Source organism: Chelmon rostratus, chromosome 20 (genome assembly GCF_017976325.1).
Source record: "Chelmon rostratus isolate fCheRos1 chromosome 20, fCheRos1.pri, whole genome shotgun sequence".
NCBI lineage: Eukaryota > Metazoa > Chordata > Actinopteri > Chaetodontiformes > Chaetodontidae > Chelmon > Chelmon rostratus.
Genome location: NC_055677.1, coordinates 9,923,013 through 10,064,045, shown reverse-complemented (window position 1 = coordinate 10,064,045; position 141,033 = coordinate 9,923,013). Strand labels below are relative to the sequence as shown.

Genomic DNA, 141,033 nt, shown 5'->3' with positions numbered 1-141,033 from the left:
GTGACTGTATCCACACTGATCTTGTGGGCTCGGCTGAGTCCTGGACATGAATTGATGAATGGGACTCACTCCGGGTTGTGATCAATTTTTTTCAAACCTTGTTATGAGCGTATTGACTTCTGCTCCATAAAGTCTGCTCAGGAGTGAGCAATGGCAGTCAGGTCTGGGGATCCTTCAGGGGGGCTCAAGACAAGGCTGAATGAACTGACCAGGAAACATGGGCATCTTCCCCAGGTCCAAGACCCTCAGGAGGCTCCAGGTGTGGCAGTTAGAGCTGAAATTATCAGCTGCAGGTCAGTAACTGAACATTTGCTGGTTCCAGCTTTTCCAATGTGATAATTTGCTGGGGTTTTTATTCAGTTTTATATCACATTAACTGAACATCTTTGAGTTTTGGACTTTCGCTCCAACAAAATGAGACAGTTGAAGAGTTAACTTTGGACTCTGGGAGAATGTGACGGCAGTTTTTCAGTATTTTCTGATGTTTTATAGGTCAAACCTCTAAAGATTAATCAATAATTGAAATGAAATGATAGTCGCAGCCCTAATTAATTTGTTTTGTAATACAGTACGTGTCACTAAAACGCAATCTGAAGTTATCGGGGCGACACCTGTATTATTACCCCATGCGGAAGCGCCATGAGTTAATATCTAGTTTTGACACCTTTGTTGTTTCAGTTGATGCATGGTGCATATTTCAAAAAAAATGTGGTTAATCAAATCACCAAAAAACTAATAATAATGATCAACTCATACACACAGAACAAAGAATGGAAAGCTGGTGTGGGTCAATGGGGGCCCACGTTTGATTTTAGCCCAGGGCCCCTTAGCGGGTTATTGTGGCCCTGGTAATATGGTCCAGTAGTTTTTTACTGAAGTGTGAGACAATCATTGGACATATTTCTCTCTTTCGTGGTTGCACGCACACGCAACCACATCCGCCTGTCAGTCTGGAGAATTTTGACACCAAGAAGTTATGGCGGGCTGATATGTGGTACTTGCATTGGCCATATATTTGTATATATTATAAATGAAATTACAATGACTTCTGCAACATGGGAAATGGACGAACTCCCTGACCTCCGCATCTGTCTGCCAGAGTGACGTCACGCGGTTGCAGGAGCGCACAGTGAGAGGAAGCGCACCCAGGTTTGCGCCATATGGCTGAATGTCCTTCCCAGTTCTCCTGCGCACGGCCAAAAAAACAAAATAAATAAATAAAAAATCCAAGTCCAGTACAAAGAAATGCGCCTGTCTCGCAACTCCACGTTAAACAGTACCGTGTCCCTTTAAAAACGTCTGACAAAAAGCCCATATGATCCCCGAGCTCCAATCACCAATTCCTTCTGCAAAAGCAGCCTCTGCATTTTTGTCTGTCTGAATGCTACAGCAGCACGGGGGGAAAAAAGATTGAGGGATAAGGCAAAAGCTGAAGAAATGTGACAATTCAACGGTCATTTTCATGGCGAAGGGAAAACTGGTGCGAAAGGAGTTATTCTGGGACTCCTTCGAGCCTCGAAACGCTGGATCAAAATGGTAGGCTACAGAGGAGCGCTGCATTTTTGTTTATTTTTTTTTTTGTCCCTGTTTGATCTCTTGCAAATTTGAGCTACTTAGCAGGCCGATGAAACTTGCCACACTTGTGCCTCATTGTGTGTTTGGACCACAGGCTGTCACACGCGTGTTTTGTGCTTTGTATCCTTTGCGGTGAAGTTTGTAACTTGCCGACATTGCACAAGTTGGAAATTGAAGCTGCTGGAAGAATGCGATGGCTACAATAGCTACATTGATGCAGAGAAGGAGTTAAATTCTTTCATATCAGGGCGCTTCTGCAAAGGGCTCAGGTCGCGACTGGTGCAAATGTAGGCAGGATGAGTGAAAGTGAAGTGCACCCCCGCTTCTCCCCAGCAGCCAGTGCAGGACAAGTTTGTTAGGCTTTGACATTCATGCATGCATTAGAGTCTCCTCAGTGCGGTCCAGCAGAGGAGTGGATGTCACTCTTCATGTCTTAATAACTTCACATTGTTGCAGGTGGTAAAATGGTTAAGTAAGCAGCATATTAGCTTTGTATGAAGAGTCTTTTACAGTCAGATGCAAATGTAATTCCAGCTTTTGATAGTCAAAGCAGAAAATGTTTAACAGCACAGTCTTGGATAATGTGTGTTTAGTCTGCTGCATGAGGTCAGTTTCTTACTTGACAAACTGATATCTCGCTGTGGCCGTGATGAACTTGTGTTTTCAGCCGGAGTCCATGATGTTTTCATTCCCCGGACATGAAGATGATTCTGCACAGACAGGCTGATAGAGTTGTGGGAATCGAGGCAGATAGTGAGGCAGACAGTCCGCTCTGTCTCCAGGGTCATTTTAGGATGCCTCATTAGGAAAGCATGTGGAGCTTGATGCAGTGGTGGAGTAATCCCAGCGCGCGTTCACATCTGGAGGCTTGGGTTAATATCTGGGTCAGGTCAGCAGGGTTAGCCCTGGTGCTCGCTGGGTGGCTTCTGGTGGGAGCAAAGAGGGAGGGAGAGCTTTTTGGTATTGCTTTGTTTTTCCTCCCTTTTTGCTATTTGCTGTGTGTGTGTGTGTGTGTGTGTGTGTGTGTGTGTGTGTGTGTGTGTGCATGAGAGTACGCTGCGATAAACAAAGTGCAAAGTGTGCTTGGTGAATGCGGTGCGCCGGTGATCAGATACTGTATCGTTTGTCTGTTTTGGTAAACATGCCCCAGATAATTTCTGCAATTACTTTGTTGACATCAAAAGCGGATTAGTCCCCTCTAATTTTGTTTTTTATCAATAGCCTCACCTAAACTCTCTTATTCATGGATGGATTATTGAGCAGGCCTACCGGGCACAGGCCCAGTTGCCCAAGGGGTCAGGGGGCCTCAGTATGAAGACATTTTACACAGTTGACATTTCTTGTTGCAAAGTCAATAAAACAAAGAGACACAAAAACAGCTACAAAGAGACACAAAACAGCTGCAAAGAGACATGAAACAACTACAAAGAGATACAAAATGACCACAAAGAGCCAGAAGACAAGTAAAAATAGACACACAATGACCATAAAGTTATGTAGAACAACTAAAGAGATGCAGAATGACTACAAAGAGATGCAAAACAACTACAAAGACACACAAATCAACTACAGTGACATGTAAAAACAAGTATGACTAGAAACAAAATGACTACAAAGAGACACAAAACAACCACAAAGAGACACAAAACAACTACAAAGAGACAAATGACTACAAAGAGACACAAAACGACTACAAACAGTCATGCAGTCACATTGGTCAGGTCGTTTGTACTTGTTTTGTGTCTCTTTCAAATTGTCGGTCTTGTTCCTATGGAGGTGGGGTGGGGGTTTTTACATGTCTCTGCCCAAAGAGGCCCATTGTCTCACGCCCTCATTCAAATGAAAAGATTGTTTTAGTTTGTCTCTTAACATGGTGGATTTGTGAAACATGAATGCGCCTCAGCTTCGTACACACTTCAGATGATTATATTGCTCACTTTGAGCCGTCTGATACCGTTTAATTTCAGTGAGCGTTGTCAGGTCCTGAGTAGCTCCTTCTCTATCCTCACAGGGTGCTGTGAGTTTTACGTAACTGCCTATTCAGGGCATTCCTGCCCACCCTTGACTTTGAGGCTTCACTGTCTCTGGGTGCAGAGCGAGGAGACTGTCTTTAGTCCTTGTGACAAGTGCAGCCATTCCTGAGCCGCGGCAACAAACTCCAGCAGATATCTCTGGCCTCTGGTAGGAGGCCGCTCTCCTTGGAAACTTAGACCGTACTGTAGGTGCTGCTAATTTATGCCCCTGAGATTAAGAACAGTGGACAAGGCTGCAGAGAGCAAGGTCAAACTCACTGGGCTTATGTAAGGTTTCTTTTGTTCTTCATGTTAAAATGGCACAAGTTTCTTTGAGGTAAATATGGTTGCTTTTACTCTTTGAGTAAATCAGCAGCGCCAGCCAGCATCAGTGTCTTTTCATCTGGAGGAAACAGTTACTCCAGTTTAACCCCTGTGTCACTTTTTTTTTTTTTTTTTTTTTTAGAAATAACTGCATTATCAAAGAAGCCAAACACCTTTTTCTTTTCATAGAGCTTCATTTGAGGATTTGTATTAGCCGTCCATTGTCAGGCATTTAAAGATATTTAGAGAGTTTTTAAAAAAGGGCTCCTTCTAAAGTGTTCTGATAGCTTTCAACTGAATTCAGGCCAAAGACAGAGACTTAGGAGGAGCTTTAAAGCAGATCAGAACGAGTTTTCATGCTGTTGTCAGAGATTTGCCAAGCAGGAAAGAAGGGATCCTTGATCTGCTAGTCATCACAAATATTTGTTACACGTTTAGTCTGACGCAGATTAATGTTTTGGAGTGACTTCCATTTCTTTTTTTGCTGCTTTTCTATATAAGACTTGTACGAATGTCACCAGCAAATATGCTCAGATCAGTTTCTAATACTCCTCATCTGTCACAGTATCAAAAAATATTTCACCTCAAGCTAATAACTTATTTATTCATTATTCCTTTAATCTTTTTACCTTTTTAAAGGAATAGTTGAACATTTTGGCCAAGATGCTCATTCGATTTCTTCAAAGTTGCACTGAAAGGTTGACACCACTCTCATAACTGTACATTAAATATGAGCTACAGCTAGCAGCCAGTTATCTTAGCATAGCTTAGCAAAGAGACTGGAAACAGCTAACCTGGCTCAGTTCAAAACTAACAAAATCTGCCTAGTGACGTCTCTAAAGCTCAGTCGTGAAGCACTTTATGTCTCGTTTATTCGATCTGGGGGAAAAAATAAAGTGTAAAAACAACAATTTGCTGTTTTACGGAGGTTACGTGTCGGACATTTTCATGGTTCTGTGCGGTTGCCAGGCAACAAGCAGAGACATCAGGAAGTTGCTGCTCCCAGCCAAGAAACAGCCTGTCGTAAAAACCCATCGTAAAACGGCGAATTGAAGTGCTGGTATTTGCATTTCGTCACCGTTGGATAGAACCAAGCTAGCTGAGCTAAGCTTAGCGAACCGGCCGCTGGCTTTAGCCTCGTGTTTATTGTACATTATTGAACGCATTCCTTTCAGCTCACATTCACCATCTCCCTGTCGTCCATTGATTGGTTGCGGCTATAGAAAGCCGACGCTCCTCCTCTACCTCTTTTTCCCTTCCGTCCTCTCTGACCTTCTCATCAAACATATCAGCTGCCTCCACACACACAAAGAGTGTTGCCACACTCGAGAGATTCCTGTGATAAGGAGCTCTGTGGAGTCTCGTGTTAGCCTCTTCTCTCTGCGTGTCATGCTATGAAAGAGATGATAAAGATATCACAGTTTCATAGCCCTCGGGTGCGTCTGCACCTGTTCGCTGCTACGCTACAGAATGATCTTTTGTCTCTAATAGATCACTTCAAGGGTTCATCTTTCACTCTGTGTCATATATTAGACAAGATTCGGTCCCTTCACGGGCTTGATTTTTGTCTGACTTGATGCTGTTGTTTGCATTTTCCAAACAGGCATATCTCCGTGCGCCACATTTCGCCGTGCCACAGGTATTTGGCGTCACATCTCTGTGTTTACTGATGAATGCATGCGCAGCAGGTGAGTGTGTGTGTGTGCGCCCGACGTCGTGCACATGCGTGTACGGCGCTGGCCTGGGAACAGTGTGTTATGACTCCAGCAGAGCGGTGGTGTGTGAAGCGTTGTAACGTGTGTGTGAGGAGGAGATGCCAGCACCACGGGCCTCTCTCTTGGCCAGGCTTCCTGACTCAGCGCTTCCTCTCCCAGCTCATTGGCCGAGACACAAACTTCCTGGCAGAGCCTCAGCGCGGACGCTCTAACCTCATCGCTGCCGCCCCCCTCCCCTACACCCGCCTCCAGGCAGCTCCTTTGATTATCCAACCGCTCGTCAGAGTCATCTCAACTCCAGACGACCGCCGGTTGACGTCTTCTTTCAGCATCACTTCTGATTGGTCCACACAGGCTCACTGTCCCCCAGCTTTACCAAAACACAATGCTGTCAGGTTTGTTCACAGGACAAGCCGATAAAAAGACCCCACAAATCATGCAGCTGAGGCAAACCTGCTCACGCTGTCAAAATTCAATGTCCTGTACGTCACCAAGATGCCGCTCATGCTGCTCTCATCCTTATTTTTGTTTGTGCATCCCAATTTCATGCTCGGGTGAGCACGTATCAGTTGTAGATTGGCTTGTCACCTGTGGTTGCATTAACATATAGATGGAAATGTATTTAAATCTAATGGCGAACGCTGGTGGAGCTCCACCAGGGCAGGGCTGGGGCAAGTCCGAGCTGCCAGATTAGGACAGGGAAAAGCCTACAGTGTGGAGGGGAGATTGGATGTCTAGGATTAGAGCAGCACTAATGCTGATAATATTGTCTTTATTAATTGCAGCCAGCAGTGAATGCAGTGGTTAAGAAAGTTAAATGTTTTAATAGGCTGAGGGGAATAAAATAATTAGCTAAAGTAGTGGAAAGAGAAAACTGAATAGCCAGCAGCACATTTTAGAGTAATTTAGGATTTGCCTTTTGCTATATCTGAAATTGTCCTGCTGTACATTTTACCTGAAACCTCAGACAGTTTTCATGTGTTGAGGAAGTTCGGTCATGTCGAGGTCTTTGACTTTTCTCCTTTTACACAGGCAAATATTCATCAATACCGTACCAATATTTTCATTATTGATTAATCAGGAGGTTATTGTTCTCATTTAAAGGGATACTCCTGTGATTAAACGTTGCACTTAGATCATTTCCAGGCACTTATGAAGGACATATTTCAAAGTTGACAGCCAAAATAGATGGGGGGGGGTGGGGGGTGTCATTTAGCTCAGTCCTCATTGCACGATTGCACCTGACAAAGTTAGCAACTAGCTAACTAAGGTGAACATAGTGGAGATCAGAGTCAGATATTTCCAGCTGGAGTTGGTGGAGAACCAAACAGATGTATTTGCCATACACAGATGCAGAGAGCAATACTTTAAAAAACGCTGGCATCAGACGTAAAATGGGGTTTTGCTGACTTGTTGAATATTGATGTTCCTGTCTGGTGTTTTGCTGTTAGGGTCTGTTTTCACAGGCTGAGCGTATCTTCAGGTAGAGGTGTAGAGCCCCTTTCTGTCTCCCAAAGTCTCTCATAACACAGCTTTTTCATGATTTGTGAGGGCTGATGTCCCACCAATCTGCCTCACATGCACCACTAATTTACTGGATTATATAATCTCATACCAACACCACAAGGTGTAACTATCAGCCTTAATATCATTATTATCTGATAAACAGTGCCATCCCATTTGTATTAAACTCCACTTAAATGTGGCTGTGACCTCAGCAGTGAGCGAGCTGCCACCCGCCACTGTGGCTCTCCCTTTTAGTCATTGAACATTGATTTTTATTAGCATTTTTTATCATAGTGCTGTTATGATCACCGTGGGGCTTGTTAAAAGTGAGACCTTGTCACTTGTGCTATTACCAATCTGGCTCATCTATGCAAGAGCATGGTGTTTGATAACAGTATAATGTGCGTCCGGGCGCATTTAGATCCTCTTTTTTTCATGTCTTTGCATGCCTCAGCAGTGTCATCCCATACGCCGAATTTTGTTCGTTTTCCGTGCCAATCTTCTGTTTACTGACGTGGGAACAAATGCACCATTACGATGCAGGTATGCATGCATAGGTGTTTAGGGTTGCAGACGTGTGGGTGGATGTGCTCATGCATCTGCTACTGTATACGCTTCTTCCACCTCAAGGTCAGTGCTGGGTCTCTGTGCTGATTGGATTTAGAGAGGAGAGGAAGGAGTGCAGACTGCAGACAGAGGAGAAATCTTCCTCCAGACACGTGGACGGATTACGAGACAAGGGGCCTGTGGACACCACAGACATGTAAAAGCCCCCCCACAATGTTGTTGTTTGTGTCTCTTTGTGGTCATTTTGCATCTGTCATTTTGTGTCTCTGTGATTGTTTCGCATCGGTCTGTGTTTTTTTTTTTTCTTCTCTGTGGTCATGTTGCGCCTCTTTGTGTTTGCTTTGTGTCTCTTTGTGGTTGTCTTTGCATCTCTTTGTGGTTGTTTTGTGTCTCTTTGTGGTCGTTTTGCATCTCTTTGTGGTTGTTTTGTGTCTCTTTGTGGTCGTTTTGCATGTCTTTGTGGTTGTTTTGTGTCTCTGTGTTGTTTTGCATCTCTGTGGTTGTTTTGTGTCTCTTTGTGGTCGTTTTGTGTCTCTTTGTGGTCATTTTTCAGCTCTGGTGGTCATTTTGCGCCTCTTTGTGCTCATTTTGCATTACTTTGTTTTCATTTTGCATCTCTTTGTGGTATTTATGCATTACCTTTATGTCGTTTTGCATCCCTCTGCAATGATGAGCATGATTCATTTGCCTACCCAACACATAATGTTGACATTCACTCTAGTAAATGGAGGCTTTGGTCCAGGGGCCCCATGAGGCCTTGGGCCCCTGGGCTTGTACCCAGTAGGCTCAGTAATTCATCCATGACCAGACACAAACACTGAAACCAGGGAGACAACTTGGCAGACTGCTTTTGGTCCATGCCAGTCTTGCCCAGCCTGTATCCTAGACCAGATAACACAGTGAGGATTAAGCCATGCCATGATTCTCACCCAGAGAATCAGAATTCACTTCTCTGGCTCAGCTTCTCCGGGACTAAACCTATCTGTCGTTTGGCGTCAGCAGCAGGGAAGGTCTGGTGAGCACACAGAGGACACAGTGTCAGTCATTACCCTGATGACTTTTTAATGGCTGTCTGATTGGACTCCGCCAGAAATGACATGCCCTTGTCCTGTTCACTTCGGATGTGTTTACACGTGACCTGATCCATTTCCCGCCACGTAAAAGCACTCTGACGTTACTCTGAGGGCAAACTTGCTGTCGGAACTGGGTGTGTGTTTTTTTTTTCTTTGTGGAGAGTTTGTATTCGGGCCTGTCATGCTTTGCTCTCATCTGCACCGATGATGACTCAGGGATCTGTGTGTGTGTGTGTGTGTGTGTGTGTGCGTGTGTGTGTGTGTGTGTGTGTGTGTGTGTGTGTGTGTGTGTGTGTGGAGGGTGCAGCTCTCCTACCGTCTCCATGCCAGTGAGTGAGATGAGGCCTGACACCCTGCCCACTCTCCTTCCTCCGGGTGTCAGTCACGTCGAGGCCTGCGTCGGGCCCCTCAGCAGGAGGCCTCGCTGTGAGGAGGGCTGCTGAGTGTGCTCTTTACTGTAGGTTGAAGTGCTCCGTGGGTGGAAGTGGCAGAGCGTCCGAACCCCCCACCTTCCGGCTGGGTGACAAGAGGGCAAAGGCATGAGCTCATGGGATTGCTGTCTCCACAACTGTGGATGTTTTGGCTGATCTCTTTTTGTTCCAGATGGTCATTTCCAAGTAGACTGACTTCACCATGCATATGGACAGTTTGACATTTGGCTGGTAGCAAGTTGCACTTATTTGTAAATTCATTTAATGAGCATTTTGTGGCTTGAATGAGAGTTGCACAAGTCAGATTGTGTTGAGAGAACTGCTTTGCAGTATGGATTTGTATAGAGATTGGAGGTAGAGCTGTACTGTAATTAAATGATTGTCATGGTTTTGTGTTAAAATATACCGTAAGTAAAAAAACATTAAACGAATATATTCACTTTGTCCGAATGTAAGATGAGGAAAGACGAGCAAATTCTCACATCTGAGAAGCTGAAACCATCAAATGTTCAAAAAAATACCTTGAACATCTAATCAGTTCAATGAAATATCTGTCCATCAATTAATCACCTGATCGTTTCATCGTTCCAGTCTGAACGAATGATTAAAGCAGTTGATGATCGAGTTTAGTGGTAGAACTGTTGATTGGCAGAAAATTAATCAGCAGAAATGTTTATAATCACATCAAAGTTTAAGACATTTATCAAACACAAATGCTAAACAAGACTTAATAATGAAAATAATCATCTCTAATTTAATTATCAAGCAAAATGAAGTGTGAACACATGAGGGAATACTAACAGATGAGTGAGAATGTTCATTCTTGACCTTGGAAATAGCAGAATTGAATTCGTATCATAAGGTCCACTTACTTGGTTTCTCTGGATCTTTCAGTCACATCTTGTGGCCTTAATTAGCCGAGATTAATTAGAGTTTGCTCAGTAGTCTTGATGTTGGTTTACTTGTGATCACAATTTTGGTTGCGTGACAACAGGTGTTGTATGGAGAGGAATCTCCATCTCCATGACAACTGAGCAAACTCCATCACTGATGAAGGCTAAGAGATGTGTCTGGAAGCTCTGGATAAACAGTAATTGAACTTTGTGATATTATTTTTCTGTCAAATAATAACAGAGATCAGGGATGGGCTATATGATGGAAATCACTCTGACAATATTATAGAATAAGAAAATTAGATTTTCTAATATCAATTGATATGTATCTGCAAAATAACATAAGAAATAATCATTTATGTACAAAGGTGTTAAACGTGTTCCAATATTATACATCATACAAAACTCATGCACACACTGCATATGTGTACCTTTTTAAAAATATTATTGGTCAGAATAATTAATTTGGACAACAATAACATCAAAAAATTGCAACATGAGTCCACAGAAAATTGACATACAGTGATATTGAGTTATTCCTCATAGAAATATATTTTTAGTCCTACTTGAATTTGTTTATTCCATATATATTCTAAGTGTCCTCCAAGGTATTGTTATATTTAGACATTTGTAATATGAGCAAATGCACTAATTTGGAAGGCATGAGTATTTTACTGTGTGTCGTTGGTTTAAAGGAGTTCAGTCTGAGAGGTCTGTAGGCAAACAGAGAGAAAGCTCTAACCCCCGCAGTGTTTTCCCCCTGGGACTCCCTCCTGCCTGAATACAACCTGCCCTCCCTCGCACTATTGATGTGTCCATGACTCTGTGCTGTGCTCTGACATTGGCCCCCGCTAATGGCTCAGTCTGTTCACTGGTCGGCAAGAAAACAAGACAGTCGAGGTAGATGCGCTTTAGTTCCCTGCTCATAAATCTGCCGCCATACATGGCGAGTGCAAAAAAGTAGCAGAGCGACATCAAAAGGGAAGCAAAAGCTTTAGTTTACAGATGAGAAAAGGTTGAAGATGATGAAGATTTAAGACATTGTTAGGTTTTACTCAGGTGCCGCCCTGACTGGTGGCCATTTTCGCAGATCAGGTTCTGCTGTATTACAGTGAGCTGACAAGGGAACTTTTAAAATGGCGGCTCTGTGGAGGTCACGGCACATCCAGAGTCTATAGCTGAGCTGCACAGAGACTGACATGCAGACTTTATAGAGTGGTAAATCTGCACCGGCCGTCCAGTGCAAAGGTGTGCAAGAGAAAGGTCATTCTCACCAGTGAAAGTCAAATTAGAAAGAGGGATTTCACTCTCAGACTCGGCCCTGTCTGGCTCAGGTCCAGGATTTGGGTCTCTGCCAAGTGCAGGATTCACCAGTTGCTCACAACAGCCACTTTTTTTATCATAAGACATGCTGACCAATGAGTCTGACCATCGCTGAAGGTAACTAAAGCAACAATTAGTTTCTTTTTTCAGATGACTGGTGCAGGCTCCTCTTTGGCCAAGCTGTAATCCTGTGCATCATCCACCAGAGCTTCCTCAAAACTGGATTAGTCGTCAAGTAGTTTCAAAGTTTAAAACTTTGAATCCTGATTAAAGCATTGCCAGCAGGCTGATCAGGCAAATCTTCTTTAAATGCCTGATTTTCTTCCCAAAATGCATCAGTCTTGGACAAAGTTGGACAAATTTGATGTCTGACACAGACTTGAGTGAAACCCCATTAGACGAGTGGAACAGTGGAGAGCTGGATTTGGTTTTGTGTCAGCTGTGACCTTTTAGAAATGCTAAATTTGGCGTTTAATTACAGCGCATTCATCTGGCCAATTAGTATTTTGTAAAAAGCCGATGAAAAAAAGTGCATTATTGGGTTGGATCAGTGATTAAATCTGCTGTTGAAGACCATGTCACATGAGTGAAAGCTACTGATGTTGTGGTCAGTTCTTCTTTCCGTAGTCCATAAAATTTGAACATCTCCAGTTCTGTGACAACTGGACAAACTCCATCTGTCGATGAGGATCATTACATCTGATCAAAAGCTCCAAAACGTCTGATAAATGGACCTCGTGGTTTCTGACCAACGTTGCAGCTTTGACCTTTAATAACGGCACTAAAGTGTGAACACAGTATAGAGTAAAGATGATTTCTTTTGCATAAATGCTGTTTTTCATGTATGCATAAGCAGAACCGTCCTCTTCTATAACATGTAAGGGTACAGCTCAGGTAAAATCAATAAGGTTGTGATGGATTAAAACACGTCAACCTTGAGAGTTGCCTTGTGAAACAGGCCCTCTGAGGCTTCTGCCGTGCAAGGCGACCCCCTCACATGTTGTGCGTAGCAGATGAGTGAGGAAAGGGTGTACAGAGCTTTGATTGAAGCCCATTCAAATGACACCTCTTGTTGGGTGCGCCTGTAATCCCCCCCGCTGCGTGTTTGTCATGGGTCAGGCTAGATATGAATAATGTATTGGGAGACATCTGACTGAGAGGCTGGTTAAAGGTGGCGCTCCCTCTAATGACAGCAAACAAGCTCACTCCCTGACATTTCCGAGGAAAGGGGGGAGGCAGAGCGGAAAGGGGGGAGAGAGGGAGACAGAGAGATAATGATTGAGAAAGATGGAGGGAGTTGGATGCAGTTTTTAAATGCAAAGTATTTCCTTAATTTGTTTGGCGACAGTATGTGAGGAAATGTGACAAGATGCTTCGTCTTTGCGGCATATTGTGACAGACGCAGCAGCTGCATGCTGAATACAACTCTTTGCTGTTGGATTAAAACGTGTTAAATCCTGTGTTTAGATGAAAATGATGCAATCATTCACTGACTGAAACTCCTCTGTTATTCAGCAGCGCACAGATTAACTGAGCATCCGCACTTTAATGTTTTTCCTGGAGAAAAATACTAGAAATAAGGTTATTATTTATGAGCAAATGATTGAACATTTTGATGTTTTGCAAATGCATGAGCAACACACAGTTGGCAAACAAAAATATATTTTTGGTGTAGTCTGTGTTACAATTTGCCACAATTTCAGCCAATCAGAGAAAGTAGGTTATTTCCAATATGATAATTGATTACTAGGCAAGTAAAGACACATTTTAAGAATAGTAAGTAGGCATAATTTACCCCCTATGAAATTCGATAGGCAGCTAGCTAACTTCTGCCAGATAAGCAATAGCTAAGTAAGCTAGTTTGCTAACTTGATAATAGTTAGCCCCCTTTTTTAGGCTACTGTCGCTACATATACAGTTAGCAAAAATAACTGCGGTAAGTTTAGCTACCACTCAAAATTAGCTACCACTCAAAATTTCAAACCATAGGTCTTGAATTTCAAACAGAAATAGACAAAAGCACCTTTCTCAGTTCTAGGTGATGACCGTCAACTTTGTCAGCTGTAGGGACGTCTGTTGCTAACAGATGTTAGCCACTGTAGCTAGCTAGCTAATTCAGGTTAGCTCCTTGAGTTGGCAGAATTCTGTCTCCGCATGGCTTTTTAATTTTTCCACATGTTTCTCTTTGAAATGACAACCATGTAAACAAGCTTAAATATGGATTTTATGGCTACTTACATGGTAATACAAAGGCTGAGGCTAAAGCTGCATCTCCCAGGCAAAATGTTAGCATTCTCACCAGGTGTTGATCCATGTAGAAAACATGGAAATAAATCAGCAGCGTTGTTCTTGGATTGCAGGGTAAAGCTAGTGAGCCCAGTGGTGGCATTATAAAAAAAAAAAAGTAATAAGATTATTCTATGATTTTGAGGGGGCAAGTGAGTGAAACTGAGTGAGACCTTACAGTGCACTCATGTGGATGAGAGAAAACATGCAAATAAACTTAGTGAGCACAAGATGGGATTTTTACTTGTTCAAATTTTTCTGAAAAAAAAAGTATGTGCATGCAAAAAATATTTTTAGCGCTCAAAATTCCTCATTGCAAGCTCAGTATTGAGGTAAAAAGTCTAACGCCACACAGCATAAAAACAGCAGTGAAATCATTCGGGAACTCATTTGGAGTCCTGTTTTACCGGTGCAAATGGTGAACATCATTATTTTGCATTTTAAATTAATCAGGCAGTGTTTCACATCCATAAATGATTTATGAATAATGATTAATGATTAAGAAGAAGCGTCCACTGATCATGCTGTTGTTTTGTTTCAAAGAATATGAACTAAATCTACAACCCAAAGTACTGTGTCATGCAAATACACCCTGCATCAAACCTTTGAAATTGTTGCTTCCTTTATTTTGACCCTAAGCAAATGATGCTTTGAATCTGTTGATATTCATCCTATAGGATTGAATCTATGACTGTGTTGTCCTGGTTGAATCCCAAAAGAAGAAGCCGATCGTTATCGCTTAAAGAGCATAACTTCCAGTCTGCAACTTATACTTGATCTGATTAAGGCTGCAGCGTTTTGCCCATGGGCGATGTCTGTAGCCTTACACAGAGAGAGATAACACGATCTCCACTCCTCTCTGGCTTGGAGTCCAATTTAGCAGCTCAAAACTATGAATAAATCTAACACTCCATAATTGAATTCTTCAAACGGGCCAGATTTTCAAGGTTAGGCCTAAATGCAAATCCATTTTGCAGCCTTAACAATGAAAAGTCATTTTCATTGATCTTAAAAAGAAAATATATTGGGCAGCAGGGAAATGCAAAGAGCTATTTTCAATGCAAAGAACAATGAAGAGTCTTTGTAGTGTGATTCTCATTTACTACAGAACTGCACATAAATTCCATAATGGTTATTGTTGCAAAATGACTTAATAATTTAATCTCTTTTCCTTTTTCTTTTTTCGGCATTGTCCTCTCTCTCCTTCTGCATGGACAACTGTAGATACTGAAAAACAAGAGATGTAATTTACAACTCATAGCTACATCATCTCCAGCAACATGTCAGCCAAAACAAGGCTTGTATCAATACTTGTCCTTTTGGGCCGTCAAGAGATGCCTTGAATGATAAATTCCATTAATTGTTTGGAGGGTTAGTTAGTATTTATTCGGCATGGTTTCCCTAATTATTTCTCCCGACGTGTTTTGTCTTGTGCATAATTCTCCATTCCTCAGGGACAGTGTAGTGAGTGGGTGTGCTGAGAGAGCCGGCTAATGGGAGGGAGATGGCACTGAATACCAATGCTCCGACCAGTCGGCCTTTGCAGAGACCAGACACTGTGTTTGTGTTTGTTGTGTGTGTGTGTGTGTGTGTATATGTGTGTGTGTGTGTGTGTGTGTTTGTGCATGGTTGCACATCACATATGCGTGTGTGTGTGTGTGTGTGTGTGTGTGTGTGTGTGTGTGTGTGTGTGTGCTTACTCTGTTTGCTGCTCTGTCCCCACTCACATCCCGTCTGGATCGAAACCCTGCCCTTCCTGTGCTAAAATAAACCCACCTTGGGAAGTTGAGGACCTTGCACAGAGCGCTGAGTGTTACACCTTTTGATTTTTCTCTGACTCGTATCGTGCAGCATGCATGCAGTTCGTGACTTTGTGAAGCACACTTAGGAAAACAGTAAAACACCTATACAGAATAATCACAATGTTATGTGATGGAAATTAGCTATTGTTCAATTTCTTTTTAAGTAAAACAAAAGTAATCTTACTTCCAGAGCTCCATCTGGGGATGAAGCAGTAGTTGAAAGCTTATAAAAAGGCTAGCAAGTCGAACTTGTTATGACAACTTGTCTACTATTATTTATTTTAATACTTTTATGCACACAGAGCCATGTCTACATGTGTGATCCCTCTTCAAACATGCCATTCACGATCCATTTGAGTTCTGTGGGTAAGGACTTGCACATATTTGATTCCCTCAATAGAGGGGGCAGGTTTTAAAATGTTTTCGTTTGATGCTTTGGACACGGCTCATTGAAGTACCATCCGCCCATCTGCACCACAGGGTCACAGGTGGGCTGGAGCCTGACCCAGGGTGGGTACACCCTGTCCAGGTCACCTGACTATCACAGGGCTGACACAGACAGACAAACAACCATACTCAGTCACATCTACAGGAAACTCCCGGAGGGGTCGCTAGTAAAATGTGTTTTTGTCCATCTTAAAAACTTGTTTGGGTTATAATGGAACAACCCAAGCAATTTATAGTCACTTATCTGGGTGGAGGTGGAGGGTAGATGATGGTGGTGGTGGATACATGGTACTCAGCATTGAATGTTTTAGGTTATTTATCACATATGTTATGTGCATGTAGCCTCATGGTGTATGTATGTGGTCAGGAGGGGAAGGCAGAGAGAGAGGCACTGAACTGAATGCATATTTAAACACACCTCCATCCTCAATGTCAGTTACTGCGTCTGAAGTTGTGTGTGTTGCCGTGCTGTCAGGAGGTGGTGGTGGGAGGAGAGGAGATGTCCATCCTTGTCAGATTCTTTAACATCTGTGGTCCGTATAGCCAACACTGCTCTGACCAGTACCGAGTCACAGCCCGCTCACTGACAATCACTGCTACCAAACACACAGTTAATGATCACACACGGGTGCACAAATAAAACAAAAGCAGCCCGCAGCAGTGATACATAACAGCATCCTGCCACACGTCTGGAGCTCATCGTCCTGTCACCCGGTTGGCTCTCATGGGCTGCAGCATCTCATTTTAACACCATATGGAAGATATCACAGCATGCTGAGGTGTCGTGTGAAAACGAAACATTTGTTTTGACAACATGTGCTGGTTTTCTGAAATAACAAGAAAGTTTTGCGATATAAAAAGATAAAGTGATATGTTGTTGTACCAGGAAACACTTCTCGTAAAAACTGAATAATTTGCTATCAAGTAAAAACTAGAAGTGTTTCTTGTTATAACCAGAAACTGAGGCAATATTTTTTTTGTCATGGTGGCAGCAATATGCTGCAGGAGAGATCTAATTGGCTTCCTATCCAGAACTTTAAATGATCATGTTACTGTGTGGTAATTTTGTCCTTTCTATTTTAACCTTTTCTCTGTTTCCCCCCTCCAGCTCATAGTGGAGAAGACCACAGATTTCCCCTCTGCTGAGTTCTCTCTGGTGGAGGATGTGGCTCTGCACTTCACCTGTTTGATGGACAGGCTGAACGAGCAGCGCCTCTTCCAGCCTGACCTGTGTGACGTCGACATCGTTCTGGTGCGTCAGCACAGCACCTTCCCGGCCCACAAGGGCGTGCTGGCGGCCTACAGCCCTTTCTTCCACTCTCTTTTCGCCCAAAGCAAACAGCTGCGGCGGGTGGACCTGTCGCTGGACGCCCTGACCTCACAGGGCCTGCAGCAAATCCTCAACTTCATTTACACCTCCAAGCTGCTTGTGAGCAGCCGCACTGTCCGCGACGTGCTCAACGCCGCGACCCTGCTTCAGATGAGCGACATCGCAGCCTCCTGCCGCGACCTCATCAGCAGCCACTCGCTCAGAACCACCTGTGCAGATATGGCCAGTCAGGAAGGGCTCGGTGGCGGTGACCCAGCTGCTGTAGCGATGCCCCCCAGCCAGCTGTACTCGGAGATCAAGCAGGAGTCGGAGCTGGGGAGGGTGTACAAGAGGGAAGGCAGCAGCCCGTTCTCTGTTAGAGTGGAGGAGGCGGGCAAGACGACCTCCCAGCAGAAGCAGTATTACCAGAAAGAGGACGGGTCAGGGGGCGGGGCGAGCACAGGTGTGGCTGCTTTGTGCAAAGTCGAGAGCAATGGGGAGGAGTCGAAAACCGCTGATGGCCACGCCTCCTTCAACAGAGACCAGATCATTGTTGAGGTCAACCTCAACAACCAGACCCTGAATGTGTCAAAGGGATCAGAGGGCAAATCCGCCACCGCCACGGAGACGGCCACCATCTTTGGTCACTGCCATGACAACGAGAGAGACTCGGAGGACGATGAGGAGAATGAGGCGGAGAACAACGACACAGTTGGAGAAGAGGATGACGATGACCTGAGGAGGGGGGACGTACTGGGGCACAGCAGTGAGGAGGAAGATGAGGAGGAAGACGAGGAAGAGGAGGAGAACACACTTAACATTCCAGGCTTGGAGCAGCCGACCATGATGGATCGACCTCGCCGGGGCACCAGGGCCTTTGCCATGGCGGGTACGACTGCCTCCATGCGGCAGACACTCACAGAGGCCACGCTGGCCAACCAGCGGCAGGGCGGGAAGAGGACGCTGGACGCAGAGGGCCTGGGCCAGAAGGTGAGGCTGGAGGAAAAGCAACATTTCCCCTGTAAGAAGTGCCCTCGCGTCTTCAACAACTGCTGGTACCTGGAAAAACACATGAACGTCACTCACAACCGCATGCAGATCTGCAACAACTGCGGGAAGCGCTTCCTGCTGGAGAGCGAGCTGCTGCTGCACCAACAGACCGACTGCGAGAAGAGCATCCAGGTACGATTCAATGGCGACAAAATCAGCTGATTTCAAAGTAATCCGCTGCTATCAGCAGATTTGCTTGTCAAGACCAAGAATACGCATGCAAATTTTTCATGTTGAGTTCAAGCTCGGTAAGGCTACCATGCCCACTCAGGAGACAGGAAGTGGATACTACTTTCATACCATTGGCTCAGCTTGTACTGGGTTAACACTGTGTAGTTCCATATTTTCTTACAAAAGACACTTAAATCAAACATCAGTCCGAGTTAAGGTAAATAAAGGATGATGCTTCATCTACTGTACTGTCAAGAGTAAAGTCTAGATCAGTGAAACTAAATTTGATTTTCAGTAGGGTTACTGCATTAATGCAATCGTTACAGTGACCAGTTTTGTCACATTTTGTTTACTAGATTGATCTAAAAGCCTGTGAATACAGGAAATAGCATCCATATGTTTTTGGTTTGTTATGGTTTATTTTGTTTTTGACTATATTTTGTCATCCTCATATCAGACATAAACCAGTTTCAACTTTTAAGATTTTATTTTGTCGCTAATTAGGAAATGCACAGTTGCAATCATATCAATATATATATATCAACACTGATCAGAGTCAGTTACTCAGTCAGCTGGCAGTCAGTAATAATACATATTGATATATCTCAGCACCTTCACTATTAGCTGCTCTGCAGTGAGCAGCTGGGCTCCTGCTGTGGTTTTGAAGATCATTTGCTGCTTTAATCTACTGACTCTAATTGCTTTTTTGGTACAGTGCACGCTCAAGTATCTGTGTAAGCTCACACACCTGGATTGTATTCCTAAAGACTGTTCCAGATAATGATCTTCTTAATATCCAATACCCAAAATAGCTCCAGTAATAACTATATTTTGCTTCCTCTTGTTTTGTTTTTTTTTTTGACTGAAGTGTGTAACATGTGGCAAGGCCTTCAAAAAGCTGTGGTCGCTACACGAGCATAACAAGATCGTCCACGGCTACGCCGAGAAGAAGTTCTCCTGCGAGATCTGCGAGAAGAAGTTTTACACCATGGCTCATGTCAGGAAGCACATGGTCGGTGAGTGGCAGCAAAATCAGTGATCCCGGTCGGTCACTTTGTTCCCGTTTGTTGCTGTAGGCTTCCTTTTCCACGTCCCGCTGATTGTTGTGCTGGATTTGTTTTGGGTGTTGCTTTCCTCTTCCACTTTTTGGGAGATAAACATCTTATTTCCCAGTCAGGCATACCTCATTCCCTGTGCACATCTGTGTTTCAGCAAAGCGCCATATGTCATTGAGTCCCATTTATCCTTCCCACTTAAGGAGTGACTTGAGAGTTCGATGTGGGAACTTGAGAGGAGATAGCTTGTTGACTAGATGAGACACATCCATTGTATTTAGCATCGTAATTAGCCAATGAAAAAGCATCTCAGTGTTGTTCCTTAAGTGCTATTTTAGGGTGGCAGTTTGCTTATTTGTCTTCCTGTTGTTGTTTGATCAAGAGTGGCTCGATATTGAATATCATTAATCTTCTTGTACCGTGTGTGTGTGTGTCTGTGTGTGTGTGTGCGCGTCCAGCCCATACGAAGGACATGCCGTTCACCTGTGAGACATGCGGGAAGTCGTTCAAGCGCAGCATGTCCCTTAAGGTTCATTCTCTGCAGCACTCAGGAGAAAAACCCTTCAAGTGCGAGGTTTGAGCTCCTTTCATACGCTGCCGCTGCTGGCCACTTCACTCACATGAAGAGTTTTATTCCAACTGAGATATCCACCACTTTAAAACCTGTAATTTCTTCAATTATTGGTGTCTCGAATGTGATAGGTCTCTTTATGTCCTTTGCTTGTGCAATACTCAGGGCCAAGGAGTCCAGATGAGACAGGGATCCAGATGTGCTGATCCAAAAAAAAAACATCATTACCAAAGTATTAACATTAACAGCCCATAAGTGCTTAAAGGAATAGTTGGGTATTTTGGGAAACTCCTTTATTCGCTTTCTTGCTGAGACTTAGATAAAAAGATTGAAACCAGTCCTGTGTCTGTACTGTAAGTATGTAGCTACAGCGCAGAGAGGATTAGCTTAGCTTTACATAAAGACTGGAAACAGGGGGAAACAGCTGGCCTGGCTCAAGTTACATGCTACTGGCTGTACCTTCATATTTACAGAGGGGTGTCAGTCTTCTCAACTGACTTATTCTTCCGCTTTTTTTGGCTAGGGGTCTGCGCAGTGTAATGCGAAAAAGACAAGAATTCCCCAAATTTTAAACTATTAAAATTTTAATGTGTTTTCAAACAATTTAAAAAACTATAACCTAAATTTTCTGGACAGTTGGGCTGCTTGTGAAATTGGACCTATTTTCATATTTGAAGTTGCATAAGTCAGCATGTATAACACCCATAGTACAGTTCATATTTCACAATAAATTCTTTGGATTTTATAACTGTTCACTGTGTACCATTTCAGAACTGTAGCGAGCGCTTCCAGTATAAATACCAGCTGCGCTCCCACATGAGCATCCACATCGGACACAAGCAGTTCATGTGCCAGTGGTGCGGAAAGGACTTCAACATGAAGCAGTACTTTGACGAACACATGAAGACACACACTGGTGAGTCACCCCTTGCACTATTTCTGAGGATTTTCAAGGGTGTCTTGATACTGAATCCCAGTAGAGCAACGTGTTTTAAACCAGCATTAGATGATTTTTCTGGCCACTTGGGGGCAGTCACGTATTATCCTCTATTAAAGATGTCATGTTGAGTTTTCTTGTAGACAAACTGAAGTCTGTGTACATTCAGAGTTATTCACCATAACACATTGTGTGTCTAATAAATGCAGAATAGTCTGAAACCATCAGCATGCTTGTGTGTCTTCTTGCACAATCACAGTACAATTAAAATGGGAGTCCAACTCATAGAAGCAGTGCTCCATTGTGCAGCTGGTGGTTAAAAACTCCATAGTGTACCTTTAAGTTGATATGGCAAACTGGTTAGCAAAAAGTGAACTATTCACACCTCCTGCAGACAGGCGGCAACATTAGCATCTATTTGAAGGTGTCTTTATGGCCACCTGACGACTCTAAGTCCTCCTCTGAGCTCTGTTTTGGTCTCCTTCAACGTCCCAAGAAAATGTAGCCGTGTTTTCAGCTCTTTGCGTCCCTCTTCGTGCAGGAGAGAAGCCGTACATCTGTGAGATCTGTGGGAAGAGCTTCACGAGCCGGCCGAACATGAAGCGCCACCGCCGCACCCACACGGGGGAGAAGCCCTACCCCTGCGAGGTGTGTGGCCAGCGCTTCCGCTTCTCCAACATGCTCAAGGCCCACAGGGAGAAATGCTTCCGCGTCAGCAACCCCATGGTTACCGACGGCAACAACCCCCTCGGCCTCGACCAGCCTCTGGCCTCGCCCGCTGTGGACTCTTCCGGTCAGGTGCAGCTGGGGGCGGGGCTCCCGGCCACGTCTGTGACCACACCCGCTGCTGCCTCTAGCCCCCACCCCCTCCATGGAACCCAGCTGTCTCTCCCCTTGCTGCACTCCATGGGCGGGCTGCCTCCCACCCCACATTTACCCCCGCCACCTCCCCTGTTCTCTGCTGGTAGGATGAACTCCAACAACTAACAAATCTCTGTAGCATCAAAAGCACTTTGATTACTTTTTGTTTTGTTTTTCGTAGAGCTTTTAAGAGGACTCCTGCAGCGGGAGAGTGACCCACCTCAGCGATATTTACACTGAGGGGGAAAACTGACTGAAGGCTACATGGAGGCCTCATGAAAAACATGCATACACCTACCACAATAAGAAATAGTTATTTTTTACTCTGTTCAATACAATAGATAACCTCAGAGTCCAGTAGGACGTGTTGTCACCACGCTTCTCCTCATGCATTTCACAACTCTGTTCTGGTTTCATTTGGGATTTTCCACTACCACACACATCTCTCCGGAGCCTTGCACAATGCGTTGATTGTAGCATCTTTTACAAAGTAGGAGGAGGAGTTTCCTAAATCTTCACTCTTACGTAGGTCATCAGGCGAGCAAGAACCATACTATGATGAGAAAAAATGCTTTATTTTTGGTCGTTCTCTGCCAAGATGTAGCGAGTGGTTCTGGTCTGACCCAGCAATAACCAAATGCTGATTTGTCTTTGAGCATATACTGTACATGTATATGGCATTGCCAATAACCAAATCCTGTTAGCTCACCCGCTATAGTTAGAAAAAATTAAACAGCATTTATAATCGATCCTGCACCTTACATTTAACTCTAGTGATATTTAAAATGTACTCCTAATTGTCTTCATTTTTATAATTGTGGTAGTGTGTAATTCGTGGCACGTTGCGTCTATTTGTCAGGACGTAAGAGAAGTCGTGATGCGTGGAGAGTCAGTCGTGCAATGCAGTGTGTGGTGTTTGTGACTGTGTGTGTGTGCGTGAGAGCAAAGACGGGAGATGACGAGCTTCAGATCTATGTTAAGCTAATCGACGCTTGAGCTTCCCCGAGTCAGGAGATGGAGTAACTTGTCGACTCGCATCTTTTGCTTACATTAAGCAAGACCGCTCTTCTCCTGTAGATCTGGCTTTGAGATGATATGGCACTTTTCTGTGACTTGTTAGTAAAACCTAATGTACTCAGCCCTACAGTGTATTTGTAGGTTTAAAATCTAATGTTAATGTTAACTTCCAGCTCATTTCCCAACTAAACCCGATCTATGTAATTAGTTACCAAGAGTGTAGGGATAATAATCGCAAAAACCTGCTTATGTAGCTCATTAAGTGTGCACATGTCATCATGATGTATATTGTGAAATGGTAAACGTTATATTCCAATGCTTAAATCTCTCAAAGAGCACTGACAGCGATTACTTGTGGCACAACAGAGCGCATCACTAAAAGGGCTCCTTATGATTACATCGCTATTATAAACTAGTCAGTTCCTCATAACAGTGATCTGCAGAAGCTGATCAAACACATTCAGGATGTAATACTGCTCAAAAATGTGTGGCTCTATGTGCACTTTTGACAACTTTAAAAGAATATTAAATCAAATCCTTGTCAGTAAAAGTTTTTCTAAAGGAATGTCTGACATTTTGGGAAATAAACATCTTCGCTTTCTCGCTGAGAGTTAGATGAGAAGACTGGTACCACTCCTGTGTCTGTATGATAAATATGAAGCTAAAGCTTGCAGGTGGTTAGCTTATGTAGCTTAATACAAAGATTGGAAACAAACGGTAACTGCTAGCGTGGCTCTGTTTGAAGGTAAACAGTCACATATAAGTGTAATAATGCCAATTTGTGATTTTGCTGGGGTTTAGAATGCTTTTTTAGATTAGTAAACTAAAACAAGATACGTTAGCTTAGCATAGAGACTAGCAACAGGGGGAAATGGCAAGCCTGGCTCCGTCAAAGGGGAACAAAACCTGCGTACCAGCTCCTCTAAAACTCATAAATTAGCCAAGTCCCTGCTTCCAGTCTTTCTGAACTGAGCTGACTGACTGTTGGCTTTAGCTTCATATTTAATGGACAGATATGAGAGTGGTATCAACCTTCTCATCAAAATCTCTGTAAGGATAATCATACTTCTCAAAATGTCAAAATATTCCTTTAAATCAATCAATGAATTATCCAAAAATAGTCTCTGTGCACTATCGATGCACTCCCGCTCACTTTATCTATAGATAGCCTATTTGTAGTGTAGCATTAACCTGTAAATATTGTTAAGATGTGTTTCTTCCTTGTGATTAATTCCTCATGTTTACATTTGGAGAGTCAGTTGAATGTGCCCCCACATGTGTCTTGGCTGGTACTACCGAAAGTTGGAATTTGTGGATAAGCTTTTGTAAATGTAATAAGATGTTCATTGTTTATTTAAAAGACAAATTTAAGCACCTTAGTGTTGTCTTAGCTCACCCCAGTTAACATGCATTTCTTAAACTGCCATGGAAAAATGGTGAGGGCCACGTCAGATGTTATTTGATAATGGTACTTTGTCTTTTTTTTTTCATGTGTTTAACACATGTTTTGTACTTTGATTTGCTGCTTTTGTACAGGGTCCAGTTTGAGACTGCCCTTTAAATGAAAAAGTCTAGAGCTGTTAAATTGTTGAGTATATCCTGGCTGTGATAAATCCAATTTCGCCTTAATGGACAGTTGAGCTCCCGGGTCAGAAATGAAGTACGGTTTACACATTTGGAGCAGTTTGATGAGGTAACTGCCAACATTTTATACCCATCTAAGGTTTGTTCTGGTCATCGGTAGAGAGAGGACGTAAGGCAACCTGTCAATGTCACCTAAACTCTTGTGGCATCTTCATAAACTGCACTCTGTTAGCAATCCTACAGTAAAGAAAGAGAAAAGCCTCCCTTAAGAGTACATTAAAAATGTACTTAATAAGTATTTTCCCACTTTGTTGTTTTGAGAAGCACTGGCCCAAGAGACAATACTGACATACTGTGGCTGTAGTTTGTGTACTTGCCTTATACTTGGAGGGATTTGAATGTTTCTGTGTCATGAATGATGGCCGTAGCTGATGGTAAAGGAGGAGGAATAGTAGTTAATACTACTGATTTATGCACTTTGAATTTGATTGCCACACTAGCCCATAATGGGGTTCATGTGTGCAGACACAAAAGATAAGTAGCAGAGCGGTGCACTGAAAAGCTGATTTCCACCATCAAACCTAAATCCAAAGGCATACATACTACATCTAAATGTACCGCGTGGATATTGATGCTCATAAACGATTAACAAAATCTTCGAATTAGTCAGTTTCTTTGTATTGTTTGTTCAGATTGATTGATGATAGTCTGTGGTTAGTAAGTTGTAGAAGTGGCAGAGGATGGCCTGGGCACTGTTTTGTTCTCTAAACCAACTTATTCACTGTGGTGTGGTTTCCTGCACATTGAGGATAATGTGAGGAGTCAGTGCAGCTAAACTGGTGTTCCTGACTCCTCGCTGAGGGTGCACACAGTGCAGCTATGGCTGTTTCTCATTGGTTAAGTCCCCAATCATGGGGAACGTAATCAAGAGGAATTTGTTTTAGGTCTTGCAAGTTTGCTCCTATTGGAGGGTCTTAATCTGTGACTGTTATATTTCAGGCAATGAGAAAATGTAATGGAAGGTGTCAGTTGCCAAACTGAGTAATGAGCATGAAAAATTATTGTGAGCACTTTATACTCCAGTTCAACGAGCCGGGTTTGAAGGCCAATCCAGTTGCAGTTATTTGCATTTTTTTTTCGTGGCATACAATTATAGGAAATTACAAAAATGCAGTCTCTGCCAGAAATGTGTCCTTGGCAGGTGTTCAGTCCTCTGAAACAACATTTTGTTTACACCAAAGGGACGTCAAAACTGTTTGTCCAGACCCTGCAAAAATAACTCCTACCTGCTCGGAATCTGAAATATTATACTAAAATTATACTGAAATCTACTTAAGTTACAAGCTTCCAAACCAGTGTAGTATTAATCAATGGCTGTTTATGACAAATCAAGCAAGTAAAGATGAGTAAATAAAAAAAAATACAGTTGGTTTTATCCCACTTTATAGTTCATGACCAGTGTTCAGAGGATGTGTAGAAATTTACTTCAACCTACAAAATCAAATTTAAACATTTATTGTTTGTCTTGGATTATTTAGTGAACAAGTCTTCCCTAAATCCAGCTGCAACAAAGACAAAACCCATCTGTAAGACAGCAACACATGGTCGAGATGTACACTGAAGATGTACAGTATCGCAGACAGACATTTCTGAGCCCTGACATCTCACAAATCCTAAAAAAAAAAAGAGTATAAGTAATTTTTAAGTGTACATGTTATAAAGTTAAATGGCAGTAAAGCTGAGATTGTAGAAACTGAGAAGGAGGCATTTTGCACAGTGTTTAGGAATCATATATTCTAGGCAAGTAGGCTTTAAGTCTTTTAATTAGCCAAATTCTCCTACGAAGGCTAGCAGCCAAAGGCTTGTATTAGATTAGGCAAAGGTGGACCTGCCCTTGTCCTTAAATGAGGGTTTGTCAGTGATTAAGTGGGTGCCTAGACACCACGGTGACTGTGCATCTGCATTATGCACCTAAGGAAAATGTTTGTCACACAATAAAAACATTGAACATGGCAGTTGGTGCAAAGCACAGTGGTCATGAGATTGCAAGTCGGGTCTCTGCTGGGAGTTTTGGGTTTAGCTGCTAAAGCCGAAGTGTGCATCCAAAATTTGATTGTGTGGCCTTCAGCTTCAAGAAAAGTGTTGGGAATCTTGTTGATAAATATTGGAGAGAAAGCGCTGTACGTATACAAGAATATAAAGAAATGTGCTCCTCTTTTGATGAAGAAAAACATCTCTTTAGAAAAAATAGAGAGCAGTGTTTTTTTTGTTTGTTTGTTTGATTTTTATTTACCCATATCATGGGTGAAAACAACTGGAGCCCCAAATCCGACAAAAAGTTATCAGACGAGTCAATGTAACTGAGTACGTCACTGAATGTTAGTTACATGATGAAAATGGAGTGGGAAGTCAATTAGTGAAAGGTTGATTAGTTGATCAACAGAAAATTAATCACCAGTTATTGTTAATTGATTCTTTTTTTTTTTTTAAAGAAAGAATGGAGAAATTCAAATTTGAATATTTTCTGTTTTTCTTGGTCTTCCATGATAGTAACCTGAATCTTTGGGTTTTGGACTGTTAGTTGAAAAAAATAATTTTGGCCATTTTCTGACATTTTATTCATCGATGATGAATTGATTCATTGAGAAAAAAATAAACAGATTAATCAAAGAAAACAACAGTTAATTGCAGCGCCAGTAGAAAGAAATGTAAAAGTATATAGTTTTCCTTTAACTTCCAATCAGTTGGTGAAAAAAGCTACTTTAATGTTTTTGTTTAGTTTGAAAAGGAGACATTAAATCACACACACATGCCTATAAAATATAAAGGACACAACACAATAATAATTAAGACTTACGTTCAATGTGGTCTGTGATGAAGACAAAAGACAAGATGGTGTTACAGTATTAGCCTGCTAACACATGTTAGCCTTAGTAAGCGAACTTTGTTTTTGTTTGCTTGCTGGCTAAAATGCTTTAGCAACTGTTGCAAGCATTTATCACATAATAAGACAGCAATTTGCAGTAGAGTATATCTGTAGATGATCACTGGCTGGTGTAGTTTTAGGCGACACTTAGCTTCAGCTAGGTAGCTAGCTGCCAAGGCTAGTGCTCTGTGTGTTTAGCAAACAGTTAAGCTAGCTAGCTAGCCACACGGTATCATCTAAATCTAAAAATTGGAAGTGTGGAAAAATAGATGAATGAAATGTTTTTACATATTTTATCAACTGATTGATTGTAAACAACATTTCGCTTTTCTTTACCAACTGATTAGAGGTGGAATTTCTTTTTACACTCCAATAAATAATACTGTTAATACCGATGTGCTCAGTTGTATTTTGTAACTCGTCTGGCAATCATTTACTACATTTTGTCAGCTTCTGGGCCTCATAAAATCTAGAACAAAACATTGGAAAACAAATGTTGTTGGTTATTTTGCATGTGAACGTTTGGTTAGTTGTTAATTTTGTTCGATGGTGACTTCTCCCCTTTTTTTGGCATTGAATAAAGATCGGCACCATAGTCAATTCAAACATGTATTATCCACATACCTTCTACATTTCCCATACTTACTCATACTGCAGTTGTGTTAAAGAAATCATAATGTGTACTGTTATTTGCTGATTCTCTACTTTATAATGTAAACACTATGTCTTAGTTAACTCTGGTGTACAAAGACCATGTGTAGGCAGTAGTTGTCAAGTTCAGCTATATTAAAATACTAAAAACCGTACAAGGACGATAGTGTCTAGAGGTGCTAATAACATTAGACTGTATTTTCTGTCTTTTATTGTATTATTGACTAGTGTTTACTGTCTGTAACACAGCAGAGCGTAATGAAATCATTTCAATATTAAACCGTATAGATCTATTATTGCAAATGGACGCGTGTGCTGTGTTTTTGTGTCTGAGAGGAGAAAGTGAAATTGTCTTTTGGCTCTGTCATGTTTCAATCATGCTGGTCTGAAGGCACTGACCTACATTGTGACTTTGCTGCCATCTGTTGGGAAATGCACAACTTCTTGCCAACACATTTTCCATCATTATCAAGACAGTTTTAGATGTTAAAGATGTTTTATTTCATTCAGTGCAAAAAATGTCATCAGATTGCTTACAGTTTTGAAGTCTCAGATTAAAATCACTGAAACACACACATATAAAAATGTCTTCGATCAAAACAGACTGTCCTAATGTTGAGCCAGAATTACAATTAGCTATATAATTATCCACTATAGCATTGTGTAAAATAACAACAAACCCAAACACATTAAGCTGAGCATGTTAGAGCCCAGCTGTACCTCCTTGGACTCCTAACAAGCTGTTCCTGTTAATAAAGCAGAGACTGGAGGGCGTTTTACATCTTGGTGAGACGCAGGGTGTTGAGGCGGACCCCCAGAACGGTGGCCCCTGAAGCATACTTGATCTCTCTGAGGATCCCGTTCCACTTCCTCTCTGCCTCGTCATACCTGAGGAGGTTAACAGACTTTGGTCAGTGGAAAGGTAAAACTCTGACACCCAGTGAATTCTTCCTTTTACATGTATCGTGAATAATATACAATTTTCTTGGGTAAATTAACATTACAAAGTAAATGGTTAATATGAATTCTGGATTACTTCAGAATATCAGCTAAAAATGAAACTGCCTGTTTTACTTTGTCTTAACGTGCACTTTAAGGTGACTTTATCTTTATAGATGTTAGCCCTAATAACTCAAAACCATGAGGAGCACAATGGGTTAATGTGTGAATGAAAAAAAAATGTGTCTGTCATTATGACCCACCTCCAGATGTCGTTCATCTCTTTGGGAATGATCTCGTCGCTGTCCTCCAAAGGCATCATGGCGAAACCTCCTACAGTGTACAGCAAGCCGGCCGAAGACACCAGGTTCAGAGAGCTACGCTCCTGGGGAAACACTACGAAGTCTGACCACCTGAAAAATGTAAATACAAACACACACACACATCGAGAGAGAGAGGTACAGCTCAGTAGGGTGCAATACAATTCTAAAGCTAAACTTCTCTGAAGTTAGTTAATATTAAGTTATTATTGTGACAAAGTGAAAAAGAAGAACAAAACTGCTGTTTAATTCACTGACAGAGATCAGAAAATGTAACATCTAATTAAACCAAACAATATTTCTTCAGTGATTTCCTCTTCTGGAACAGTTAAAAAAAAAAAAATCATATTTGTGATTGTAATTGTGAGGGTCCCCTGAGTGTGCACCAGCCTCAGGCCTCCAACTTGCTTGCGGCACCCACATCCGCTTCCATCCGCCTCACTCCCTGATTCGAACTCACTTGTTGGCAGCGATGTCGTACACCTCCACAGAGGCCGTCAGCCCCGTGTCGGTGACTCCCCCTGCCACGTAGATTTTGTCCTTATGAACAGTGGCGCCGAATAAAGAACGTGCAGTCTTCATGGGTGCAAGCTCCTTCCATTCAAATCTCTTGGCATCATATGCGCACATCTTCCTCAGACAGCTCCTTTTTACAGGAGAGACAGAACATGGTGATGCCTTCATGCTTGCTACAGATGAATGACATATTGATCACAGGTAATACTCACTTCTCGTCTCCCTTTCCTCCGATCACATAAACAACATCATTGTGCGATATGGTTGCATGTGCATAGACTGGGTAAGGAATTGGCTCTGATTCGCCCCATTTGAAAGATCTATAAATGACCACAGGAAAGATGTAAATTAATGAGGATTCAGTCCTGAGATCAGCAGTTCGGTCAAGTCATGTATATGAACCTGTACTCACTGTCTGTCGTAGACCAAAACAGAGTCCAGCGTGTGCTCCTGCTCCTTCAGTTCCCTCCCTCCCAACACAAAGATGGAGTTCTCGGCCTCGGCCAGCCCAAACAGGAAGCGGGCAGACGGGAGAGGAGGCATCCCCAGCCAATCAGCGCTGACTGGGTCATACTGAGGTCAAACATTTGTGAATGGGTTACGTTTACACCACCTGAAGTACACATACTGTGGCACATGCACACAGGCACAACATCCAGTTTCCCCCTTGTGTAGCTACATTTGGAAAAATCATCTTTTTCCACACTATGATATATCTAGTAGATATATTCTGTTCCAGCTCTTCAGGGAAGCTGTATAATGTTTACAGTGACTGAAATATTTAAACTGCAAACACAAAATGTTCTAGATTTCATGTGTCATTTTCCCAGAATTCATCCTCGCACATTTGGCGTCCTTGGGAACATTTGTAGTGCCATTGAAAATAAAGGTTTTGTGGATTCAAACACAGTTTTTACAGAGCGAGCCTCCGGTGGGACTGTGGGTTTTAAAAGGTTTAACAAAAATAATAATCATCTGTCAGCAGTGGAGGCATCAGGTTTCACTTTTAAGCAATAAAGGTGAAACATAACTTCAAAGACTTAAGTGTAAGAACAGGCTGAGCTGAGATCAGTTTCTGTTTTTGCAAATTTGTCGTCTCCTATCAAAACATCATTCACAGCCTTCCCTACCTGCAGGAAATAAGAGGACAGCGGATCTTCTTTGTTCTGTTCATCAAAGAATAATCCTCCAGCCACAAAGATCTGGTTCTCCTTGGTGACCAGGCTGATGTGGTTTTTGGGAACCTGCGTGGAGAGCGATGCTACGAAGCAGTCGTTCTCTGTCGGATCGTAGGCCACAGCGCCCGTGTCGTTCACCATCAGTATCAAGTTCCGGACAAACATGCCAAATCGCAGGTTGTCATTCAGGATGCCTGGGAGGAGACCTTCGTCTTCCTCTTTATCCTCATTCTCTCCATCCTTCTCTCCTCCGGCGTCCTCCTTCTTGCTTTTGCTTTTTTTAACTTCTGGCATTTTCCCGGCATGAGCATCCCTGACCAGCTGGAGCTTCTGCTGCAACTCGGGGTTTGACGAGATCAGCTTGTGTTTCTCCACTCTCTCCTTCAGGTAATCCTCGCTCACCAGACGCAAACGAACGCAGTCCAGCAAACCTGGCAGCTCTTTCTCTCTGCTCTCTGCGTCGCGGGACACCCAGTTCATCAGAGCCTCAAACACCGCCTCCTCCGTCTCGACGCTCAGATTATCGTTCGCCAAGATGGCTGCCAACTCACTGGGCAGCAGCTGGAGGAAGTCCTCATCTCTGGAGATGAGCTGGAAGCGCTCGCAGGCGAAGTTTCGAGCCGAGACCGCCAACCTGGGACAGTCCAGCATCAGGCCGAGCCTGAAGATAGCTAGGCAGTTGCTGAGGCTCAGGCGCTTTTGTAGGAAAGACACACACACAGTGAAAATTGAAGGTATCTGGTACATATTAGCCACTGCGAAGATGTCCTGGACGTTCTGCTCTGTCACATTGATTTTGGAGGTGTACAGGTACTTGAGGATCAGCCCCATGACCCCCGGCTCCACGTCCTCCAAGACGATCTCTCTCTTTTTGCTCTCCTCCAGGTCAGACAGAAGGATGGTGCGGAAGTACGAGCTGCAGGCACACAGGACCAGCCGGTGGCAGGGGAACTCCTTGTCTTTGATCTTCAGCACACAGTCGACCAGCTTGTCGTTCTCCAGCAGGTCGCACAGACCGTCCTGGAGCAACGTCTGCTGGTACACCCTGGGTTCATCCACGGGGTCCATCGGTAGAGCCATCGGGGGAGTCCGAAGAGCCTTTCAGGGGCTTCAAATCATATAAAAGTGAGTTCTGTATAGCAGAGTAGTTGTAGTTTCTAGCCTGGAAAGAGGATTCAGAGGCACAGTCAGGCTGCTATTAGCCCAGACCAGCTGAACCCCGGGACGGCCCACTTCCTCAGCTGTCCTCACCCCTCAACTCAGCTCCAACTGGCAGGTTATTTATAGTCTGGGTGCTCGTTGTGGAGCTATGGGCTTCATTCTGGAACATGAAACGCAATATCCACGCTTCAGACCCCACCCCTACCCACTCCCCAGGAACATCCACCCACTCTCAGACAGCTGACACATGGCTTCATGGGAAAAATCCATCCTGAGTCATGTGGGTAGGTGTAAGAGGCTGCCCCCTGGGGTCTCTGTGACTGAGTCATTACAGCAACAGTGTCACTCTGTCAATTCCTGCATTGACATGATGTTCACACCGTATTGTCGAGCACACACAACCTCAGACCAAAATGACAATGAACTGTCGATACTAACATTTCTTTTCTATGCTGCTGAAGCCTGAGCCTCCCACTGTGCCACAGACCTTCATTGTTGTAAAAAAAACGGAGCCACACTGTTGCACTGGTTGTTAACCCCCAACACACTTTTCTACTGCTGTAAACCAGCACAGTGACCACACCGATTGTGTATTCATCCGCAGCTTAAAATAGTTCCCAACATTGGTTGTTGTTGCTAAAAAATTACAGAGCAGGACTATTTAAGGGAATTAAGCCATTTTTAAAAAATATAAATATATATTCATTACCGTGTTTTATAGCTATGTTTTTACAATACATGTTTACACACAAGAGGCACATAGCACAGACTTTGTTCCATTAATTAATTAAACTGAGAGACAGACTAACTTTAGCTTTATTCCTTAAAATTGCTAATGGTTAAATATGGTCTATGGATATGGAAGCCTGTGTCAGAGGCAGTAGGCACTATGAGCTGTAGCTCCAGCCTACACTTTTTTCAGACTGCAGATTTTTGTTTATGAATTTTCACATGTAAACAATGAATGAACACATTTTTTCTTTTTTTGATTGCAGACTGAAATGCTTAACGGCACCGGAATCCAGACAAGAAACTGCAGACTGGTCCTACAAGCAGAATGGTGGAACATAAAAATTGCAGTTATTGAATTAATGAACCCCTAAAAATTTAAGTTTCCTAGCTTGCTTATAGGCACACGGTGGTCAAACTATTTTTGTCACACTGTTCAGGTCCAGGTAGTGATTCACCGCAGGTCTGACCAGAGCCGTTCCACTGGTCAGGGTTAAAAGAGTTTCCAGTGTGGAGGCATCAAACAGGAATTAAGCTGCTAGCTGCTGATGTAACGTGACAGAAATACTTCACAACCCTAATGACAGGACTGACTCGCGGACTGTAAAAAGACCCCGTCTCTCATTCATATTTCAAACAGCTCTGTCAGAAAGGAAACAAAACACTTTGAACAAATCTTTGCAGTTTAATTCTGCATTAATGACAAACGTTTGAGAAAATTTCAATTTAGTCTTGACATTTCTACAGTGTTAGTACACAGAAGGTTTTTTTACTGTAGTATCAGTGGTGTACTGTACATTATACTGCATTATTTCTAAATGTCTTTCATTGCACTCTATTTTTCCCTTTTAGGTATAAACACAGTTAAACGATGGTTAGTTTATTTACAATTAATGCTGTTTTCTACGTCAGCATCCATTCACAAGTCATGTTCTAAAATCTGGACTGGAAATATTGCTGCTGGCTGTGTGCATCCTTCACTATTAGCATCTATTCAGCTTTTTCCTTGCTGGGATCTGCGACTGGCTGAGCAGCAGCAGCAGCAGCAGTAGCGGCAGTGGCGGGTGGAGCTGCGGTGCCGGGCGGGCTGGTAGCGGCGTTGGGAGGGGGAACAGGAGGAAGAGGATCAGGATCATCGATAAGGGCCTGCCTCCTCTCTCTCTCCTTAATCATTTGAATCAGGCAGTAGGTCACAAACATGACGATGATGGTGGTTATAGGGAAGCCTGGGAGGAAAGAAAAGCTTATTTGTTAATAGTTGGTCAAAAACTGAAACTCTCTTCAACATTGAAAACACAAAATCACCTTTGAGAAGCAGCCGTTTGGTGACCAACTTGGCAAAGTCCAAACTGTTCAAGGCCAGAATGTTGTACAACACAATGCTCCAGAAGTTAAAAGTGTTGAAGATGGCTCGGATCCGGCGGGACGTTGCTTCTGACATGGCTGTCTGTAAATAAAACATTACGAATATACGAAAAGCGCTTTGTGAAAGCTGAAATGTAAAAGACAACCTCCAAGAACGAACCTCGAAAGACGCAAAAGGCTCCATGGAGAAGAACTTGGCGGTCCACAGCTCAAAGTTGAGGCCGAAACAGTTAAAGAAAGCCCAGAGCAGCACCACCTCACAGGGTCCCAGCCACAGGATGGTGACGCCGAAGGTGCACAGCGTAGCCACCAGCTCCTCCACCACATTGTCATGTTTTCCACCCAGGTAGTCATACACATATCTGCGGACAATAAGGCAGCGTCAGAACCTCTAAATTTAAAAGACTTTAATAGAACTGACTGATCTTTCTGAGGCACTCACTTGCACAGCCACTCGTTGATCCCTCTGTCGAAATGGCTGTGAAGGGAGAAAAGAGCTGATTGACTTCTACACATTTGTACACATTTGAGTATAATGAGCCAAAGTATGATCAAGCTGCGTAAACTCACGTTTCGGCAAACACGTAGAGCAGAGTGATGCATTTTGGTGGCTTGGGAGGGTCCAGATGATCCAGTCTGGACACTGTGTTGATGACTCCAAACATGACTGCAGCCTTCACCCAGTCATACACCAGGTTAAAGTAAGCTAGGCCCACTGGAAACAATGCAGTCACATTAGTTACGCAGTCAATGTAACATCCTTGAACTGGAATGAATACATGCACAATCCTCCTCTCATGCTAAAAGTGTCTATAAATAAACCCTGTCAACTGCTCTAGTTAACATGCCACAGCATTATAAACAGTCAAAACATTAATGCAGGTTAGCTGGCAGGGACCTAGAGCCCAGTCGGAGAGGTGCTTCAGCAGCTTCATGTCGGTGGGGATGGTGAGGATGTACATGAAATGGAAGAGGACGCCCACTACAACGATGACTCCCAGGTGGATCAGGCCCTGCAGGCTGATGTTCCACAGCTCCCGCTCCTTCCTGGTCAGGTCTGACTTGTTGGCCTGCAGGGGGCAGCATACGCATTGTAAAGCTTCAGAGTGCTCTCTCGTGTGCAGTGCTGGAGCTGTACTTGTGCACTTGTACTCCACTACATCTCAGAAGGAAACATACTTTTTACTTCACTACAATTATCTGACAGCTTTATTTACTTGTTCCTTGAATTGAAATTTTAAGAAAACAATTGATTGTTGGAGAAAATGATCAATAGTTGCAACAGTTTCATCTCAACCAAAAACAACAGTCAAATCCTGCTTTTATATTAATGCATGAGTAAAAATTATCTAATGATATAATACAATATAGAATTTTACTTGTAACAGAGTATTTTACAGTGTGGTATCAATACTTTTACTTCAGTAATTGATTAGAATACTCCTCCACCACTGCTTTCCAAGCTGTCTCCTTTAGTGGACTGTGATCCAAGAGAAAGCATCCAAGTGTCAGATGACTCCCAGACTCTAAAGACAATATTCATCCTCTGTGACTCACAAAAATTAGATTTATGTTTCCAGATATTTTCTTTTTTCCTTGAATTACTGGATGATTTTACCTCTCTTTGGTTGGCCCACTCACAACAGACAGACATTATGCAAACAGTGACCATGGATATTGCAGATGTTGCTTCGTGTTAAGGGGTAACAAACTAACAAGGTCCAACAACGCCTGAGTCTGCTGGATTAAGGCCGGGATAAAAAACCTAATTCAACTTACTTGAACATAAAACTTATCAAAGGTCATGATGGGCCCGAAATAGAAGAAGGGGAGGTAGAAGTTGTACTTGAGCAGCTCCAGGATGTTGTAGTTTCCATCTTTCCTCTCGCAGTTCTCCAGAGCAAAGCTCATACAGCGCATTATAGTAAAGCCACAACCTCCATAGAAGAGAACATGACGCAGCTCGAAGTCCCCCTCCACAAAACCCGCCTGCATGGAGACAATAAAGCACGAAAGAGAAATAAAGATTGAGGAAACAGCCACATTTAAAGTCGTAACTTTTGTAAAGTAACTTCTGTGGTTTACCTGCCAGGACACGAAGGGTTCGCACTTGAACGTAGCGAGGGTGCAGAGACCCGTGGCAAAGCAAAGCCAACGGATTTTCACCAAGGAGATGCTGTAGAGCAGGATGCAGTGGGACAGGATGAGGGTGACGTAGGTCCAGCCCATGCTGGTCCACACAGCCAGCAGCCCGTACACCAGGTACACCAAGGACCTGTGCTGTGTGAGGGAAATGAAGTGTCACCTCAACTTTCACCTCCATAAAGGAGTTATTCCTCCTGCACCTTTTAAAAGCCAGTCAACAAAATAAAAGTGGACATTTTCTCTACAAGTCAATCTAATGATGCAGCTTTAGATTTGCAAGTTGGAAATAGAAATTACTCCACAATGCTGCAGATAATAACCTCTCATACAGTCAATGAATAACAAGGAAAAGAAGGTTTTTTTACTCTGACAAACTAATGCACACAGTTTGCACAAAGTGATGATCTACACTTCAGGAGCTCACAAGACTCCGCCGACACACGACATGTGATCCAGCGCTGTTAACAAACCAAACCGACAGAAGTGATCTCGCTAAAAATAGAGCCACATTTCTATTTGTTCTCTCCTTCATTCTTCATCTACAGTCATCCCTCCCTCCAACTCACACCCCAACTTTTTCCCCTCACCTGGTCCTGCTCGTCAGCAGCTGTTCAGCTATTAATATAAAAAGCTCCTGTGCAATGTTGTAAAAATAAATAGCAACAAAGATTTCAAATGTCAAGTATTCAGAATAACGCGACGCAGTGGGAGATGAACCCGACTTCATTTCGCAGTGATCATTAAACCTGTGATTCCATCCTTCACTACGCTGCTCCCCCTGCAGCAGCTCGGCCGGTTAATCAATGAATCAGTCAGCAGAAGCACCTGTGGAGCCAGCATGGAGCAGATCTTAGCGAACAGCACGTGACCAGAGAGAGCAAACAGGATGTGCTCCCTGAAGGTGGAAAACCACATCATCCACTCGAAATCAGCCGTATCCTGGAGATCACGAGCAAAAAAAAAATAAAGAAAATAGGACAGTTAGAACATTTTTACTTTGATGTCAAATGCAGATAAACTCTGAATGTTCTCCCACCATTCTCCTCCCAAAGTAGTACCATCCCGGCCTCACACTGGTTTTGAACGTCTTCCTGTTTGTACTGGCTGGAAATGGGAAAAGAGAAAAAAGATGAGGAAAACTGCAACACAACAGGAAACAGAACATACAAGAACATACATTTACATCTTCTGCCACTTAATATAACGTTTCTTTCCCTTTATTTGTCTTGTCCTTGAATGCAGATGTGAGACTTTTGTTAAAGTCATAGCCTGACCTATTTTCTTCTTGTGCTCTGTGGTATTAATACTGACACCTGATCTCCTCTGCGTGGTCTGCATAGCTCCAAGTCTTCACCCTCACACAGCGATGCCGCCTCTATATGTATCCTGCACATTGTGTTGTCTGTATGTGACTAAAGTTACAGCCTCAACATCAGGCTCACAGTCCAGCCTCATTTTTTTGTGTGTGAACTAATGCACAGGTTCCCTTAAAAACAGACGTTGGGTTCGTAGGTTTGTGTTTGCACATCTGCGTGACAGCATGTGTGTAAATGTGCAAAGCAATTCATTGCGCCTGTATGTGAGCTGCCTTTTTAATGTTTACTGTATAGTGAGCATGTCGTGATCTGGGTTGTTTGGTTGTGTTATTTCCTGTTTTATGTTGAAGGCTCACATTTTCTGTCACATTTCTCTTTACTTCCTGTGTTTTCCCACCTGTGTGATAATTGATCAATTGTTTTCACCTGTATCTCATTAAGTCTCTCTCCTCAGTGTATTTAAGTCCATGTGTTTCCCTCAGTCTTTGCCAGTTTGTCTCTTATGCATATTGTGTCGAGTGTTCCAGTTTCATTTAAGTTACCAGCTGTTCCCTGTGTTTTTGTCTGTTTTTCTGCCTCACTGTTTTTTTTGCGTTTATGAACTCTTTGCCCCGTCACTCGAGCACCGTTTTTTTGGAAATACTACTTTGGTTTTGGCTTTTGCCAGCCTCTCCCTCCCACAATTTCTTTGTTTGGTCGCCTTTGTGAATTAAGTTATCGAACTGCCCCAGCACCATGTGTTTGGTCTGCGTTTGGGTTCAGAGCACGAAATTGGAATTTCTAATGGTTTTGAGTTACACTAACAATTTTTACATCTATAAAAAGTGACGCATGGTATTGCTAGACTATGTTTGTTGTTCTAAAGGCCTTTTTCGCAGAAAACATTGTATCATGCCACAGTAGGAAAAGCAAAATTAACAATGTCTAATTCCATTTAGCTGCTTCAGTTTCAGGGTCCTCACATTGCTGCTGCTGGGACAATTGAATGAAACAGAGTCTTTGTTACTGCTATTAGAAACACCTGTGCTTGAAATGTTTGCTGTGAAAAGGCCACTTGTGGTTGTTGTTGACAGCATAAACTTCACACATGTTATTAATTGCAGATAAATTTCTGTTGATCGACTAATTGATTAAACAGCTAATCATTTCAGCTCTGCTTTACATGTCTCAGATCTGAGTCACACTGGTTTTGTGCACTTGTTAGGGAGGGACAGTTTACAGATTTCTCATCTTTATCAATACACGAAGTCCATTTTATTATTAGTACATGGAGGCTGGTGATGTAGCTCAGCTCCAGCCTGAGCTACATCAAATCAGACAGAATCAGTGAAAACAACTGTGTTTTAAGGGAAATTCAAGGGCAGATTTTCAAAATATTCTGCTGAAGACATGATTTCACAAACTTATGTTTTGTTTTTTAAAAAGGATCAGTAATAAAAAAAAATTTAAAATAAAAACCTAAAACAGCTGGGCGCTGTAGTTTTCAGCAAGCAGGAGTAAATAGTGTGTGTATATTGTATATGTTGGGGACTATTTTAAGATGCGCATTAAGATGAATTCTGTGCCAGGGCATCGAAAGTGTCATTTTTGTACATTTGAATTTTCTACTGATGTTTTTTGATGTCTGATGTCATATTTAATGACGTCATGGCTTTAAAAAAATCCTCAATTTGAATGAAGTCAGATTGGACTTTTCAGCGTTCTGGAGTTATCGGAAATTGGATCAGACGAGTCGGAAAAAATCTTCCGCAGCCACCACTGGAATCTAATTGTACAAGCAGTATAACACTCATAATGTCAGTGCAGCTCAATCTTCATCTGTAACTGTGCAGAAACACTGTGTTTAAACACAATGAATAGACATTTAGAGACCGATTTAGAACTCAGATGTCAACGATGTGAATAAAGCTTTGAAGCACATTCGGAAACAGCCCCTTTTTAGCAGTTATAGTCGAGTAAGTATTTACAGGACAGTGTATGTGGGATTGACTCAAAATGAATGAGTGTGTGTGTGTGTGTGTGTGTGTGTGTACGTGTGTGTGTGTCTTTCTCATACTCACAGCTGGACACCTCAAAGATCCAGCTGGCGGCCCAGAACATGGCCAGACACAGCACCGTGTTGTAGAAGTAGATCTCATATTTGGGAAGAGCAGCTTTGATCCGCATGGTGGCACAGACAGGAGCTCTGGAGGCTCCTGACGACACATGACCACACCTATCAACACGTCACTCGTACAGCACGGACAGGTTTTACTACTGAAATGCACACGTTACAGCATGCCAGGGCTTCCTTATCTCCCCTACCAATGAGAAATCTGTCCTGATGGTTCACCTCCTGACCTTGATCCATCTCTCAGTCTCACCCTCTGGGTCACACTCACATTATCAGCACTCTGTACAGTTCTGAAGCAGCAGCTGTGAGCTGCAAACTAAAAAGGGAGGTGCAACAATGCCACTTCAATGTTTGTATGAGAGACATCTATTCCAACTGTACCTAAAAATAGACTCTCAGCTTGTCAATCACTCTTGATTTAGGTCAGTGTCAGGTGTGAAGTACTGTACTTGCTCTGACGGAGTATTAAAGGTGGAGAGTAAAAACAGACGTGCTACGAGTAACTTTCCCTTCTGTTCATACTTTTCACTTCATCATACTTCAGATTCTGCATTTTTACTGCACTTATTGTTATCTGATGGCTGCAATGAGATAAGGTCATAAATTATGATGCAACAGTTGAAAGTAACCTGCACACTAAGTGATTAGACCTTGTACTAATGGTGGAAGAAGTATTCCATTCCTTTACTTGAGTAAAACTTGCAACACCTCAATGTAAGAATACTCCTTTAAAAGTAAAAACACTGCACGCACAATTTTACTTTGGTAAAAGTACAGAAGTACGAGCAACAAAGAAAGTATCAAAAGTAAAAGTACTCATTATGCAAAATGGCTAGTCAGTGTTATACTAATATATTAATGGATTTTAAATGGATCATTTAATCTATTATAATGCGTCACATTTTCTAAACTGATGATTTATATATCTTATGTAGTGGAGTAAAAATTACAATATTTCTCTGTGAAATATAGTACAGTAGAAGTGTAAAGCAGGATAAAGTATTCCTACAGTACAGTAATTGAGTAAATGTACTTTCTACCACTGCCTTGCACAACCTGAACCATCTACAACATTACATGTGAACACTATATATATATATATATATATATATATATATATATATATATATATATATATATATATATATATACATATAAATACCCTACATTCACATTCTCACTTCAGTAGAAGTGGCAAAAGCATTACCTGTAAATTCTACTTTAAGTATCAGAAGTAAAAGTTAGCAAAGTTATCTCATTACTGATGCTTTAACATGTAAGCAGCGTTTTCATGTTGAAGCTTAATCTGTGAGAATGCACCATGTTCTGTAAACTTATTATAGGCTCTCAATGTAAAAACTTTATCTAGAAAGTAACTGGTGGCTTTATCTGCCAAGTAAATATAAAATGTACAATACTTCCAATATGATGTGGAGCAGAGTAGAATAAAGTAGCATAAAATGGAATATAGTCAAGCAGAAATAAGAATTGTACTCAAGAGAAGAAAATGAGTAAATGCACTTTTGTACATTGTACATTTCTGCTGCTTTATATGAGTGTATAACACAGCTGCATGCTTTATCCTGATGTCTCTTCTGCAACACAATCCTCTTTTACACTAAGACATATCAGAAACATGCAGAGTCTTGCAGTCATGCAGTAATCCATCAGTTGGGAATCTTATCTGCCTGACTCGCTTGTGATTGTCAAGTAAAAAAGAACAGTGGAGGGCAAAAAGGGCAAGTTTCCACTGATGAGACGTAAACACACCACCAAAGCACAGCTGCCTGCTATTTTTAACCAAAAAAAATGTCTCTGCGGTGAAGTTCCTGTGCATTAGATATCTATATTGATCTGAGATGGAGAAACCACATGCAAAACTGCAAAATCTCACTCATTCTTTAAAAGGATCAAAATGTCTGCCTGCTCTCTCCTCGCAGTATGAGTGAGATGCCTGCTGCGTAAATGCCACATGGTCACGCACTTCAGCTTGTCCTCCAGCAGCACCTGTTGTGATACTGACCTTGAACGCAGCAGTCGCGGGCCCGAGTAAAGTTGGTACAAAAACGCACCTGTCCGATTTGCTCAAAGGGATAAAATATGCAGGCAAAATGTCAGATTGTAAAGAAGGGAAAAGTGGAGTTTTACCTCTGCTGTGCATCTACAGAGCGCAGGGTGGGCTGTGGGTCCCTCTGGCTCCCTGAGGGGGAGCTGCCGCTGGTTAAAGGTGACATGATGTATTTATACTTTGACCACTGACACAGAGGGGGCGGACCACAGAGGCTGCTAACACACTGTAAGCCTCACACCATTAGGGCTCTATTAGGGTCTCATATATTGCCATGTTTTAACTTAACTCTACTTCCAGCAGCAGCTTCATGAAGGAGGGTTATTATGTGCAGTTTGTCTCCATCAGGATAAATCACATTCAGCATCAGACTGTTAAAAATGAGCACCATGAAAATGCAGCTGCTGCAATTACTTGTTTGCATTGTCCTCCGATGGTTTGCAGTTATTCTCCATTTTCAAAATAAAAGACCTCCTGTCTCTTTTGTCTTGTTGCTATTTTCCGTATTCCTGGTTGCCAGGTCTGTTTTTGGAGGGTCTAAGCCTGTTGCAATTTTGAGCTGTAGCCAAACATCCACTCGTCACATTCTGCAGCGAGCTGTGGAACAACGCGCAGTGCCGTCTGGAGAAAAAACACACAAAACACAATGCAGTGAGACGCATCATTACAGCTGGAGGATAGCAGGACTACTGGGCGAAGAAAAGAAGCATACGGTGTGTGGTTTATGTGAAAAAGTCAGAGTGGGATCCACACCTGGCTGTGTCTATGTTTGCTGCTGATAGTATCGTCCAATGGGAGATGTTGAGACAGTTGATCAGGTGACAGTAATACTGAGGCCACAGAGGACTGTGTTCAAGCTCGTTTGTGACTGGCTGAGCCTCCGCTCTATGTGACATGGATCTCCATCAAAGCATCATGGACACTTCCCAGTGAAAGAAAGTAGCTTTTTCCTGCATGTAAAAATACAAAATCCACAAGGACGACAAGGTCTCTGTTCCACAAAACTGATTGGGATGGTAAAATGTAAAATCTTTATTGACAATGTGCTTCCTGTGCGTACAGTAGAGGAGTCTCATGACTCCTTCTTGCTGATCCCCTGCCCTTTCGAGATGGGGTACTTGCTCTCCACCTCAGCCCACGTCAAGGTGCCGTTAGAAAAAAAAGGCGAACGTGATCCTGCAGGAGTCTTTGATTATTAAAACTGCAGTTATGTGATTGTTCTGACTCGGCCCTGATGTGCCTCATTGAGTCGAAGTCGATGGTGATGCCAAACGCCACTCCAGTCTCGTTTGCCCGGGAGCAGCCCCCCCCCCCCAATGAGTCGTCCACTTTGTGAGACACATTGATCTTAGTCATTGCCTTGGTTAAAAGGAGAAGGAAGAGGAGAAACTTTAGCTTGAACAGATACGTGTTTGAAGGCAAGAAATGAATATTCATGTAGAAACACTAGTCTAATTAAGTATTCATTAAACATGAAGCTACAGCAGCTATCTTAGCTTAGCTTAGCATAACAACTGGAGTCTCCTGTCTACCTGTCCCAGGTAACACTTCAGGTTTTGTACAAATCAAACAAATGCGATATGACATGTTAATGAGTGAGCTTTAGAGGTGATGCAGGAAGATTTTGGTAGCTTCAGATTATTGTCACTCAGATCTCACTCCTCGTTTCAAAGCTTTCTCACCGTCCTCTGTTCATCCCCCTGCTGGACGTGGAACGAGAGCTCGAAGACGGAGCACACGATTCTGCCGATGCCAAAGGACGGCTTGATTACACAGGGAACAATCTCCTCCACTGTGGGAAAATAGAGACGCATGTTTTCCCACATGAACAGCTCACTGTCCTGCAGCTGTGAGGCAGGTCTGGTGTCGCCTCTCACCGTGCAGCGTTTTCTAGAACCTCTTCACAATGACCGTGTCTGTGGTCAGTTTAAATGTCCTGCCCGCTGTCTCAAGGCTTAACTCCCTACAGACATAACCGCAACATTACCAGATTGTAGGCCGTTCCTATGGCTCTCTTATTGGGCTCAAAATGGACAGCAGTTCAGAGGTAAAACAGAGGAATCCAAGGAAGCAAAAGAAACAAATCAGGTTCAATTAGCCGAGCAAAAAAACCCCGAAAATGACAGTAAGAGAACCATGACTACAGAGTATTTTACCACATATGTGCTTCTGGAGGTCAAGAATGAATCTTGATTATATTGAGGTCGACACTGGAGTTTAGATTCTAAATGTTTGTGTTCTGCAGCAAAAAAAAACAACAAAAAAACTGCAACTGTAAATTTTTTGGAGGCAAATTTGAAAACTTGACAAACAGCGAGCAAGATTTTTTTTTCAAAAGGATGTCTTATTTCTTATTTAAGATCCCCTGCAGAAATGTTTCAATACATATAAAAATACTCTGTCAAAAAATCAATAAACTCAACAAAAATTCTCATCAACTAATTCTTCCTCCAGAAAAAAAAAATCCACAATCTGTGAAAATGCAAAGTTTTCTGCTTCCATGAAAAGTCTGTTCTGAGTGTGTGTGCACTGCGGTCAAAGCAATGCTTGCAGGGTCACACATTAAACACATATTTAAGTGAGCCAAAAGTGAGAGCCAAAATGACTTGATGGTGAGCAGAACACATTTTTGAGTGAAGGGGGACATTAAAGAGGCAGATTTGAACACTGTTGACTTTGGCAACTCCTACTGGTAGTATTGAAAAAGTCACTGTGGCATGCGTATTTACACTTAACATCATTTGCAGCGTAAGCAAACTATACACTTGAAAAACGGCCGTGATTAGATGATAGTATAGTCATGAAGAAGCTGGACAGGGAGAATAGATGGATGTGGGTTAAAAACATAAAAACTGGGCCAGAAATGGAAAATAAAATGGAAAAAAAATCTTAATCTATAATAATACATAATAATGTATTTATCAAATTTTGTATTATTAATCTGAATTTGTTAGATTAATATTGGTGTAGAAATATAAAGTAACAAAAAAATGAAAATACTCAAGCATAGTACAGGTACTTTAAAATTGTACTTCAGTACAGTACTCGAGTAAATATACTTAGTTACTTTCCACCACTGCATTTATTGATGTAATAACTTCACTTAAATGTAACATATGATGCAATAAGAACAAATGATCCTGTTAATCTGTTTACTATTAATGCCAAATGTTAGTTGATTATCACAATACTGCGTCTAATATTTACAATTTTTAATGTAATGCTAACTCAAGCAGCATCTTAGCCCTTATATGTGAATTTAATTTATTACAGTAAAATATTACATGAACAGTTCAGGGCATAAAGCGATTATATAATCTATATAGTTTAATCATGCAGAAGAACACATACTTTGACTCTTTCCTGCTGTTTGATGTAAGAGTTTATAATGTTAAAAGAGGGTTAGGATTAGGATTGACAACAAGCAAAATATGAAAATAAGTCAATGAAATCAGTTTCCGCCCTGAAACATCAGGCTGAAGGAGGCGTGAGGTAATTTCCTGTTGAGGGACACCTGACGTTTCATGAACAGATCAGTCAGCTCCTGCTCGGCGTAGCTGTCCATCTAGAACAGAGAGCGACCAATTAGAGGATTATTGTGCAGTATATTCAACAATTTCAGACATAACCTGTGTGTGTGTGTGTGTGTGTGTGTGATTACGTCCTCCAGCTCGGTCACCTTCTCTGCAGAGCACTGCTCATCAGACGTGAGTCTTTTTAAGTGAGCTGTGAGGGAACAAACACGTCGATCAGCAGCTGTTTACACTGATTCAATAGGAGAAACAGATTTTGCTCAAGTGAATGCACATTTTTAATCAGTCTAGTCTTGATTGTGATATTAGTTTGCTGTGTGGTCTGAAAAGCTACTAGTCAGGTCGTTCCCCGAATGATTTGGCATCAAATACAGTTGGAAAAGGAGATTCTAAACAGGCTCATGTCAACAATAAGAAGCTCCCTGTTTGCAAAAAGAGAAAATACTGTATTGACCAAGATTTTTACATCATTGAAGCAACAAGCTTCCTATTGACTTAATGCCCTTTAAACTGTCCTGATCCCACATGGCTGGTATCCTTTTCTAGCAGAAATCCAACAATAAATCTTCTCATTTTGTCAATTTTCAACTAAGCATAAAGCTGCCAGAACCTCAAAAAATGCAAAATAAATAAACAAATAAATAAACATAATAATAATAATAATAATAATAATAATGACATAGGCACATATATAATTTACAAATAATTACTGATATGCACAACATATTACTACAGAGCAGTCAAGGCTGTAAAATGGTATATTTTCAACCTTAAAACAAGCAATTACAACTGAAAAATGTCAGAAATAAAAGCATAATTCAGTCTAGTTAGATAAAAAGTGCTTTTATGCCAACTAATTTTTAATTGGAAGCCTATGCATTCAATTGCAAATCAAATAAATTGTTAATAATTACAATCTTGGGTTAAGTTTTAGGGTGTACAGACATACATGAGATGCTGGGTCTACTAGTGTTCAACTGGTTCTCTCAGCTTGTGTACACATGTTACTTTTCTACAGTTATGTTACTTTAACCAAAACATGCTCAGTGTATTCGCAGATGGACTCCATCTTAAGCAAAGAGAAGAATTCTGGCAGGAATTCAGTCTGGAGTTTCAGATTAATATAATTTGCACATGAACAGCTCATCTGGTAGCCGTCTGCTACGGTAATCAGGTCGTTCTTCTCTTTAGAAATGAAATCTGACACCTTGTAAACAAAGCGAGGGAATAATGGAAAGCTCAGGGGAGGTTCTGGGCTAGGCGGGCTCAGTTTAAATCCTCCAAATGACGTAATGGTGGTCAGACAAAGTCACCTTTCAGGAGGTGTTCGGCGTGGTCGCCTTTTCCTGTCTTGGCATCTTTTACCATGTAGTCAGCAAACTTATCCAGGATCTGCTCCTCCTGGATGAAGTGCTGGCCTGATACACAGCCCACAGGGACGAAGTCTTACAGGCCGCTCACACCCGTGAAACGAACAGCAATAAATCTTTACTTTGAAATTTTTTTGGGTGATATCTTCTGGAACAATCCATTCACCTCCATTGTACAAATGGCAAAAAATTAAAATCTTCTCCTCGTAGAAGAAGCTTCTTCCAGGCTCTCAGCTCTGCAGCAGCTCTGTTCTGTGGCGTGTTTTTCCTTGAGCTGATGCACCAAATGTTGCCTGCAGAAACAGACCAGGTCTCAACCTCACAGAACAACTTACAAATGAAACAGTGAATGTGGAATGTGGAATGTAACTAAGTACATTTACTAAAGTACAAATATGAGGTACTACTTTAAGGGTTGAGAAAATTATTCTTAAAATAAATGAACTATTCAAAAATCCTCTTGGATTAGCTGGAAAATGCACCGCCACAAAGCTGAAAACAGGACTTTTTAGAGATACATGGTTCTCACAGGACAGCCATGCTGCAAACATATGATGATCTTACAGAATATGATGCACTGCTGTAGATTAAACTAGTCAACAGTATATAAAGTAGATACTTTAAGTACAGTTTGCTAATAATACTTACATACTTAGAGGCAGGTCTTTTACTTGCAGTGGAGTATTTTCACAGTGCAGTATTAGTACTTTCACTTTGCACACAAATCTTCATTCATCCATTCCTACTTGACCACAAAATAGACTTCATATAGCAGAATACACGTTAAGCAATGTGTCCGCTTCAGAGCAGGTCGAGTCTTTGAAGATGAAATGTCAAATGCTGTTTTCATTTTCAAATTATCAGAAAATTGCATTTTCATTTCAACTGTGACTTATGTAAAATGCTTGCGCCAAATAATTGGTTATATTGCGTTTTTAATATTCAAATTAGAATTAACATTTGAATATTGTCCATTTTAGAGCAGGTGAAGTTCTTGAAAATTAAACGTAAAAACTTTTCCATTTTCATTTTCACATGGTCATAGAACACCCATGAGAATGTGAAAATAAAAATGCAACTCACATTATTGCTTTTTCATTTTAACTCAAAAATTGCACACATTAGTGGAGAAATCCCGCAATTCTGTGACTACATTTTGAAGTTTACATTATGACCTCAATAGAGTCCTGCTTTAGCTCTTATACTCTGCAATAATAGTCATGCAAAAGCCAATTTAATTGTGGCGCTCCTGTAGTATATGGGTTGACATGCCGATCATGACCCACAATGTGTCACATTTGAGTCCAGCAGGAGACCTTTATTGCACCTCTACCTCATTTCCTGTTGGTAATAAAGCCTTAAAATGCTTGACTACACCTCGCCAAAATTGCACGTGCCATTGCAGCCCTGGGCCAGTTACCATCTTTGGCCAGTTGTCAGTCCAGCCTTGGTATTGGACAATCAAGAATTTACATATTTTGACAGAAGTATGCTAAATAAGTGTATTAATTAAGCTCCTGCTGGATTGATTTTATTCAGTGACCTTGCTGTGTGCTACAGAGGCGGGCTACTAATTCTGTAATAACACCAAATATTCAGACTGCGCAGGATGTTTCTCACAGCAGAAGCATGATTTTATTTAAATAGTCTCTACCTGCCCAATGCCAATAGATTGTCTTATTACCATGACAACATGTGTCTCACTGAAGTGCCAAGAGGCTTCCCTAATCAGGCTTCCCAGTAATGAAGAGCCATCTGGCGCCAGCTAGTGGTCAACATTAATAAACACTAACAGGGTGTATTAATTAGCCAAACTTTATTATCAAATTAACAGCTGATGCTTTATCTCCAGTTTCCCTTTTCACTAGGAGTTAATTCATTAACCTGAGCTCAGTGTTGGTTCCATCTTTTCTCAGAGCTACTCTCTCGTTATAGTAATGATCGGTTTCACAGGACATAAGTGTCTGTATGGTGCTCAGTCTGTGAAGCTTTGAAAAGCTGACAGAAAACATTACAGTTGTATGCCTGTGTCCAGTAAGCGCTGGCTGCTTTTATTGAAATTGTTAAATATCTCAATCCAATCTGCCTGAAAACTGGAATGGTGGAAGCCTCCTTCCACTGCCGACAACAAACATTTTATCCCTTTAAAAACATACCGACATGGTCATAACATGGATGAAAAGTTGCCCGTCAGAGACACAACAGCCCTGTGCAAGCTTTCCCACAACTGTTAGATATGATGAATACATGACATTTTAGTGACTGCAGTGGTGTCGAACACAAGGAGGGCTCGGTGCGCCACTATAGCTTATCACAATACAGTTGCAATATTCTTCCTGGTGATACATGTGCAACAAGTCTGTGGATTTTCATGGAGTGAGCGGCGGGCGAGGGAGCGTTACTCTTCGACTGTGTCCTTCTTGCTGGTCTCCTGCCCTTCGAAGATCGGGTACTTGCTCTCCACTTCTGCCCAGCTCAATGTGCCGTTGGACAAATCCCGAACAATCACAGGCAACTCACTGACCTGAGGAGAGGAAAAAAAAAAACATGTTGACCTCATTGTGTTAAATGGTGCGTGTGATCACAGCTGACATGCTGCTGTAGCAGAAAGGAATACTTTGTTTTTATTGTGAAGATCATGTGCAAACACAGCAGACCTTTGCTACCTGACTCTGAATTACTTTGGTTTGTCTCGTAGCTACACAGTTTTCACACATGGGATGTTTTGCATTTGCAGGGAAGCAACAGGTTACTCAGCCCCACAGCTGACGCAGGATCAGTCTATCAGTGTCCATGCTGACTTTTTTTCCACCTTGAGTGGCAACACCATCTATCCTTTAATCCATATAATCCACCTTATGACAGCACTTTCTACACATGAAGACATGACTTCATGCATAGCGACAGTCCAGAGAAAAGGAATGATTGATTTAAGTAAAAGGTATTTGAAGTAAACAGCATCAGTTGGATGAATAAAAACTGGAATTACCGCCTCACAGTTTTATGTCTCTGCCCACCAGGCAAGTTGCATTTACATCCACGTCTGTCCAGACTCATAATATATGTAATAAAGACTCAAAAGGAATTTAATAAAAAGGTATTTTTTGGAGAAATGGAAGTTATCACTATATTGGCATGTATGATTCTGGTGAATAACTTCCAGTGAGAAACATGCTGCCTTCACTATTTTCACAGAGGACTGATAGAGAGCTTCATCACATGGTGCAACGACAGTCATCTAAGCTCAATATCAGCAGAACCAATGAGCCTGTGGTGGACGACAATGCTTCAAATATGGATGCTGCTGCAAAGAAGCTACAAATTTTAAAACATGGATACTTCACACACATCCTTAACAGCACAGAAGATCTATACAATCGCCACAGTTTCAAGGTGGACGTATCTGAGCAAATGTGAAATGTGGTCACAATTTCCCCTTTTGTTCATGAGTTTTGTCATAATTCGTGTACGAATTCTTGAGTTATGGCCAGGGCACAGAGACTTTTGACCACCAAAAAGGGGGTAGGCCTAAAAACAAACAGGGGAACATGTGCTGTACCTCGGCCCTGATCTGCCTCATTGAGTCGCGGTCTCTCAGGGTGGCCGTGTGAGGCGTCTTGTTCACTGTGTCAAAGTCGATGGTGATGCCAAACGCCACTCCGATCTCATCCGTCCTGGCGTAGCGCCTGCCGATGGATCCCGAAGAATCGTCCACTTTGTGAGAGACACTGTTTCTGGTCATCGCCTCGGCTAGGAGAGAAAGAACAGTTGTTTTGCACGGTGCTTTCCCTCCTCAGACGGGAATAGAGCATACACGTTATCATTATGTGGGAACTTACATAATTCCCTCACGAAGGGCATGAATTCCTGGTTTTGACTCAGAGGCAGGACGGAACATTTGTATGGAGCTACAGTCGCAGGGAAGCTAAAGTACTGTGGCAAAGAAAAACAAAAATCATTACAACAGCAAACATAAAGCATCACAATGCATGCAAATGCAACAGCGGTGTACAACAGAGGTGAGTGATAGAAATTTTTTTCAGGTTTTGATGACAACTATATCAATATTTCTAAGCTCCAGTCATGTGTGTTATTCAAGATTATGTACCTGTTGTTAAACATTACAATTTCAGTAACATGAACACATTAAAACAATAATGCTGCCTGAGAGAGGGGACACAAGCAACTTGGCAAGTGGTTAAATGAATGGTAAGAATGACACCACGAGACACCAAATTCAACAATGTTCGATGGCTTTCTGCAGCCACAGAGGTAACATCACCCACCCCTGCTGTACAGTCCGACTCCATCTTGTGGCTATCGACTTACTGTTCTTTGCTCGTCACCTTCTCTGATGTGGAATGTGTGCTCAAAGATGGTGTACATGATCCTACCGATGCCGAATGAGGGCTCGATTACATTGGGGACAACTTCCTCCACTGTGGGCGACAAACACAGACAGAAAATGTGTGTTAAAGAAACCGTAGCTCCAAGGATCCCAACACAATCTTCATACGATGATTTATTTATGCACTGAAAGCACATGTTAACTCTGGCAAGGAGGTTCTGTTTGCTGGTTGGGTGGTTTGTCAGCAGGATTACAGAAAAACTATTGAAACAAGTTTCATGACACCTGGTGGAACATTAAAGCATGTGCCAAGGAAGAACCAATGAAATTCTGGAGCAGATCTGAATCACGGAATTGATACTTGAATTGTTTTTCTATTTAAAATCCAGTAGATGGCAGTAAAGTTAGACAGTGACAAAACAGCCAATTGTAGACTGACTCCACATCACAACCGAGGCACCAGTAATCCTCTGGGGTAGCCTACACGTCATTTCTCAACCTTCATACAAAAAGCAGTCATTATGTAGCAGTCAGGGACAACTGGTACAATTAGCCACAATGGTTATGTTTTTTTCTCAAACTAAGGTGTGTCCAAGGAAACATAAACACACATATATCATACAATTAATTACAGTCTTAAATGTGAACTGTAAACTCCACCAGAAATACAAAGGAGATATGCTTGAACTTTATGCTTCATGAGGACAAGCTAGTATTGCCCGTGAGGTTTGTATATCATAGAAGAGTGGTGGTTAAAAGACCAAAAGAGAAGGCATAAATGAGTGAATCTCACCGTGCAGAGTCTTCTGGAATCGCTTCACGCTGACCATGTCCTTTGTGAGTTTGAACGACTTGCCTTCTGTCTCGATGGTGAACTCTCTGCAGGGCGAAAACAAGATGCTGACTGTGCTGGAGATGACAGAAGCGCAACCTTTCATCATCCAACTGCAGTTAACAGCACTCACCCAGTCTCATTGAGCAGCTGCTCCTGTTCTGTAATGAAGCACTCGTCACACACAGACAGGTACTCCATGGCTATCTTGGCATCCTTCTTATACGCCTTCCCAATGGCTCCTTTGTTAGGCTCGAATTGGACGACATTTACAACTTTGTGTGGGGGAGTTAAGAAGAAGAGCAAGACATCTGGGTGCTTATAATGTTCTTTGTTCTCTGATGGTATAAAGATGTTCTTTTGCAGTGATAAGTGGTGGCACAGGTTAAGGATATGGGTTCTTTTAGTGGCTTTTCAGCAACCAGGGGGACCTTTGTAGCTCGTGCGTGGCATTTCAGATCGTAGCAAGACCGGTCAGCACACCCCACTATCTCGATCCAGCCCTGCAAGGGACAAACATTCACTCTGAGCAAAGGCATGCAGGCTGCCTGACAAAGCATGAGGAAAAACTGGAAGAGAACATACATAGGAGGTTTTGGTTTCAGCGTCCCAGCAGTCGCAGGCGTAGTGAGCCATCTCGTTGTCCATGTGCTGTCGGAAACGCAGCTTGTCTTTGGCGATACCAACTTTAGTAAGGTAGAGGTAGATCCTCCCGATGAAGTATCCCAGGACAGAGTTATTGATCACTCCCTAAACGAGACAGTCAACTTCAGAATGATGTCTTACATTCTGTTGTTTGAAACAGCAGTTTGAGAAAAACTCAAGATGATTTTTGGTCAAAACCTTTCTGTAGATCATATCTACAGTCAGTGTTATCGTAATACTAAAGCTGGGCAATATGTACCGAAGCCTTTCTTTATAAATATGTTTTGAAAGCCTCAGGTAATTGGCTGAAATTGTACCATTTAGCAAAGAATTTGGAAAAAAAATGTTGTAAAATGTGTTTCTGTCACAAATATCCAGCCCAAACTATAACTACACATAAATAAATGTATGTATTCCTAATATAGAAGCCGTTGTAGTGACTCCTACCTGCTCCACAGCGTCCCCCAGCCTCATGATCTGAGCGGACTGGCCGCTGGTCTGAGCCTTGGAGGAGTATAACATGATGTCCAGGTCGGCTACATTCGAAAATTTAGGGTGGACCTTCTCATTTGGATCAACAAAGTGCTCAATCTCAGCCATGGTGAACTCTCTGCGTGGAAATATGAAGCAATTAGATTTCTCTACGAGTACAGGCACGGAATACTTGTAATGATAGGCGACACGTCAGATCCCTCACCTGACACGAATGAGTCCAGAGCGAGGAGAGATCTCGTTCCTGAAGGAGTTTCCTATCTGAGCAGCAGCAAAGGGCAGTTTTCCCTGGTTAAACTCCAACAGACGCTTGAAGTTGAGGAAGATTCCCTGAGCTGTTTCAGGCCTCAGATAGCTGCAAATTTAGATGAAATCACTCAGTTCATGCTGGTACACATTGTGAAAACATCAGAACATTCTCAGCAGTGTTAGGCTTCATGTTACCCTGGCATATTCCCCCCTGGTCCAATGGACGTCTGAAACATCAGATTGAAGGAGATGGGAGGTGTGAGGTCATTTCCTGTGGTGGGGGACTTGACGTTGTATTTCTCAAAGAGATCCGTCAGCTCCTGCTGGGTGTAGTTGTCCATCTGAAAATAATATTGAAGAGGAAAAACAAGTGTAGTGAATCATTTAAAACTCCAAAACAGCTTAAAGGGGCATTTTATCTTATATTGTTAAAACTGACCTGAGTGATGACTTCCTCCATCTCAGCCTTCTTCTCTGCTGTGCACTTCTTATCGGACATCAGCTTCTGGAGATGGGCTGCAGAAACATGAAAACAGTTGTTACAGTATGTACAGTACAGTCAAATACAAGAGGTGACCATTGATTTTACTCTACCCACGTGTTAAACCCCAATTCCAAAAAAAAAGTTGGAATGCTGCGTTAAATGTAAATAAAAATATAATGCAATCACTTGCAAACCAACTGTGTTTACCAACAACAGTTTTCTGCAGTGTTCCTGAGCCCACGTACCAACATCCTTGATACAATCATGTGTTCACGAAGTGGTGAACCTCGCTCCATCCTCCCTTGTGAGCGACTGAGCCTTTCCAGGATGCTCCTTTCATAACCAATCATGATACTATCACCTGTTACCAATCAACCTGTTTACCTGTGGAATGTTCCAAACAGGTGTTTTTGGAACGTTCCACAACTTTCCCAGTCTTTAGTTGCTCCTGTCACAACTTGTTTGAAACGTGTTGCTGCATCAAATTCAGAATAAACAGATATTTACAAAAACCAATGAAGTGATGAGGTTTAACATTGAATATTCTGTCTTGGTTCTGTTTTCAATTGAACATATGTCTAAAATGATTATCAAAAGATCACATTCTGTTTAGTTTATGTTTTATGCAGCGTCCCAACTTTTTTGGAATGAATGAGTTACAAAGACAAGCACAAAACTAACAAGCGGGATGACATGCTCATCGTTGTAAAGGAGGCTGAAGATGTCAAAATGTCATTTCACATTCAGCATCCCAAGGTTTTACATAACATGACTTGATGTATTTAATCAATCCCATTACATTTTCAAGTTCCATCATGTCATTTCTTTTTGGCATCGGAGCCAATTAGTCTCCAAGTCTTTCGGGAAATGACAATTGCTTCTTATATCTCAAACTTCCCCCCCAGCTCTTTGGCACAGCTCCACTCGCTGTGATCCCAGCAGCTTGTATTGCTACAAAAGCCCCGTGTGATTTCTGCTGGTCCAGCCACTTCCATTCTCCCTCAGGCACAACAGTGATACTCAGAGCCTGGCCAACCAGCAGCAGCCACTGACGACACAAGTTTGGACTGTGTCCATCCCCTCAGTCTGCAGAATCCCATGAATAATACAGACGAAAAGCGTACAATGACCTCTGCTGGAGGTGCTTTAGGGATGACTAATCTTTAGTTTACACAGACGTGGATGCCAAGTCTCTAAATATACTCAAACAGATGTACAAGAGGCCCACCTTTGAGGAGATGGTCAGCCCTGAAGCATTCACCATTCTTGACATCTTTCACCATGTAGTCGGCAAACTTGTCTACATGTCCTGATGTCCTGGGGGAAAAAAGTGAGCAAACATGTGATTTATCAAGCCTTGTTAAAAGATTAGCTGTTAATATGTAATTCCATCCAAACAGTGTATCTGCAACCGGGCTATGGAAGGCTGCTATAGTGGCAGCTTCCATGCATAAAATTGCAGAATCAATATGCGCCTGTTAACAAAAACCTACAGTTCAGCACTTCGGAGCTGACTCTAGGAACCACCAGGCACTTTCTACAGCAGCTTCATCTATTAATTATACATAAATGATTAAACAAAACAGTTAAACACCCAAAGATAGGTAATGATATTGAAGTTTAGTTGTTATCCATCTGAAGGTGGCAAAAACATATTTGCATCAACAGATAAAAGCATGAGAAGGCACCAACTTGAGGACAGGCTCGGGGGTCAGCATGGTGCAGTCGATCTCCAGGATCTGCTCCTCCTGGATGAAGTGCTGCCTCCATGCCTGCAGGATGTTGTTCTTCAAGGCACAGCCCACAGGGCCGAAGTCGTACAGGCCGCTCACACCTGAGGAGTATGGTAACAGAATGCTCAAAGACTACGTTTTCTGTGAATTATGCACCAAACGAAACCGTCATTTTCCTAAATTAGCTGTTTTAAGCCCTACCTCCATAGATTGCAAAGGCCTGGTCGTAAAAGAATCGCCTCTTGAGGGTATCCTCCATCTTGGTCCTGTCAACAATGTCATCTTTGGGTTGCAGTGACAGTTCCTGCAATGAGAATTATATTTCCGTTTTTCTCACACAGGCAATAAGGCAGTCAAGTTATAAAGTGAGTTTATAAACAAAGCAGAGGTTTAAAGCTGCTGTTGGCACTTTCAACCCCTTCTTAAGGTTTTGAGTTGGCAGATGGATTCGGCTCAGGTGTCATTATGCGGCCTATGTTTGGAGTTTTGGTTATGCGAGACGAGTTGGTCTTCACAGGGTGAGATTTCCTGTCTCACCCTGAAGACTGTGAGATGTGGCTGACAGCTCTGAATGATAATTAGGTTTGACGTAAGATTTGGGCTTATATTATTATGTTACATTGAATTTTTGAAATAGATTCCATGTTTGCAAAATACCAGATCTGCAATGTCCAAACTGAATGCATCCTCTGATCACATCATGATGTCCATGATCGCTGTCTGCTCATCAACATAGTGGATTGGTGCAAGTGAACAAAAGTGTGGGTACACGCCCCAAATTTAAGTGAAAATACATCAATATTTGCAGCATAGCCTGGTTATTTAAGGGAGAGCTGTGGAGCGTGGTGATGATAAATCCTATTTGTCATGCCTTTTTTTCTTCTTGGTAGAGAATAATTATCTATTAATTGCGTTCAAAGCCACAGTGAAACTGCTCTTACCTTGGCCTCCAGAGTTCTCTTCCTAGCTTTCAGTTCAGCCACTGCTTTAGTGACATCCACGTCAGGAGCTCCATCCTGTTTCATTTGGCGCACAAGGTCCCCCTAAAACAGAGAGGTGGCTTGAAAGGCTTGATCCAGCAACAACTATCGTCACAATTCAACGCAAATCTGGACATGTTAGCAACGCGCTCAGCTGATTACAGCAGCATAGACTTGGCTTCTTCTCTTAACCCCACCCTGCTCACAGATGTGTGCAAAAGCAGCAGCAGCACACTGAAACGTGGCAAAGGGCGCAGACATGACTGCCAGCTAGCGTTAGCAGCTAGCTAGCGAGCAATGGATCTCCTCATTCATTGACAGTTTCGAAAGCCGCCGGTCAGGTTAGCCGGTTAGCTTCTCAAGCTATTATACCGACTGTGACTAAGTATGAGGCAAAAAAAAGTTATCTAATCTTAAACGAACCGACCTGGTCCATATCACTCGATATTGCGAAATAACAGGTGTTACCTGTTCTTTGACTGCAAGCCTCAAAGGGGCGAGAATCTCTTCAATGTTGCCGTCCATGGTTCGTCCTTCCGCCAGCTGTAGCCACAGGCTCTTCTTCTTCTTCTTACACAAGCAGACCGACGTTGAAAACGGCCTGTGTTTGGGCGGGTAGCGGAGCGACTGCCGAACTAACCGGACCGTGGACGCCGGAGAGAAGGAGGAAATCTCAGTGCGGGTCCTCAGCAGTACTGATGCTGCGCTCCGAAGCATGGACGACTGTAATGCGAGAGGAGAATGATGAAATCTCTGGAATTAAGTAAACGCTGCTTCCGGTCTGGACGCGCACTTTCGTCACGATCAGCACAGGCTGTTTGTTATGTGTCGGCAGATTCGTCATATAATATAAACTAAGGTAAGTTTTTGATTTTCTTCTTTTAGCCAGACTTTTGGCTTAATATTGTATAAACATTTTACTCATTATTTCAAACTTTTGACTCAGTTTCTAATTTTATCATTACCAACTTTCTTTCTGCAAATTAGTTGAATATTTTATTTGATAAGGGTTTCTGCACATTAACTACATTTTAAACAATCACATTTTACAGCCATTTATAGGAGTTTAGTTGAATTGAAACATGTTTCGTGGAATTTTTATTACGGTTTGGAGCAACCTTGAGGGTTAATTGATATCAGCCTGCAACAAAAGTGACATTTATTCCACTTATTTCCTGAGTTTTGCTGAGGTTTGGTTTTTGTATAAATGCATAATCTTATGCAGACGTCTTCCTGAAAGCACAGGAATAATATTACTGGCATGAAAAAAAGACCGCAATGAGTACAGTTCAGTTTATTTGGTGTGTGTTTGCGTCCAAACTCATCAAGACCATTGGAGTGTGCAGTCATTAGGTGCAGATATTTATCTGATTATCTGAGTTTTTTAAAGTTTGAATTTCTTTTTCAAAGCAGCACCAGCATAGAAAACTATGTGGCAGGCTTTCTGTAGTTCAGCTGCTTCCAAAGTGTGTAACTTATAATTGCCTTTGAGTGAAGAAAAAGAAATCTGAACAAACACTCCTCATCTTTTTCTTGACAACACTGTTTTGGGAGAGGACAAGGACTTGATCATTCCTCTCACAAGATAAGCCACATATCCCTAGGGCTCAAATCTCATCATTTCAGCCTCATTAAAACCTGTCCTGATTTAGCAGATAAGCAACAAGATGTAACCTCTACTGGTTCAATCATTTTAATAACCCTCATTGATAGAAATATATCCTGACATTTGATTGATGGTGGCTGGTTTTTCAAATATTTCTTGTTCTGTCCCAACGAGCATGTCAGAGTCTGTTTGTGTGCTGCTCGACAGTAAACAGCGAGTCGAGTTAGATTAATGGCTTGATCAGTTTCAGCCATTCTGTGCCAAATTCCACTGATCCAACAGACCTTTTCACAGCAGATGTTTTAACTTGTCATAGCAGGAAAAGCACAGGTGTTACTATTAACATTAATGATGGCTTGCACTGTCCCAGTGAGCCATGACAGTGTGACAGTGAGCCAGCATGTATAATACTTTGAAGCAATTTTTTCTCCAAGGATGGCAACAGAAAACTCTGTTTTCGCTGTTCAACCAATCCTTGCAGACAAATGTTCTGAGGTTTTGAGTTGATGAGTCCATCGCCATCCTAGGAAAAAAAACTTCACCAACACCTCCTGTAACTGAACCAGCTAATAAATCATCATTAATTTAATCATTTACACCTGTAACATATCAAAATATTCAAAATCTGGTTTTACATGTACAATTTCAGATCTTTTTATTCAATGGTAAAGCTGCGTGGGTGCAGAAATGCTACGTTCTTCGCTGTATAAAAAGAGGAAAACAATTAGAGCAATCAAATGGAAAATTAAAGATAATGAAACAGGGAAGTCTGTAGCATCATAAGCAGCAGAAGAAGAACCAGTCACATAAAAATGAAACAGCTAGTCCTCTTTTCATGTCAAACAGAAAATGCCTGCAAGAAGACGTCTCATGCAGCATTGTGGTGATCACATCGAAAGTTGAATTTAAAGTACAGTATTTTCAAGTGATTATGAATGTACCTCTTAAGGTTGGGGTTAACTGCTAAATAAACCACACAGAATGTGTGTTACATAATCTTTCTAAACGTGTCCACATTACAAATAAGGTTTGTTTGAAAACAGCTTCCAGCCGGTTTATATCTGTTCCACAAGGTGGCACCACAGGCAAACTAATGACTTAGGGAAGCAACCCTACAGCCAGAAATGTACAAGAGTGTGCACTGTTTCATTGATCATTTTGTAGAAAGAGTGATCTGAGGGTGTGGTTTTTTTTGTGTGTGTTTTTTTTCTTTTAATTCCAAACATACCCTGACAACAACAAAAACATAGCTGTGCTTATGGTTTTACACTTGAAAAGAAGGATTTTGAGTCTGCCATCTAGATATCAGTTTGAAAGAACAACTTAATGTCTTTTTATGATTTTGAAATGTCTCTGCCTTTTAATTTCTGTTAGTTCTAAGACCAAATAAACTCAAGTAATCATGTTACTTTTCCTTTAGTTTTTGAATATCCTATAAAGTATATATAAAACACACAATGTAACTATAAGCATCATGTAATCGTGAAAGAGGACTTTTCTGCCTGAAACACCCAGGTTTTATTACAAATGAACGGATTCACATCGTAAAACGTCTGGACAGCAGACTGTCTTTCATCCCTGTACTGAACCCTGTACAAGCCTCACGGTCATTGTTTATGTGGCGTGAACCTGGAAGGCTCGACATCTTGAGGAAACAACGTGAAAGAGGCCCATGCAGAGAGCGAGGGAGAGAAGGGGAGGATTATGTGATTCCAATTCCTCACTGAACTACACCCACGTTCATAAAACATTCAAGGACCCCGCAGTCTGACAGCACACCAGATGTATTTGAGGGCGGCAAAAGAGCTCATCTGTGTCGTATCAAAGCTAATATCAAGACTGTATTTATTTTAATTATTCATCAACAGAAAAGCGTTGCTCGACGGTCGTGCCCCTCAGTTCGCTCAGAGAGAGAAATGTCAGAGATCAGCCATGTTTGATGTCAAAGATCAAGAAGTGAATCCTCCAGTGTGTAGCCTCATGTCTTACGGTAGGGTTGGTCCATTCCAGTATGTGTCGACCATCCCTCATTCCTCTGTTACTCACCACTCGCTCAACATCCAGATACTCCAGGGTTTCATTGAAATGAATGTTTTTAATATATAACCAACCTTGATATAACACTTTGCATGACGACATAAACAATTCCATCTAATATTTATATGATAAACCAGGAAAATACCTTTCAAATTCAAGTCATCGTTGGTACCACAGAAGTCATGCTTTGCAAAGGGTTTGTAAGTTGTAATTAATAACTTAATTAATGAATTTATCAGTGCTTTATAGATCAGTTAGAAGCAATTAACGCGAGAAACTGTGCTGTGGAAGGTGTTAATCCTCCTGCCTTAAAACTGCAGTACCTAATTTGTAGTGACCAGGGGCAGTGGAAGCAAGCTGTGATATGGCTAACTTGTTAGCAAACAGTTGCCTACATGCTCATCTAGCAGGCATGAAACAATGTTAGCATTTATTTGGAGTCATGTTTGAGTCCACCTGATGAGTCTCCACCAACTCCTTAGGGAAATAGTTGGCTTTTAAGAGGCTAAATGTGCCGCCATCTTCACCAGCTAATGCTAGTCACTAACTTTGTGTGCTGTTTGGTGCTCAGCAGGTGGTGTGCAGTCAGTTTTTAGCCTGTTTTATGGAAAAAAAAAACAAATAGAATCACAATGAATTTACTTGCCAAATGTACAATCTGTACACAAGAATCTGATTTCAAATACAGCACAGTCAAACAAGAAATCTGAAAAATTTACATGTTAAACAAGCGCAAATACAAGAGTTATGTAGTTAAGAATAACCAAATGTGCTATATGGTACATCTACTGTTTGGCCACTGAATATGTGCAAGCTAGGAAGAATAAATATGCTGAATTATGCTACAGCAATTTTGCTGTACAATATGTGCAAATATAGCTTCCTGCTATGGCTGAAAATGATGCAATGAGAGTTAAAGTAAAGCTGTGAGCCTGAAATCCCAAACAGTGCACTGCTACCCTTATGTACAGTCATGTGATCCATTGTTATTATAAAAACGTATTATAGATGCTTTAAATTCATTAGGAAGATGACTTAATTGCTGGAAAGAACGGTGGAGAAATGTGGACGTCATAGCAGGTATCACTGCAGACTTGATGGATATTTTATAATGGAATACTAATATTTAGAACTGCATTATTACCAAAAAGAATAAACATAGTTGTTTCAATTAATGACGTATAAGTGATCTATGAGGGACCAGTAAATCATTAATTTACCATTGATAAGGCCATTAGTTGCAACTTTTTAAAGGGTGATTGGCAGCTTTATGGTTTTTAAATTCATACAGTCTGAGTACAATCTGATGATTATTATTATTGATGCTAAACCTCTAATGTTTATCAGTGCACACACACACACAATGATCGATCATTCCCTTGTTCGTGTAACCAACAGGCTTTGACAGAGAAATGGTTGTTGTAAAATCTGACTTTATTTTCTCTCATTGCTGTTTTCCTGTGAGGAATCATTCATCTTAAAACAGCCAAGCTGTCGCTTCATGCAGGCTCTGTGGCCGAGTGGCCGTGCAGTCTTGACACACGCAGTAACCTGAGACCAACTGTCAAGTGCTGAGACGTGATTGTGACGGTACAAAGTGGCTCTGGGACCTGTATTGTCAATTGTATGCATACATTATTGTAAGCATAAGGACAGAGGCACTGACCCACATTGAGCGCATCGTGTTGGCTGAGAGATTACATACTAATTATGAGCAGCGTCACCAGATGACAGCCTGCACTTACTGCTGTATTCCTCCTGTCCATATGCCATCATACACTTGTCTCTCAGGTGGGGTCATTTGGGGCTGCCTGAGCCTCTGCTCCATTAAAGTGACAGCGAAGGTGAAGAGGGACGAACACTCAGACACGTCACTGCTGGCAGCGGACCAGAAAAACACTTTATCTCCCTTGTTGTTATTCCACGGTCCACTGGGGCTGAAATAGCATGAATAATGTTTGTTTATCAGTGCATGTGGAGGGTGTATGTCTCTGCACGGGGGAAATCAGCTCAAGAGATGGGGAACAGGGTACATGATGTAAACAATAGATTAAAGGGGCAATCTGCTGATTTTACACATGCTGCGTAGGTCAGGTTACAGCTGTGTAAAGTCTCCTGTGGCTCTGGAGGAGCTTCGTAAAAATCTGAGAAGATAACCCTGATGATGTCATAATGATGTCATCTGGGTTATCTCAGCTTGGGTTTTGAAGAGTATTTATTCTTAACAGAGCACCTGCGTGATGGAGTTTGACAGACATGGCCATTTACCAGGAAGGCTCTGATAATAAGATGCTCCTGAATTGCATTATGGGAAATGTAGGATACTTAATGTCGGAGGATATTTCAGCCTCTGCAGAACAGATTGTGATCACTTTTTTAAAGAATAAATTGTTGCAGCTTTCTATTAAAGACACCCTTTATAAAGCATTTATAATTAAAATGTAGCAGCTTTATTATTAACAGTTTTTAAGTAATTTACTAATGCTTTATAAGGTTTTGGGTTGGCAGGCTGTTGGCAAATCATTAATAAATGCTCCTGTGTGTTTCTCATTTTCTAATAAGCCGTCAAGTCTGCAGTAACAAATGTTAATAAGTGATTTATAAAGGTTTTCATCAGAATCCAGTTCAGTTATTAGTTAAAGAGCTAAAAAGACAAAGCTTGTGTCATGTTGAAGGACGAACACCAGCAAAACGGATTTCACACATGCAACCCCATCATATTAATGGACTATAACCGACCTACAAAGAAAAAGTAAATGTTTTATTGATTGATTTTTAATAAAGTCACTAGTTAGAACTTAAAACTCATCTTATGAGAAAGTGATATCCATAATTCCCTTGTGATTATTATGGAAAAACATTATGGAAATGCAACATGAATTCACTGGAGTACCTTTAATAAATGAACAATTCTTTCATTTTTCAATAATTGTTTCTTTATGCAAAACTGATGTAAATAAAACAAAAGGTGTATTTTAAAAATATCATTAAATATGTTTCACTCATAGAAATTGGCCAGTAATGTTGTTTATACATAAATGCTCCATGAATGTGAAAAATATAAATGAACACCAAGGACATGCCTTTAGCATTGTTTCAATTTGGGATTTGTACATAATAATAATAATCTTATAGAATTATTTATAATTTTACAGACGCTACTTCACCAACAGAATTATATTACTGGCATTGAAGCAGCATTAAATGAATCATGTAGGTAGATGATATTCGCCCAAAATGTAAATTAATAGCTGTTAAATTAATATAAAGAATCTAAAAATGAGAGGATTTGACACTTTTCGTTGTGAGGGTGGGTGGGGTTGTGTGACTCTTGACCTGCTGCAGTGTTTCTAAAGCCCTGCTTGTCAGAAAATATTCCTTCATAAGCATTTATTTTTTACACAATTGGAAGCATCTGTGCAAACACTCTACAGTAAATGTGACCTTATTTTCTGAGTATCCTTAAACTGCCCCCCCTCCTCCAGGAGCTGTCAGGAATGAGAAAGAACACCAACAAACAGTGAGCGGTGGGCGGACTGAGAGCTTTTCAGCCTGGACTGAGGGGGATAATAGACCCGTTGAAGGCGTGTTGTTGTAGTTGAGCCTGCATGGCCCTGTGGCAGGAGGACGGTCGCCATCTCTGGGTAAACACTGTAACCGTATCACGCAGTTGATATTGTGGTGTGTGTTCACTGGAGCCGGAGCGTACAGCAGCGGCAGCAGCAGCAGCAGGCGGGGTGCTATGCTGCCTGCAACAACCACAGCGGACACACACGACTTGAATGCAGGACTGACGCTTTGTTTGTCTCCTGCACATCGGACTGTCACCGCAGATGCCGGACGCGCTGTGGCCGCCTCTCCGCCTTCTTCCTCTCGCTGACACCCCGTCTTGTCTGTAAAGGGGAATGGGACTGCATGCTTCGAATGAAATGGGATTTTAACGCCGCACACAGCGGACGCTCGAGCCTGCGCACAGCCGGGGGACTGTAGTACGCTTTGGTAATGTTTGCCGAGGAATAAAACGGTGTAGCCGAAGGTGCATAACATCTCGTTTCCATGGACAACACGTCCATAATAACACAGGTTGCAAATCCGAAAGAGGAGGAGAGCAATTCTTCAGGTCCAGATAAAGGTAAGGCGCACAGAAATCACGCACACACACACACACACACATGCTGTTGTTATTTGCATTTTTTTTCCGCATGCCTGATTTGTGCGGATTTCCAGCCGTGTTTTAACGACGCTGCGCGGTTGCCAAATGTGATCCGCAGCCGTCAGTGCGGAGAGGATACCGGGCTCCGGACTGCAACAGCAGAGCCTGAATATCGACGGAAAACCTCCATTGTTCAGCTGAAGCAGAGGAACATTGAGAGCCAGAAGCCCTCAGCCAGCCTGTCAGAATAGATGATGTCTGATGTGCGTTTTAACTTTATTACTGGGAGCTTCGTTTTGGTTCAACTGCACGTTAGATCTTGCAAATTTTGCGACTTTAAAAATGTGATATTTTAGAAAATCTGTGTGGAGTGAGCTGGGGTTTACTACAGGGGGCGGGTACTCCACTCCTTCCCTCTTGTGCTGGCGACATCCCTGCATGCATCACTGACACTGTAAAATGCCTGGTGTACTACCAATAACAAATACCAGCAATGATCAGGGGTCAAACCAACAGCACAGCCTTCTAATCTAAATGAAAACACATGTTAAAGTCCATTCATCTGTGTTGCAGAAGGTGTTTTCACACCTTTATTCATATAAAAGCTAACATTAGTAACATTGGATACACATGCTTATTGTGCACATTTTGCCCTGTCAGATTAAAACCACCTCACTGAAGCAAAAATGATGTTGAACAGCTTGATGATAATAAAACAATTGTCACCATATAACCGGCGATGTATGTGTGTATTGTTAGAAATGTCCGCTCCCAGCCGTGCAAAAAGTGCCTGAAAACAACAGCTCAACAGCTGCACTACAGATTACTGTCGAGGCTGAACGAAAGCACATTTTCTGTCTTGTTGTTTTGCACAAGACTCGCCACTTCACCATGTGGTGATGACATCAACGACAAATCCCCCTCATGAGTCAGGAGCTTTTCAGTTTTCATTAACTTCGAGAAGGCTTCGAACTGGCCCGTGCAGATCCTGATTTGAGTCCACGTCAGAATCAAAATCCATATGCAAGAGAATGAGGCCATGGAGCGCTGTGTGGGATACGCCGGTGGGAGATCGTAGCAGGAGGGCATGGGTGTTTGGAGCTCAGGCCCTGGCATTCCCCCCACCAGCACCCATCCCACTGAGCCACAGGGTGCCTGGAGGCCAGAGGGACCACGGCTTCCTGCTACACCCAGTGCTCTGTTGGAGAAAAGGTCACCTTCCTGCATCACCCGCTGCTGAGCAACATTGACATACATGGACTTCTCTGACTCATTGACCTCCTGGCCGGCGGTCATGAAATGAAGATCAGCACTTGTTTGCTTTGATTAAGTAATCGGACACAAATATAATTGAAGAGCAAGCAGAAGTGTGGCTTTGGCTTTATTTTCACTGCATTACTGCACGGTGTTTGCTTGAAGCTACTCCAGGATTGACCTGCATGATCAGCGAGAAGATCAATTATGATTCATGCTCCACCGCTACGTTTTTTCCTCATCAGCGTACTCAAATCTTGCGGTGCCGCCTTCATAATTAAAACCATCATAAGCAAATCAATGAAAACACTAACAAGCAAAACATTCAGCCACATCGCCAACTGCGCTGGGGCCCAGAGGAAGTGGCATCGTTCAGGAAATTTTGTTGGAAGAAAAATAAATTTGCCTTTTTGGCGCATTTCTCAAAGCACAAAATTCCCACACTTCCTCATCCGCAACATCCCGCTCTTCTTGAACAGTAAATCCCAGATGACATGTGGGATCCGACAATTAATCTGGCAGGATAAAATCCAGGGTCAGTCGCTGACCAGAGAGGACACAACACACACACACACACACACACACACACACACACACACACACACACACACACAGAGTGAGGCTCCTCAAACGGCTGCTGTGTGACACACAAAGTATCACCAGGGAGCTTCCTGAATGGAGTCCCCGCCCTTCACTACTGGCTTTGTCACAGCAGACAACAAACAGCACTTGTTGTCCTGAACAGTTACTCTCTGACCCACTCGGGCTGCACTGAAGCCACAAATGATTACACACACACACACACTCGCATGCTGAATATTTCAGAGCATGGCTGAGCTATTTTCAGAGTCCTATCAGTTTCATTCCAAGCAAAGATGTAGTAATTCATTAGAGCCACGTTTTTTTAGACTTTTGCTCAGGTGGAGATTATATCTTTATGCATTATGGATTATGTTAAATGAGGCGAGGGTTGGAATCATAATGTGGGTGGTTTTATTTCTTCAGACAGTGCACATGTATTGGTACAAAGTCAACCATGTTACACTTCTGGAGGATATGCAAGGTTATTTTTTGCACTAAGAAGCCTGTGTTGGATGTGAGCTTATAAAATAGATACTTGTGAACACAGTCAGACTGTTTCTTGTGTCATAATGTAGCTTCTCTTGGATGTCGTACTAATTTAAAGCCCGATATTTCACAGAAACCAGCGCAGAAGCACATAGGGGGCTGAGAAAACAGCGTTTCTTCTTTCCGAACCCAAATGAGGCTTTTCATTTGGCAGCCGTTTACTTGTCAGGATCTGATGCAATGAAATGTAATGACTGGACTAACAACACACAGGGAGCCACAGGCCGGCCAGCCTCTCACTCCACAAATCACAGAGGCTTTGCTCTGATAACTTTACAGTCCGACAGGTATCAATGGACGAGCTGTTTACCTTAATGAGATTAGTCAAATCTGAGTTTAGCTCTTCACTGCTGCAGTGTAAGTGATCGCAGACACTTAGACCAGCTATACACACAAAGTAACAAGTGTTTAGTTAAACAAAGATTATGCTATTAGTGGTTCTTCTCACTTAGAAACCTCTCTGAGTTGGTTGCGTGTTTTACTTTCACACATTTGCAGCTGTCATGCAGAGAAACAGATAATGTGTTTAGTTCCTGGTTGACGCCTGCTTCATTTCACAATAGTGCATACACTTCCCTCACACACAAACTGTTAACAGACAGTTGTAATATTTTATATTTATATTTTACATAGTTGAATAATCCTAGCAAGTTCCAACTTTAAAACACTTGATTGTTCTCCTCAGCAGATTACTCATCTTCACAAAGGAAGTCATTAAAAAAGTCTGGCATTATTTCGTATTATTCTATTGGTCAACAAATCCCATGAAATGAGCAAAAAAAATGTGTTAGTGTCTGAATACTTTCTGACCGAGCCCATTTTTTTCTTATGGAAGAAATAAATGTTTAAAAACAAGTCACCAACATGTAGTAGTTTAAATTTTAAAAAAAGGTGATGATCAGTAATTTCCATATTTAACTGGGCACTGTAATGTTTAGCAAAGCTTACTCAAGCAAGAGTTGTGAATTTGGCACTATCTTCAGCTGCGGATTGATACACATTTGGTGCTCTGATGAGTGCTCACAGCATCAGGATGGATGAATCAGCTCATTGTTGGTTTTGGTCTTTTTTCTAATGTGATTTGTTCATAATAAGAAAGATGTATCACTAATCTTATTCATTAAGTGTGCTCAAATAGGTGTGTGTCAGTTTTGCTTCTTTCATACTGATTAATAGGTCTGTATAATTTACCCCAGAATCCTTTGAAAAACTTTACTTTTTAAAAATCACTTCTTGGGGACAAACAACAAACAGGAACGATATTTTTTATATTTTTCCAAAACGTGTGGTTTTCCAGGCTGGGGCTAGGTAATGTGTATTCTCCCCTGTCATTACTCTAATGGTCGCTCAAAGCTGCAACAAGACAGTTAAGACACTAAACTGTGTGTTTCACAGAGCCCATTAACCTTCAGCCTTTGAAAAACTCTGTGTTCAAGATACTCTGTCTGTCCTGGTACATGTGAATGTCTCTTATGGTGATAAGGTATATAATTGCAGTAGAAGCATAGAGCAGCAGAAGGTGGGATTTATGTATACTAATGGCATGTTAAAATGTCAACATTCCCTCAGAGGCTTGTTGGTTAGAAAATCTTTGCATTGCCAGAAAGAGTATGAGGAAGAAAAACATACTGAAGCTGCAATTAAATATGAATCTGGAGAAAAGCCTGTGATTTCATGCACACTTGGCTTTTGAGGTTATTCCTGGAACACGCTGCTGTACATTAATAAAGTGTTTATGATGTGTGGACCACACCTGCGGGGGTGTGTGCAGCACAGTTAGCGAGGGGAGCTACTGTGAGTTTTGGCTGCCCTGGAGTCCCTGGCACAACCTGCCACTCTGCTGTGTGCAGCACGTCGCTGTCATGACCGGACTTCAGCCTTGAGTAGAGCGGGGTTACAATCTTTTACTCTGTCATAGGTTGCATAGATTTCTTAGCTATATTTTGAGGATGCAGTCTGTCACTTTGAAGCCTCCCACCTCTCTTGGGAGTCACACTGGATGGCTATGTGCGTACAGTTAAGTCAATGTTCAGTGCACCATTTTGACTGAGAGGAAAGCTGGACTCTGAAGTGCACATCCTTATTACAGATTTATGAGCCTATTTTAGTCATTGCTGCTCAGAAAAGCAGATTATCTGCACCTCCAGGGAAGTGTCGGAGTGTTAGACACATCTTCATTACTTTAGTCCACTACCATACTGGGCAGTTGATTGGGACGAGTCGCATGTTTTTCTTCCAACTCTAAGCTCCTTGACTGATAAGCTTGTTAGCTGTACGTGCGGGATCGGCCCAGTGTGTGGATGATCATGCCTGAAGTGGAAGTTGGAGGATTGTATTAATTCATGTGTCTTTTACATTCATTCACTCCCACAACAAGAAGAAATGTAAAGTTTTTACAGCTGTAAGCAGCAAATAAATCCATTGTTGTAGTAACCTTGTATGGTTGTTGCTCTGCACAGAACTTGCTTGGCATTGTAAATAACCACAATGGACTCGCCAGCACTGAATTTCACATTATGTATGAGCTCATAAACAGTCAATCACCAGTAGTGCCTCCCTTAGGTGTTTGTTGATGTATCAGTCTCTCATTAATGTTTATATCTCCTTGATTGTGTCATTTATGTGCCAGTTGTTAAATTTTTAAAAAACATTATTGTCAAGAGAAAAGGTATCAGGGATGCTAATGTTTTTCTAAAGTTATATAATTAAAGAAAAATTAAAGGAGTCGTTTGACATACTGGAAAATACCTTTATTTGATTTCTTGCTGAGAGTTAGATGAAAAACTTGATACCAATCATATATATCCATTAAGCTAAAGCCATTAGATCGTTAGCTGGCGTAGGCAAAGGCTTAAAGTTCCCATGAAACAGCTACCAGAGTGCTATTTGATCTGGCATATTTATGTGTTTCCTGTAAAAACAGGAAGCAAGGGAGGGACTTGTCTTGGATGTTGATTGGCGTTTACAGCAGCCAATAGTGCTGAATGTGTGTTACGTCCCCTGCCGCCATGCAGCTAGCATCCATATTCACTGACTCTCTGGGCAGCTCCCAGTGAGCAAGGCCAGGACAGAACAGTCACCATGAACGATGGAGGCCGGTTTGACGACAGCGAGTACAGTAGGTGGTCTTCTTACCGGGTTTGGCTCATGGCACCCCAGGGCTGAGTCAGCTAATTGGACTGCTAGCTGCACAGCTAACTGAGCTAACTAGCTAACGGCAGCTGACAGTTAACTTTCGCAGCAAGCAAAACTATCTGTCCACCAGGAAACTGTAAATCACCAAGAGTAGAAGCAAAGCAGCCAGAGGACGTCAAAGAGAAAACCAAAAAATATTTGATCCATGAAATATGATACAGTTTCAGGATCGGAAACTGAAGTATAAAAACAACCAACAGAGCAAAGCCAGCTGTTCTCCCTGCCTTTTTTTTAATGCTAGCCTAAGCTAGCCCTCTGCTTAGACACAAAGACCCAAACATGGATATTTGTTTGGGAAAAAGTATTTTTTGATAAAGAATGATAAAATTAGACAGTGACCTACTATGATAGACTACTATGTCAATCTTTATGTAACTTCATTTTAAAGAATCAGAATATCTTCTAAGTATACTCACTATATATATATATATATATATATATATATATATATATATTCTGGAAGCTAGCTGAGTACCGTAGCGTCGTAGCCCTGTATTCTTCTGTCTCTCTTTTGCTCCTCGGTGATGGACTTTGATCCTGATAACATATAAAAATATCAGTTTTTTAAGTTAACTGTTATAATGGCTGGCAAAGTTTTTTTTCCAGAGCCTAGGAGCGTTATCTCCTGCGACACAGAATGCATTAGGAAGATTTATGTCAGATTTTCACATCCACTCACAATAAAGATTCATGTTAAAAATCAGTAAAGTGGCCCTTAATTAGGAGGCAGCTGGTCAATCTATGGATTGTGAGACACAAGTGAAGGAGATGGAATCGCTCTGCAGCCCGTCCTCGGAGAGGCTGGAGGAGAAAATAGTGTGGGTTGACTCTTTCTTCACTCCTACATTGGCTGACTCTGAATACTTAAATCTTCACTCTGAATGTAGTTTTTTAACTGGGAGAAAAGTTCACATCAGTCCTGAACTGAAGTCCCCGCACCGGCTTCCAGTTTAGAATAGAGCTTTAACATCCTTTTACTTGTTCATAAATCTATTGTTGATATACTGTCAGTATATAGATCCCGAGAAGGGCCCACAGATCCACACTCAATCTGCAATTATGGACCTGGGTCTGACCTGAGGACAGTGTATTCAAAAGCCATAATTTTAGCTTTGCCTTTACTTTAGGGTCAGATCCTTTAGGATTATATTTTAGATTTGTCATTCTTGTCAACAAATCTCATGAAAAGACCAAAGTATTGTCTTGCCAAAACACATTAAAAACACATGTGTGAGCCACTCCATTGCACTGTGGGACATGTTCCTTGATTACAATGAACATGACAACTGTAGTTTATTTTGAGTCAACCCCACATCGTGCTGCTGCCGGAAATGCTCGCGAGTGCACTAATGAACTGACTGAAAATAGTCCCAAACAAATGCGCTCTTTACTTCTGCTTGAGTAATGTTTGATAAAGACTACAGTGTCAAGCTGTTTTAGCATTTTGTTTTAGTTTTTGTGACTTTTTTTTTTATTTATGTCTCCTCTAGCAACCAATGTTCTTTGTAGAGTTGGAGAATATTAAGAGACTTGTCAAGAGATTTGTGGAAGAAAGGAAAATAATAAATTATTCTGTTAAGAATAACAGTAGCTTTGTCCTTTAAGTAAAATGTACAATATTTCCCCCTGAAATCTCGTGCAAGTTGAAGAATTAAGTAGCACACAGTACCTAAAAATTGTACATGTGAGCACAGTAATGGAGTAAATGCACCTAGTTATATTCCACCACAGAGTGTTTCAATGAAACTTACAGCAAATTACAAAAGCAAAATTATATTTCCTTACTTAAATATTGTTTTATTAGTGTCATTCATTTTTGTTGTTTTTTGGTAGGTCTTCGCAGTCAAATGGGGACATGTTCCTGTTTCTGTTCCTGTTCATAACAAGAGCTTAATTCATGTGTTGATGATTTTTAGGTGTGAGCAAAGGTTTGTTTCTATACTGGGTTACAGTAAATGAAAGTTCATTTGGTTAATCGTTCAAGTTGGAGCATTTTGAGCTTTCACTTATTCTGTAAAGGTGCTGTATCAATTATTTCCGATTTTTACATGTTTACCTTCCTCTTCCCATGTAATACCTTGTGCTGAGCCGGTCTTGAGGAATATGTCTGTGTGCCTTCTGCACATGAGAAACTCAACATTTCTCCTCCCTCAGTGAAGTATTTTGTTATCCGGTTCGTAGGTTCTGCTGCACAGCATGGTTTGGGTTTTTTTCTGGGCCTCTTTTTATGTCTGTGTGCTTTGGACCATATGTTTGACAGCATTGTGGGGAAGTTTTATGTCCGAATGTTGTCTCAAGTGTAGCTCATATGCTGTGGTTGCTTATTTTGGAGCGATCACTACTTCAAAATGTCCGCCATGGGCTTTGAAGAGACTATTACAGTAGGATTTCAAGTAAATTCTTTATAAAATGATGTTCTGCCCAGTCGACCTCCTTCCTGAGCACTGATCGGCTGTGATTGCACTATAATAATGGAGTTTATATTGATTGTAATGAGAAAATAGCTCATGATAACAGAAGAACTCCATCCATACTAAGCGGCTTTATAAAGTCTTGTGTCTGTGTTCAACTTCTGGCTTAATTTACTGCAGCTGTCAGCGACTTTCAGCTCTTCAAACTTCTCCTAATTGAGCACAGAAGACAAACGACTGACAGTCTGGTTCTTCTGGTGCATGCTTGTCTTGTCGGGCTTCGATTTAAATGCACAGCATTGTTGTGGGATTACATCACTCTGCCTTTCATGTATATCTTGACACATCGGCATTCGATGGCTGCGAATGAGTGGAGACCATTATTAATGCTCCAAAAGCCACAGTCCCTTCGGAGCTAAAAGGACCGCCTGCCACACTGCCGCAGCAGCCTTGATGCTGCTGCTCTGAAGCCTGTTTCTGATGGGAGTGTTGAGCTTGGACTCGAACACGCCACAAGCTAGGATTAATTGAGCATCCGTTCAGCCAAACGGACGTTGTCAAAACAGATCAATACAGTCAGAGGAAGGTAGGGGTCAAGGAAGAAAGTGGAGGTGAAATAGAGAGCAGGAGAAAGTGCTCAAATAGCAGCTGTGTGTCTCTGGGGTTGCAGGCATGCACCCAGCCTGGCTCTGACAAGGGGATGGCCTTTCTGCATATTTTGCCCTCTTCTGGCTGGCATTCATCACCAGTAATTGGCTATCTGAGAAGGAGATCATGCTTTGTCCATAATGATTTTCTGTCACCCTCCCTGAATTATGCTGCCTGCCAGTTTGTGAGATATTTGACAGAAGAGCATAAAAGGTTTATACATTTTTAAATAGACGAGCGAGGAATAAGCAAACACACGAGCACAGAGGCTGTTAGAGACACAAAGGGGCAATTTTTTTGCCTCTCCAGAGGTAAAGGTGAATACTGTTTAACTGTGAATCTCAAGGGGCACTAAGTAGGACATGCTGTGTGTGGAAATGTAGAGATGAACGCCTCTCAGGGAGCAGAGGCATGGGAAGCTGCAGCAGCAATACACAAGCAGGGCACGCACATGCTCACAGCAACACACACACAAATACATGACCTACTTGTTTACTTCCTTTCCATTCATAGCAAGCAGCATTTTCATGATTTACTGAAAAAGACTTTGTTGCTTTTGTATTTGAGAGCAAAATTTTAAAGGGGCTTTACACATTACGGTTTGAGAGTGCCACTCAGCCTTGTGAGTTGTATAATGTTTTCTGTGGCTCTGGAGGAGTCTGTCAAGCCTGAAACAATAACCCTGATGATGTCAGTGTGGTATCATCAGGTTTTTCTCAGGTTTTTAACAAAGGGCTAAGTTACAGACTGGCAGGGAGGGTTTAATGAAAAGATGATGTGGGCTGCATTGTGGGAAATCATTTAGTTTTTTGCTTATTTCTGAATTTTATGGAAAATTAATACTAAACTGTTGAAGTACCCCCTTTAAATTCCACTACTTACTCAATGGATCAGTTTTACTGCTGCACGGACAGCATCTCTCAGGTCACCAAGTGTATGAGCCTGAAGACAGGCCTTTAATTTCATCTGACGTTAATTCTTCTAACATGCTTTTTTTTTTAACCAACAGACAGGCAAGGAGGATTTCCCATCAGTCACTGAGCCTCTGGCATTGAGCGCACAGTTGTGGATGAGAATATAAAAAGATATATAAATAATGAACTGCCGCGGCCCCAAACAACGTGGGCTGTGTTGCTGCTGGTTGCGTAACTCCAGCAGAATAGTCAGATCTCCCTCATTATTTCTCCCTGAGCTCTCAGTGGGTTAATTCTCTCGCGCTTGTCATCTCCTTCATTTCGAGAAGCAGCAGCAGCCCTTGTCCCCCGGGGGGCCGCAGGCAGGCTGGCACTGCCACCACAGCGCCTACGCTGCTATACAGCCGAGGCAGGGAAACAGGGGCAGACCCACCCACGTCTCTGTGTCAGGGTTCACAGCAGCACCAGGGGAGTTAGTACCTTGTGCTACATGGGTGCCAAACCGAGTGGTTTATGTGTTCAAATCTCAGCAAACCCTGTCTTGACTTGGTCAACGGGGTCTTTTAGTTAATGCCAGTTACATAAGGTCACATAGGATACATATGTGTGGATAAATCCTGCAGGATAAGTGCCGAAATAAAGCCAGAAGGGCAGCTGAGGGTCAGTCAGTGTGACTAAAGGCATCTGCTCGTGCCGAGTGTACCTCTGTGCGGGGAAGTAAGGAGGCTTAATGGGAGTTTATTTTATCATACTGTGCTATTATTGCCTTAATGGCCTCACACATAACCCACCGAGGACCTCGGCACAGTGAACACACACAGGCTGAACTGTCGGGCTCAGATCAACTAACGATACCCAACTCCACTCAGCTGTTTGGATTTACTGTGTGTGTGTGTGTGTGTGTGTGTGTAAGCAGACACATGTTCAAGTGTACTGTGAAGTAGGTGGTATAAATATTGTTTTGGAAGCCGATCTGTTGTAATTATCGTCTCCTGCCCTGGTGGGATTTTCTCTTGTATGGAAACAATCAATAATCTGTAGTAATCTGAGGGCAGAACTCGTTCTTTAAAACCCTGTGTTTTAAAGTGCTCAAACAATTAGTCGACTAATCGATTAGCTGATGGACAACAAAACAGAGGGACTGTAACTCAGTTGGTGAAAATGGTTGGCTGTAAGCTGTGTGCTTGAGCAAGACATCCAATGAGCATCTGCTAAATGTATGTAATGTAAAATGTATTGATTCACTAACCATTTCAGTCATCTATTAAGCAAAAGGTTCAAACATTTTCCGGTTCCAGCTTCTCAGATGTGACAATTTGCTGCCTCTTGCTTGCTTTAAATTGAAAATCTTTTAGTTTAAGGCTGCAGGATAGACATAGCAATCAATTTAAAGACATCTCCTCTGATATTGTTATGGGCCTTTACCACTTTTATTGAGCATTTCAATGATTGCATATTTAAAACAGTTAATGAATAACAGAGAAAATGGCCAAGACACGAATGAATTTTGCCTAAATTTAAGAGCAAAATGAAAGTGTTTCCTTTCTTAGTGCTATCTCATTTGCAGATATAGTGTGTTACTGCAGGGATTCCTTCTACAGTGTTATTCTGCTGACAGTGCACAACAAGGAGTTCCCCCTTGCTGCTGTCTGTTGCTGTTAGTTGTAGCCGGCAACAGAAACAGCTTCATCTTCAGGTGCTCACTCTGCCTCCGAGTGTTGTCAACTCAAGACATTAGATCCCAGGCTGCAGGCTAACAGTGCATTACCTGTCGGGCTATGTGTGTGTGCGTAGAGTACTTTATTTTTGCTGCAGACGAATAACTATTTTATCTCACATTGTGTTATATAAGCCCTAGACAGCTGGCCCCACTTTTAATGCAAACACCCCACACTCAAAATCTCAGAGAGCAGAGGAGGCAAATAGTCTGTGAAATCATGCCCACTGCCTGAGGCCATGGCAGGGTTTTAACATGTCTTTTTTGGGTGTTTCTTTGCCATGATCTCAAGTCCTCACTGTGTCATGGTGGCTTTTTTTTTCATTTTTTTTAGTTATACAGTAGCTTCGTATAGCAGAGATGGAATGGAAATCCCTGTGGCTCCCGGCTGTTTTATTTGAGTGTATGTTAAGTACCTGGCTGCGCCATTTAAAACCGGCCTGTTTTCCATCTGAATTATTTAAACTGCACCCTCACATGGACTGTTCTCACATTTACCTTCATGCCCCCCAGGTACTGTACACTTTACCTGCCTGGCTGGGCAACTAACTGCTGCTGGAGTGCAGTTCAAGGTCTACCACACAGGCACGTCCAATACCAATATATGAAAGCATAATTTAATACAACTTCTGTCTTATGGTTGCAGATTTGGCTGTTTTTCGTGTCGGTCTTGTTGGGCAGCAAAGTTTTACGTAATTACTAAAACAGCAATGTGATTACTCTATTTAGTAGTCTCAGGTTTAGAATTTCAGTTGAATTGAATTCATTGCTATCCCCGATACTTTGACAATTTAGCAGTAATTTTCTTTGCTGTCTTGGACAAATTCATAGGATTGCTGAGGGACGTGTTAGCTAACTGTTCGACCAATTAGCATCTACCAAATGAGGAAAAATGTGACTCCTTGTAGTTGAGAAGTTGTCTAATTCACGTGTTGTGTCTTATTAGCTGCCAAAACTGGACTTTCTGTAGTGCTACATGCGAACAGTCATATGGGCTAAGCTCATGTTAGCTGTTGTGGTCGTTATCTCATTTTTCTGTTGAAATAAGTATTGCAGTTATTTTGTGTAATCAGCATTGCGAATGTTGAATTGTATGTGACAATAACAGACGTTGTATTATTACAGATGTGCTCACCTTCAGACTAAATACTTTTTTGTGCAGCAGAATGGTTTTGTACTTGATGACTTTGTTGGTGTCAGACCTGCCAAACAAGTGGAGGTGATGAGAAGAAATGCAGCACAGAATGCACCAAGTTCAAGTTAATTATTGCAAAAATACCCTATAATAGCCTGTAAAGTTATATGATTATTCATCAGATTTTTCTGCCAAATCATATGATTTACTCACGGCATGGCAGTAAATGTTATGAGGTCCATGGCCAGGGGGTTGCGAAGCTCTGGTTTAGATAATCTTGCTAAACTATTGGCGTATTTAAAACCGGTGTGATCATCTAGTGTTTATTGCCCAATCTGACTTTGGTGTAGCTATGCTGTTATGTTCCCAGATCTCAGCAATAAACTTGGTGAGCACAATGTTTATAACTAATAGAGATAATGGCCAAAACTATGCAAATAAGACCCAACTTGTAATAAACCTGAATTGACCTTTAATTGTTTGCCCCCCCCCCCCCCCCAAAAAAAAAAAAAAAAAACCATTTGGCTGAAGAGTGATGCATGCCCTGACATAAACCTTTGAGACTTCATCCACAGCAGCTAAACATAAACCTATGCCCATATTTCAGATGTGGCACGTTGTGTTTTGACTGCTTGCACTTTATGTGCTTTTAACGCTACAGTAAAGGAGGCCACCTCCAAAGTCTTGAGCTAAGCCGCGGATCATATTCCCTCTCGGAGCTTGGCATTATTCCACGCTGTCGGTCATGGGGTGATTATCTCTTCCTGTCAGGAATGCTGAGAATTTCCTGCGTTTTCTCCCTCTTCCGGCCTTGTTAGTGGTTGGGCCTGAACATGTGACAGAGCCTGGGCCCGGCTGGCTCTGATTGACTCGAGAGCCTTCTACAGTATCGCTGTTACAGTACCTAACATTCAGCAAGAGCACTGACACAGGCGCTGCCTTAGAGGGCTGTTTTCACAGCTCTCACATCAAGGGAATATGCTGATCGAATGAAGTGTATTCAGTGGGTAAATAATATGCACCTGCTCTGAAGAGGCTACAGCTTTGGCCTAATATATATCTCTCTCTGGGGAGCTTTTGTTAGCTAAAACCACTTGTGTGCACCACCCTTTACCTAGATTTTAGTGAGGCGTATCCCTTATTAACAGAACCGCAGACTGTCAGCTAATTTTTTGCAGTCTGGGTGCTTTAGTGTCTTATTTGACTGATTTACCTTGTTGTCGTGCTGTTGAAGTTTGTTCAGATCACCTCTCCTGTGTTCTTGGTGGCAAATGTTGCACTTTAACCTCTTGCTGTTATTCTCAGGGCTGACGAAAGCAGCGTTACTATGCAAGGCGAGCTGAATCCAGTCACATTCCTGAGCAAGGACGTTGAAAGCAGGAAGTTTCTGTGCGGCTCAGTTGTGTCAGCCTGTGAAGTATGCTGCTTGTTGATCACTGTACACGTGGCCCTCTGCCTAAACATGTGAACATATGCTGCATGTGTGCGTGTGTTTGCTCGGTCTCCGGCAGCAGTCAGCTCTCAGCTATGTTGTTTGTGTCAAAAGGGAGAAAGGAAAGCTCTGTTTGTGTAGGGTGGTGGTGCAGGAGGGGGTGGAGTAAGAGTCAGACCCAAGTATAGGCTGTCTCGCCACAGTAACTCTCCCCACCCATTCTACGCCCTTCTCTCCCCTTCCAAGCTCCCTCTCCTTTCTCTCCCTCAACCTCGCACTCCCACCTGCTTTTTTCAGGCGGTCGTTCGGGGCAGCAGACCAGGGCGGGAAAATGTAGACCGTCTCGAAATGGAGGAAGAATGACATCAAAGTGTTTGAGGCCAACTTTAGGGAGAATGAGGGAGGACGCGGAGTCCTGCCAAACTGGAAACTTACCATGTTAAAGGGTCCAATCACTCAGATTACAACAGTTTCTTGTACTACTTGACACTTTTGTTTTTATTTGCCCCAGTTTGGCGTCTGAAGCTCTGAGATTTTTGTTGCCTTTCCAGTGCAATGCAGAAAACAGATGATCAAAATCATTTGTGGTACCACTTTCTATTATTGAACTTCATATAAAGGGTTTATTAGTCTCAACTCACTTAATTGATGTTAATAAATCATTTACTAAGCTTTATAAACTGTTAATTACATCAAAGTTTGGGTCACTAGGTGAGAAACTTTCACTTTCTAAAAAGCCATCAAGCCAGTAATTAATTAAGCACCATAAACCATCAAGTCTGCCATTAGAAATCTGTCATAATAAGTGTTAATGAGTTTTTGTTTTTTTTTATGCATGAAGTCTTTAATTGTAAATTTTAGTGAGTTGTTCATAAATAGATTTTTGGAACAGTTCACAGGATGAACTAGAAAGCCAAAACAAGAAAGCAACTAGGACTACTAACAAATGTCAATAATGTATAATTTGATTCATCTTTTAGTCTATAAAACATCAGAAAATAGTTTTCAGTTCAAAACTCTTGTCTAACAAATAGCATCATCACCCTTGAGGCACTGAGTTATGGCAGATACCCAAAAACTGCTCCTGTTAATGACTCAAAATTGATTTATAAAGCTAAATTGATAATTTATTGACCATTAATAAAGCCATTCGATATGTCTCAAAAAAGGGTGCCATTTATTCAGTCAATGCTGCGAGCGCCACAAGTGATATTTCCACAATGTGAAGTTATGAATTCTGAAATCCTCCGCATGAAGTCCCTGCGTCTTATTGGACTTCCTGAACCCTGCCTGTGGACATGTTTGTGTGTGTGTTTGGTGACCTTGCTCATATGAGGTTAATGCTTTCAGTATGTGCTGCTTTCCTCTTTCTCTAATCAGATGAATACCATTAATGCTGTGTCTGTGTATAACAGTAAACATGCAGGATTGTCTGCAATGTCTGCAGACACAGTAATATAGTGTCCGCTTTTAGTCAGAGTACTTTTATCAGCTTTCTGTAGCAGCAGTGAGTGCATCAAGTCTACGTGGGCAGAACATATCCTTCAGTCACCACACAGGTTATAGTAACACAGCATGTTGCCTTCCTCTTCCAGCTGTATAGGCTTGTTTGTTTACCGAAGTGTTGCTTCTTGAGAACATCTATCGGGTGAGAGGAAGATCCACGGCGAGCCTTGGACAACAAAGATGGAAAGAACAAACAAGATGAACTGCCCGTAGCCTGTCAGATCCAGCAACCCAAGGATAGTTCCAAGCGTCAATCTGAAGCCTCTCAGAGCCGGAGCGGGCTGCAGACAGCCTCAGCGTGCACGGCTAACTGGGCTGCCTGTGTCACACGGCTGTATGAACACGTTAACGAGACGGCAGCAAACAGGGACACTATGTGATGGCCGCTTCAAAGCACGAAAATGACGATTCCAAAGTCAGCCTGGGGACACTTCAAAGTCCTGCACAAATTTGGGATTTCCACGCCTAAAAATTACCTTTAAAGCAATTAAACTGGCAGAATTTCTACTTTAGGAACACCTCCGGATAATTGCGCTGTCAGATTTTCGCCTTTGTACCAGAGCTGCCCAAATTTCTATTTATATCCACTCATCCTCACCGACAGAAAATGTAAAAATCATAATCCGCAATAGAACATTTATAGAGGCCTACAGATCACTGAAGTCGGCTTGTTTCTCCTCTGTCAGTGTGAAAGTAGGCCATGGGCTTCAGAGACAGTGAAGTAGGAATGATGTAACCAGGGACCTACACAGTATGTGTATGTTGTTTTCTCCCTGGATCTCTGCAGCACTCAGCCACACATCAAACCTTCTTGATAAGCATATGGATCTAGGTTTCATTTTTGTCAAATAGAGTCAAATAAAAGAAATGATTTAAAATAGCTGTTAAATATAGAATCTACTGTACAGTATGTGGACATTGACTTATGAAAAGTGTGAGATTTTTTTCTCCCTCTTTTTCTTTTACTTTCTGCCACTTTCTCTCACATACATGATATAAATGTGTCTATCTTCCTGGCTTCTTCTTTCCTGATGTTAATTAACTGGACTACCTTCCCAGAGGGCGCTCTGACGGTGGCTATTTTTGTCCCTGTGCTCCCTATTGCACGAACCGATGCCTCACTGTGTTGTACAACATACATCTCGGCCCCTTTTGTCACAGTAATGCGATGATGCGTTTGAGTCTGTCTGCAACTCTGAGCATCGGCCCTGTCTTTTTCTTTCAGAGGATGCATTGAATTAGCATTTAAGCATGTGACACCTGCTCTCAACAGGTGACGTTGCTGTGAAAAGGCCTTAAAACAGCATTTGATCCAAAGTCAAAAGAGGCCAAATTTTTTGGCATCAGTGGTGGAATGAATCTAAGCACATTAACTCACTTTGCCTGAGTATTTCCATTTAATGGCACTTTATACTTCTACTACGTAGTCGACAGCTACAGTTATTAGTTACTTTGCAAATTAGGTTTTTAGAAACAAAACGTAATAATCTTATAAACTTTGTACTATTTTCTACAAGTTCTTTACTTTACTTTCTTACCTTGAGTACATTTTGGTGATATTACTGCGAGAAAAATTGATACCACTACAGCCACAAGACATTTAGCTAAGCTTTCACAGAGACTGGGAATGGGGAAACCTGGCAACAAAATTGACCAACTAGCACAGAAATCTCACACATTAACACATTGTATCTTGTTTGTTTCATATGAAAAACTGAAATAGTAAATATTGGTAATATTGTATGATGTGTTATCATGAATACTTTGGACACAACCAGGCTAGCTTTTTTCCCTCGGTTTCCAGTCTATGCTAAGCTAACCATCTGCTAGATCTTCTTTATATTAGACAGACATGAGAGTGGTATTGAACTTCTTAATAAATAAGAAGAATAATAAGCAAAAAAGTGTATTTTCTGAAACCTCCAACAATTCATAACATTCTTAATGCAGAACTCGTAACAGTAGTTACGAGTATTTTGCAGTGTGGTGTTGCTACTTCGGTAAAAGATCTGAATACGTCCTCCACCGCTGGCTTCCATATGCAAACCAGCCTAACCTCGCTCGTTTTCTTTCGTTATCTCTTTCAGTCTCCCAGTCCAACAGCAGCCTAAAGAAGCACCGCAGCCGGAGCATTTTCAGCCCCTTCTTCTGCTGCTTCCGCAACTACAATGACTACCACGTGGAGCCCCCACCCGCCAACAACAAGACACTTTCTCTGCCCCCGCTGCCAGAGGAGAATGGCAGTCCTCCCAAGGTGAACATTATTTTTCTCTTTCATCATACTTGGCCAGAGTCCAAATTACAAACCATTTGCATCCATATGACCCCCCCCAAAAAACCTTGTGAGAATTAGTTAGTATTGCACAGAAATCCCAGTTTTCGAGTCAAACTGGGATTTCTGCTGAGATCCAGTAACAAGTAACATTTGTTTGGTTTTGTTACAGAGAGCTTGTTAGGGTTTTCCTTTTCCTGCAGAGAGCTGAAGCCGAGGCGCTGTGCAGCCTCGCCGAGCTCCCTCCACAAATTTTTCCAGCTGCTTCAAACCCGTTGAACCCAGAGGTTGTTTACCATCCACTGCTTGAAAATACGGGCCCACTTCCCATCTTGCATTCTTCGATATCTGCCTACGCACACAACCGCACACACAAAATAACACACTGAGCACGCTGAGAAGCTCAACACACACACACGCATGCTCGTACAAGCTTGCACAAGCCTTACCGTGGACCCATGGCAACACATGTACGCACACACACGAGCACACGTACTGCCGCTTCTTTAATCCCCATAAAGTGGGCCTTGTGTGCGTCCGCTGTGATGGATTGCCTGGCACCCACGCCTCCCCCTCTCCTCACACACACTCTGACCAGTGTAGTGAGGATGTGTGAAGCGAACGTTCTGGCGGCGGAAAAGGCGCCAAAACCCCCGAGCTCCTCCGCAGACACGGCGCTCTGCTGCCAAGGCAGGTACACGGGCGCTATAAATGGAGCAAACTCGTATCACATTTCCACTCCTGTTTACCTGTAAATGTCTCTCGTTGAGGGGAGGAATGTGTGGCCCTTTACGGACGCTATACATGTGGTCAGCGCTGACCTGCTCCGGACCCCCTCCTCAACAAATGAGTTCCCATTAATTTAGAGTGAACCTAGCGAACCTTGCCATAAAAAGCCTTGTTATAGCGCGGGGCTGATTTTCGAGCTGGGTCCACGCCACAGTCCCTCCCAGCAGTGTACTGTTGCTGGATTTCTGGCCAGCCGTATTTGTTACTATGGCAGCTCTGTTTGTTTTTGAGCGAGTTGTTCTCACTTTCTATCACGGTGTGTACTATACGTCCCTTTTTTCTCTGTCCCTCTCCCTCTTTTTCTCCCCACACATCCGTCGTTAGGAATATTGATGCTGTCGATTTCTCCCTCGCAAAGATTTTCACTGTTTTTTCTTTTGCTCTCCTGCTTCTCTTCCCCCCCTGAACCTGTCACTCTCTCTCAATCTCTTTCTCTTTTCCTCTCTCTCTGTTTATTTTCTCCAGTGTGACCAGGTCCAGGTCATCCCCATCCCCAGTGTATGTATTATTATCTTTCATTTTTCTTCATCTCGCTCCATCACTGTATCCTCCTCCCTGTGCTTGCTGTGCTTCATCATTCTAGCTGCATGTGGATGTTGACACAAAGGTGATTTTTTCTTTGCTCTCAGATGAAATTTTGCACCGTCCCGTTCTGGTAATAAAAACAGCTTTCAGTGCTTTGCTTTATGCTACTTAACCTCCACTCACACAATTGGTAGAAAGAAGTAATCCAGATCCATTTATGATCATATGATTTATTTGTGCCTTTGTCCTGCTGTCCTTTTCTCCCGTGTTGCTCCAATCAATGGGACAGAACACGAGATTGATTTACTTATTACATCAAATGTATTGAATCTTTCTCTCGACCTTTACAGCTGCAGTTTTGATCAGCAAATGGATGAGCCGCCCTTGATTAAATTAGCTATTTGTCTGTATTGAGAAAGACTACATTGTGATTGTACACTCAGTGGTCAATGGACTACTGTTAGTCCATTAGAAGGAGGCTTGGTTTCAATGATCTGCACTTCGTCAGACCTTCACCAGAGAGGGGGATTTATCTGATCCCTGCTTTGTTTGTGCTGAGACTGCAATTCGTTTAGCTATTTTGCAATCTATGTGGTCCTGTGGTTTACTGTAATTTAGGATATTCACACTCACAGCACCCCACCGTCCCAGCCAAGCTTTAAACTACACCACCCAGCAGACACCTCCCTCCAATGGCAGGAAGAGCATGCGGCGGCGAGGTCTGCTCTTTTATATTCCTGGCCAGGCGAGGACGACTTTTAAATAACTCAAGCTGACCTGGACAGGTTAGGTCTGCGTCACTCTGTACTGTAATGCAAGCGTCACGGCCACAGCATCACGTCAGAAAGCACCAGAGATGCCAGAAGATCATCACAAACATGGAAACACATATAAATAAATGGCACCACTTTACTTCAACCCATAGCATTACTTTTATATAAACACTTAATAAATAGTTTATAACACATTAGAATGTAGTTGTAATTGAGTGGGGAATGAAGTATTTAGATCCTTCAGTAAAAATGTGTATTATCAGCAAAATGTACTTAAAAAGTATGAAAAGTAAAAGTACACACTGTGTTTCTGTCAGTGTTTTATTATATCTCATGTTTTTGGATTAATATCACTGCTGCATTAATGTGTGTGTTGCATTTTACTGCAGTAGATGTACAAAGTTGAGCTAATTTTAAATACTTTAAATACGTTTTGTGCAGTTTAATCTACAGTAATGCATCATATTCTGTGAGATCATCATATGTTTGTAGTGTCACTGTCCTGTGAGAACCACGTATCTCTTAAAAACAGTCCTGTTTTCATCTTTATGCATGCATTCTTCAGCTAATCTAAGAGTGTTTTTAAATAGTTTGTATGACTTAAATTAAGAAGTAGGAGAATTTTCTCAACCTGTCAAGGAACATTTCACCCTTTAGTTTATCAGAAACATTAAAATTCAAAATCAACATATGTGGAGATACAAGGTTTTCGCTGGACAGGATTCTACCCTGAAAAGTAACTGCTCAGTTGTCATGAGATTAACATTAATAAATATAATTACACTAAATAATATTAATAAATTAATTAAGAATTAGGAGTTACAGCCATTATGAATGGCTAATTTTCAGATACTGTAGCACACTAAGATTACTTGTTACTCCTATTATTCTGCTCATATAATCCCCAGAAGATACTGTATATGTATACATAACCTAACACAACAATACCTGTAAAACATGTTTTTCTGCATCTGTCTGTTAGATTTATCTCCTTCGTGATGATTAAGTTAACTGATTTCCTTTCAGTCAGTACGATGCTGTGGTTAGAGCTATCAGGTTGGGATAGCGCCCCTTGGCTTTGGCTCCAGGCTTCAGCTGAGCTGAGGGCTTTTTTTTTCTTATCGCCGTGCATCCCCCTCGTGAAAATGTCAAGGTCCCAGTCAGTCTTTCTTTATTTGCTCAACCTGCATGTGTAAATCACATTCATCACAGCCTGCCAGGATGTCATTCAGTGTCCTTGCTCACATGGAATCCCTCCTGTGATAACATCAGCATGCAGTCCCGCCATAAGACATGATAAATACAGTGAGCCGGGCCCAAAAACACAGGGAAACACGCATACGTGCAGGAAATGGCTGGCATACTGAGCGGCAGCACAAGTGTGGTTATGTGTAAGATTGACAGAGTCCTTGCTCCTCACCTCTATATAGGTTTGCGTGTGTGTGTATGTATGTATGTCTGCATGACTGCATGGATGTATATGTGTGTGGGTGAGTGTGTGCCCCCTATGGCCGCACCATCTGCCCCATGCCTGTCTGTAACCCCAGGCCTGCTTGGCAGAGGACACGAGTGTTTCTCCTTTTTCCCCCTGACCCTGAAGGCAGCACAGTCACAGAGCTCAGTCAACATGAGGTAATACAGAAAAGACCAGCGGGGACTCGCACAGTGAAGCCACACATACAGCCACAACCACAACAACAGGCAGAGTAGTTATGATATTACCAGCTAGACAGGTTTTGATATGTGATTGTATGTGAGCGGACATTAAATGAGATCCTTCCAGCTTCTCAACCATGAGGATCTGCTGTTTTCTGTCTTATATCAGTTTAAATTGAATATAAGATAAGATAGACTTTATTAATCCCTAAATTTGGGTATTACAAGCATCAGGTAATGGCAAATGTGTTTAGGTTTTTAGGCTGTTTGGAATTTCAATATGTCATTTGTGATGAACCTTTTTCACTATTTTTTCCACATTTTTTATAGAAAATGATTACACAGATTACTGAGAAAAAAGGGATGATAGTCATAGCCCAACTATTGACTACGTTTGAGCCGTCCTTTGCAGCATTATTTGTATTCTCCTTTTGGATATAATGTACATATACGTATGTAGCTGATTTTATTTTGAATCCTTTTTATTCTTGCTGTCTGTAACAACAAAATGTCCCCGGTGTGGGATCAATAAAGTTTTATCTTATCGTGCTTATTATTTTCATTATCAATTAATCTGGCCAATACAGCATCAACACATAAACATGACAACAGCAAATCACAGTAGAACAAATAAGTGCAAACAAAGACACAGTGCAACAAAAAAAGGCACTAGAAAAGAGCACTATTTTGAAGTAATGCAACATCACCTCACCAGCGTATTGATAAGCCGTCTCTCAGTCAAGCCTCCACAGAAGCGAAGCGACACCCTCCTTCAGGTCATTTATGTTGAGTGCTTCTTAAGTGTCACCTAAAGTGGACGAGTGATCATCTCCAACACTCTAACTGAGCCATCATGTGTGCTTTGCAACCTGTTCCCTCTAACAAACCTCATTTGTAAAGGCTGTGTATTGTCTCTGCAGCCGCCAGCCAAGTTCCTCCTGCCCGAGGTCAGTATATCAGACTACGGCAAGAACTGTGTGGTGATCGACCTGGACGAAACCCTCGTGCACAGCTCCTTCAAGGTATTTTACGCGCCACCTCTCTGTAACACTCACATTCAAGTAAACAGACCTTTATTATGTTACTTCTGCTTTTATTCTGTAACCTTAGAGGGATAATGGGATTATACCGAAATAAATCCTCAAGCTGCCATTCTTCATTGTGAATACAAGCACGATGGTATGATGACAATTAACATAGGGTGCTGTTGAGCTCTGCCGGCATCACTCAAGTATAATTAATCACAGGGAAGTGTTTCCCTGTCGGGGCTTTTATACACCAGTTACACAAGAGAAGGCAAAAAGAAGGTCTAACTACTTATGATAGCAAGGTGTTGGCATGGCGACCAATACATCTTAGGTAGCATGGTGTAATTCCTCAGCGTGTCTGGGATTTATCCACGGCCAATCCAGCTGTTTGGCACGAGGCTCTTACAGTAGCATCCATGCCCTGTGAAAACCACGTGCAGCATCTCCAGAATGTCAGCTTTTTATGAGCTCAAAGCCTTAAACCCTTGAACACCAACTCTCCATCGAGGAGTCATCCGCCTACATAATAAAACAAATGGATTAGTTTGTTAGTTAGATCCTTGCAATTCATTTGGACATTGATTTATTACACTGTTAAAGACTGTTTAGAAGCCAGAAAAACAGCATTTTTAAGGTTTCAGTGGTTTGTAGTTTACATTTCTGTGTATATTTTACCTCGAAGCACATGATCACACCATACCTTAAAGATGGGACTATAAAGCGTTAAAGGGTTTTATGAGACCAAGTGGTGGGAGACTTCTCTTGGCCCATAAAGGAGCATTTAATATTTAAATGTAACACTCAGCAGGAGTTTACAGCCATGCTAGCAGCTCTGTGAGGCTCTTCTTACCTCGAGTTCTTGTAGATAAATGCTAATATCAGCATGCTAACATGCTCACAGTGACAGAGTAAACAGTTTACCATGTTCACCGTCTTAGCTTAGCGTGCTAGCATGCTAACATGCGCTTCTCTAAACACAAAATACAGCTGAGGCTGATATCTCGATGATATTTGAGCATCAGCTAAATTACTGGAGACATTAAAAGTCTGCCCAGGGCCACAGTGCTACCATGGCTAACCTTTATGGAGAGCAACTTACGTAAGATAAAGTTTACTTGCTTGTTTTTATGACGCCATTGCTTAATTTGGCAGTGTACAGTACTGTAGAGGGCAACTGAAGGTCATGTTTCTAAATCAAACTCATGCTATTTCAAGAACAGTACATGCATTTCACCATATGTGCTGTCGTCTTCCCACCATGCACCTTAAATCTTCAGGTGTCCCATCACACTATGAAATATGTTCGTTATTATTGTTCATTTTATTTTCAGCGTTTCTGGGATACGTCTGATTCAAATTGCATCTCACACTGACACACCTGGCACACCTAGTGACCCACTTCAGCACGGCGCTGCCTCGGCCCCAGCTGATCTTATTACATGTGTGTGTACTGTATCTGTGCCTGTGTGCCTTTTGTCCTCGGCGTCAGAGGTGTGCAACAAAATCGCAGAAGGCGAAGCTGAACAATCTTTTGTGTTTGCTCCAGTTTTATTCAGCAGTGAAAGGGAACTGTTTGTTGGTTGGAATAACTGCAGAGAAAACACTTTCCGTACATTTTCTTATGGAATTAGCTGTGGAAAGTGAAAGGGAGAGAAAAATGCACACACACACACACACACTGTACGGGACCCACCCATTACAGTCACATGCCAGCAGTACGGGGCCACACACACATACACACTCACCCACACACACCAGGGTGTGTCCAATACAGTGTACTGTTGCCTTGAATGACTGCGGGATGAATTTCGCAGAAGTCCTGGATCTGTTCTAATAGTCTGAAGGGTTTTATTTTCTCTCCTGACAAAACAAGCCAGAAACTCACACAGGAACTCCCTTTTTCCCCCTTTCCTCCTCCTCCTTTTGATAAAACTTCAGTTGCACGCTGTATGCTCAGTCCATCAGAATGCATTTAGTTCAGAGATCAGTATGCGGCATGAAATGGATTCAGGCAATGCAATAAAAGAAAATCAGCTGGGAGAGGAAGAGAGTAAAACAGAAAGTGACACGCACATAGCGTTTTCAGTTCCGTTCAGAAGCCTGCAGGATTTCCTGTAGATCCTGTGGAAGTTTGGAGGTAATTTTGGGACAAAATATACACATTACTATTGGACAATTAGTGCAGAAAAACAGCCAGAACTGACAGGAGACATTTCACAGTGCGCAGATGGATGTAGGCTAAAAATGAAGTGTTACGTAACACATCACATACTGTATGCTTTATCCTGTATGTTGTGGATGAAAAGATGATTCCTGGGCCGGCTCTAGGATTAGATCCAGTGTGCTGGATGTGTTAAAGTAGCTGAGACGATATCGCCTACTGTATATAATAATGATAATAGTAAAGTCTATTTATAGAACACTTCTCAAAACCAGTGTTACAAAGTGTATCACAGAAAAAACGATGATAAAAACTCCAATAGGAATAGAAGTTTGAAAAACACACATGGCCAAAAGTATCTGGAAGCCTGAACCTTTAACCCATCCTGTATTTGATTGCTGCACGTCTCATTCCAAAATCATGGTCTGCAGCTGTAACATCCTCTTCTGCGAAGGCTTTCCACAAGGTTTTGGAGCCTGGCTGCAGGTTTTCGATCCCATTCAGCCACAAGAGCATAAGTAACGTCAGACACTGATGTCGGGCAATAAATTATGGCTCGCTCCGCTTCATCTTAAAGGTGCTGAATGGGGTTGAAGTCAGGTCAAAAACAGAAAACCGCTGATTTATGGGCCTTACAGCATTGCCAATGTTGTATTGAAACTGCTATTTAAACTAACAAATGTATGAAATATTATCATCACGCTATAGCATTAAGATTTACTGAAGATTAACTGAACCAAAGTGCACAAAGTCCACAGACAAAGTTAGGCCACCTCACAGGGTTATCCAGTTTTAAAGCTTTATGACAGACTAAATGAAGGCCTTAGATCTGAAACGATAAGCTGATTAAGTGACTAGTTGATGGGCAGAAAATTTTGATAGCCTATTTTGATTTATAGTAGTAGTTTTCTAAGCAAAAATGCAAAATTCATTCTTTACTTGTAGTCTTTCATGAGGAGGTGAATATCACTGGATAAAGTAATGTCTGAATGAAGCAGAACATTTTATAGATGGTAAAATGAATCAATCAATTGAGAAAAATAATCTGTGGCCACGTTGTAAAAATCTAAGATGCACAGATTAGAAAACAAAGTAAGGGTTCAGCGATATAACCTTAAATTCTTAAATTGGCAGCCAATAAAATTTAGTGTTAAAGACGGTGATCTGGTGAGGATGAGCTCCTCGTGCAGATCATTTCAGATATACTGCATGTGGACAATCCTGCTGTAATGAGTGTGGAGGTGTTTTTCAGAGGCAGGTTTGAACATTAATGCCAAATGATGACCTGTTTGGAAATGCATGTATGTAAGGGGAACCCTGGACCACAGCCAGACTGTGATCATCAGTTGAAACAACCCAGAAGAAGTTCCCTCTGTTGAGGTCAACGCTGGTTCGACGCAGATCCATAAAACGCTCTCCGTTCTCCCTGTTTACTTCATCCCTCTCCCTCCGTTTCTCTCGCACATACATTCCCACTCTCGCCCTCCTCCATTTCCACATCTTTCGCCGTCTCGGATCCCGGCCCATTACAGAGCAGCGCGGCGAGCAGCTGTTGTGTGTTCAGTCTTCAGATGAAGGAGTGATTCAGCAGACGAGCAATAGGCAGAGGCCAAGTCTGTCTCTGCATCTCTTCCTCCATCTGTGGCTCTTTCCTCTTTCTCTTCTCTTTGTGGAAGTTGGACCAAATGCTGCCTGTTTGTTCTCTCCTCTGCCTGTCACTGGTTTGGCTCATTACTGGTTCTGTTTTTAGACAGTCAAGGCTACGGTCTTTTACTGGTATAAACATTAACCAGAGCTGAATATATTACAAACCTGATCCACAGAAGCGCTCACATTTGCTTTAGGATGGATCTGGAGGCTTTGATTGTGCATTGCCTTGCTCTTGCATCACACAGAGAGACCAAACATCCCCAGTACAGTAGGTCTATTGTTCTTCTGTCACTACCATTATGATTATATTAAATGGATTATACAGGTGACAAATGAAAGGTCAAAGTGCTCCATTTCATATTCCTACTGCAAACACTCCCTCTGTTGGATGGCAGTGAACTGTCTGCTGACTGTAGTTTTATGCCTGAAGGCAACAAGCATTGAATTTACACATGTGCAGTATAATCATTAGGGATGTGGGGTATGTGTGTATTCAAGCTAGTTTAGAGTTCATTAAAAAGCTGTCAGAGTGGTTTTATGGCAACATGAGTGCATCATTTTAAGACCTGAAGACGAGGCCGCCCTAAAAACAAACAGGCAGCACTTAACTGTAATTCTCCCAATACACAAACATGTATGTTTGTGTATTTTAACACACTGTAATATTGCTGTACACAGCTATATGGACATCGTAATAGTTAATTATTGTGCTGTCACCAATTAAAACTTCCCCTATTAAGACAGAAACCCATTTGTTTATATACTGCCGATGAATGATAGGGGACTTCAAGTGTTGCTGAAATGCTGTTAGCTTACTAGGCTACATAAGCTATTTAGTCTAAATTGACCCATTTTTTTTCAATGTTTTACAATGTAAAAATGTTTATGCCATAGAATTTAGAAATTTGTATGGAAAAATACCGTATTCAAAACAGAGGTAAAAAAAAAACAATTGCAGTAACTCGACTTTAGCTAGTTAAGTCTAGCAGCTAGCTGGGGTGCCGTCACAGCTAGCCGTAGCTGAAGTTAATTTACTGTCTTTTTTTACCTGTTTTCTTATTGGAAAATGAATTCTGGTGCTCCAACATCTTAGTAATTGTTTGTTCTACCACATAAATACGGTTGGTAAATGTAAACATAATGGAGAAAAAAGTTTGAGCAGTCCTAGCTGCTAAAAGTAGCCTAGCTTAGATGCTTTTTTGGCTAGATTGTCCAAACATTGAGGGCAGCATCTGATTTTATCCGCCGAATGTTTTTGTCTTTTTGGCAACGGCAGGGAATAATTATCATAAAAAGGCATGAAGTCAAAGTTTTACTCCTTATGTAGGCATTTTGAAGGCTAATTATCCTTGAAACTTCAAACCCTTTTTCTCGACTTCGCCGTTCCTGTAGTTACTGTCTGACTTTGTAGGGCAGACTTGTAGATTAATAATAGATGATAACTTCCTCAGAATAAAGCACGGTCGAGGATGCAAAGTTATCTCAAGCATTGCTTCACAGGAGAGCAGTGTTGTTGCGGATTTACCTGCATCCTTTCAAATATCAGTGGATGAATACAGTCAATTCAATTGATGAAATGGCACTTTCATCAATTCATTCAATTTCATTTCATCAAAACCCTCTATTCTCTCTCGTCTCTGTCCAAACCGGCGACAGCGGAGCTCTTACGAGAAGCTTTCTTTGTGCTTCTTAAAACTCACAGCAACCTTTTTTCTCTGTCTCTGTGTCACCTGTTTTTCTTTCTCTCCCTCTCTGAAATGACACCGCCGTGCCTCCCACCCAATCCTTTCATCCTCGTCTTTACGCCCTCCACTTGTCTCCCACCCACGCCCCTCCAGCATCTATCCTCCTCCACCTCCTGCACCTCTCCTCTCCCCTTTCTTGCTTTTAAAGATGACACAAGTCGCGCTGAGAAAACGCCGGCGCTCCTCCTGTCCGCGATCACGGCTGTCATCTTGTGCAGCTCCCAGGTTTCTCCCCGGAGTCTCGCTTCTGGTTTTTATTTAACACTGAGGCGCAGAGCGCGGGAGCAGAGGGAACCACATTATGCTGAAAGCCTTCCTAGTTTGCCTGGGGCACGTTGTAGGACTATTTTCTCTGTGTGTTTTTTTTTAAAACCAGAAATATGGGCATGTGGTTTTGCAGCTTCCTTGTCAGATTGTGCTGTTTTGAGCAAAAAAATACCACAAGTTATGAATCCTGTCTCTGTTTCTTGTCTGTCTTCCTGCAGCCCATCAGCAATGCAGACTTCATTGTTCCAGTGGAGATTGATGGGACTGTTCATCAGGTACTGTTGCACTGATATGCAGGACTCCTCGAATTGGGCTTGAATGAAATAATATTCATTAATTCATAAGATTCCCCTTGGAAGCTGTGGCTCCATTTTCTTCCCTTTAGCATTTATTATTCTCTGTGATCTCACAGCCACGTCAAAGTGGGACAGTCCATTCACTCCTCCCTGAGTTTGGTGCTTAGTGTCCTTGCTGTAAAGATAGATGGGTCGTGACGTGACTGCGCCACCAGGTAAACAAATGTCACAAAGCGAGCTGAAGATACTCCTGAGTGCGCAGCAGAAGAGATGCTTCACTGATTACCAATGTGTGTGTTTGAGAGAGACAGAAATGACAGCAAGGAGGAAGAAACAGAGGTTGACACCTGCTTTGTACATTGGAGTAATGTTAAAGTTTGTCCTGTTTGAAGCAGAAGCAGCTGTATTGTAGCTGCAACCGGGTTCAAGTAATCCAGGATAGGCTTTCTGGATCTGTCTTGGCCTATGCTTGATTACTTGCACTTGGGGGCAGCACCGAACCACAGAGGCCAACAGAAGAGGACCGAGACGAGCAGAAATGACAAATATATCCTTGTGAATTGCTGGGTACACATCCCATTTTTTCATGTAACAAAAGAAGCCACAGTTCTCAAATATGTGTCCAAACAAAAGGAGCCCTCCAAGAAACTTTCCATTTAAATCAAGGACTGTGTTGATTCTCACATGTATCTTACTTTCAGAGTCTTTTCTTGGCTTCAAATGTTGAAGTACCTTTAGGGTAACCATAAACCATAAAATTTCCTGAAAGATTTTGGATGAATTATAAATACATAGACTGGGAGTTCATTGAGAAAAATCTGATGTAAATGTACCAAATGTGACAACTTATTACAGAACAGTCATCCAGCGAATCAGTGAAACAGACATCAGCTATGAGCTTACAGCAGCCTCATAACTAACAAACAGCAGATTCAATTTGATGAAGTGCAGCGACATTCACTCAGAGTAACTCTTCCTCAGGTTTTACTCAAGTTAAGGCCTGTACTAACCTCTCTGATTAATGACCGTCAAGGGTCAAAACCTAGAATCTAATCAGTTTATTGCCTAAGTATCATAATCAATGAACAACAGGCAACTCATCAATAAATCCTTACACTTAGACTTGACTCTCCCCCCATTACATATACTGGCACACAATAAAACTTTAACAACCCGGCACGATGACTCATTTTGCTGACACAGACCGGAGCTATTGATATCTTGACTGATAACGAGATACATAAATCAGTTCATCTCATTATTGTACATGAAGAGATTAAAAGTAACACTCGGTTTGATGGATTAAAACGGGCCGGAATTAGTTGAAACTGGCTTGCGGAAAGACAGAATCACATTTTAATTAAAAACAATCAAGAGAAACAAGACGACAACAACACATGAACGGCTACACAGACGAGAGGTACAAACTTATTCCATTAAACTTAATGGTGGGCCACAGGCCAGAGGGAACACCTATTCGTATTGTGTTGTATTGTTAAGATGCATAATGGTACTCAGAGTCACCTTAACTGACTGACTTCTTGCATAAAGTTTCACTGTCGTGCTCAGATTATGAAAAAATATTAATAACTAAGGATCCTAAATATTTAAACTTTTACCGCACTAAAAATAAAACAGCATAAACACAGATTTTTATCTGAATTTTCTAATGTTTTGCTGGAAACATCTGATGGGCCATGTTAAACCTCATGGTGGGCCAACGTTGGCCCACAGGCCCTCCTTTGGGCAACCCTGGTACATGTCATGTGGATCAGTGGTTGCAGGTGTGTCACTCCATCAGATATTGTTTATATGCCTGTTTGAGAGGTTATTTCTCTAATTGAATGTGTATGTGTGAAAACATTGTATCTTAAAGTTCATGAGGAAGACTCCCTTCATCACTGAGACTGATCAGGTGATCGTAATCGGCAGCACATTTTGCTCTGCGCCAAAGAAGCGTTAAGGTGTGATGTCCAGCCTTAGTTGTGTGTCGAAGCTGACTTCAAAGGTGTGTTTATTTTTGTGTCTTCGCCTCAGGTGTACGTGCTGAAGAGGCCTCACGTGGACGAGTTCCTCCAGAAGATGGGGGAGCTCTTCGAATGCGTCCTCTTCACGGCGAGCTTAGCGAAGGTTCGTTCACATGCTGTAGCACTAAGTCGACAGTGGTGTATATACACCGTGTTAACCTGGTTTTTGGGGTTTTTTGGGGGGGGTTTGTTCAGTATGCTGACCCTGTGGCAGACCTGCTGGACCAGTGGGGGGTGTTTCGCACCCGGCTCTTCAGGGAATCCTGTGTTTTCCACAGAGGAAACTACGTCAAAGACCTCAGCCGGCTGGGCCGAGAGCTCAGCAGAGTCATCATCATAGACAACTCACCTGCCTCCTACATCTTCCACCCTGAGAACGCAGTAAGTCAGCCCCTGCCTGGCATTGAACACAATAATTCAGTCCTTAGTGGATGCCTGATGATCCTGGATGTGTTTAGATTGAGTGAAAAAATGTCACTTGTTCAGGGGAGGCAAAAATAAGCAAATGATTAGCTCCTTTTTTAAGTCTTGAACCTGGAAATCTTAGTGCTTTTGTTCAGACCTGAGTGATAAAGGTTCCAGGAATCTCACTTGAGCTTATCGATTTTAAGGTGAATCTGTGTTAATAACTGATGCTACAATGAGATTTTATACATTATGAAGTGGTTTTAGATTCTGTAAGATCATAATTAAAAAGGGTGAAAGTACACTGGTGCAGGGGAAACAAGTTCGTTATAAAGTTAATGACGAGGGTAAATGATTATATCTGCGAGACATTGTCAGATGTAATCTGCACTGTTGTTTTAGAAGCAGCGCTGAGCCACAGGCAGTGTTCCCAGTTTGTTAGATTTCTCTCCCCCGATGGGGAGTTGCTCAGCGGAGCTGCTGCCACTCTTCATGCCTTTGATGCATTTCCCCCATTAATTATTTACACAAGACTCGCACCAGCTCCTCACCTATAATGCAACACTTAAGCATCCACTGTCAGCTGAGTTTTCTCCCTTCATCAAATGAATTCTATCTGTCTCTTCCGTTCTCTCTCTCTACTTCATCTCTCCACAGGTCCCGGTGCAGTCCTGGTTTGACGACATGACGGACACGGAGCTGCTGGACCTGATCCCTTTGTTCGAGGGCCTCAGTAAGGAGGAGGACGTTTACAGTCTCTTACAAAGCCTGAGGAACAGGTAGCAGACGGCGGCTCCAGCTGGTTCTTCCTGCCTCGGCCCTGCTGCACAGAGGCCTCACCTCGCTGCCACGGCCCTGCAGCCCCGCCCCCGTCCTCTAACCGGTGCTGGGAGTCCCAGCGTGGCCCCCAGCGTGAGGACTTCAGGCAATCGTTCCAGCCATAATCAAACCTAGAGACAACAGCTGTATGGATTCTCACCATGTCTGCATTCTTGGACTCTTTGTACAGGACTCCTACTGACAAAAGATTATTTTACTGTATGTACATACTATATGTTTCTAAGAGCAAGACATACATAAAGTAATTTTTCTATCAGAGAGAGGAGGTTTTACTATTCTATCAAGTAATATTTTAGTTACCAAAAATAATCGAATAGACAGAACGAAGAGTTTTTGGTTTCTTTTCGAGAACTGGGTGACCTTTTGTTTTGTTTTGTTTTTTTGGGTTTTTTTGTGTTGAGCTGTGCTATGCAGGCTGTTGTTCCTCATCTGACCTTTTGTTCAAACAACTGTGATTTATCTTCTCTTACAGAATGAAGTGCCTTCATTACTGTGCTGATTTTGTTGTGTCGGGTTATGGGGTGCACATTTTTATGCTGCATATTTACTCAAATCTCCAAAAAGCATATTAACTAAATCCTTAAATTGAAAGTTGGAAAACAGTCTTTGGTAATTGTCATTTAGTCTGAGGAAACAGAAAATAATTATTTCTAGAAATGTATTCAGCTAGCCTGTTACACATGGATGGTCCTTTGCTTTTGAGTTTAGTAACATTGAATTGTTAAATTTACCAAAGATTTTTACAATTCAATGTGATTTCTGGCTGAATGACGTCATTAGATCCGTGACAGTGACTGTAAATTGATAACCCTTAAAAACAATGAAACCCCACTTTATTATTGAAAAAAAAAACCTTTGTGATGACATCACCGTCCACCAATAAATGTAAAACTTTTGAGGAAAATATTATAATTAGCTTAGATTACATGAAATTCTATTTATTGGGGGAAAAGGGGGTTGGGTGCATTGTAAAGACTGCTGTTGAAATCGTACTGTACAACATTATTAAAGTTGCAAGTTTGCACACTGTCAGTTTGTACCAGGGTGTAATTGTTTAAGAAACCTTTAAAGCTGCAATAATTAATATTTCTATATTAACATGGATTCTAATGACTGTGTGAAATGTGAAAGTCTCATAGTGACAATCCAGCAGAAAATAATCAAAAGCCTGCCCAGTTCCGGGCAGTAGGCAAAGACAGTTAGCTGCTAGCAGAAGAACATAGTGTAGCATCAGCAGCTGAACAGTCAGATATTTCCCTCTGGACTTTGGTGGAGACCAAAACACAGCTAACAGAGTGAATATTGGACTTTTGTTCATCAGGCGGCCAGAAACACGACTGCAAATGGTGTGAAAAAAAAGTGTGAAATCAGGAACTGTTTGCTAACAAGTTAAAAGGTGATGACATGTAGTGTCCACAGCTTGTTTGTGCTGCCCCCGTGTGGCTGACGCATGAAGAGCTTTGAGGTTCAAAGTTCAGTCCAGACTTTGGAAAAAGCAATTGAGTGAACAGTACGACTGTGGCTGTTCTGGAGCTTTCCATTGTAGCGCATGGACTTCATCCACTTCATCTGCATCATAAAAAGGAAAATTTAATCAACTTTTTAGACATTTGTTATCAGTACAAATTTCTTGGCATGTTTATAATTTCAGATCCTTAAGGTTTGAGTAGTTTGAGAGGAAGAAACTGAAATGTCATCGCTGACCTTCAGAGTCAGTGACAGCTAAAAGAAAAGTGGTGTTTTCCTAAAATCAAAACCAGCTACGCTTCTACTTCTGAAAAATCTGCCTAGAAACATAAGAGCAGTAGTTTGAATCTAAAATGAACAGCTGAAGGAAGCTAAATAGCATCCTAAATATATATAAAATACTAAATATAATACCTTATGTGCTCTATTATTTATTATGTGCTTTATTTATCATGAATAGAACACAAGAGGACACTACTAACCTCTTCAAGAACGGCTCGAGCTCCGTTGTCTGCAGGGTTGAATGGTCTGCAGGTGCCTAAATTCGGCGGATATAAACTGGTTAATGTGCAACCAAGAGGAGCTGAGCTTCATGTGATACTTCGATGTGAACGTTTAGCTTCCGCTTACGTAGCAGCCACTTTAACTGCAGCAGTGGATTAGGCATTACAGAGCCTTTTGTTCAAGCCTGAATAACTCTTGTGAGGGTTTTTTTTTTTCTTTTAATTTTCCACTCGTCCGTCAGATATGTGAGGACTGGCGTTCACCACGTTGTTGAAATAATCATATTTTCATAATGCAGCCCAGGACTGAATCTAAACATGAAAAGCTGTGGCCAAAGGTAAGAAAAACTTAATACATGTTGACTTGAAGCTGTTTGTTAAGAAGGAAACCAGGCTAGTTATGCAACAATCTGTTTTTCTGATTTCCTGGCAGGGATTGTGTGAACTATATAAGACAAAGACAAGTGTAATAGCTGTATCCCTGAGCAGAAAACATCAGCAGGGAGCTTCATCCATGATTCATGCGCTGGCTGCAACGTGCAACAGAAAGATTTACAGATTGTTCACACAGTTTGGACGGTTTTTGGAATGACAGCAGAAGCAGGGTGTGATGATTTGTGATGTCAAGGTTACCCTTAGCAGCAGTTTACTCCTCTTGTATCTTTACAAACAATTCAGTGTTTGACTATGGATCAACATGCGCTCTCTGCAAAGACTCTTCCCTTCTTTTACTTCATAAAGTGTGCAAATCACTTTGGATACAACGTGTTAATACATCTCCACATTTAGCAAGCAAATGCAAACACAAGCTGCCAACGCCGTCTCTGTTGGGAGATCAAAGCCCAGAGCTGTAAACCTTCAATAATGTCAAGCGTTCCTCCTCGAGTGTCTGTGAGGAGGCACAGAATGAGAGATTTAGCCACAGAAAGCCTCTGATTCCTTTCCAATGCCACTCGGCGCTCCTTGAGTCCAATTCCCCCATCTGCTAGTTGTAACAGTTGTGAAATGAATAATTGGTGTCAAGTGGCCCCTGTAATGCCCGCTGTGCTGCTGAGGGCTCAGCCGAACGTAAACACAACTCTGGCTGGCTACTTAAAGCACAATCAGGACCTCGAGTGAGGCTTGAGTCCATCTCAGTCCAGGTATTGTGCATGATTTTCTCCACAGTCTTGACTTCGTGGTGCGTTTTTGCAAGTCTGGATCCCCTCATTCATCCTCAGAGCAGGGCCAGGATCTCCATGTCAAAACATTATTTGAGAGGACCTGGAAACAATGCAGGAAGAGGCGTGTTCAGGGTTGTGTTGCGGCTATCGAGACAGGAAATTGCAGGTGTGTTCAAACCGGGGTGTGGAGACAAATACAGCCAGCCCTCTTCGCCACACACACTCCGGCTTGCACACAGGAGATAAAGGCAGCAATACTCTATTGCATAAAGACAACATCTCACTAATCTACCTCTACAACTTGCAGGACACACCCAGGCCTTCAGTCCACAAGACGCAGCACAAGGTAAGATCCATACTTTTATTTTGGTGACATATTTCTCTCCATCATTTTCAGCTTTCTGAGCATCTCTCGACCATTTTCTTCTATCTGAATCACCGCGAAGAACAAAATCTTTACGATCATGTTGGAAAAGATTCTTTAAAGCAGACTTTAGACCCACATCATTTCACATTAAATGGAGATGGACACATTAGGATGTATGCAGAGCATTGAGCTCATTGTGTGTGCTGAGTCAATGGACTCCACAGGTTAATTGAGGTGGAACCAGTCTTTCCTGTCACAGTAATGGAGGCAACGCTGGCCGTCAGTTTCTCTTTTCAGAGATTTGTTTGCTCATGTTTTTCATTTATTTTGAGCCGGATCGGTTTGCAGAGCACAGTCGATGTTTTTCGCAAGGCCATTTAGTCAAGTCCATCAGACAAAACGAATCAATTAAGGGAATGTCGAGGTCAGAAAAGAGAAACCCAAGTTTGGGGGGTAATTACTGTTATTATTAGAATATTTATTGTATTCATTTGATTGAGTATACTGCTAAACTTAATACACCATTTGACATGAGCAGGACACATAGAATTATACTTGATATTGTAGTGTAACAATGCATCGCGTGATATGTATCAGCAATAAATGGATGTTAGCAACGATGAACTGACTATTTAACTTTTAATTAATTAAAATTCATAAGCAACCAAATGCACCCCTGTTCACCTTCACTCAGGAGTGGAGCTGCTGCAGCCACACCCTGTCCACTCTGACCAGCTGCTAATGGAGGCAAATGTCAGCAAAGCGATAGATACAGCTATCAGTGGAGTCTGACGGCGGATTTCGTGACTCTTCTCTGCTTGGCTGTTCCTGTTCCACGGTCTTGCTTTAAAGCTTTATGTACGAAATAAATTGTGAAATGATTCCAGTCGGATTCCGGCCTCTCAGGGCGCAATTTGCGACTTCAGCCCATGATTTTATATAAACCTCAGCCCTTTTTACCTCCTGTTGGCTCTGCATGTGTCTCCTCTTTATCTGATTACGTGAATAGCAGAGCCTTGACACTGCTAATGAAAGGTGCGGTTGGCGACCTTGTAGATTACAGGTGGCCTGATCTATCTCACTTCACCTTACATCACCCCTTACATCAATCACTGCCCAGCAAGACCTTTTATCCCTGGTGCAAAGATTAAGCTGTGAGGCACAGTGCTGTATAAGAGCAATAAACTATAGTTGTCTTATTTCTCTGGAGAATCACTGCATCCACAGTTCCTCCAGCTGTTTGGAAATCAGAACATGTATGCATGGGTCCTTTATTTGCATTCGTGATATGTTGCCGCCGGAGTGGCATCCCACTGAGCCTGTTTCCATACAGTGTGTCACCACTGAGCCTATATTCTTGGCTCAGCTGGCGATGCGCCGTGTTTGCTTATCAGTGCTGTTGTTTCTGATATCTGAGTCAAGAGGCAGTTTGAGCACTCGCTGATTGCAGAACTTGTATGTTGCTATGGCGCCAAGCTGACACTCATTAGGGGGATTAGAGGTGTTTCACTGTCAGAGATCCAATCTTTTGAAATGGTTCGCTTGTCATGTTGGAGACATCTGTTTGCAGTGAAAGGATGGGAACTTGTGAGGATGAGCGATGAGGAGGAGGAGGAGGAAGCTTCAAAAATGCATCAGTTCTCTGTTTAAGTACTTTGGAGGAGTTACAATTGAATATGTGTTTTCTAATGTGTCTCTAACACATATTTCCTTCAGGAGCTGGTGCAGACCAAAAACGGAGCTTCAGCTGCCCTGTATTGGCAAAAATTGTGATATAAATATGAAAAAAATGCATTACAAGTAAAGGCCCTGCATTCAGATTCTTACTAAAACTCCAGGTGTATCAGTGGAAAAATCTACTTAAGATAGGGCCTTTGTGAATGTGGATGATTATTATTCTGAATTATATTGTTGGATTATTATTACTATTAATGTGTAAGTTTTTTGTTATACCTGAAGGAACATTTTCTAGTAGAGTATTTTGTGCATAAACTCTTCAAAGTAAGAGCTCTCAAATCATTGTAGTGCAATAAAAGTTTAATATTAACCAATGAAAAGCAGTGACACAGAATTATCACTCAACCATTCTCAGCATAAGATTAACAGTGTTCAATGCGAAACACCATCCTCACTCTTTCTTGCCTTACGTGTGTGTGTGTTTGTTTCAGTTCAGCAGAATGATGAGCGAAGACAGTCAGGACGCATTTAGAAATGTCAACAGAAAGCCCGGCCTTCAGATCTGGACCATCAATGTAAGCCTTGAACAAATATCATCACATTGCAAAGTCCTGGTCACACGGCTGTGCTTTCAGGTTGAGTGTGTCATGCTGGAATCATATTTATGCCGTGAGATGTCTTGAAATTGAATATGTTTTCTTATTCAGAAAATGAAGATGGTGCCTGTTCCAGCCAAAGGCTTTGGTAACTTCTTTGAAGGCGACTGTTACATTGTGCTTTATGTGAGTATAATGTTGGCTGAGGCTACAACATTAATGCAGATGTGATTTATGCAGGCCTTCACAGTACATGAGGAAGTGTGAGCCTTCAATCTGTATCTCCTGCTTTGTTTTTAACCAGATATGTAAGGCGGGCTCAGGCCTTTCCACCGACATCCACTACTGGATAGGAAACTCCTCCTCCCAGGACGAGCAAGGTGCAGCAGCCATCTACGTCACCCAGCTGGACGATTACCTGGGTAAAAGTCCGGTCCAGCACAGGGAGGTGCAGGGTCACGAGTCGCCGCGGTTCAGGAGCTACTTCAAAAATGGCCTCATGTGAGTAAAAGAAAGGGGGCTGCTCTGTGAACTGGAAGGGGGTGGTGACCAAATAAAGAGAAGGAGTCACACACAAACACACACACACACACACACACACTTATGCCGTAATCTTCCTGAGACATGGCTTACAACAGTAATCCCTCTGCATGAAATCATTATGACACAAATTACGCTTGTTGTGCTGCTGCTTAGCAAAGAAAAACAGTTTTCTGTCGCCCAGTTCATTAACCTCCCACTCCTCGCTGTGTTTTCTGCTTCACGGTTGTGCAGCATTGAGGTAAATTTCAAAATCAACAACTCAAGAAATGTTTTCAGCTGCTTTTGCGTTCATCCTGCCTCCAGTCTGCTGCAGTTTACTGCACTTGAACTTTGGTCGTGTACACTGTTCTCTCCGCAGCTACAAGAAGGGCGGAGTGGCCTCAGGGTTTGACCACGTTGACACAAACGTCTACAACGTTGTGCGACTGCTGCACGTCAAGGGGAGGAAGCACGTCACAGCGACGGAGGTATGCAGAGTGGAACGTAAAGGGCTGTGACTGGGATTAACGCCTGCCCAGTCCCCAGCCACCACAGGCTCCACACAGCCACCCGACAAGGGGTGCTGGCACGTCCTCTTAAACAAATGATGGCGTGCTTGTTGCCTGAGGAGTGCTGTGACTCTGTGGTGTTTAATTAATATTTCCAGAGAGGTTTTTTTTAACACTCATTTGAATAAAATGAAATAAACTCTCACTCCGTGTGCAGGTGGAGGTGTCATGGGACAGCTTTAACAAGGGAGACATATTCCTGCTGGACATTGGGAAGGCCATAGTGCAGTGGAACGGCCCCCAGAGCAACAGGAGAGAGAAGATGAAGGTAATCCTCCGCTCTGATAGGCTACGAGTCAAAAAGTGAGCCTGGTTTCAGCACTGAAGCTGGCTAACTTCTGAGCATCTGTAATAAAACAACATATTTTAGAGCTGAATTATGTCCTGCATGTAAATTCTGACTGAGCAAAATAACTAGCGTAGCTCTCGGATAACTGAGGTGGATTGAAAAGTGACACAGAAACTCAATTTGAAAAGTAAAAGACACAGTTCAAAAATGAAAATGATCTTTCCGCATGGGACTTTGGAGAGTTTGCATTCATATGAAAAACTAATATGTGAGTATATTGGTTTCTTTCTTTTTAATTTCAGTTTTATTCGAGTTTTCTTTTTGAAAATGGCTCCACCAACCTAACGCAAAAACAATTCCTTCCCAATGAAAGCAGGGAAAATAAAACCCAAAAGCAGAACATTACAGTCACTGAAAAGCAATTAGAGAAATGTATTAATTACCCTTTCTTATTGTCTAATTTTATATTTTTCCTGAAATTTAAATTGTGGATTATTTCTGAGTCGTGGCAGTAAATCTGTTTTGTATCTCATGGATGTGTTTAATAACTTAAATAGTCTGTGGTTGGATCAGTGTGAAACCACTAACGTTTGTTTTTATACGCAAAAAACTCCACTTTTGCTGCCAAGTTCTGCATTTCTTAAGTGAGCTTTCATTGTAGAAAATATTGCACTAAATCCTGAACTGCTCTCCTTTCTGGTTTGCAGGCGGTCTTGTTGGCTCAGGACATCAGGGACAGGGAGAGAGGAGGTCGGGCTCAGATTGGTTTTGTGGAGGGAGGAGATGAGCAGGCCTCCCCGGAGCTGATGAATGCCATGACGGCAGTGCTCGGCAAGAGAAGTGGGTCGCTGAAGGAGGCCGTCCCTGACGACAAGTCTGACCAGGCGGCGAACAACAACGTCAGACTCTACCAGTAGGACCTTTAACTCGGCCTGTTGCATTAACATGATGGGAATCATATGAGCTTTTAGTGAAATCGTACACTGTTTCTCCCCAGTGTGTACGACAGCAGCGGGAACCTGGTGGTTCAAGAAGTGGCCACGCAGCCTCTAACACAAGACCTGCTGCGCTCCGGTGTAATTGTCTTTTAAGCCTTGAACATGTTCATTAGACAGTGATATCGCACACGATGGGTCCCGTTCACTGTGTCTTCTCTCGCTGCCAGGACTGTTACATCTTGGACCAGAGAGGCTCCAGTGTGATGGTGTGGAAAGGCAAACAGGCCTCCAAGGAGGAGCGGCAAGAAGCTCTCAACAGGGCAATGGTGAGCTCACTCATTAAATCTCCTTCATACTCTATAATCATTCCAGACTCTCTTTTGCCAGAGTCACCAAGTCAAACAGTCAGGATTTACCAACGTCACGAAAGATGCTCCGCTCCTCTTTTCCGTCAGGGCTACATCAAAGCCAAGAACTACCCGTCCAGCACCACTGTGCAGGTGATGACCGAGGGTGGAGAGTCAGCGATGTTCAAGCACTTGTTCAAATCCTGGAGAGAAAAAGGGCAAAGTCAGGGTCTCGGTAGCACCTACAGCGTGGGAAAGATAGGTAACCTCCACACGACCTTCACCAAATTCACGTCTGAGTCAGATCCCTTTAAAAGCAGCAGTGAAAATAAGATTTGACACGTTTTTATGAATGTGATCATGGTCGTCCCAGCTGTGTGGAGACCCAGAGTGTGAAATATTGATGTTCAATAGTCATGACTATTGAAATTGAGACTACTGAAATTGAGATAATGCACTGATGTTTTAAACTCAGAGCATTGTGAAATATTTGATTGCAGGTTGCACATTAGACCATATATTTTGTTTTGTGTAAATTCATGTGATGCTGTAACACTGAACACTTTCCATACAGCAAAGGTGGACCAGGTGAAGTTCGATGTGACGCAGCTCCACGCGCGCCCTGAAATGGCAGCGCACCACCACATGGTGGATGACGGCTCTGGAGACATCCAGGTGAGGGGAAAAATATGCAAAGACGCTGCCAAGATACATTCAAACACAGAGCACATTTATCTTCAGTGACGATATCTGATTCGGTGAGAGGAGAAATGCTGAAACTTTTTTCTAATTTTCATGCCAGGTGTGGCGCATCGAGAAACTGGAGCTGGCTGAGGTAAAGCCAAGTACTTATGGACAGTTTTACGGAGGAGACTGCTACTTGGTGCTGTACACGTATCAAACCTCCGGCCAGCAGCAGTACATACTCTACATGTGGCAGGTCAGTGTCACCACAGAGGGGATATTTCCCAGCTCTGGCTTTGATGAATTAAAAAAAGAACATCTGTAGCTCTGTATTAACTTGGCTTTATGTCTCCAGGGCCGCCATGCCACTAAAGATGAAATCACAGCTTGCGCCTACCAGGCTGTCAACGTTGATAACAAGTACAATGGCGCCCCGGTCCAGGTCAGGGTGGTCATGGGAAAGGAGCCTCGCCACTTCCTGTCTATTTTCAAGGGCAAGCTCATCATCTTTGAGGTGTGATTTTTCTCACTGACGATTCTTTTTACTTCGCTAGATGCACAAATGCCTATATCTTGTTTGCGTGTGTGCAATTGGCGAGGAAGGCTGGAGGAATTCTTACTGCAATGCAATAAGAAAGTGTGTTATTTCTCAAGGATAATTAAAAGACAAGAAAAGACAACCAGCTGAATAGTTTGCATGTTTGTGAAGGTGTGCAAATCTCTGCATGCATGTTACAGTATGCACGTGTGTGTGTGTCTTCAGGGCGGTACGAGCCGACATGGTGTGGTCAACCCTGACAGCGGTCCCAAGCTCTTCCAGGTGAGAGGGTCTGATGAGCTGAACACCAAGGCCACTGAGGTGCCGGCGAGGGCCTCTTCTCTGAACACCAACGATGTTTTCCTGCTGAAAACGGACCGCATCTGCTACCTGTGGTATGGAAAGGTGCGTACTCTGTTGTGGAACACGCTAACAGGCTGTGAAGGCCTGACGTGAACTCCCCCTCAAGGAATGTAAAATTTGTGTTCATGTGTTGGCATTTTCACACAAATCCACATTTTGTTTGATGTGTGCCTCGGTCTGTCTCCAGGGCTGCAGCGGGGATGAGAGGGAGATGGGGAAAGCGGTGTCTGATGTGCTGTCCAGGCAGGACAAGCAGGTGGTGATGGAGGGCCAGGAACCCAGTGAATTCTGGGTAGCTCTGGGAGGGAAGGGTCCCTATGCCAGCGACAAGAGGTAAACACAGACAGCTGCAGCATCACGTCAGCGAATCAGACGTTTTTGTGATATTAATGTAATCTCAAGAGAAATTAGATTGTGGCTCATGTGCTTTCAACTCATGTCTTGTTGCTCTATATTTATTTTCTTTTACTCTTTATCATAAGAGAACAAAAAAATCACAATAACCTATAAACTATTATAAAATAAGGGCTTGTCTCCAAAACCCGTCCAAAAAGCCCTTTAATCATATTCTGAAACATTAATAAGATTATATTTAAATCTGCATGGATTATTTTTATATCAAGGTCAGTGGAATGCCCAATGTCGTCTGAAGCCAATGAAAAATAGTCTGCACAACCCCACCCCCCCAATACACACACACATACACACACACACACACACGCTATTTTTTGGGGACATTACATTGACTTCCATTCATTTCCTGGAGACTTTTACTAACCATAATCATAACTACTCCTTACTTAACCCTAACACAAGTCTTCACCCTTAGATTTAATGATTTGCATTATGGGGACTTGCATTTTTGTCACTGTAAGGAAGGCAAGGCCTCTGAATGTGGCTGTGTAAACAGATTAACGTCCCCTCGTCATGAGTAATGCACGTCCACCCACACACAGCGGATTATAGAGCTGCAACGGCAGTGAGCTCTGTGTCGTTTCAGACTGGAGAGGGAGGAGCCTCTTCACAGTCCCCGGCTGTTTGAATGCTCCAATCAGACCGGTCGGTTTCTGATGACCGAGGTGGACGACTTCACCCAGAGCGACCTGGACGAGGAGGATGTGATGCTGCTGGACGCCTGGCAGGAGGTGAGAGGTCAAAGGTGCTCGGCCAGACTTCAGGTCCATGTCTGTAGAAGCATCCTCTGCCCGGTCGGTCCACCCACCTGGGAATTAGACTGTGGAATTTATATGTCTGTATGTTAAAACTAATGTTAAAACAAGATAAAATAAATCTGGTTCAACATGAAAACAGGTTGAAATATTCCTACAACACCGGCAGATTTTTTAAAATTTTGCTTTATTTAAGACAATAAATGCTAAACGATTTATTCAATACAATAAAATTACTTGATAAGAGAAACATTATTTAAGTGAGCAATGCATCATATTTTAAAAGAGTTTCATTCTGCATGGAAGACAATAAGCAAATGATGTGACATAGCCAGTAACTCAAATGCTGTGAAGAATAAAGACGGTTAGATTTTTGAATTTTTACATTCTTACATTCCACCTGGAGCTGTGAAAGCAGCTGAAAAGTCAGCTGAAGTGTAGGATTCCCCAGTTTCTTCATTCCCACAGTTTTACAGCTCTGGACCAGACTCATCTCTCGTTTTCTTCCTTTCTCCACATCATCTCAGATTTTCTTGTGGGTTGGAAACTTGGCCAACGAGTACGAGACCAAGGAGTCGTGGAAGTGCGCGCAGGAATACCTGGAGACCCACCCAGCGGGCCGAGACCCCGACACACCTATCATCTTTATCAAACAGGGACACGAGCCACTCACCTTCACCGGGTGGTTCAATGCGTGGGACCCTCACAAGTGGAGCGTGAGTTTGTTATGGCCTCTGATTTCAGCGAGAGGAGCAATGATGGCGCGCGAATCATCACAAATCAGTAGTATTTGTGTGACTGTTCATTTCCATCACATCAATGCCGATTATGGAAAACAGACACGAACGTCACACTAATTCTCTGAATAATCTTGTGTGAGGGAATCATTTCAGAAGTTAGAAAGATCATACAGTCACATGTGTATGATTTTATGGATTGTTTGACGATGAAGACGACTCTGCATGCTCACTAATTTTCGATCCTGGCTCACCTCATCCTCTCAACAGGGAGAAAACTCCTATGAGGAGATGAAAAAAAAGCTGAGTGATGCGGCATCTCTCTCACAGTTCACTGTAGTAAGTGATTGATTGACACTAACTCACTAAAACCCACTAATATCACAAATGCAACAGCTAATAATGTCTCCAACCTGATGCAAACTCACCTCTCTATTCTGCTATTGTTTACAATGTTTATGTTTTCTCCAAAATGTCATGTAAAGATCCTCCAAAGATATGACTTCACTGTGTTATGTTTTCAGGATATGAACAACTCTGATCTCAATAATAGTCCTGGTGGGGTTAGTGGGGGTGGTTATAGGGCTCCAGGAGGCCCTGTGAGCTCTCCCCCATTCTACAGGGTCCACGGAGGTGATCTGTCCCCTAGACACTCTATTCCCACTCACCTGTTTACCCAGACAGATGGGACCCCTACGCCCCCCTCCTATAGCTTCACTAAATTATCCCCAGCTGGTGGCGCTGTGTCCCCCTCTGCTGGGCGCCCCGGGAAGTATCTGGACCCACAGCTCCTCGTCCACAAGTCTGCCGATGAGCTGCCGCAGGGAGTGGACCCCAGCCAAAGAGAGGTGGGTGCACAGCTAAAGATCTCCTACAAATGGTACAACAACATCAAAATCATTATGTGCGGGGTGTTAATAAGTGTGTGAATGCTGCAAGCACGGATGGTTTAGTGGCTGTCTTGTTGGAACGTCACAGAGCTCAGTTAACAGCCGTCCTGATTGGGAGTCTCGCTTTTCTTTCAATATTGAGCAAAAATCCAATCCAGTTTGCATTTCCTTCATTACATGATTACAGCTGCAGCACGTTAAGACTACTGTAACTTTTCAGTAAAATACAGTAAAGCACAAACACACAGCCAGCAAAGCTTTAAATCAGTTTGACAGCAGAACAGCTTTTGCATGGTGCGCTGCAGTATTCAGTGTAATGTCTGTGCAGAGCAGAGCAGTGTCAGCGTGGACCTGTTTAGGCAGGAAGCTTTGGACAGGAGTCAAACAGTCTCTCTGTCTCCAGCGTGAACTAAATATTGCAGTCCAGGCACAGTTTGTCAGCCAACAGCAGCACCTGAGAGTCCTCAGAGTTCACTATTGACAATGTGCTCTGATGTAATAACAGAAAACGAACAGCAGAGGTCAGCCTAACTGTTTTCTGTCCTCCTCTGCGCTCTGGTTTCAGGTCTACCTGTCTGATGTGGATTTTGAGAGCCTGATCGGCACAAGCCGCTCAGACTTCCAGCGCCTGCCAAAGTGGAGGCAGACTGACTTGAAGAAAAAAGCAGGACTGTTCTGATCACGCGGGCACATTGTGAAACCTGTCTCACCGTATTGACGAGAAACTTAATCTTATAACAAACGAAGCAGCATTTTAGTTGGTGCAGAGAAAGACAGGAGGCCTTGATCATTTCTACTGAACATATCATATTATAACTAAGTTATTGTGATTAACTGTGTTGACTGGAATTATCTTACCGACACCATTGTGATAAAACAATCTATTTTCAAAGCATGACTGACACTTTGAATTAAGATTATTTTCGATTGTTATGCCTCATATTTATCTGTATTTTTCAATGTTTTGTGCTGATGATTTCTCAGAATATCATGTCGTTCGCCATGGCTGAATCACATATGAATAAACACACAAAACCTTCAATCGGTGACTGCTGGTTTTATTTGAGAGCTAGTGCAAATGTAGATAAGTGACAACGCATGCCGAAGGCACCGACAGGCACGAGTCTGTCACAGGAAAACTGCTGCAGTACATCACATAATGAAATACTTGATAAAGTGAATTACGGTTCAACGTGTTTAGAGCAGATTCTCGCGTGGTACAGTTAATTTCTTGATATGCTCGTCACATCAATGGTCAAAAGGAAGTTACAAAGCATCTTAAGTCTGTTTTAAAAAAATGGAAATTACATCGACAAACATAGTGGAGCAGTCATCTTCACCAAACACCTGAACACATGCACACAGACAAACATCATTTGCCTTTCATATCATACTGTCGCCACAGACTCCAGTGACCAATTATGGCATTAATATTGAGAAAATGTAAATCACGGCTTGTTCTAGTTAGAAAACTCATAAAACACTGAAACAGTTGAGTACTTGTTGTGTTGCTTGATAAATACATTGTTTGAGCATGATTTGTATGGCCCTGAATGGAAATACAAAGCCTCAAGAAATCAATAAAAATGACAACACTACTCAGAAATCACGCCTCACTCTTCCAATTACTCTCCAAAATGGCACATATAGTTTAATGGCTTCCCTTCAAATTACTCCCAAACCTGCTCATTCAGTCACATTTTCCCTCACTTTTCCCATGTTACCACACGGGAGCTCTACACAAAAAAGCTAAAATTAAACAATGAGAGGAAAGTGTGACACAGACAACGGTGAGTCAGCAGCTGCAGCAGGGCAGACGACACATTGTTTGCTTTTTCCGTGAAGAATCTTTGGAAAGAGTCGATCGGAGTTGTATTATTTAGCTTCGAAACTGGACAAAGTCCCTTGGCGTTTTCAGAGAACGCTGCCGCGGGCGTGAGGGTTTTCCTGACGGGAGCCTACTCGGCGTCGACGAGCATGAGGTGCACGAACAGTCCGGCTGAGCAGATGACGTCTCCTCTCTTGGTGAGCAGCGGAATGTGGCGATATCCTGCAGAAAAGGAAGTGGTTTTTAGCTTTGTCAGCAAAATATGGCAACAGATGGGACACAAACTGAAGTCGTATGATTTACACAGCGGTCTCCCTTTCTATCGATCAACACTGCCGAGGAGTAATCAATTACATGTAATTACATTACAAAATAAATAGAACTGAAATCTGTTGCTCTTTTCAGTAAAAAGCTTATGCAGAGGGTAACATTCATTCTGCTTTACGTCTTTTCACTGAGCAGGACTTGTCGAGGTTTTGAGTGTTACTTTTGTTCTTTCCTGTTTTATGTTGAAAGTTTACCTCATGTGTCATCTTTCCCGCCTTTGTGGTAGTTTGATTTGAATCACCTGTCCCTCGTTTGTTCTCACCTGCGCCCTATCAGTCCTCTCTCTGTATTTAAGCCAGTGCTTTTCCCTCTGTCTTTGCCAGACTGTTGTCTTGCCTCTTGTGTGTGTATTCCAGTGTTTCCCCTGCGCTTTTTGTGATGTTGGACTTTTGCATTTTTTTGCATTGAACGTTGCATAACTTCTCATATTTTAGACTTGTGCTCATTGCTCACTTATGGGATTTATTTAAATTTTTTACTTTGGCTTTGACCCGCACTTATCTCACCATCCATTCAGTCTTTATGTTGTTTGTGACAAAACTAAATAAATGTATCTGTCTGGGAATTCCTTCTTTTGACACATTTCCATTTTGGCCAAAGCCATTGTGAATAATTTGAGTGCAACGCCAGCGAGGGTGCGAGGTTCTCTTGTTTGAATCTGTGCGAACAGCTGGAAGCTGAAGAATTGTTTCTCCAGTTCTGTGCTTCCCGCTGTCTTAGCTAGACTTTCTTACCGCTCTGTACGCTGGTGAGCGGTAGACAGTACTGCCCGACGAGATCATTCTGGGACGTTGAGTCATAGTCCTCCACCACAAATCGCACCATCGCCAGTTCCGGGACGTGGATGTCAAACTGGAATCTCTCATTCCACATGGGGTTGAACCCTGCCGGGACAGACTGCTGTTCAGCTGGTGCAACTCACAAAAATACTGTAGATATCATTTTATTTTTCTGTCAAAGCATGTGACAGTCAGTGTCCATTTATATGTGTGTTATGCTCACCATTGTTTTCAATGTAGTGTGTCTCCTTGCTGGCGTTGTCGGCCGGGACACCGTAGACCTCCACTCTCACCAGAGGGTCAACGATGGATTTGTGTTTGTCCTTGTTGATTTTGGGTAACTGCTGAGCTGAGATCACCTTTTGTATTGAGACACCAAACACGAACAATATGAAGCAGTACATATATGGAATAAAACAAATGTCTACAGCGTGAAAAGGCATTAGAAAATGGTGGAGTATTTAACAATAGAAATTTATATAGAAAATATAAATAATATAATAAATATAATCTAAATATAAAGAAATAAAGGTCCAGTGTGAAGGATTTAGCGGCATCTTGTGGTGAGGCTGTTGGTTGCAACAAACTGAACACCCCTCGTTTCACCCTCCCATAGAGTAGCCACAAAAACATGAAACACTCTCTAGGACCAGTGTTTTGTTTGTCCATTGTGGGCTACTGTAGAAACATGGCGGACTCTGTGGATTTATCCCTCTGTAGATATAAAGAGCTCCTTCTAAGGCAACTAAAATACATTGATTCTTCGATATTATTGCCCCACTTGGGCAAACCCGAGTCAAAAAAGACTGGACACGGCGCTGTTGTTAGGCCTCAGGGATACACATGAAGTTTGTTTAAAGGAAATCTCCACAGGGCACCTTTTTAAAACTTTCTTTCAGGTGTAGCTTCAAGCAGACCTCACCATGACATGGAAGGTCTTCCTCTTCAGCCAGGGCCCTTTGGTTAGCGTGCTGGGATCGAACTGAGAGGACAGGCTTCTCAGAAATTCCGGTTTCAGGATGTAGCCGCAGACGCCATTCGGCAGAAACTGACCCTGGTTTAGGTGCATCTCCTTGGAGGGAGTCTGGAAGTTCAGTGCCACTAAAAACCAAGGCAGAGGGAGAAGGGGGTGAGACCACTACGCCTAATATAACAATAACGGCTGGATTTCTGCTTGTAGTAATGGGAGTGTACCTATCTGGCAGCCAACGTTCCACATGGGCACTGGGTTGTAGTTGGAGGAGTCCGTTCTGGAGCCGGCTGGGTAGATCCGACTGAGTTTGTCCATGTTGTGATGGATGTAGGCAGTGGCTACGAGACCACATCAAAAAAGCAGTGCTTGAACACACTTGACACATGCTCCTCAGCAAGGTTTGTAACATGGTGGCCGTGTTTACCTGAAGTCTCAGCCAGGCTGAAAGCTTTACTCTCCTTGAAGGACGACATCTCGTAGAAGGCCTGGTTGTCCTTGGCGTGCTCAAAGCCGTTAAAATGGACACTCTTGCAGTAGATGACGATGTCTGAGAGCTGCTTGGCAAGTTTGATCTTTGATTTCTAAAAGGAGACGGGACAGTGGATCAGTTTTCTGCTCATTCAAAGACCACACTTGAAAAAGTATGGTAATAATAATAATAAGCACTTGACACACCTTTGGTTTGGCTTTTTGGCCATTCTCCTTACAGTCTGCAGCCTCGTCCTCCTCAGACACAGTTTCTTCCTCCATGGTGTTCTCGTTGCTGAAGGCAGCGCTCAGTTTGTTCAGTCGCTTTCCCTTGATGAGGAACTTGCCCTTCAGCTCCTGCTCCAAAACAGACAAAATGTGTTTTTATGTGTTGTTATGCAGTTTCTAAACACAAAACTCGAGATACATACTGCGCAGTAATTGCTAAATGCAGGAGAGCACATTCTTACTTTACAATAGCAAAAAGCACGTGTTGTTGGTGACTGCTCAACACGCCCTCTCAACAGCCAATGACAGAAGGGAAAATGTGTAATACATAATTATAATTTCATTTGAGGCTGACAGTGCCACAGGCATCCATCTCATGGGTGCTACATTTGAACAGAACAGCCCACAAGGGCTTAGGAATGTCTCTGAAAGATGATTTGACACGCTAATACTTCCCTTTTTGTGTGTCTGTCCCAATAAAGAGAACATTTTTCAATTCATCTGGGGGCCCTGCGTGTCCTTACTTAAGGGGCAAAGATGTGGGGGAAAGGAGGAAAATGGAAAAGTGAGAGTAAAAGAGTAAAGAATGACATTAAAAGAAAGACATGCAAGTTAAGGCCAAAAGGCTTTTTACAGCGAGGCAAACATTGAGAGGTGTGTAGTGCAAACTGCAATCATGAAAGCAGTTTGTGGAAGAAAAGCTGCATTTATATAGTGTTAAATGAGTGTGAGCATTCCTTACACGCCTTGTGTGCAAACACTAACTACCAACCTCTGCTGGCATAAAAAATGAAATTCCACTGGCCACGTATCAAACAAGGCGCTCTCTCACACACTGCCTGGCCTCACAGTCCGATCTTGCAACGACTTATTAGTTAATAAACAACAGCTCAGAAAGTGCTCGCTGAGACAAGCGAATAAAGTGCATAACTCTTGTGTGCCAACATTAACGACACATGGAGGAGGAGCGGAGGCTTGAAATTGATGCTGTTTTGATTATGGTTCATTTGGTGCCCACATAATGGGGATGGGTGTAGCTTTAATCTCATCAGCTTCCTTCCCAGACAGATCTAATAGTCAAAGTTCAAGTAAACAGGAAGGTGAAAAAATCTGGCAGAGCGGTTCATTAACTTGGTGTTTTTAGGTGCGATCTTCCTTGGGAGGCCTTACAGCAAGGCTCTAAAGACTGTGAATGTTACGTGATGCGAATCAGTGAGCTCAGGTGAAAGGCCACACACCTCAGGTGAGGGAAAGTTGGTGGGCATGGTGTTGCCCAGAGGCTTTGTGAGCAAAGCGTCACCCAGGATGGAGATCATGTGATGGGCCATGAGCTTCTGTTGGTCCACGCTGCAGTGGTTCTCCAGGGACAGGATCACTGGGTACTCAGACGTCTGGAGAGACAAAGGAACCAGTCTTTCAGTGAAGGTGAAGCTCAGCCTCTCCAAAATCAGATGAATGAGAACAGGAATGTTAAATACGGTAAATCCTGCCCCACAGGTGATGTACGTCACATACTTTGAAGGCGTAGTCCTTGATGGCTTTGATGACGTCTCTGAAGAGCACTTTGGATGTGAGCGTGTAGCCGTGGTAAATGACAGGCTCGCCGTTAGCGCCATCCCAGCAGTCCAGTTCCACACAGCGACAGCTCTTCATCAGTGCTCTGCAAGGCAGGAAAGCCTTCATGAAAACCTGCACACCACTGGGATCGCCCCTGTCCTTTTTCACAACGCAGACGTGTTTCCAGGAACTTTTTTTGCATTTTCGACCAAAGGAAACTAGTGTCCTGGGTTCCTGGACCATAGTTCCTGTTCCCTAAAAAATCCCTGCTCCTGAGGTACTCTGCATGTTGTACGCCTCTACAGTGTTGCAGTTTACATCCATGTCTGTCCAGATTCATATGAAATATGTAGTGAAAACTTTGAAGGAATTTAGTAAAATGCATTAGGATTAGGATTGGATTGGAGTGTGTATTCTTGGGTGAAATAGAAGTTATCACTATATTGACATTTATGATTACAGTAAAAAACATTCTGTCTTCACTTAGAGACTATTTTTCCAGAGGAGCACAGAGGACTGATAGAGAGCTTCATCACATGGTGCAACGACAATCAGTTGAAGCTCAATATCAGCAGAACCAATGAGCTTGTGCTGGACTACAATGCTTCACACACATCTTGCTTCACAACCCGGCATCACAGATGATCAGCACAGTTTCAAGGTGGACGCCCAAGATTAGTGTCACCAACTCAGTATCTGACCACATGTGAAATATGGTCTCAATCTACCCTTCTGTTCCTGACTTAAGCTGTTTTTGCAGAACGTTGTGATGTCACAGTGAAGTAGACCTTTCACCTTTTGGATATAAAATGTCTTCACTTCACCATTTTAACCTATGAGACATTTTTATGAAACTTAGTCAAAATTAGCGAATTAATTCTTGAGTTTTGGTCAAAAAAATGCGTTTTGTGAAGTCACAGTGACCTTTGAACGCCAATCTAATCAGTTCATCCTTGAGTCCAAGTGAAAAGCAGCACATGTGGAAAATACTTCACTGTCAAGCTGCTTTTTATGAAGAATTAATAAAATTAGCATGATGGAGTGAAGCTGCTAAAGGATATGTACAGCATGTTGGTGAAAGTAGTTACTTTATGTAGGCTTCTGTGCTGCTGGGTCCTTTGAGTTGGTCCTCCATCAGGTATGTGTTGTGGGAGGAGGAGATGTAGTAATTGTTCAGAGGTTGGTTCATGTCCTGATACACGTGTTTATGAGCCGGGTTGAGGATGGAGCCTTCCTCCTGGTGCAGGTACATCAGGAAGCCATCTTTGGTCATACGATTCTTCTCCTTCGCTGGTGGACAGTGGACAGACATGATGATGAAAAGTGTTAATTCAAACACCTGCTATCAAACAGTGTCTCTCTCAGTTCTCTGTGCTGCTGTGTACCCCAAAGACGAATGATTCAGTGTCTGAGCCCTACCTGTCCCGTCCACCTCATATTTTTCAATCAGCTTGAGAGCGTCCTCCATGGACACCTCCTCCCTCTGCTCATTCAACAGGAAGTTGAGCAGGTCTCTGGCGCTCATCTGACCCTCTGTCTCAGCATACTTCCCATAAATCACATCGATCTCCTCTCGGTGTGTCAGCAGGTTGTAGAAGTGCTTGATCTCTGAGCCCTCCAACGAGCCTGAATTGGACTTGTCACATTTCTATGCAACATGAGACACGATGGAACAATCATTCAAACAGATTTGATTTGAAGTTTGATGAACTATGCACTTCATGGTTAGTACACTGATTTTAAAATGCAGATGTGTAGGATACGAAGGCGCGTCGATGAATTTTCTCACCTTGAAAATATCCTCTGCGTAAGTGTCGTCCACTTCGACGTTGATCTGTCGCAGGAAGTGCTTCAGCTCCTTCAGGGTCATCTTGTTGTCCTCATTCTTGTCTGCTTTCCGCATGCAGTTGATGATCCAGCTGGCATTAAGATGTAAGGGTTTGGTTTGCACGTATTCAACGGAACTACGCAACTCAACTGAAGCACAGATTCTGCAACATGTTTGAGCTAATAAAGAACGAAACCACCAATCAGGGGCTGCAAAAAGCACTTAGTGATGTCTTTTCCCAAGAGTTCAAGAGAAGAAACTATTGAGAAACATGTATGTAAACACATTTCCCTGCTACAGACTTTGTCGAGGATACTGCTCGCTCTTCTGCTGGCGGCTGAGGTTGCGCATATTAGTGATGATCTTCTCTATGCCGTTGACCCACTGTTTCGCCTCCACCCCGCTGGCTGCCATCAGGTCCAGATTTTTCTTGCGTCCCTTGAAGATGATGGAGAAACATCGCTCTTCAACACTGGGCTCGGTGTGTTTGTTGAGCCCCTCAGACTGACGGCCCTTGCGCACCGAATCAATGTCATCAATGGAGACTGTTTGGAGAGAGGAAGCAGGTTGTTAGACAGTCTGGTCCTTGAGACATCACCAACAGTCGGTCTGATATTAACTGGAGTCTGCAGATGTCAGATGTCCTTTGTCTGTCCACAAAATCTAATTCATTTTCAGCATTTCAGCAATTATGAAATGTACTTTTACGAGAAACAATCTTCAGCGATGTATACTCAAAAGAAAATCTATGTTTTTAATGCAAATTCTGCATTATAATTTGTTTTGCATCGATGCTTTAAGTGCTATCCTACTGATCGCATGTCATCAGCGGCTGTGATTATTGTTAATGGCGTTGTTAGAACCATATACAGTTTTGAGTGTGATATTTGGGCACAACCATGAAGTAGCTGCCAGAGACATTTGACTCCTCGAAGCAAAACCTGATAACTCTTCCTCAGACAGGCGGAATCTTGGGGCTGCAGACTTTTTGTCCTGATAGGAACATCTGAGTGCCAGAAACTGTTTTTCAGTCTTATCTACAGGAAGGCTTTTGTTTCTGTGTGGTAGATGGCTTCTGTGGTCTTCACTCACAAGGCACACGATGGCAGATAAAAACATATGCAACAGCAACAGCCTTCGAGCGCACTGGATGTTTGGAGGATCGCGCAGTCTAAACTTCTCGGTATGACCCCGAAGACGTTTGTCTTAAACCAGTAACAACTGGTTTTTGGGCTAACACCTCATTAATGTTGTTGATCCAGCAGCAACGCTGGCATTCATTTGACGGTTGTTGTTAGCTATCAGATGAATATAAGACCATTATTCACTCTCCTTCTTGGCTCTGTATGAGCCTCTGAGGGAAATATCTGGGTGCTTCTAAATGCACCACTATGTTCACTATGTTAGCTAGTTTGAAACATGTTGCTGCATCCAATTCAGAATAAGCAAACATTTACAAAAACCAGTGAAGTTGATGAGGTAAAACATTAAATATGTTGTCTTTGTTATAAGTATTAGTCAAAAAGCATTAGGAATCTTAAAGAACACAAATGCAAAATGTGTTATTTATTCCAAAAAATGTCTTATTTCTTGCAGCAATGAAGAATAACGATGTGGTGAGATACGAACTTGTATAACAGATTTTTTTCCTACTAAATATCCAACACACACTTACCAAACATGTTACATAACAACAGTAGGTTGAGCATGCATGAACTGAGCAGTTCAGTTTTAGTTTGAGTCCCTCTGAGACTGAGTCTGAGTCTGAGATGATCTCTCAACCCAAACACATTCCACTGAGATTTGATTACTGCACTTAACAACAGTTTGATGCAATCTGGCCTCCCTTGATCTTCTTCCCTCACAGACTGGCACACATAAAACACTGTGATCTCATTTCTAGCACTAAAAACATGTTTTATCAGACGCTCAAATAGACTGAAGGTCTCAGCACACGCAGCCTGTTTTTACCCATACATCGGGGGCCAGCTCTGTTGTTGAGCAGCTTAAAGTACGGAAGAGCATGCACCCCTTGTAACAAAACACCAAAGACCACAGGCTTAGCGAAGAGGCCATATGTAGTAGCTGGGTTACAATCAGTGTTTCTACCCTTTACATCCCGGGGGTAGAGAGTCTAATGAAGAGCGACCATTGTTCCAGTGAGAATCAGAGACCGTCTAAGGGCAGGATGAATTTAAAGGTCAGGCTACTTGAACAGCAAAACACAACAGTGGGGGGTGTGGCGAAATGCACCAAAGGCTTCATGGTGTAGACTCAGGTGACAGCTAGATGAACAAAATGCCGTGGAGGCACTCACCAGAAGAGCAGTGTTTGTTTAATCTGCACATGCACATTATCCCCAGCAAAACAGGCCTCTGCGGAGGAGTTTAGGTTTGTGAATTTGGATCGTTTTCAGAGAATCCCATCTGGAGAGCCGACCCACAGTGTCCAAGTCTTGTCATCCGCGTCACACTGGCATTGCTTAAATACCAGATGAATTTTCTCACAAAGAGTTTATTGTGGCAGCGCAGACAAAGTTCATGCTGCTGTTTCTAAAACCTCAACATTTAGCGGCGGAGAGGCTGTTTCCCAGAGAGCGGGGGCGTTCGTTAGCCACATCAGTGTATGAATAAACTTGACCTTAAGGTTAATATTCAGCTCGGAGTCGAAGTGGGAAGCTAACAGATATCATACACAAAATAAACCACCTACTTACCCTATCTGTCAGCCTTTGAATATGGTTAAGTCAAATTCTGATCTGATAAGTCTTCAAACTCTAGATCACCTTCATCTACGTGACAAACAGCCGACTGATGGTAACATGAGGGAATCTTTATGGAGGAATGTAAAGTGTCCGACATCTACCTCATACGACCCTGACGGTGTGTGTATGTGTGTGTGGGAAAAAAAACAGAGCTCTACAGTCTATGGGGACTGATGAGATGTGATCCAGAGCGGAGGGCTTTTCTGGATTGGAGTGTGGATGATTTACAGGCTTTGCATCTCAGTATTGTTAGAGTACAGGCCAAAATCTGTCTGTCACATTGAACAGCAAGAAGTATGAAGAAGTTGGCATCAAATATTGAATCAAATGTTTCCTGACTTAAATAAGGAAGCTTTTGTCTTTAAGCTTATACTGTTGTACTGCGTCCAAAACAAGCAAAGAAACAAAAGCATTTATTTGGAGTTGTGTTTCTGACCACCCAGCAAATGCAGGTCTGGTATTCACTCGACTTTTGTCTCTGTTTTTGGTCTCCACCAACACCTGAGGGAAATATTTGGCTCTGTAGCAGCTAAATGCTAACCTTTTGTGTGTGCGGTTTGGTGCTGGATAGGTACAGTACAGTGCGTTTAAATGAATGAGGCAAGATGATGAAACTGTCATTTGAGCCATTCGTCCCATAAAAATATTGATTTTAATTATTCCTTTAAATGAAGGTGCATTGATACCAAGAGTCGGATATCACAGTGGCACTGATTTTTCTGAAATTTTCAAATGCTATCCAACACTACCCGTATGTCCAAACGTCCAGTTTTCCCCACCATCAAAAACATGCAGCTTAGGTCAATTCTCCTGTCAGTTCCCTTCACTAAAGAAATGGCTGAGAGCTGGAGTTAGAGGCTGCTCACTGCTCCTCAGGGATGGGTTAAAATGCAGAGATATAACAAGACTACCCACTGATAAAACACTAAACCTATTGCAGCATATGAATCTGATTAAAAACAAGGCGTGCTGCCCTCCCACACTCTCTTACCTTATGCTGAAGCACTTAAGAGCTGATTGGTAATTGTGCTTTGCTAAAGCCCACAGGAAAGCAATAAAACATGCAGGCTTATTTCCGTAAACAAGGAAATGCCTGAGAACGCAAGGCCCATCTCTAAGCAAGTTTGGTCATGTCAAAAAATAGCTTTGACTCAGGACCGTTCATACGACGGCACTGCTTGATAGCACCTCTGTGTGTGTCATCTATTGTGTCTGTATGGGGAATATAAGGCGCACTGCTCTGTCTTTCAGTGTTTGTTCAAGGCTGAAGCTCAGAGCAAAGGTTATCAGGCCCGGTTGCAGCAGCCGCTGCCAGGATGAGAGATAAATCAGAGCTACCAGAGGCCCAGAAGACGCATACATACATTCACAGCCTGACAGTCGATCACTGAGCCAGAAATCAGAGGAAAATAATCTCGTTCACACACACGGACAAACCTACAGTCAGGATTCGCACTAGTTTTTTCCAGTCTGTCTTTGGCTGCAGTATCTGTGTGAGCTGTTTCCATTTCACCACCACATCTCACATATTCTGCAGCACCGGGGGATTTGAAGGGTGTGTTTGTGTGTGCACTGTAGAGCAACAAGCTATTGTTGAACTCTGAAAGGAGAACTCTGAGCTGACAGAATAAGGAGGATGTACGGGTAAGTAAAATAAAATGACTCGCAGAAGTCAGAGGGAGGGAAGTTTAATAGAGCTTCTCCCCAATTTGTGCATTGTGTAAATGAAATCCCACCTTGTTCACACACAAAAAGAGAATTATGCAAACACACACATGTAAGCCAGTAAAAGATGACACTCACAGGTCTGGTTTCGCTTGAATGTTTTGTGGGATTCATGCCAAAACGTTTTACAGTCTTCCTGCAGTTTGAAGAAGCGGTTCTTCTTCCAGGAGGACGAGCGAATCTTGACCAGCTCCCCACCGATCAGCAGGAACTGGAGATCTGCATCTCCCTCCAAACCTACAGGAGTGACAGGGTTGGAGAGAGAAATCATGACATTGTTAGTATAAATATTGAATACATAGGTTTCTTGAAATGCTCGATCTACATTTCCCATAATGCAATAAACAGCATCTTTCTGCGTAACACTCCCTGGCTCCACGTTGTAACACAGGTATAATGCCTGTTTCACGTTTTATGTTCCATGTTCTGCTGGGAATGATCCAATTAAATTCCACTTTTTGCCAAATTAATATTTGTACAGCGAAAAGGGAGAATAGTTTAAAGTAGGTGAATATTATCTCTTCACAGACTATTACTCCTAGACTAAATTGACCTTTATGAGTAAAATCAGTGGTGTGGCCCTTTAAACAGGGGTGGATGAAGTATTTAGATCCTTTACTTCAGTGAAAGTACTAATACCACACTGTTAAAATACTTCACTATGAGTGAAAGTCCTGCATCCAAAACCTCACATGAGTAAAAATATGTAAGTATGTATTATCAGCAACATGTAGTTAAAGTATGAGAAGTAAAAGCACTCATTGTGCAGTAAAATGATCCCGTTTGGGGTTTCGCTTTCATATCTGATGTACTTGGATTAATATTACTGCTGCACTATGTGTACGTTGAATTTTGCTGCTGTGGATGTAAAATGGTGAGCTAATTTAAATACTTCATATTCTATAAGATCATCATATGTGTGTGAGGACCATGAATCTATAAGTCAACATTTCATTTCCAGCTAATCCAGTTTTTAAATAGTTTGTTTAGCTTAAGAACTAGGAGAATTTTATCAAGGACAAGGTATGAAAAGTTGTAATCAGAACGTCCAATATATGCCTGTGACATGTGACATGCCTGTGACATGTAGTGGAAAAGAAGCATAAAGTTGCATAAAACCGAAAGACCCAAGTAAAGTGCAAGTATCTCCAAAAAAGTACAGCACTTGAGTAAATGTACTTAGTTACATTCCACCACTGCCTTTGAGCATGCACTAAATGTCCCTTTATAAGCTTATAGTTTAACAAAATTGTATTTATGGGGTCTCAGGATTGAAGTACTGCCTAGTGGAACATTTTGATTATATCAAACAAGTTTGATTTTTCCTTATGTTTTATTTTGTACTATTAATTTTGTCCAAAAAAAGACCCCGTAGTTTGATGACAGACATCTGAGCACAGTCAGCTGACAGATATGTGATAGCCTCTAATGTTCACTACATTATTCCACACATGATTTGTCACCAGATGAGCGGTGCCAGAGGCTTATCGCTCAGGTAAAGTAATCTGCTGATTCTGGCTTTCTGAGAAGGGCGTGTGACACCTGCTGAAAGAATGATTCACTCTTCATTTATGACATTAAGCCACTTTAAGGTCACAGAAAGTTAGTTTGTTTCCCAGCTGTGCAGATGTGAAGTAATGTTGGCGTTTGTCACACGGGTGGGACTGAACTTTGCATGCATGTTTCGCATCACACGAGCTCAAAATACTTGTTAACAGGGGAGTTGAGTAAAACGTGTATCGACTCATGTCTTCCCAGTAATCAGGGCGTTTGAGGATAACTGTAGTACATTCACTCTACTCAGCCGGGACTGTGTCAGAGTCGTGGGCACGACCACAACATTACAGACATTTTTTCCCCGGATCCCAGCACAGAGCCACAGAGGCTGTTTATGAGCTTCTGGCCTCTCTGCAGCCGGGGAGGAGGCCTGGGCGAAACAGCTCGAGAGCTCCAGCACCGCCTCTGCCCAGTCAGGCTTTCTTAACTCCTTCAGCTTCTCCTTGTTTGTCATGTAATCTGCTTCACCGTGAAGAAGAGGTGGCTTTATGTTATGGAAACAGAGCAGCCGCAAAAACGTCTGTGACTCGTAACACTTCCCCAAATCGTGAAAAAGTGAGTCATACTGTACATTTGGAGCGAGTTTTCTTTTCTGTCTTTGCACAGTAATCAGTTTCAGATGCAAGGTTGGATAAGAAATTATCTTAAACCCACAGTAATACTGCCTACACCCTATTAGGCAAGCTAGGGCAAGAGGCATCAAGGCGAAATAACAGGGAGTGATAGCTGGAGGAAATTTTGATAAGGGTTCACACACAACCTGAGTGGGAGTTGGTGTCCCGTCTTTGAATACTGTTTGTTTTTCCAGAAAATAACTGAGATTTGAGGAAACTTTTCTCCAAATGTCCCATTTATGAAGCCTGAATGAAAAGGTTTACCAAGGTAAACAAGATGTTGTGAGTTAAATAATGTCTGGATGAAAAGTTTTTCAGTTTGCTCTGGAGAGCTTTCCATCAGCTGGCCTTGCATTGCTCTGCTGTCCTCTCTCTCTAAATAACGGATGCATCATGAAAGTTACATGATTTAAATGAGAGACAGTAGCACAAAATGTCAAGAAGAAACATCACAGCGGAGTTCCCCTCTGCTCATCAAACTCTTTTTAGGGTTTGAGCGCCTTCCTGTGTCTGTCCCAGATTGTAAATGTCATTTTCTGCTGCCTTCTCTGGGTTGCTGTCGCCGTGGCAGAAAGAAAGAATCCATCGCTCCAGGCGAGGAGGAAGCCTCTTTATCCTGCACTGCAGGTTGCATGGCAGCAACACACACAGGCGAGTTACCCTGCAGGAATACATATGACCAGTGATGTACATTAGATGTGTGTGTGTGTGTGTGTGTGTGTGTGTGTGTGTGTGTGTGTGTGCGCGCGCGCGCGCGCGCGCTGTGTTGGCCGAATAATCTGTGCGCGCGTCATTTGCACCTTTTCGGGGGGACTCACCTAGGCGTCTTCCGTTCTCCTGCGCAACTTTTTTCACCTGCTCCTGGAAAGCCTGCTCCTCGGATTTTGTCCTCTTCGGACGTTTATGTAAACAAGACATTGTGGAATGACTTTTCTTTTTTTAGAAAAAGTAAACTATATAAATATATATATATATATCCAGTCGCTGTTTTAATCTGTGCTCGGTGTGGAAGAGAAGCAGCCACCACGTAGGCTCCCCCCCGCCTCATGGGGCGGGTCTAACCTCATCTACTGCCCTGCTGTATTCCCTGCAGCGGAGACCGTCCAGCTGTGCACTCTGTGAGGACTTACACCTGGTGAAGAACAGGTCTTCCCGGTGATTCAGCCTCAGTCTTAAACTCTTATTAATGCAAAAAAAAACAAAAAAAACAAACAAACAAAAAAAAACGTTTGATTGGCTCGGGAATTATAGGAAAACACAGACAATCATCGCCAGCAATGAGGAGTCTCACTCCTGGAACCATTTAATTGCTGAAAGGAAAACGACATTAATGACACATGATGCCTTTAAATGAAGCACGTTAAATCATCTTGATGCGTGAGCTTTCGTATCTATTTCCAAAACCAATTTGTAGACGAAACTGAATATCAATCTGTTGGTGCTGAGCTGTGAAATAGCGCCATCGCATGGTAGAGATGCACGAAAATAAAACCGCCTATTCGACTAAAACTTTTTGGTTTCAGCTCTCGGGACATCTGAAACTCCGTGAAAATGTTTCCGCATGATCAGAGGTGGATAAAACACACACTGCACGTGTCACTTATTCTTAAAAAAATCATTTGCAAGTGCCCCCCAAAGCAAACAAGCAGTGTGCGGTTAATCGTGACACCTGCACGCATGTGGTCTTGGATCGTGATATCGTCATGGAAATGTCACCAAACCAAACCACAACCCCCAAACTGACTGCCTAGAAGTCATATTTGCTATAAAGGAAAGCAACAAGCAACCCGGTGTTGGGTCAACAGCATCAACAGCGTTAGGTTGGCACTTATTTGTGTGACGAAATAACAAATATAGACAACAACAGCAATCTTTGAAATAATGTCACACACACGCACGCACAAAAAGCCTCCTATTAACTTGAGCAGGTTGAATATTCTCCTCCCCCTCCTGTGAAAAAACGCTTCAACAGGTGAGCTCTTGGGATTAAACAGGCGCTAGAGCACAAATCTGTAAACTGTGCGTCACCACGCACCGACTCACCATGGCTCCCAGCTGTGCCATTTCGCTCCATCGTGGTTTCAGTCCAAGGAAATCACCATGCGCCGGGATAAAGTCCTCTCTCTCCTCCAGAGTGGTGCCGACTGTGTAGCTGGAGCTATCAGGGGCATCAACACTTGCCCGCTCGTCCTGTGTGGGGAATAATCCAATCCGTGTTCCCTGTCCGAGCCGACCCACTGAGTGCGCAGTTAATGCCAACCCATCAGGCTCCCAGTCCACACCCACTGCAACACCGGTCTGACAAGTACAACACGGCTATTATAAGTTTTCTTTCAGGCTACACCTCTGGGTGGAATTCCACCAACATATCATAGAAATAAGCACTTGCACAAGGTCCAGTGTAAACCCTGATAAGATAGTGTTATATGGAGGCTTTTCTGTAACTCAGTGTTGTGGGATTTCTGTGGCATTCAGGAATCTAGAGTGTGATTTAATTAATTTAGGGTGTTGCCCTGGTCTAGCACAGACCTGCCATTTAGAGTCTGATGAGCGCTGTTGCCTCTCCCCTCTACCTTTATACACAGCACTGTTAATGTTGGTACTATCAGCACTTCACGTCACACCATGCCTGTAGTCATCATTATTGGAATACCTAAGGTCTTTACGCAGTCTAGGCCTACTGATAGCTGCTGAAGGCACCAATCCTGAGTAGAAATGTCAGCACAGCCTTTGGTGGAGCATTGATTCAAACAGAAATATGTGCTGAAGCAACAACTCAGCGCTAAATGAGCAGGTTTTGGTTGTCATGCATGCCTGGCCCATCTCTTGTGAACACAAAAACGCTCTTTCTGGACGCTGGCGAATTAATAAAGGGGTCTTGGAATTCTTTTGTTGTTGTCGGCGTCAATAATTTGGCAGGATGAAGTAGTAGTAGGAAAATAGTGTTTGATGCACATTGTTAGAATGTAATATATGGGGGCACAGACAGATCCCCCTTTGTGCCTCTCTATTATCAATGTCTGCCAGCTTGTTCTGTTCTATGAACTCTCACGCTGAGGCAAGTCTTGTGAAAAAAAAACACAGCTTTGTCTGGCAAACCACGAGGCGCTACAAAGTGAGCTCAACAACTGCCTCTTTGAGATCCCACTTCAGCAATGCATGAGCTGATCAGCACAGTCAAGGATTTTGTTTTTGGTGTCTAGATTTTGGGAATCTCGGCCTCCTGTGCAAAAAAAAAAAAAAAATCACTTTCACTTCGCCTTTGCATGGCACAATCTGCTAAAACGATCCTAACATGAGCCTTTTCAGTATCTGTTTGCACTTCTGCATTGTACAAGGGAATCCAAATACTCTTTCTAGGTTGCCTCATGGAAAATAAATCACATACACAACACAGACACTGCCACACCTCATATGACAACACAATATGCGGGTGTGACTGTTTAATAAACATGTTGCATCTGGCCTCATGAAGTAGTCTGGCTCATGGTTCAGTGTGACAGAAAGAAAATGCTGCAGAGAATCAGGAAATTCTTATTAATGAAAATTATTCTTGTTCAGTGAAATTAACTCAGCTTTAATCATTAACTCAGTGCACCCTGTGTTTATCAGTTTCAACTTGAAATAACTGGTTAGAAAATATTTATCACTTCACTTTGTCACTTCATGTGAGGACTTTAAAAGAAGAAAAACGTTTTCTCATCAGTCAGAAAAACTTCACAAAATGTACAGTATTTGGCTTATCCCTTTAGACAATAGTCTTATGTCTAGTTTGAATACAGTTTCAAGATAGAAATATGATCTGTATGTGTCTCACTTAAAGAATAAATACTATACCAGCATAATCCCTGTACCTGTGCTCTTCATGGTCCACCAGACAATGGCTTGCGTTTGCATTTGTGGTTAGCATCTTATTTCACAACCAAATCTCTGCCTGACTCGAATAGACTTTATTAATTGTTTAACATTAGCACAATTCATGAATGTATATCATGTCTCCTCTACAGACAGGATAAATACCACTGCAGAGGACAGTTAACAGGTTCACCTTATACTGACCTTATCGTGTTAAGTTCACTCTGTAACTTTAACATCAGAGCCGTCAATAATCTCTGAATGATTTATTTAGACAAGGAAAGTTATTTCATTAAACCTTTATTTTACCAGGAGTAGCTGTTTTTGAAATTAAAAACCTCTGCCTCCAGAGTGTCCTGGCCAAGGCAGGTAGCAGCACAATTACACTGTGGCAGCATAAAACAAACACGATAACTAAGACAAAAACAAAGAACAAATCAAAGAATCATAAAATAAAATAAACATGCAATCAATCAAAATCAACATTCAAAACATAGCCAGGCGTCCTTGTTTCCAAGTCTTTTTATTTTTAAGACCTTGCTATTCGTATCTGTTCTAAGTTTTTGCTGTGTATAAGCCCAGCAGTATATTAATGTTTTCATGTAGTATTATATCGTTTTATTAAGTGTATTAGTCATTGGTGTTGTGTAGTTGTGCAGAAATCAGAATACTGTCACAAATTTAGGCAATTATCTTCACCAGTTAGCAGTGGTTCTAACTACATCTACAATACAAGGACAATGCTACAGTCAAAATGAACCAAAAATATTATTCATTTATGATTTATTTATTCATCAAGTATGTGTAATGATGAAAATGTGTTATTTTGTTTGTTTGTTTGTTTGTTGTTTGTTTTTTGGGAAATGTCACATGTTTACTTCCCGTTATTTTCTTCTTAGAGGGCAGGAGCGGATGTGCATGTGGCTGTCGCCATGGTAACCACATGTACACAAATATGGCGGAAACGCAGCGCTGTGACGGACTTAAACAAAACCAACTTTTAGCCACAGCTGCAGCTACACTATGTGATTCGTGAAACTCGTCTCGGTAACGCTACGTGTCTGTTTCTGTTTTGACGTTGACTTTACGCACCAATAAACTTGAAGGCCTTGTAAATTTAGCTCGGTAGCATAGCGTCTGTTTAGCGAATGAAACGTTTGACGTTAGCTACGTGAGTGAGAGGCTCGGTGTTTCTGCACCATGCTGGAAGAACTGGAGACGAGGAAAACATCGCAGCTTGATCCGTCTGCGAGCAGTCACAGACCCGCATCAGGAAAGTCACAGGTAATGAACACCTGCTGGTGGATATGGCCATGAAACACATAATATAAGTAACTAAAATACCACTAAACATCAAGCAAATTGACTTCACGTTTTAAAACCCTCTGTTTTTTGCACGTTAGGATATTTCTCACGTGTTAGCAAACACTTTTAAAGACCTTTACACGAAAGACATCATCGGGAAAGACACTTTGTCCAACCTCATCAAGACAAAGAATGGACAAAGCAGCTACCATGACAGATATGTTGAAGAGCTTCAACAGGTGGGATAATAGCACTGTCACTAGCAGAGCAATGCTGCACTGCATGCAAATATGACAATAATATAAATTTATGTTAGTCTTACATTTTTGTTTTTTTTCACTTAGGCTCATTCTGAATACAGCCGGCGTATAAAAGAGGCCGACATGCTGGAGAGTCATATCATTCAGGCCAGAGCTCGGGCTGCAGCCGCAGAAAGCCAGGCCTATGAGAGAATGAAAGAGACGGTGGGACATGGTTATGATCACCAGGGCCTCCATACAGGTGAGATGGGTTCATCGGCATGAGTTGATACAGTGTGTGCACTGCTGGAAAGTGCTGTGCTGTTTCACTGAAGCACAGGTATATTTACTTTGAATATACCAGGGTGGTTTGTTCTTTATTCAGTGGATCTCTTATGTCTGTTTTCAGTGAAATCAGCCTTTTCCTGGTGTGTAGACAGTGATCTTCTCCAAATGAACAACCTAATTTCCCCCCAGGACTACTTAACTACACAAAAAACACATGTAGAAGCACCAGCAGCAGGTACATGATCCTCTTTGGGATGCATCTTAAATTATTAATGACCAGTGTGTTTTGGCTTAATATTTCACTTTTCATCTTACTGTTAGTGAAATCGAATCCTGCCAAACCAACCATCGCTTCCACCATGCACGTGTGCAGGGAGCCTCAGGATGATGGTTATACTATAATTCCCAGTCCAGAGAAGACTATGGCAGAAATGAATGAGTCAGAGCTCAACCTGACCCTTGAATCCAGCTCAGATACCTCAAAGAGGAAGAAAACTCCCAGGGAGGTGAGGAGTCAGAAGCTCATAATTCAGGAATTTCCACAGTGTCTTTCCTAATAGAATCTAAAATACTTAGATTCTACCTATGATTCAACGTCTATAATTCATCACTCAAGTCTGTCTGTATGTTTCACAAGTTGAACCAGATCAAACCCAGACCAAAGTGGAAGGATGAGCCAAGCGCAAAGGACCGGGTGGAAGGATGGGAAAAACTTCAGAAGCTGAAAGATCGACAAAGCTTCCTACGCAACCCTCGCTTCCTTCCCCCGAGTGCACAGCAGGGTGGCACATCGCTCATCCGGCCCAGAACCAGCGTGGGGAAGACGGAGCATGTGAGGAAAGGGGTGGTGGAGCAAAGGTACTTGGAATCTGTTGAGCATGATGGGCCTCTTCGTCATTTCACAATTAATGCTCATCATTTTGTCAAAGGGCAAAAAATGTATTGAATAATGGCAGATTGACATAGTGGGTCACATATGGAAATCTTTCATGAGTTATAGTTGATGAATAGGCTTAGATCAGACTGTCCCTCTTCAATATTAAATGTAACACGTAGCATTACATTCTTAATCACATCAGGCCTGGGTCACATAATATTTGCATAGACACTGATTCTTAGCCCGTCTGAGTGTGAAACAAGATACAGCCTGCTGTGAGAGCCAGGTGTGTCTAAAAAAAGACAGGCTGACTCACATTTTGCCTGTGGTTACAAACTCAGTGAAGGGATATTGTGTACTATTCGGCTGCAACTCGAATTTGTCTTCCTTTACTTCGAAAATTAACATACCAGCTTTGTGCAATATATGATAAGATTCATTCAAGTTCTTTACATTTTGGTTTTTACTGTGTCTGTAAAGGCATGGGATATCACATTGTGCATATGTGCATGATTCTAGTTACTCTACATTTATGCTTATTTTGCACACTGTGGATGGTTGTGAGCATTATTGGGTCAGCAGGTCGGTTCAGTGGTCAGAAAGGCTAGCTGCAGGGTTTTGGTTTAAAGCGTCCTTCAACAAGAACCACTTCCTGCTTCACTCACATCAGTAGAGCTCAAGCTTCGATCCAACCAGAAGGCAAACGACAGTTTTCTTCTTAGAAATGTTTGCTTTGTGGTTTTGCAGATGTAGAATTTAATGCTGGGGGTGTTAGCTTGTTACCCAGCTCTCTGCTTCCGGTGAAACTGTCTTTCCTGCCAACTGACAGAATAGCCAGGTATTGTGTTTGTGCTCTCTCTGCCTGAAAGCTCCACTGATGATCCTGCCCCAGTCTTCCTAGCAAAGCCTTCAGTGGTGGTTTTCACAGACTACAGTGTGGGCCATGTTTATGAGGTACGTTTCAGTGAATACTCAATTAAAAGGGGGAAACTTCAGAACTTTAAAACTTAAACTGTTTAGCAATGAGATGATGCGCAGTAACACCCCCTGTCCCATCCTAGACAACACTGGAGCTGAAAAACTTGACTTCTGCAAGCCGTCATGTCCGAGTCATCCCTCCTACCACTCCTTACTTCTCTATTGGCCTGGGTGAGCTCTTCCCTTGGTTCTGATTGGCTTATACAGCCTCCTTATATCTGTTCTTGTTGGTAGTGAGGAAATCATTAGTGACTGTATCGAAAAGGAATGTTTGACAAATAAAGTCATAAATCTCTGGAATGCAGTTGTTTTGGCATTTCTGTATATCTGTTGCAACTCTGTCTGTGAACACCAGCACCACCTACTGGATCGAATGCTGGAGTATAAGAAGATGAATGTGGAGAATTATGTTTGTACCATCAATGTAAGGGGGGATTAATCTTCAGATTTGTTTTGGCAGGGAGATTCCCTGGTGAGGGTGGTGTCGTTGCCCCAGGGATGAGTTGTAAATACACAGTGCGCTTCGCTCCAGACTCTCTGGGGGACTATGAGGACTTCATTGTGGTGGAGACCCAGGCTGAACACCTGCTTGTGGTGCCCATCGCAGCCACACGACCCCCTCCTGTACTCACATGTGAGTCTCATTAGAATCAACCAACCTCATTGTGTGCTTTATTTTGCCATGCATTGTTGATACTTTCCCCTGTCGTTATTGTGCAGTACCAAGAGTTTTGGACTGTGGTTGCTGTTTGATTGGAGGAGTGAAGTTTGTTGAGTTCCTGTGCCAAAATGTCGGCCTCAGCGCTGGGACTTTTTGCATCGTCCCCAAGAACCAGTGGCATGCCTCGAACTTCAGGGTAAAAACCTCCCTGACACATAAGAGAGACATTTATTTTTTTGTTGTTCAAAAAAGGTATCCTGCATTTGCTTGACAGGCCTTGTTCTTCTTTCTTAATATAGACTGTGGCAAGAACTTTCTTTTCTGAGCAGCCACCCTTTGCAGTGAGCCCGTCTCTTTTCGCGCTGCAGCCAGGAGAGGCCATTGTAGTGGAGGTGAGTCTGTCATGCTCTATTTAAATCAAATAGGAAAAAAAAATGTAGATGCAGTGCCTGATATACATTTGTTATTTGATTAGATTAAGGCCACAGTTGGTATTAGTACTTCTCACTAAGATTTATGTACTTACAATGCAGTTAAATATAAGAAGTATACTTCTTGGGTTTTTTCTGCATAGGTTTCACTTCTGTGAAGATGACGAAGGTGAAAGTGTGTGTGTGTGTGTGTGTGTGTGTGTGTGTGTGTGCAGACATTCAGTCCTATAAATTCTGTGTGCCTTATAAATGTGTGCATGTGTGTGTTTGCAGGTGGTTTTCTTTCCCACCACTGCTGAGAAGAGCTGTCAGGTTTTCACTGTTGTGTGTGACAACTGCCAGGTGAAAGATATTTCCATTGAAGGTGAATCTCTTCAGTGATCAGAACTTTCTACAAAAAAACATGCTTTAATGTACTTGTTTGGATGTTGACCCTCCATGTGTCTTGTATAATATGTGTGTTTCCCAGGTGAGGGCCAGCTGATTGCTCTTGAGCTTGTGTCTGTGTCTGGGCAGAAGGAGCCGCCGGTGGTGGGAGAGGCGCATGACCTCACTGCAGAGCATTTTGTCCGTTTCAGCCCATGTAACCCTCATTCTGTGCAACAGAGAAAACTCATCATTAGAAACAATGTGTAAGCCTCACACCTTTCATATATCATGGCAAAATAGTGTCATGTTTTTAAAATCTTTGAATTTAATCCCTCTCCACAACATTATCCAACATGTCATCCATACTTTTTTTAGCTGAGGATAACATGGTGAGTGGAGAGGCCACTCTTAAACTGGAGCACTGGGACACTGGAGCCCCAGTGTTGGCAGCATTCACATAGTTGAAGTGTCCTTGAGTAAGAAACTAAATACTGATTAACTACAGTGCAAAAACAAGGACTGTTGCTCTGTCGCTGACCCTGTGCTGCACGTGTGTTGAAAGAGATTTTCCCTTCAGGGATCATTAAATATCATGTTACATAACTTTACCTTTCTCTCTCTGTCCCTGGGGTTGAAGCCACTTGGAGCTGCCTTTCCACTGGCAGATCATGAAGCCCAACCTGCACCCTCTGCTTCCCGGGGAAACCCCAGAGCCCTCCCATATCCAGTTCCACCTGGCCACAGATGATGTTTTCCATGTCAGCCCCCTAACCGGAGTTCTGGGCCCCTGCCAGGAGGAAGAGTTTCTGTTCACCTTCTGTCCTAAAGAGGTACAAACGGCAGGAATCAAGCGTTTATTACTGTTTATGCCTCATAAGTTTTGTCTCCTGTTTAAAAGCTGCATCTCATAATACAATATGTGCCAGAAGGAAACAATTCTCACTGACGTTTATTTCTTTTCCTGTTCAAAATGTTTTCTTAAGTTGAAGGATTACCACAGTGTCTGCCACTTAGTCCTGAGGGACCTCCCCCAGATGCCACCAGAGCCCAGTGACAATGGGTAAAGTTCCTGTGACTTTGTATGTGCAGTGGTAGAAGTGTGTTCTGTAATATTAATGTGTAAAAATGCCTTCATTTATAAAGAACTTTGATATCACACGTCAGGTTTACCAAACACAAGCTCTGTTGGCATACTTTTAATGTAACAAAGTGTTGGTGTGTGTGGAAATGTAGTGTCCTTCAGCCTGTGCGCACTGGCTCCAAGGTGAGTGATGTCATCGTCATGGAGATAGAGGTCAAGGGGTCAACAGAGCCGTACCAGGTCCTACTGGAGCCCTATGCTATTGTAATCCCTGGAGAGATTTTCATTTGCACATCCACCCGCAGACAATTCAAGGTTATTTACGCCAGTTTTTACTTATGTTAACCACTATTTACTATCCCTATCAAAGTCATTGTGTGCCACAAATTCCATTATTCACGGTGTTTCTATGTCTTGTGTATCAGATGTGGAATCACAGCAAAACCTGCATCTTTTTTCAATGGGAGAGAATGAGCAGCAGCGGCCACATAATGGAAGTAGAGCCCTCTACTGGTAGAATAGGTGTGTCACACAATACAATGTCAAATGATACAGAAAAATGCTCCCTTGACTTTGTGCATTATAAATCATTTCAAGATTTAGAGCATTTCACAGAGTAGATTAATTGGCTCATTATTGATTGATTTGTCCTTTGGGTCCAGAGGAGAACGAGTGTTTTGATTTCAACCTGATTGTGACTGGAGGGAAACCAGGGAGGGTTGTGACCAGTCTGCTTTGCCGCATAGAGCACCATCACGAGCCCGTCACATTGGCTGTGGAAGTCTCTTTCAAGGTAAGAAAACTGAACATGTCATGGTTAAAATCTTCCCAACTTGCTTGACTTTCCAGTAGCTTGTTGCTGTGACATTCTTTAAGTGTGGTTTGTGACCTCTTTGTGCTCATCATGTGATTTTTGGATAGGGTCCCATAGTGACCCTCAGTGTGCCCAGTGTGGACTTTGGGCTCCTGAAGCTTGGGGAGCAGACACAGACCACACTGCTGCTCACCAACATCACCCAGCTGGAGGCCTCCTGGACCCTGAAGGAGAGGCAGGACCATGAGGACACACAGGTATTAAACAGTGGACTAATATAGCAACACATCTGTGAGTAAAGATAACATAAAAGATTAATTTTTAGATCTTTATGAATCTCTGCTGTTTAGATCTTGATGGAGCCACGCCAAGGTGTGCTGCCCGCCTTGACTTCTTGCAGTGTGGATGTGCTGTTTCTGCCACGTTTCTGCCAGCAATATGAAACAGAGCTGGAGCTGACAGTGGAGGATGGGACAGGATGGTAAACATGCACAAAACCTCAGTGTTCCTCCCTTTAAGATTTTCGTTAAGTCGTAAACTTTTTAAAACAAGCATTGCATTCCAAAGCAGCCGGCGCTTCGGGCCGACAATGACGATGTTTCTCGGTGACAGCCTCCTGCTGATAACAAGTAACACTACCTGCGTGTTTGTTGCAGTCACCTGTCGGTGCGAGCAGATGTGCAGTCTCCTCAGGTGTGTCTGCTAAACTGTGAGCTGCTCCTCTCTGAACTCTACGTTGGAGTTCCTGCCAAGTCGGTCGTCACTCTCTTCAACCAGACCCTGCTGCCTTCACACTTCAGCTGGATGGTACCGCTTAACATTTTATCACCTCTTAATGTGCTGTAAGAAGAATCAATTAAAATCACATAAGAAGCAAAGACCCATGTTTGCATTCCATAACCTTCATAACATGCAAGCTTGTTTGTTAAATGTTGTCAATCTTTTATCCCGTTAGATAAAATCCTAAAACAGTACTTAGTGATGTGAGTTTTACATTTTCCTCACCAGGCTCAGCTCCAGGGTAAACATGCTGAACTGTGTGCAGCCAGCTTCGACCCCTCCTCTGGTACTCTGGGGCCTAACACCAGCATGGAGATCACAGTTAACTTTATCTCTCACACAGATGTAAGTACCGTTTTTTAATACACCTGAAGCTCACATGATTTGATAAGAGAGTGACCTAACTATACTACTATACCATGTAAAAACATGCACAGATTCAGTCAGGAAAATACTGTGTTTTTTGTCCAGCTGGAGCTGACTGAGGTGGCTGCTCTCTGCGAGGTCCAGGGGATGAACTCTCCTCTTGTTCTGAGCATCGTGACATCCAAAACCAAGAAACTCAGCGTGTCCTACTCGCTGCCCAGTGTCAGGTAGTAACCTCGCTTAAAATCTACTATCAAACCACCCTGTAGCAGCGCTAACTTTATAGCATAATAGATGGATGTATTACCACGCATCATGTGTTCTTTCTTTTAGCTCTACCCAAGATGATGAGAACCCCTCAACACTGTTACTTGACTTTGGAGATGATGTCATTTTGAAGAGAGCCGTTACCAAGCAGTTATTGATAACCAATCAAACTGCTATCCCGGCCCCTTTCACCATAGAGGCGGAGTATTTCACCTGCCATGCCTCAAAGCCAGATGACCGGCCAGAGAAAAGGTAGGCAGCTCTCTCGCTGACCTGAATAATGGATCAAAGAATTACTTTTCTGTACTGCAGATGTGACACGGAGTGCATTTCAAATCACAGATTCACATACATCAAGAGGCCACTTCACGCAGTCCAAGCTAAGAAAGTGGAAGAAAAAGCACACGAGGGTTAGTGCACTCACTTTTCAAGTCAGCAGACTGAGTACATACACTGCAGATTCTGACTCTTCATTTCTGTATCTGTTGGCAGAGTTTGTGAGCAGCCTGCTGGCTCATGGAAAAGGTGCAGCTTTCTTTGTTGTACCAGACGCCGGGATGCTGGGGCCTTTTGAGACCCAGACTGTGGATGTCACCGCCTACGCTGACATGTGGGGGGAATACAGAGATCACCTCATATGCAAAGTACGATGCTAAACTCCAGGATGTAACAGATATTTCAGGATTAGAAACGAGCAGATAACAAGAATCATTTTTTACACCATTCGCTGATGAATAATTTTGAAATCTAATTTTCCTCCTGCAGGTGGGGGACCTTGAGGCTGCGCTCATTCCCATGCAGATGACGGCGAAAGGCTGCCCACTCTACTTCCAAATGACAGGCCCACGTCCAGATGGCCAGAACCAGGGACCGATTATACAGTCTGTTCCACTGTCCCTTTCTCCAGTTAAATCTGCTGTCAGTAGTGCATTATTCAGCATGGCGTGTGACATTTCCTGTTTGCATCATTAGGTTTGGCACTCATGTGTCTGGAGGTGATACAGTGTCTCGTTCTCTTCGCATCAACAATCCCACCATGTTTGGTAAGTATGGTCATACAAAACAGGTTCAGCAAATTTATGAAAGCGGCTGCTTCTGTCATCGTTTTGACTCCCGATTCATTCATTGGAGGAAATCACGCCAACCCCCTGTTTGGTGTTAGTCTGAAAAGTGTGTAGAGTGATGCTCCACAGAATAATTTATGAGGTCTTAAGTGCCCACAGCTGTGATACTCATGAATGATGTGATATTTGCTTGTTTTCTGAAATGAGGGTTATGTTTTCATATGAATTGCCTATTTTTGGTCCTGTTTTGGATGCGTCACTGATGATCTGGCTTTTATTTATTAACTGATAAATTGTATGTTAATTTAGTGGCACAGTGTATTCCTGAGCTACTCTTATGTCCTCTTGGAAAATGTGCTAGTGAGTCTGCTGTGACCTCTCTGACTCCTTTTCCCCATTTGCCACTGTATATGGGCGACCAAACCAGTCCCCCCTCGAGGTTTAATAAAGTTATCTAATCTAAATCTTTATACGCTTCCAGATATTCGCATGGACTGGGAAACATATAACTTAGATCCGAGTGACCGTAAACTGGTGGATGTTGTGGTGGCATATGGAGACGCTTTTCCACTTAAAGATGCCGATGGCAATGAGGTGTTGAGCGGAGCATTAAGGATTTCTGATGGGGGCGTTCAAACAGGCTGGGAAAGAAACGAGACCCCAGGCTCCGAGGGAACGAGCGCCTCCTTCCAAAGCATGAATGTGAGTATTTCGCATCACAGCACAGATACACAAACATAAACTTTAACGGCTTTTATGACGTTGCCTCTGGGAAATTATTATGGCTACAATGCCAGTAAGTGGACCCACGTAAAAAAATGCACATTTTATTCTTTCACTGGCTCTAAACTTCAATCTGTTGATTTCAGGACGGGGAAGGAGAGGAATATATATCCGAGGATGTCTGTAAGAAGGAGGACACTTGTCTTTATCCCTTTCCTGTACAGAAAAAACTCTTCTCTGTCCACATCAGACCTCATGTGGGCAACCTCTCAGATTACCCATACTGCATCACTCCTCAGCAAATAGTACGTCGTTTGGATTTAAGCCACATTTTACCACTTAAACACTGCTTTTAGCCATGTGAATAATGATGTATCTTCTTCCTGGTGTGTATCTCAAGGTAATTCCAGCAAAGGGCAGCGGCACAATCCATGTATCTTTCACTCCTTTGACTCTCTCTGGGTCATTTTCCGAGTCCAGGTGTGTGGGCTTGGCTCGGGGCTTCATGAGTCTAGACTCCGAGGTAACGTGCTCAGTACACTAAACAGTGAATTTCAATTTCAAATCTTGGGAAAGGCAAACAGTACATGACTGATGCACCCTAAATTCCCTTATTATTGTGCTGTGTTGTGTTTACAGATGGCTGCCTGTGTCCCGGGTAAAGTTGGAAGAGCTCAGGGTTTGGATTTGGAGCCTGTCAGAATGGATCTACTTGCAGTCGTTAAGCCTGCGGTGTAAGCAATTAGAATCATGCTATTTATGTCCCCAAAACCAATGCATCCAACTCAGTTTATGTTTCTTAAATTAAAATTAGCTGAGGTTAGGAGAGAGGAGCTCGGAGGTGGTCTGATTAAGTTGCAAATCTTCCTCTTGGCTCCTTGCTGCTGCAGGCTGTTAGTGCAGATGGAGGAGGACGAGGGGGTGCTGGAGTTTCGTGCCTCAGCCGGTGACTTAGTGAGGGAAGAATCAGAGAAGAAGGTTGGTCTGAGAAGTCTACAACACTAATCAACAGTGACATACTGAGGTGCACACATGAGGTATTTATCCTAAGCGTGTGCAGTATTTCTGACCAGTCATGCTCAGTGGTCGCTCTTGTGATTGTTTTGCTCCGTAGCTGGTAGTGCGTGAATTTGACATCACAAAGACCCTTCAGCTGAGAAACGACTCAGAAATGCTCCTACACTTCCGACTGGGGACTCAGCCTCCATTTTCAGTTCCCAAGCTGCAGCCTAGAGCCCGGACCGGCAACTCCAGCAACCCGCCTACTGGTGACAGTCAGTCTCTGGTGCTGCAGCCACATCACAACATGCAGGTGAGGAGAGGCTGTCATGTTCTGGATGATGTGTACCAGAGGTCCCCATCCATTTTTTCATCCATCATGAATACTGAAGGCTTGTTTTTTGACAAATTCAGCGTTTCTTTTGTGTACTTTTCTAATGCAGGACGAGACTATTTAGCAGAGGGTGAAGGCTCTGTGACTCTAGCTTGTGTTCAGGTCTTCAGCTTGCCCTTATCAGTGAGGATTTCTTTTTAGTTTATATCTAAACTTAAAAAACTATCAATTTCATTTAGTTTTCTTCACAGAAATCAATGAATTACTGAGATATAGATCTACGGTCAATTTCACAAGAGGTTTTCTTACACCTCTTAAAATCAAGAAGGCCTCACGACCCCCTTTGATGCCATGGTGATTGTTAGTCAGGTTCAGGACCCCCAGGTTGGGAACCAGTGATATATACAGTACTGTAGCAGAAAGAGTTTGAAAGGTTTGTTATCTTATTGTTGTGCTTGTTTCTTTAACTACCAGGTGAAGGTGGCCTTCCACTGCTCCCCGTCCCTTCTGGACCACGCAGACCAGGCGGATGAGGAAGCCCCCCCTGGGCTGACGCTGATCCACAGTTCAAGTGGGCAGAGGAAGCTGAGTTTCCAGCAAAACCTTCAAATTCACTACAGCAACAGCAGCCTGCAGGTCAGAGACTGCGGTGAATCTCTGAAATGAGTGTATAAATGGAGAAAGAAGAAACTTAAATAATTCTGTATGATCACCTGAAGGTAACTTATATTTGACCTCACAATGTTCATTTCCTGTCCGCTCTGTGCAGACCGTGCCCCTCCGTGCCCATTTGGATCTTGCTACTATGCGTCTGTCCACTGACAGCATCAACTTTGGGCTCTGCTACGTGGGGCACACACAGACAACAGAAGTCAGCCTCTACGGCCATGGAGCCCACACTTACTGGAGATCATCTATTGGTAAGTACTGAACTGTGTTAACTTCAGTGCTTGCACATTGGCCCTGAGAAATGTTTAGAGCTATCTTTAATTCAGGAACAGCTTGGCTATACTCGCAGGAATTATGCAATCATTTACACATACAGCGCTTTAGAATGGCAGTTTTTATGTATATTTAGCTAATCTTAATATTTTCTGTAGCAGTAGGAAGGTGTCAGACTCTTCTTCCTCATTATAAGCAGTTTGGAGCATTTCCAAAGTCAGTTAAATATAATGAGAGTTAAACATCAAATCATTGCCTTCTGCTATGCAGTAATAATTATACTGTCAAGAACACCAAAAATGATGCCAATAATGTCAATTATGGTTCATATTTCCTGTAATATGCCTATGGGCCTGTGTGTGCATGTGTGTGTGTGTGTGTGTGTGTGTGTGCGTGTAGAGTCAGGTGAAGGAGCCTCCCATGTGTTCAGAGTGACTCCAGACTTTGGGCTTCTCAGGTCCAGGGAGCTGCACGTCACCAGCTGCAGCCAGTGTCTTCAGATCAGCTTCACTCCCAGGTAACAAACCACTATTAAAATGCCACACGTGGGTTTGTGATAATCTTACGCCATCAAACAAACATGAACATGTTTCATATATTTACATGTCATGTGTTGTAGTGGGGACAGAAAGTTCAGGGCCACTGTGGCAATCCGGAGTCCTCTGGTGAAGACCCCCCTCACTCTGCAGCTCCTGGGAACAGGATCCTTTGACGAAGTATACAGGTCTAACCTGAACCTGTCCTCATGACATCGCAGTCAAACAATCATCACCTGCTATTTAACCTGCTCTCCTGAAATCAACATATTTAAAGTCCTTTTTGTAAGAATGTAAATAAATATAGAGACCAACCTGTCAGGTGTGTTATTTTTATTATATACAACAGCACCAAAGCTCATTTAAGGATCAGTAAATTCTAAACTGGTTTTCCATCACACAATTAATAATGTAAAGATAGGACCTAATTATATGTTGGGATTTAATTTACAGTAGATATCCATAAGATCCTCAGTTAATTACAT

At 42.4% G+C, this 141,033-nt stretch overlaps 8 protein-coding genes and 1 non-coding gene across 12 annotated transcripts; 4 read left to right on the top strand and 5 right to left on the bottom strand.

Moving 5' to 3' along the window:
• The first annotated feature begins 1,402 nt into the window (after positions 1-1,402).
• zbtb47b (zinc finger and BTB domain containing 47b) lies at positions 1,403-24,362 on the top strand. The gene is made up of 6 exons (XM_041961631.1): positions 1,403-1,536; positions 17,063-18,445; positions 19,353-19,500; positions 19,998-20,113; positions 20,882-21,026; positions 21,589-24,362. The coding sequence occupies exons 1-6, from the start codon at positions 1,534-1,536 to the stop codon at positions 22,032-22,034; spliced, it is 2,241 nt and encodes a 746-aa protein (XP_041817565.1). The 5' UTR covers positions 1,403-1,533; the 3' UTR covers positions 22,035-24,362.
• Positions 24,363-28,593: 4,231 nt separating this feature from the next.
• klhl40b (kelch-like family member 40b) lies at positions 28,594-32,274 on the bottom strand. The gene is made up of 6 exons (XM_041961611.1): positions 30,992-32,274; positions 30,274-30,434; positions 30,074-30,181; positions 29,806-29,991; positions 29,289-29,438; positions 28,594-28,974 (listed from the first exon to the last, which is right to left on the bottom strand). The coding sequence occupies exons 1-6, from the start codon at positions 32,117-32,119 to the stop codon at positions 28,863-28,865; spliced, it is 1,845 nt and encodes a 614-aa protein (XP_041817545.1). The 5' UTR covers positions 32,120-32,274; the 3' UTR covers positions 28,594-28,862.
• Positions 32,275-33,619: 1,345 nt separating this feature from the next.
• Positions 33,620-42,069, bottom strand: hhatlb (hedgehog acyltransferase like, b). Of its 2 annotated transcripts, none has more exons than XM_041961676.1 (12): positions 42,017-42,069; positions 39,816-39,950; positions 37,476-37,543; positions 37,265-37,378; positions 36,380-36,574; positions 36,074-36,283; positions 35,193-35,364; positions 34,865-35,009; positions 34,737-34,772; positions 34,455-34,656; positions 34,235-34,376; positions 33,620-34,155 (listed from the first exon to the last, which is right to left on the bottom strand). In XM_041961676.1, exons 1-12 carry the CDS (start codon positions 42,027-42,029, stop codon positions 33,920-33,922), a joined length of 1,668 nt encoding a protein of 555 aa, XP_041817610.1. In that variant the 5' UTR covers positions 42,030-42,069; the 3' UTR covers positions 33,620-33,919. The 2 variants fall into 2 exon arrangements, with proteins under 2 accessions (XP_041817610.1, XP_041817611.1); XM_041961677.1 differs by having other exon boundaries at positions 41,892-42,027.
• A 6,790-nt stretch (positions 42,070-48,859) lies between these two features.
• Positions 48,860-57,329, bottom strand: gars1 (glycyl-tRNA synthetase 1). The gene is made up of 17 exons (XM_041961232.1): positions 57,071-57,329; positions 56,564-56,665; positions 55,824-55,926; positions 55,582-55,723; positions 55,118-55,206; positions 53,845-53,921; positions 53,601-53,746; positions 53,362-53,511; positions 53,112-53,274; positions 52,605-52,769; positions 52,415-52,522; positions 52,153-52,298; positions 51,981-52,066; positions 51,169-51,278; positions 50,679-50,772; positions 50,399-50,589; positions 48,860-49,363 (listed from the first exon to the last, which is right to left on the bottom strand). Exons 1-17 carry the CDS (start codon positions 57,317-57,319, stop codon positions 49,238-49,240), a joined length of 2,247 nt encoding a protein of 748 aa, XP_041817166.1. The 5' UTR covers positions 57,320-57,329; the 3' UTR covers positions 48,860-49,237.
• Positions 55,287-55,421, bottom strand: LOC121624319. Its single transcript, XR_006007865.1, has one exon. It is a non-coding gene; the product is annotated as a small nucleolar RNA SNORA84 (small nucleolar RNA).
• Positions 57,330-63,806: 6,477 nt separating the features above from the next.
• On the top strand, positions 63,807-97,104 carry ctdspla (CTD (carboxy-terminal domain, RNA polymerase II, polypeptide A) small phosphatase-like a). 2 transcript variants are annotated; one of them, XM_041961291.1, is made up of 8 exons: positions 63,807-64,377; positions 81,826-81,992; positions 83,265-83,297; positions 86,674-86,775; positions 92,823-92,879; positions 94,938-95,030; positions 95,123-95,308; positions 95,990-97,104. In XM_041961291.1, the coding sequence occupies exons 1-8, from the start codon at positions 64,302-64,304 to the stop codon at positions 96,113-96,115; spliced, it is 840 nt and encodes a 279-aa protein (XP_041817225.1). In that variant the 5' UTR covers positions 63,807-64,301; the 3' UTR covers positions 96,116-97,104. The 2 variants fall into 2 exon arrangements, with proteins under 2 accessions (XP_041817225.1, XP_041817226.1); XM_041961292.1 differs by lacking the exon at positions 83,265-83,297 and having other exon boundaries at positions 63,810-64,377.
• A 1,331-nt stretch (positions 97,105-98,435) lies between these two features.
• vill (villin-like) lies at positions 98,436-109,887 on the top strand. Its single transcript, XM_041961195.1, has 21 exons — positions 98,436-98,480; positions 99,613-99,651; positions 101,841-101,924; positions 102,057-102,131; positions 102,250-102,446; positions 102,847-102,955; positions 103,194-103,304; positions 104,033-104,238; positions 104,323-104,401; positions 104,491-104,589; positions 104,719-104,872; positions 105,185-105,285; positions 105,413-105,550; positions 105,650-105,808; positions 106,058-106,237; positions 106,383-106,528; positions 107,196-107,340; positions 107,892-108,080; positions 108,372-108,440; positions 108,626-108,949; positions 109,557-109,887. The coding sequence occupies exons 1-21, from the start codon at positions 98,436-98,438 to the stop codon at positions 109,668-109,670; spliced, it is 2,763 nt and encodes a 920-aa protein (XP_041817129.1). The 3' UTR covers positions 109,671-109,887.
• A 146-nt stretch (positions 109,888-110,033) lies between these two features.
• plcd1a (phospholipase C, delta 1a) lies at positions 110,034-125,893 on the bottom strand. Of its 2 annotated transcripts, none has more exons than XM_041961070.1 (15): positions 125,683-125,893; positions 121,547-121,705; positions 117,296-117,524; positions 116,941-117,070; positions 116,571-116,799; positions 116,240-116,441; positions 115,110-115,254; positions 114,833-114,985; positions 113,574-113,723; positions 113,323-113,479; positions 113,120-113,236; positions 112,848-113,026; positions 112,149-112,284; positions 111,881-112,030; positions 110,034-111,041 (listed from the first exon to the last, which is right to left on the bottom strand). In XM_041961070.1, the coding sequence occupies exons 1-15, from the start codon at positions 125,711-125,713 to the stop codon at positions 110,950-110,952; spliced, it is 2,259 nt and encodes a 752-aa protein (XP_041817004.1). In that variant the 5' UTR covers positions 125,714-125,893; the 3' UTR covers positions 110,034-110,949. The 2 variants fall into 2 exon arrangements, with proteins under 2 accessions (XP_041817004.1, XP_041817003.1); XM_041961069.1 differs by lacking the exon at positions 125,683-125,893 and adding an exon at positions 124,458-124,646.
• Positions 125,894-128,262: 2,369 nt separating this feature from the next.
• On the top strand, positions 128,263-140,809 carry dlec1 (DLEC1 cilia and flagella associated protein). The gene is made up of 38 exons (XM_041961068.1): positions 128,263-128,778; positions 128,898-129,038; positions 129,144-129,300; positions 129,448-129,561; positions 129,648-129,832; positions 129,964-130,184; positions 131,073-131,157; positions 131,265-131,352; positions 131,642-131,815; positions 131,902-132,038; positions 132,142-132,234; positions 132,547-132,637; positions 132,743-132,905; positions 133,280-133,472; positions 133,626-133,702; positions 133,876-134,038; positions 134,149-134,245; positions 134,386-134,516; positions 134,645-134,794; positions 134,888-135,018; positions 135,194-135,344; positions 135,546-135,662; positions 135,789-135,910; positions 136,017-136,202; positions 136,293-136,360; positions 136,443-136,594; positions 136,716-136,831; positions 136,923-136,993; positions 137,496-137,716; positions 137,884-138,042; positions 138,138-138,260; positions 138,377-138,471; positions 138,628-138,715; positions 138,852-139,049; positions 139,545-139,706; positions 139,840-139,990; positions 140,412-140,529; positions 140,632-140,809. Exons 1-38 carry the CDS (start codon positions 128,695-128,697, stop codon positions 140,759-140,761), a joined length of 5,103 nt encoding a protein of 1,700 aa, XP_041817002.1. The 5' UTR covers positions 128,263-128,694; the 3' UTR covers positions 140,762-140,809.
• The last annotated feature ends 224 nt before the right edge of the window (positions 140,810-141,033 follow it).

What these genes read in the sequence shown, in the direction of transcription:
- zbtb47b (XM_041961631.1), top strand. An exon ending in TGTCAGGAAGCACATGGTCG is followed by an intron (nt 19,501 to 19,997) that starts GTGAGTGGCAGC and finishes GTGCGCGTCCAG; the next exon opens with CCCATACGAAGGACATGCCG. An exon ending in ACACATGAAGACACACACTG is followed by an intron (nt 21,027 to 21,588) that starts GTGAGTCACCCC and finishes CTCTTCGTGCAG; the next exon opens with GAGAGAAGCCGTACATCTGT.
- klhl40b (XM_041961611.1), bottom strand. Translation starts at nt 32,119, where the DNA reads ATGGCTCTACCGATGGACCCCGTGGATGAACCCAGGGTGTACCAGCAG. An exon ending in GTTTTGGTCTACGACAGACA is followed by an intron (nt 30,182 to 30,273) that starts GTGAGTACAGGT and finishes GGTCATTTATAG; the next exon opens with ATCTTTCAAATGGGGCGAAT. An exon ending in GAGATGAACGACATCTGGAG is followed by an intron (nt 28,975 to 29,288) that starts GTGGGTCATAAT and finishes TAACCTCCTCAG; the next exon opens with GTATGACGAGGCAGAGAGGA.
- hhatlb (XM_041961676.1), bottom strand. An exon ending in TTGATAAGTTTTATGTTCAA is followed by an intron (nt 35,365 to 36,073) that starts GTAAGTTGAATT and finishes TGCCCCCTGCAG; the next exon opens with GCCAACAAGTCAGACCTGAC. An exon ending in ATCAACGAGTGGCTGTGCAA is followed by an intron (nt 34,657 to 34,736) that starts GTGAGTGCCTCA and finishes TATTGTCCGCAG; the next exon opens with ATATGTGTATGACTACCTGG.
- gars1 (XM_041961232.1), bottom strand. Translation starts at nt 57,319, where the DNA reads ATGCTTCGGAGCGCAGCATCAGTACTGCTGAGGACCCGCACTGAGATT. An exon ending in CAGCTGCTCAATGAGACTGG is followed by an intron (nt 52,067 to 52,152) that starts GTGAGTGCTGTT and finishes TTCGCCCTGCAG; the next exon opens with AGAGTTCACCATCGAGACAG. An exon ending in AAGGTGACGAGCAAAGAACA is followed by an intron (nt 50,773 to 51,168) that starts GTAAGTCGATAG and finishes TCTTTGCCACAG; the next exon opens with TACTTTAGCTTCCCTGCGAC.
- ctdspla (XM_041961291.1), top strand. Translation starts at nt 64,302, where the DNA reads ATGGACAACACGTCCATAATAACACAGGTTGCAAATCCGAAAGAGGAG. An exon ending in AGGTCATCCCCATCCCCAGT is followed by an intron (nt 83,298 to 86,673) that starts GTATGTATTATT and finishes TTGTCTCTGCAG; the next exon opens with CCGCCAGCCAAGTTCCTCCT. An exon ending in TCTTCCACCCTGAGAACGCA is followed by an intron (nt 95,309 to 95,989) that starts GTAAGTCAGCCC and finishes ATCTCTCCACAG; the next exon opens with GTCCCGGTGCAGTCCTGGTT.
- vill (XM_041961195.1), top strand. Translation starts at nt 98,436, where the DNA reads ATGCAGCCCAGGACTGAATCTAAACATGAAAAGCTGTGGCCAAAG. An exon ending in ATGAAAAGCTGTGGCCAAAG is followed by an intron (nt 98,481 to 99,612) that starts GTAAGAAAAACT and finishes TACAACTTGCAG; the next exon opens with GACACACCCAGGCCTTCAGT. An exon ending in TGGACCCCAGCCAAAGAGAG is followed by an intron (nt 108,950 to 109,556) that starts GTGGGTGCACAG and finishes CTCTGGTTTCAG; the next exon opens with GTCTACCTGTCTGATGTGGA.
- plcd1a (XM_041961069.1), bottom strand. Translation starts at nt 124,557, where the DNA reads ATGTCTTGTTTACATAAACGTCCGAAGAGGACAAAATCCGAGGAGCAG. An exon ending in CGCCAGCAGAAGAGCGAGCA is followed by an intron (nt 117,071 to 117,295) that starts GTATCCTCGACA and finishes TCTTAATGCCAG; the next exon opens with CTGGATCATCAACTGCATGC. An exon ending in ACGCAGAGGATATTTTCAAG is followed by an intron (nt 116,800 to 116,940) that starts GTGAGAAAATTC and finishes CATGTTGCATAG; the next exon opens with AAATGTGACAAGTCCAATTC.
- dlec1 (XM_041961068.1), top strand. Translation starts at nt 128,695, where the DNA reads ATGCTGGAAGAACTGGAGACGAGGAAAACATCGCAGCTTGATCCGTCT. An exon ending in CCACCCGCAGACAATTCAAG is followed by an intron (nt 134,039 to 134,148) that starts GTTATTTACGCC and finishes CTTGTGTATCAG; the next exon opens with ATGTGGAATCACAGCAAAAC. An exon ending in AGGACCATGAGGACACACAG is followed by an intron (nt 134,795 to 134,887) that starts GTATTAAACAGT and finishes TCTGCTGTTTAG; the next exon opens with ATCTTGATGGAGCCACGCCA.